This window comes from Dermacentor variabilis, chromosome 1, assembly GCF_050947875.1.
Source record: "Dermacentor variabilis isolate Ectoservices chromosome 1, ASM5094787v1, whole genome shotgun sequence".
Classification (NCBI taxonomy): domain Eukaryota; kingdom Metazoa; phylum Arthropoda; class Arachnida; order Ixodida; family Ixodidae; genus Dermacentor; species Dermacentor variabilis.
In genome coordinates, this window is record NC_134568.1 from 91,301,493 (window position 1) to 91,423,388 (window position 121,896).

The window sequence follows — 121,896 nt, forward strand, 5'->3', positions numbered from 1 at the left end:
GGTTGCTTCGGGAGCGCCGAAGCGAGCTGGAAACGAGAGTTTAAGATCCCTCGTACGCTGCGGTCCTCATTTAGCAGCGAGATTTTCCCGCTTCGAGTGTCTCCTTTACAACGATTGAAAGCACTGCAATAGGTCATCATCAGCCTGGTTACGCCCACTGCAGGGCAGAGGCCTCTCCCTGCACCCTGCCATCCGGTTCATTGGTCCGCTGTTCCCGGTTCCTCAGGACTCCCTGGGTCGAAGGCTCGCTCTTCTTCGCTACTCCCAGTTCCTCAGGACTACTTTGGACGAAGGCTCTCTCTTCTTCGCTGTTCCAAGTTTCTCAGGACTCCTTTGGACGAAGGCTCTTTTTCGCTGTTCCGGGTTCCTCAGGATTTCTCTCGACGAAGGTTGATCCGTAGCGCTGCCACCAGTCGTTGCATTTGGAGGCGATCCCACCGCTGGCAACCAGTTGTAGGAGTTGAAGAGGACGTCGGGATGAAAAACTTGGAGGTTTATTTACATTATCTACAGTGAGCCGACCAAGAAATTAACAGTCATAGAAGTCATTACGGGCCGGCAGCAACTCGGACGCTGTGGCCCGTGGCAAGAAGCTCGAAAGAGATGAATCAAGGAATGCTCTAGGAATGCTCTCTTGTTGCTCCCGGTCTGTGTCTTTTAAGCCCTTCGGTGTCTCGAAGACACGGCACGTTCGCCCAATGGGCGAGCCCGCTCAGGTGACGCCATTTTCGGCCAATCGGCGAGCCCGCTCAGGTGTCGTCATTTTCGGCCAATGGTAGGCGCCCGTGCGCTTGTGCCACACCCGGCGAAGAGAGTCGCTGCTTGGTCCCCCTTTGTCCGAGGGCTTACTTCTCCCTGCGGTCTTGCCTTGCTGACTTGCAATGCGCCGTCACAATAGGCGGATGGGGGCGACGCTGCCAGGGTTTCACGGTGCATTACACCCGTCTTGCCTCTTGGAGCCAAGTTACCTGGAACAGTGCCAGGCTCTCGCTTCGCTTTCGGGAAGAGTCAAGCAGTGAATAGCTCCACCTGCGTCACACGAGGTGGGGGCCGCCAACTTGTTTGCACGTGCCGCGCCTCGGGAATGTGGTATCCGTGCTTCTGCGCTTCTTAATTAGCTGTGGCGCGATTCGATGTGGTCTGGTGCACTCGAATGAGGCTCAGGAAAAGGTCCCGTATCTAACACCATGTCGTTCCCCCTGCAAACTTCTTAATCTCATCCGCCCACCTAAATTTCTGCCGTCCCCTGCTACGCTTCCCTTCCCTTGGAACCCAGTCCGTAACTCTTAATGACCATCGGTTATTTTCCCTTCTCATTACATGTCCTGCCCATGCCCCCCCCCCCCATTTCTTTTTCTTGATTTCAACTAAGATGTCATTAACTCGCGTTTGTTCCCTCACCCAATCTGCTCTTTCCTTATCCCTTAACGTTACACCCATCATTCTTCTTTCCATAGCTCGTTGCATCGTCCTCAATTTAAGTAGAACCCTTTTCGTAAGCCTCCACGTTTCTGCCCCGTACGTGAGTACTGGTAAGACACAGCTGTTATACACTTTTCTCTTGAGGGATAATGGCGACCTGCTGTTCATGATCTGAGAATGCCTGCCAAACGCACCCCAGCCCATTCTTATCCTTCTGATTATTTCCGTCTCATGATCCGGATCCGCCGTCACTACCTGCCCTAAGTAGTTGTATTCCCTTACCACTTCCAGTGCCTCGCTACCTATTGTAAATTGTTGTTTCCTTCCGAGACTGTTCAACATTACTTTAGTTTTCTGCAGATAAATTTTTGGACCCTCTCTGCTGCTTGGCCTCTCCAGGTCAGTGAGCATGCATTGCAATTGGTCCCCTGAGTTACTAAGCAAGGAAATATCATCAGCAAATCGCAGGTTACTAAGGCATTCTCCATTAACTTTTATCCCCAATTCTTCCCAATCCAGGTCTCTGGATACTTCCTGTAAACACGCTGTGAATAGCATTGGAGAGATCGTACTTCCCTGCCTGCCGCCTTTCTTTATTGGGATTTTGTTGCTTTCTTTATGGAGGACTACGGTGGCTGTGCAGCGGCTGTAGATATCTTTCAGTATTTTTACTTACGGCTCGTCTACACCCTGATTCCGTAATGCTTCCATGACTGCTGAGGTTTCGACAGAATCAAACGCTTTCTCGTAATCAATGAAAGCTATATATAAGGGTTGGTTATATTCCGCACATTTCTATATCACCTGATTGATAGTGTGAATATGGTCTATTGTTCAGTAGCCTTTACGTAATCCTGCCTGGTCCTTTGGTTGACAGAAGTCTAAGGTGTTCCTGATTCTATTTGCGATTAGCCTAGTAAATAGTTTGTAGGCAACTGACAGGAAGCTGATCGGTCTATAATTTTTCAAGTCTTTGGCGTCCCCTTTCTTATGGATTAGGATTATGTTAGCGTTCTTCCAAGATTCTGGTACGCTCGAGGTCATGAGGCATTGCGTAAACAGGGTGGCCAGTTTTTCTAGAGCAATCTACCCACCATCCTTCAACAAATCTGCCGTTACCTGATCCTTCCCAGCTGCCTTCCCCCTTTGCATAGATCCCAAGGCTTTCTTTACTTCTTCCGGCGTTACCTGCGGGATTTCAAATTCCTCTAGACTATTCTCTGTTCCATTATCGTGGTGGGTGCCACTGGTACAGTATAAATCTCTATAGAACTCCTCAGCCACTTGAACTATCTCATCCATATTAGTAATGATATTGCCGGCTTTGTCTCTTAACGGATACATCTAATTCTTGCCAATTCCTAGTTTCTTCTTCACTGCTTTTAGGCTTCCTCCGTTCCTGAGAGCATGTTCAATTCTATCCATATTATACTTTCTTATGTCAGCTGTCTTACGCTTGTTGATCAACTTCGAAAGTTCTGCCATTTCTATTCTAGCTGTAGGGTTAGAATCTTTCATACATTGGCGTTTCTTGATCAGATCTTTCGTCTCCTGCGATGGCTTACTGGTATCCTGTCTAACGGAGTTACCACCGACTTCTATTGCACACTTCTTAATGATGCCGACAAGATTGTCGTTCATTGCTTCAACACTAAGGTCCTCTTCCTGAGTTAAAGCCGAATACCTGTTCTGTAGCTTGATCTGGAATTTCTCTATTTTCCCTCTTACCGCTAACTCATTGATCGGCTTCTTATGTACCAGTTTCTTCCGTTCCCTCCTCAGGTCTAGGCTAATTCGAGTTCTTACCATCCTATGGTCAGTGCAGCGCACCTTGCTTAGCACGTCCACGTCTTGTATGATGCCAGGGTTAGCGCAGAGTATGAAGTCTATTTCATTTCTAGTCTCGCCGTTCGGGCTTCTCCACGTCCATTTTCGGCTATCCTGCTTGCGGAAGAAGGTATTCATTATCCGCATATTACTCTGTTCCGCAAACTCTACTAATAACTCTCCCCTGCTATTCCTAGCGCCTATGCCATATTCCCCACCGCCTTGTCTCCAGCCTGCTTCTTGCCTACCTTGGCATTGAAGTCGCCCATCAGTATATTGCCTTTTGTTTTCGCTGTACACATCGCCGATTCCACGTTTTCATAGAAGCTTTCGACTTCTTGGTCATCATGACTGAATGTATAGCCTGTACAACCTTCATTTTGTACGTCTTATTAAGTTTCACAACAACACCTGCCATCCTCTCGTTAATGCTATAGAATTCCTGTATGTTAGCAGCTACATTCTTATTAATCGCTAATCCGACTCCTAGTTCTCGTCTCTCCGCTAAGCCCCGGTAGCACAGGACGTGCCCGCTCTTTAGCACTGTATATGCTTCTTTTGGCCTCCTAATTTCACTGAGCCCTATTATATCCCATTTACTGCCCTCTAATTCCTCCAATAGCACTGCTAGACTCGCCTCACTAGATAACGTTCTAGCGTTAAACGTTGCCAGCTTCATATTCCAATGGCGGCCTGGCCGGTAGTGGTAGTGGCTGCCTTTGAAGGCGCGCAACACGGTAGGCTACTGCTCGGTGCCGCAGTGCCGCACGTACGCAACAGAGCCCGGTGCCTTATTCACACGTAGCCGCAGGACAAGAAGCTGCGTGAAGCTTGGCTCGCGAAACATAAAACCGGCAAACAGTCATCGGCTACAACTCGGGTATGCAGCAAGCACAAACGCGGGGAAGATTTCTGCTACGGCGCCGGGTCTGCGATGTTCGAAAAACGCGCACTGAGACACTCGCCCGAGTCCGCTGCCCGACTAATGTCATGACGGTTCGGTCTATGAACTTGTCGATGCTATAGACACTGGTAAGTTCACTGGTGTAGAAAGGGAGCGGTAAGAAGCACATTAAAAAAAAGCTTGGCATATGGTCATGTTAGTGTTATGAAATAATGCACTGGATTACAAAAAAGAGAAGCAGCGGGAAATGGCATGCTGAGAACACCGATAAACATATAGTGCGAAGCAACTCGAGAAATAATATTGAGACGTTCAAGAATTTAGAAAAAAAAGATTGAATCGTCGCGGCGGCACATATCACAGTCCCCGTAGGCGTCGACGTCTCTACAGCGAAATTATTTTTGAACAACTCTTATAGCGCCCACGCAACAATGGTCGCTTGCATACTGTCAAATGCTCATATTCTGCGCCCTAAAGCTCATGGCACGGTGCGAAAAGGCGCACGCGGCGAAAGCGAAACAGTGCGCGGACAAGCACGCAGACGCGCAGTTGGTCGCTGCGAAGCTGTGCGAACGCTGCATTGGGGCTTCATTCTATTACGCTCCATTTAGTTATACAAACACTACAGGAACATATTTCACATAGTTTTCTCTCAGCGTTTGCCTACGTTTCACGCAAGAAGCCGGTTCGGGAGACTCCATCGCGGCGACCGCGCGCAGTGGCGTTCACTGTACGTATTCGGTAAAGACATAGCGTCTGTAAACGAGTCTGTGCTTTCAGTTTGCCCAAAATTATTATTTAGACAGTAAAAACCTTCTCTCGTTTCGAAAGTACTTACAGAAATGTCCGGAGAGCTCCCGCGTGGTGTTTTCAGTGAGCGCTGACAGCAAAACCTATGAGGAGCGCGCCGCATGATCCCTCATACTACGCCAGCAAGGCGCTTCCGATAGATGGCGACTCAGTAACTCCTCGCCGCCAATACCTGCTGCATTCGCGAAAGAAAGCGAAGGAGAGAGGGACCCGGGGGACGTGCGCGGTATCCAAGGCGGCTGTACTCGTGTTCAAACCCGGAAATTGTCGATATCCTCGTCTCCCTCGCCTACACCCGCGGGAGAGGGGGGGGGTGACAGAAGACCTCTGGGCCCCGGGTGCCAGACGACCTAGCTACGGCACTGGGTCGTGCGGCGGTTGAATTGCCGGTTCCGCATTTCGAGTGTGGTCTCAATGCTGGTGGCCTCGCGAAGGAACTCTTCTACGGTCTTCGGTGGGCTTCGTATCATTTCGCCGAAAAGTTCTTCCTTCACACCCCGCATGAGAAGGCGGACTTTCTTCTCCTCGGGCATATCCGGGTCGGCGTGGCGGAACAGACGGCTCATTTCTTTCGTGAATATGGCAACGTTCTCGTTAAGGCCGATCCACACGACGGACCAAATTGCTCTTCTGAACCGCGGTCCGCGCATCACGTGATAGTACGTCACCAGTTCGTGCGTACCGCCGTTGGCCCGCGCAAGACCGCGGCCCTCGCGGTCCAACAAATCGCCGAGGCGTTTCCCGCTTCCGTTTTGGCGGCGGACCGCATGCAAACCGCAGCGATTTTGGCGTAGCCAACGAATGTTGTCCGGCAACAGAGTGTCTTCAGCCAAATCCAATCTAGTTTTCGGCTCAGAAAAAGCCAGTCAAACCAGTCGTTTCATGTCCGCCGTTCCACCTACACGTGCGTGCAGCAGATATATTTTTTAAACACCGTGTGCTCTTGGAGTGACGAGGAGTTTTTTTTTTTCATTTTGTATGCCTCGTTGAGCAGTTGCCGGCTTTGTGGGACTCGAGCCGGAATGATAACACTCTGGCCGAGAGTGTAGCTGGTTGGTCCGCTCTGCCGTCTGCAATGGCGGTCCGCCGTGTGGATGTGCTCTGCGCCGGACCGGACCGCGGCGGGCCGTGACCTCGCATCACGTGGCCGATCGGCCCGCGGACTTGGTCCGTCGTGTGGATCGGCCTTTAGGTAGCTGCACTCGGGTGTCCAGCATGGCTTCTGCCCTTTCCTTGCGCAGTGTGCTCGTAAAGGTGCGCAGGAAGCCGCTCCGGAACAGATCCCATGTTGTCAAGGTCGACTTCTGGTTCTCAAACCACGTTCTGGCGGCGTCTTCTAAGGCGAAGTATACATGCCGCAGCTTGTTGTCGGAGTCCCAGTTGCTGAAAGCCGCGATTCGTTCGTAGGTCTCCAGCCAGGATTCCGGGTCTTCAGTCGCTGCTCCATGGAAGGTCGGTGGGTCCCGAGGTTGTTGTAGGACAACGGGGGACGCTCGGGCAGCCATTGGGGTTGTTTTGACCACGATCTTCTTTGTCGTCTCAGGTAGAAGTCCATGCTCTGGGGGCAGTCCTCGCAGTCTGCGGCTAGCACGCTGGTCTTGGGCGATGTTGGTTTTGTCCTCGGGCTTCGGGCTTGGATCGCGACTTTGCGGGGGCGTTCGGTACATGAACGCACTAGCACCTCCACCAGATGTCACGTGGTAGTGACGGTTGAGAAGGCAGCAAAACTGTGATTAACGAAATGAGAGTTTTATTGGGCGAACTTGTGCCCTCAAAAACTGGCTACACTCAAAGAAGGATGGTAGCGGCGAACACAATCGGCGGTAGTCGAAAATCTGATGAGCGCGTCAAGCGCTTCGGATTTTATACATCTGTCGTCGAATGTTCCAGAGCAATCGCTGGGACCCGCGTGCCTTCCACAAAGTTCCACATTATTCGCGTCGCGCACACATGCAATCAGATAACACAAGTTGCGGTGAAAGACAGTGGACGGAACCATCGATAATATTCCAGAAACTTCTTTTACATGCAGGCGCGTCCTGCGCTGTGCGATAACATTTGTTAGGCGGCGAGAAGTGGTCGCCCGATAAAGATAAGTACACGTGTATATATATATATATATATATATATATATATATATATATATATATATATATATATATATAAAGTGATCATTTTAAGTTCTATGAAATTTTTAAAAACCGCCTGTGGCAGATAGCATAATTCTTGTCTGTGAGGTGGATTATTCAAAAAAGCGGACATTACAAGCAAAAGAAATCGAAACACATATCCAGCTAATTAACCAATATTCGCTAATTGACTTCCTAATTACTCTGTGGCACATATTGCAATTTACGAATTGTAGCCGGTGAGCTTGCAAGACCTATCCACTTGAAACGAATTTCCAAGATGACACCAGTTTCGAGATATTATTTCTCAAAATGTGAAACAAAGTACTTGGGCGTTCCAGTTACTTTTGTGCTTCAATGCATAAAAGAGCGTTTTGTTAAAAAGGTAAGTTGAACAACAGTGCATTTTTACGGCAACTTTCATGGCGCATGCCTCCAAACTTGTGTCACTCTACAAATTCGTTACAAGTGGATACGCCTTGCGAACTCCACGGCAACAACTCGTACATTGCAATATGTGCCGTAAAGTAAATAATTCAAAATGTAATTACTTGATTTTGTTAATTAGTTGAATATGCGTTACAATTGCTCGTGCAAGTGATGTCCGCCTCTCTGAATAATCCAACTCAGGGACTAGAATTGTGTCATCTGCAACAGGCTATTTTTAAGAATTCCATAAAACTTAAGAAACATAATATTGCGGCATGAAGCGGCAGAGGTTGACGCCTGGGGCGTTTCCGGCTGATATCATAACGGGGCCTTTCTTCTGCGCTCCCTACGCGGTCGGTTTCTATATTGCCTGGATAGAAGCGTTGAAATTCGATGATGAATATCTCGAAGTTGGTGCGATTTTCAAGACAAAAAATATGGGGACGCATATGGGGACTGCCTCCAAATGGGCCACATTATTGTCATGAATATGTAGGTATAAGTTGGCGAAACAAAAACAAGTAGAGACGTTCTTGGCGATCCCTTGTTCACTTTGTTCTCCTAACTCATTTTATTAAAGGAGGAAAAAGACATGCACAAACAGTAGTGCGCACGGGCATGCTTCTTAAGAGGTGTGACGCTTTACCTGTTCTTACAAGGCCCTTGTTGACGTATATATGACGATGCGCATTTTGAGCATTTCACTCCCCGCCCTAGACCTGTCGGGGGCCTCTCGTCCTGGTCCACCTGTTTTACTGCTTCGCTCTATCACCCCTTGCAACCAAATTAGCGAAATGCCAACAATCTCAATATGCCACGCTTCTCTGAACGTACCTTAGTTGAGATAGCGTCCTCCCAACACCACGTCTACCATTCACAATGCAGAACAACGCCAGCGCTGCGCTCGCTTCCTAGCGGATCGTTTACATGTGCGCACCGTGTGGAAGTTGTGATGCAATGCACCATCGGAGTAGTATAATTATATGCCGGATGCTTCAGCCAACGCTTTCAAAATTAAAAATAAAATTGCCTGTGGCAGCAAAATTCTAGGTTATGGGCAGGTGTACTCAATGAGGCGGACATTACATACAAAAAAATATATAATCGATTAATTAACAAAAATCACTAATAAAGTTATTAGCTAATGAACTTGTTCCATACATTGCAATTACAAATTAATAGTACGCGAGGTGAAGTACGCAAGGTGGATCCACTTGGAACGAATTTTCAGGATGACACCGGTTTCGAGATATTAGTTCCCAAACTTTGCAGATAAATGCATTGGCGTTCCAGCTACTTTTGTGCTTCAATGCACAAAACGACGTTTTGTTAAGAAAGTAAGTGGAACCACAGTGCATTTTCACCCCAAGTTTGACAGTGCATATCCCGTAAATGGTGCCATCTACACAATTCTTTTCAACTGGATATACCTTGCAGTCTCACCCGCTAGAACTTGTAGATTTGCAATATATGCAATAGGGTGATTAGTCAGAACTTAATTAGGCGATTTTTGTTAATTAGTTCAATATGCATTTCACTTTCTTGTGCAAGTAATGTCCGCCTCTTCCAGTAGACCAGCTAATGGACTAGAACCGTGCTATGTGCCACAGGCAATTTTTTTTTTATTCTGAAAGTGTTCACAGAAACACCCTGTAGATTGGTACTGTTTACCGCTCTCCAGTCACATAGCTTAAGTACATTTAATCTGATCACAAAGCTGTTTTTTTGTATGTTCGGATAAACGTTCCGAAAACGCATTTCCTATATTTAACATTTTCTGATTTTGCCCGCTCTGATGATGTGCCCATCATTGATCATATAGCTGATTCTTTTTCTGTATTTTGAGAACTTATACTCTCATCTAATGTTAATGGCTTAGTTACTTTCTTCGAGAATACTGTAAAAACATGCATCGATTGCTTTGTACCGCTGAAAACACAAGATAGAAACCCTCGGCTATACCCGGATAACCCATGACCTTCCGCACTTCTCTTGTAGTGTAGCGAGACTAGGCTGTGCAAAGCCAAACGAAACCCGACAATCTCAATATCTCAAGGGGGAATTTTGAGTTAAAACCAATGCAGCTGGGGATTACAACTACAGATGAAAGTTGTCAAAATTACTTCAAAAGTTTTGGTCCTGAATTTTGCCCACTGGTGTTTTGTTGAATTCATTTACATTTATTTGTTCAACTATCAGTGATTCCTTAGAAATTTCAAAAGCATTTATTGGATACTTTACATCGATTTTCACTACAGATAACTTCGACATATTCCACCTCCTGATATTGAATCAGACTTTTCAATAGATGATATTGTAGTTAAATGAGGAAGGTGTCCTAAACTTTATTCTAAACCTAGACCTAAAAAAAAAAAAATCCAGGCGCAGATGACATTCCAAACTCATTTCTTTTACGTTATTCATTATGGGCTTGCAAATACCTTACGACAATCTTTAAAAATATCTCGATCTGTCCACATGTGCAGTCTGAAATTCCTGGAAGGTCGCTAAGGTTCTCTCATTATAGAAATCAAGTGATAAGCATACTTTAACAAAATTAGAGACAAATTTTATTAACTCCTCAGTGCAAGTTGCTAGAGAATATTGTCTATAAACACATAGCAGAATTTCTTGAATATAACAGCACCCAATCTATGTCCCAACATGGTTTTAGAAAAGGCCTAAGCACTGCTTCCCAACTCGCAGAGCTTGCCCACAATATAACTCAGTTCCTTGACATCGGTGTGCAAATTGATGCGTTATTTATCGATTTCTGAAAAGTTTTGGATAAAGTACGTATTCACATTAAACTCTTGCATAAACTTAACGGCATCTTAAATAACCCCAGTACTGTAACCTGGTTATCTAGCTTTCTCTCCCAATTTTCACAGTATGTACTCTTCAACTCTAACAAATCTCCGGCTGTAAATGTGTCATCTGGCGTACCATGGCACAGGGCTCCGTGATTGGCCCACTCTTTCTTATTTTTTGCTCTACATAAATGACCTTGCTTCTAATATCTATTCAAATATCCGCTTATATACCGATGATTGCGTCACATATCACGTCATTAAATCTCGCGCTTATCATATCACTTTTAACACTTATTTTGAAAGCTTTTGTAACTGTTGCCAATGGTGACAGATGACCATCAATTTCAGTAAGACTGTCCTTTTGTATTTTCAAGACGTCAATCCATTTCCCATTTCACATACATTTTTAGCAGCCACTCTTTAGACAGAGTTTATCAGCATTAATATTTGGGAGTTGTCTTTTCGCGCGATATGTCTTGGTCTTCACATGTCAACCTAACATGCAATAAAGCGCTTCGACGACTTGGTTATCTACAGCGCACGCTGCGTTCTGCCCCAAAGCACACCAAACTCTTAACCTACAAAACTCCGTCCGATTTTAGAGTATACCTAAATCATCTGGAATTTTCATTAAAAAATGAGATAAAGACGTTAAAAGCAGTACCAAAAAAGAAGGCAGTTAGATTTATATGCCATCATTATGACAGCAATTTCTCACCTCCTTCAAGTGTTCCAGACTTGTATCTAACGGCACTCCAGGAACGCCGTCACATTGAATGCTTGAAATGTTTGCAGAATTTTGTAAATTCATCACGATGCACTTCACTTGACTACGTTACTTTTTCGGCACCTTCAAGAACTAGACAGTACCATAAATCTCAATATTATGCCATATACTTCTCGCACAAATATGTTTATGTATAGTTTTTTCCCCACATCATTCAGTGTGTGCTGGAATGCTTTGCCTGGAAATGAATTTCTAGCAGCCATTGAAAGTTTGTAATAGTGTGTACAACTTATTGTTTTGTTATTTTGTAACCAACTCCTGCTATGGCCCAAATTCTGATGCAGTATGTACAAATAAATAAAAGATATGGACACACAGACACGGCGTCAACTTCCAACAACATCGTCGAGAAAATGGTTACTGTTGTCCCTTATATGCCCCGCCTTTCGCACAACCTAAAGAAAATAACACAACGGGCAGACATCAGTGTCGCCGTTTCTGCGCTGAATAAGCTAGCTATAGTCTGCGCAAGACAACAAAACCAGGAAAAGTCGCAAAAGTGTGAAGAAGAGCACTATAAGAGAATTGTCGAAGCAGTACATACTTCATATGTATCGTTACATTAAGTAGCAGCAAAAGCTACGTAAACAAAACAAGTAGATGTGTAAGCGAAAGCTACGTGAGCACAGAAACAATTAAGGTAGGGGAAAAGAGGAGAGCAGATGGATAAAAAAAAAACCTTAATAAATGGCTGCCGTCACTGTTTTGAGGATGCTGTTATTTTAGGCCGAAATGGGTAGGAGATGACTCGTCAGGTTATAGAAGCTCAGTGGAATCCCAGGGTTGGTGAAGCGTGTGTTAGCATCCTTCCCTGGAGCTTTCAAAAGAATTGGAATTTACACGCACGAGCTCAAATTAAACTATATGAATGTCAGCACCTTAATTTGTTTCTTTAATGCGATAGAAATCATGTGGACGCTCGAGTCGCCGTCGTGCTGTTCCGCTTTCGACGGCGCATGCGCGGAGGGTTTGAGGGCCTCCAGAGTCGCAGAGTGCATTTGGCTATACATAAACACTGAAGGGAAGTGTACGCACCGTCGATACTCCGCCGCTCAATCGGCTTCGGTGGTGGAGCCATGCAGAGCAGCGTTCTGCTTTCCGTTGCTGGCACGATCGTTGTACGCGCGCACATACAGGTATATAAGCGCACTAACGTTCCTGCTGAGCTACTGCGTGTATGGAATGGCGTGAGCGGAACAGATGGTAAACGTCCTGTTATCTAATGTTTCACTCAGCGCTGTCTAACGTCGAAACTTTCCCGCTAGTCTCATACATCGTGCACCGTCGAGGTGCGCCAGCGTTTTGAGATGCTTGCTAGCTGCCGCGGGGTGCTGTTGCTTCTGTCCAGCGGCAGTTGCCTTGCGTACTGCGCCGCGCCAACGTGACGAGTTCAAGCGCGTTTAAGAGTGTAAGAGTGCAAGCGTGTAAGAGTGCAAGCGCGTTTCTAAACCTTGTTATCACCTTCATTGCTCCGATCTTCGAGTGAAACTACCGAGTTTTTTTTTTTTTGCAAGTGCTTATTTACAAATGTGTTCTTTGACGCGCGAGGGAAAAAGTATGAGCTCGGTTTTTCAATACTTTTAAGGACCCATGGTACAAGTACGGCGTGCTACCTGGAAATAAAAATTGTTGTTAGAAGTTAGCGCCGTGTCTGTGTTCTCGTGCACTTCTCGTGTCCTCGTCGTTGCGTTATACACCGGTATTCCAAGTTGGCCTTGGTCCTGGGTGCTCCTGCTTCGTTTCGTCTAAAATTGGAGCGTGTAAAGGTTGTCCCACAATGCCATGAATGACCTTCCTTTGTATTTTTGTAACCTATAGAAATAGAACTTGAAAGTTCAAACTGTTAAGGGAAACATTGTGTTTGCCTTGTATGAAAGAGGGCTTACGAGGTCGTCGAAATGCGGCGTTATGCCGTCGCCTTAAATAAACGCAACAATCATAAACTCGCTTCTTTCTCCCAAGTTCCAAATATTACAATGTAATTACGTAATTACGGCGTGCGTGGGCATCTGCGATGTGAGGGAGAGAAATATACAACTCAAAGGCTAAAGTTTAGGCTGATCTAGACCTATTAGCAAACGCCACGAGACAATATTAAATACAATGGACTCTGGTTAAACGAAACTACCTTAAATGCATTCAAGGGAGTTTCATGGAACTGCATGCTGGATAATCACAAAGCGTAGTCACCGCGGCTTTAGTTGGCAGATCATAGGCATAAAATGATTACACAGTTCGATTGAATTGAAGCGATATCTTGGGGAACCGCAGGTAAACGGAATCCGTAGCAAAAATACTCCGGCTCTGATCCGCTGTTACACTGCACAAGAAACAGAAGGCCGTTCAACAACCGTGTCCGAAAGTAACGTCAGAGAGTCAAGGAAATCCACCATTAGCGGTGATGTGATGTCAACGACTCCACTGTGGCATCTGCTATGCGCAGCCTATAAGTCTGTATTTTCTGTTGCACACGCCGTGAAAAGAACAATAGCGACCGCAAAAAGCGCTTACTAAGTCGCTTACTATATATATATATATATATATATATATATATATATATATATATATATATATATATATATATATATATATATATATATATATATATATATATATAATCATCATCAGCCTAGTTACGCCCACTGCAGGGCAAAGGCCTCTCCCATACTTCTCCAACTACCCCGGTCATGTACTAATTGTGGCCATGTTGTCCCTGCAAACGTCTTAATTTCATCCGCCCACCTAACTTTCTGCCGCCCCCTGCTACGCTTCCCTTCCCTTGGAATCCAGTCCGTAACCCTTAATGACCATCGGTTATCTTCCCTCCTCATTACATGTCCTGCCCATGCCCATTTCTTTTTCTTGATTTCAACTAAGATGTCGTTTACCCGCGTTTGTTGCCTCACCCAATCTGCTCTTTTCTTATCCCTTAACGTTACACCCATCATTCTTCTTTCCATAGCTCGTTGCGTCGTCCTCAATTTCAGCAGAACCCTTTTCGTAAGCCTCCAGGTTTCTGCCCCATATGTGAGTACTGGTAACACACAGCTGTTATACACTTTCCTTTTGAGGGATAGTGGCAACCTGCTGTTCATGATTTGAGAATGCCTGCCAAACGCACCCCAGCCCATTCTTATTCTTCTGGTTATTTCAGTCTCATGATCCGGATCCGTGGTCACTACCTGCCCTAAGTAGATGTATTCCCTTACCACTTCCAGTGCTTCGCTACCTATCGTAAACTGCTGTTCTCTTCCGAGACTGTTAAACAATACTTTAGTTTTCTGCAAATTAATTTTCAGACCCACCCTTCTGCTTTGCCTCTCCAGGTCAGTGAGCATGCATTGCAATTGGTCTCCTGAGTTACTAAGCAAGGCAATATCATCAGCGAATCGCAAGTTGCTAAGGTATTCTCCATCAACTTTTATCCCCAATTCTTCCCACTCCAGGCCTCTGAATACCTCCTGTAAACATGCTGTGAATAGCATTGGAGATATCGTATCTCCCTGTCTGACGCCTTTCTTTATAGGGATTTTGTTACTTTCTTTGTGGAGGACTACGGTGGCTGTGGAGCCGCTATAGATATCTTCCAGTATTTTTACATATGGCTCATCTACACCCTGATTCCGTAATGCCTCCATGACTGCTGAGGTTTCGACTGAATCAAACGCTTTCTCGTAATCAATGAAAGCTATATATAAGGGTTGGTTATATTCTGCACATTTCTCTATCACTTGATTGACAGTGTGAATATGGTCTATTGTTGAGTAGCCTTTACGGAATCCTGCCTGGTCCTTTGGTTGACAGAAGTCTAAGGTGTTCCTGATTCTATTTGCGATTACCTTAGTAAATACTTTGTAGGCAACGGACAGTAAGCTGATCGGTCTATAATTTTTCAAGTCTTTGGCGTCCCCTTTCTTATGGATTAGGATTATGTTAGCGTTCTTCCAAGATTCCGGTACGCTCGAGGTTATGAGGCATTGCGTATACAGGGTGGCCAGTTTCTCTAGAACAATCTGACCACCATCCTTCAACAAATCTGCTGTTACCTGATCCTCCCCAGCTGCCTTCCCCCTTTGCATAGCTCCTAAGGCTTTCTTTACTTCTTCTGGCGTTACCTGTGGGATTTCGAATTCCTCTAGGCTATTCTCTCTTCCACTATCGTCGTGGGTACCACTGGTACTGTATAAATCTCTATAGAACTCCTCAGCCACTTGAACTATCTCATCCATATTAGTAACGATATTGCCGGCTTTGTCTCTTAACGCACACGTCTGATTCTTGCCTATTCCTAGTTTCTTCTTCACGGTTTTTAGGCTTCCTCCGTTCCTGAGAGCCTGTTCAATTCTATCCATATTATAGTTTCTGATGTCCGCTGTCTTACGCTTGTTGATTAACTTAGAAAGTTCTGCCAGTTCTATTCTAGCTGTAGGGTTAGAGGCTTTCATACATTGGCGTTTCTTGATCAGATCTTTCGTCTCCTGCGATAGCTTACTGGTTTCCTGTATAACGGCGTTACCACCGACTTCTATTGCGCACTCCTTAATGATGCCCATGAGATTGTCGTTCATTGCTGCAACACTAAGGTCCTCTTCCTGAGTTAAAGCCGAGTACCTGTTCTGTAGCTTGATCCGGAATTCCTCTAGTTTCCCTCTTACCGCTAACTCATTGATTGGCTTCTTGTGTACCAGTTTCTTCCGTTCCCTCCTCAAGTCTAGGCTAATTCGAGTTCTTACCATTCTATGGTCACTGCAGCGTACCTTGCCGAGCACGTCTACATCTTGTATGATGCCAGGGTTCGCGCAGAGTATGAAGTCGATTTCATTTCTAGTCTCACCATTCGGGCTCCTCCACGTCCACTTTCGACTAACCCGCTTGCGGAAAAAGGTGTTCATTATCCGCATATTATTCTGTTCTGCAAACTCTACTAATAATTCTCCTCTGCTATTCCTAGAGCCTATGCCATATTCCCCCACTGACTTGTCTCCAGCCTGCTTGTTGCCTACCCTGGCATTGAAGTCGCCCATCAGTATAGTGTATTTTGTTTTGACTTTACCCATCGCCGATTCCACGTCTTCATAAAAGCTTTCGACTTCCTGGTCATCATGACTGCATGTAGGGGCATAGACTTGTACCACCTTCAATTTGTACCTCTTATTAAGCTTCACAACAAGACCTGCCACCCTCTCGTTAATGCTATAGAATTCCTGTATGTTACCAGCTATTTCCTTATTAATCAGGAATCCGACTCCTAGTTCTCGTCTCTCTGCTAAGCCCCGGTAACACAGTACATGCCCGCTTTTTAGCACTGTATATGCTTCTTTTGTCCTCCTAACCTCACTGAGCCCTATTATATCCCATTTACTACCCTCTAATTCCTCCAATAACACTGCTAGACTCGCCTCGCTAGATAGCGTTCTAACGTTAAACGTTGCCAGGTTCAGATTCCAATGGCGGCCTGTCCGGAGCCAGGTATTCTTAGCACCCTCTGCAGCGTCACAGATCTGACCGCCGCCGTGGTCAGTTGCTTCGCGGCTGCTGGGGACTGAGGGCCGGGGTTTGATTGTTGTATTCATATAGGAGGTTGTGGCCCAGTACTGCACCAGGGTGGCCAATCCTGCTCTGGTGAGAGAGTGCGTTACCGGTTCTGGTCACCGGGATCAGGCCGCACTCCAGGCCTGTTTGTGCAATTTTCTCAACACACGTTTTTTTTTTTATTTTCCGGTGGAGAATTGCGCTGCACCGGGATTTGAATCACGGTCCTTTTGCACTGGAGACGGATACTATACCGTCCCCGCAGGAGTTAAATTAAAAATTGGAGAATGGGGTTTTGCGTGACAAAACCACTTTCTGATTATGCACGCCTTAGTGGAGGACTCCGAAAATTTCGACCACCTGGGGTTCTTTAACGTGCACCAAATTCTAAGTACACGGGTGTTTTCGCATTTCGCCCCCATCGAAATGCGGCCGCCGTGGCCGAGGTCCGATCCCGCGACCTCGTGCTCAGCAGTCTAACACCATGACCACTGAGCAACCACGGCGGGTCCCGCAGGAGTTGTACGCCTCATTTAACCTACAGTGGTGCCCAATTTGATCAGTCAAGGTGGGCCAATCTGAGCTCGGTTATACCGCATGGATGGCACTCGGCTAGAGAACCTGGTATTTATGACCTGCACATGTGTGGCCACACATAATTGAGGATAAATAATTTTTTTTAGGAGGGTTTCCGTACAGTGATAAAATGAAGGAAAAGACATTAAAAAGAAAGAAAAAAAAGGGGGAAAAAAAGGAACATAACTTGTGATTTGAACTCGTGATCCTTCAATGTTGCCCGGAAAGGTAGCTCAGTCGGTTGGTTCGTCAAGCCAGCGGTTACTTTCAAGCGCCATAGCTCCTGCTCCGAGCCTCATACTTATGTGGAAAGGGGCTGGTGTTGTCCGCGACAGTCGATTTTGGAAGGCATCGAGTGGTTGGAAGGCATAATTTTTTGAAAAAATGGCCGCCAGAGGAGCAGCGTGAACTCGAGCGGCTTTAGAGACTAGGAAAACTGCCTTACAATATTTAGACTTGAGGGGAAGCTTCGTTAACAAACTATAACACGGCAATCAGCACTCGAATACGACGAGAGACATTATTGAGACGTGGAAAATTTCCTTGAAATAAATCTGGTTTGCGAGACAAATGCTTGTATGTATTGAATCTCTTAAAAGATGAGGGGGGAAATATGCGCTCACCGAGAGGGCATCGTCAGCACGAGACCACCACCAGGCACCTTACGGGGATGTGGAGAGCTTCGCGGCCGGAACGAAGCCTCCCCTCTCCGCCGGCCAGGCGTGGAAAACGCGCTTTCCGATCGCTCAAGGTTGCGCAGGAATAGTATAGCTCTAGCGTCTAGGAAAAGCTTTAACAGGTGCGAGGGCGGCACGCATAGCGTGGGAAGCTAGCCGCCGGAATAGCTATCTTCGAGAGCTATTCTATATTATATTATATTATACTTCGAGAGCTATGACTGATGCTTTTCTATATATATGTATTCATCTCATCTATGCGATCGCATGCGCGCGCTGTTTCTTTGTCTCTGCGTGTAGTAGTTAAGAGAGCCAGTTTAAGGGCGGAGAAGAGGGAAGGAAAGGAAAGCAAACTTGCAGCGCCGTGGTTTTAAAGCGCAACCGTGGTAGAGAAACGGAAAGGCGATATAAGCATGCGTGGCCATGATACGCACACGACAAACTGCCTTACAATATTTAGACTTGAGGGGTAGTTTCGCTAACAAACTATAACACGGCAATCAGCACTCGAATATAATTACAACCCTAATAATAATTGTAAATATTCATCTCATCTATAGGATCTAAAGCGCGCGCTGTTTCTTGCCTCTGCGTGTAGTAGTTAAGAGAGCCAGTTTAAGGGCGGAGAAGAGGGAAGGAAAAGAAAGCAAACTTGCAGCGCCGTGGTTTTAAAGCGCAACCGTGGTAGAGAAACGGAAAGGCGATATAAGCATGCGTGGCCATGATACGCACACGACAAACTGCCTTACAATATTTAGACTTGAGGGGTAGTTTCGTTAACAAACTATAACACGGCAATCAGCACTCGAATATAATTATAACCCTAATAATAATTGTAAATATTCATCTCATCTATAGGATCTAAAGCGCGCGCTGTTTCTTGCCTCTGCGTGTAGTAGTTAAGAGAGCCAGTTTAAGGGCGGAGAAGAGGGAAGGAAAAGAAAGCAAACTTGCAGCGCCGTGGTTTTAAAGCGCAACCGTGGTAGAGAAACGGAAAGGCGATATAAGCATGCGTGGCCATGATACGCACACGACAAACTGCCTTACAATATTTAGACTTGAAGGGAAGCTTCGTTAACAAACTATAACACGGCAATCAGCACTCGAATACGACGAGAGAAATTATTGAGACGTGGAAAATTCCCTTGAAATAAATCTGGTTTGCGAGACAAATATATATATATATATATATATATATATATTGACACGCGTACATTGTTTATCCTTCTTCCAGGGCAGGGACCGCTTTTGCATGCGCGACGCGAATAGTGGTGTTCACTGTGTAGGACGTTGCGAGCTCCACCGATTGCGCTGGAATGTATATACTAAGAGTCAGGTACCCGACAAGTAGATCCCATTTCCTGACGACTGTGCTCGCCGCTATCCTTGTGCTTCAGCGCTAGCTACTTGCTTTTGCTGGGCACAAGTTCGTCCAATAAAGAGTCAACTCTTTGAATAGCACTTTTGGCCCTCTTTTTATTCACCGTCACTACAAAGTGACAATATTGCGAAATTTAAACACGGTACGAATGGGAAACCAGCGCTGAAACTTTGCGTACCAACAGCTGCGCCTTAACACACAGCCTAGCGAGTGCTGGAAACAGTTTTCAGTAGCACATGTTGCCATTTCGAGTCAAGAATTTTCCCGCTCATCTTGAAGTACATGTATTCAGATTCTGGCTTACCCGCCGTGGTTGCTCAGTGGCTATGGTGTTGGGCTGCTGAGCACGAGGTCGCGGGATCGAATCCCGGCCACGGCGGCCGCATTTCGATGGGGGCGAAATGCGAAAACACCCGTGTGCTTAGATTTAGGTGCACGTTAAAGAACCCCAGGTGGTCAAAATTTCCGGAGTCCTCCACTACGGCGTGCCTCATAATCAGAAAGTGGTTTTGGCACGTAAAACCCCAAATATTATTATTATCAGATTCTGGCTTGACTGGAAACTGACGTGCTAGATAGTGGGAGCCCATGCCCCTTTCCAACGCGCATGGGTATGGCCAGAGCTTGGCTCTGGCCATACAACAAATGTTGATACAGGCATGCGCCTTTTATGATCCAAAATGTCGTACCATTTTTCGTGGCCTCCTTATCGGATGGTGTCAGCATATTTCAGCTGCGCACACAAACTGCCGCAACGCCTCCTTGCCAGAGCTGGTTCTCTATACGGAAGCAGAACACAAGTACGTCGTTTGTCTATATGTCATATGCTGGGGCCATATTTTACTGCTTCCTCAATCTTTCCCACTATGATTTCGAATAACCCCCTTTTTTGTTGATCAATTTTGACAGTTCAGCGAATTCTATCTGAGCTCTTGAGTTGGACACTTTCATGCGTTGTCGTTTCTTTATTACCTCCTTTGTTACTTGGGAAAGCTTACCTGCTGGTTGCCTCTGCTCATTACCTCCCACTTCAAATGCTGCTTCTGAAAACAGCCTAGTTATGGTTTCATTCATTACCTGTGTTATGTTCAACTTCCTGTTCTAAAGTTGCATATTTGTTTGCGAGCGCCAGCCTGAATTCCTCTGATTTTGCCCTTACTGCGTCTAGGTTGGCGTCTTTTCTGACTGATTTTACGCTTCCTTCCTTCAAATTGAGGGGAATCCTAGCCCTCCCTAACCGATGATCACTGCAATTTACCCTGCCTAACACTTCTACATCCTGCAGTATACGCTTTTTGTTCCAACACTTCCTGAAGAAGGTGGTCCTTATTCGCAGCTTATTCCTTTCCGCAAGTTCTACCAACATCTCTCCTCTAGCGTTTCTAGAATCCACGCCGTTGTTGCCACTTGCTTGTTCACCAGCCGGCTTTTCCCCCACTTATGCATTGAAGTCACCTATGACTACGCTATACTAAGTTGGCACCTTGCTCATTGTTAATTCATCATCTTCTTAATTAATTCTGTTATATTTTTTCATCATCATGACTGGAGGTTAATGGAGCGTAGGCTTGTACTACTTTTAATCTATACCTCCTATTAAGTTTTATTACGACTACTGCTACCCTCTCATTAAAACTGTTTAATCTATCAATGTTGCCCGCTATGTTCTTATGAATGAGAGATCCTACCCCGTCTTTTCTAGCGGACATTTGTAGCAAGGGACGTGGTCGTTAGTCAGCACTGTATAAGCTTCAACAGTTCTTCTAACCCCACTAAGGCCAATAATATCCCAGACAATGCTTGATAATTCCTCAAGGAGCCCTGCTAAGCTAGCCCCACTCCAGAGGGTTCGCGTGCCTGCACGCGGCCAGGTCCAGTGCCGAGTGGCAGCCTACAAAGATTGTTAGCACCCTCTGCCGCGTCGCAGGTCTGATCGCTGCCTCGAGCCGCCGGGGACTGAAGGGTATGTGTTGATTGCAGGAGGGAGCTAGTGGCCGAATACTGCACCAGGGAGGCCAATTCTATATATATATATATATTGCCGGTGTCGGGCACCACTCCAAGCCTGAATATTGTAGGGAACTGGATGAGGATTCGAACTTACGACCTTCAGATTAGAGGCCCGGTGTGCTACCTCTGCTGCACGCCAACACGCGCCGGTGTAATTATCCGCGAATAAAACAATAAAATTCAACCACACAATGAAGACGAAAATGTCGATCCCGGAATTAAGCCAGCAGCCTCTTAATTCCGCTTCCCAAACGTTGCTGGAGGTTGTGCAGGAAGGCCGCACGCGCGCCCATAAAAGGAACGGCGTGACTTTCTACACAGGACCAATAGATTTTCACACGAGCACGCTCGCCACTTTCTCAGGAGCATCGCGTTTTCCTCGCACTGCGACGGAACCCAGCCGCCTGGCGTGCCGCCCGGCGGCATGCTCGGCAGCTGGTCCTCGTGATGCGGAGCGAGCGTGCATAGAAGGGGTATTTGCCTGACCCACTCTTCCTCGTGCAGCCAGCAACGAACTGGCATTGGACCGGGGCACAGCGTCCATAAAGAGTCCCGTCACTGGAAGGAGCCCGGCCGAGCCGCCGGCCGACGCGCTGCGGACGCTCCGATTCGCCCTTCCCCTGACACATTTTTTTTTTCGCTTCCCTCTCCCAACAAAACACAAACAAGACACGCAGTGTTTCCCGGCTTCCAAAACAGCGTCGCAGGCCAATGGCTCTCCCTGAGAAACAAACGCCTGGCTGATGGAGAAAGGAAAGGAGAGCAGTGGAGAGGCCTTCCTCGTAGTCGGCCCTCGCTCCACCGCCCCGGCGACCTATGGCAAGAAGCGAAAAGCCACAATTCGAGGGACCGTTAAAGGCTCCGTTCCTTCCAACAGCATCAACTTTCACAACTCAGATTCAAGCGCGCTTCAACGGATCGCGGGCAGAAAAATTGACCGCCCTCCCCTCCTCTTTCCGGAGCTACTCAGAGCGATTGACGAGAAACGTTCGTGCGACTAGGCAGGGAGCTTTCATAGTAGCAGCATCTGCAGCGTTACCTTTGTGCTTCGTCCAAAAACTCGGCAAAATACCTTGCCGCGCGCTGATGTCTACGTCACAGTCGCGATAGTCGTTAAGAGGCCTTGGTAGGGCAGCCGTAGTTCATTAGAGAAGTAGCAGTAATTTGTCACCATGACGGGGATTGCGCTGCCCCTAGCCATCCTGCTGTGCATCGAAGGCCTCGGCGTTTCGGCGATGGAGTCGGCGACTTCGGCCCCGGATGCGTGGCCCGGGCCGCCCGAGGACGCCGAAGACGCGGAGGGGTCGGCCACGACGACGACGGCACCGCTGCCGACCACGACGTCTGACTACGACCGTTTCGTGCAAGCGGTCCGGGCTCAGGAGGCCGATGGCCGCAAAATGGTGGCCGAAGCACTCAAGAGGATCCTGCCTGTCATGATCCGCATGGGACACGAGTCCGGCATCTCGAGTGACTGCCAAATGGCCTACTTCAAGAACATGATGGGCGTCAAGGATCTCAAGGCATGGGCGCTAAAGAGTGAGTACGCGGCAAGCGTTCGCTTCTTCGCAAGTGCCGCGAAGCGTTAGTTACCTGTTTCTCACTTCTGCTCCTTCAGCTTCTCATTCAGTGCACTGAGGCGATGTAGCTGTGCGTCACATTGATTTTTGTCGTAAAGCCATGGCCGTCCATTTTTATGCCTTAAAAAGAACAAAAAAGAAAAAGAAACAGGCATTCTCAGACTTTTCTTACGTATACTCTGGTACGCGTAGCTCGGGCAGGGTTTCATGCGTGTTGAACACAGCCCATATTTGCTTGGAAAAACTGATGGAAAAAATGGGCGCGAAAGCGAACTTGGGTTCGCAACAGATGCTAGCCGCCACACTTGTTGCAGCCATTTTTTTTTTCGCGTCTGTTTTTGGCGCTGGCCGCTTTTTTATGCAGTGCTTGAAATAGTGAAACGCTTTTACTAGGCGTTCATTTTTCAGTAGCAAGTAAGCTTTCATTCCGCAGATTGTCGGGAAAATTTTCCCTTTTAGACATACACGTTTAACATATATGTGCACGCAAAAATAAGAAACGTTAGGAATTAAATATCTACAAACCACGGCACACATTCCTACATTAAAAAAAAAAAAGAAAGCGACAAAACATCATTTTTCCAATCTGCTCATGCTTTTATCGAATTTTTCAATAACGAACAAGAGTGAGAACAGCATTAAGAGTGAGAAAGAACAACGAATACACGGCGAATGAAGCTTCCTTGTGCTATTAGTTTTGGACCTCTGTTTTTTTTTTGTTTTACTCTTTGTGCACGTTGTTAATGTCAAGCAGGTTGGTTCGAATTTGTGCACACCGAGTATAGGGCTGACCTTTCAGCGCAGTGATGAATATTTTGAGTGTTCTCTTCAGATTGAGGTTACAAACAAGAACTGACGGGCACAGCTGCGTGTTCGTCGGTTCTTTTTGTTTTTCTCATTTCCGAAGCGTGGTCTATGTGAATGAAATACAGAATTCTGGAACGATAATATTGTGCATAATGGCGTTGGTCGTGTACATGTTCCTCGGTGTGATTACGCATAGCTTTCGCGATGGGTCATAGATGCATAGTAGGAGAAAAATGGAGAGGGGCTGAGTAAACTAGCTGATACTTCTTTCCACGCCAACTGAGATTCGCTTTATGTTATCTGTCAGCACAATAATATGGATGGAACCGCGTGGCAGCTACACTGATACAGAAATATTATCTTAGAAGCGGTGATAAGTTTAGAGAGAAAGGAAAAAGTAGGAACCTAAATGCCTACAGACCCAAGAATAAAAAGAAAGGTGGGGGGGGGGGCAAGATTAACATAAACAATTATAAATAAAGTTAACGTACTGCGGTAGCTTTTAGCAACGTCCGAACACATGCGCGATATAGAAAACGACTCCTTCACTCTTCAAGTTGCTGCTATTGTTTTCATGCATGTCACAGGTCGAACGTAGCCCAACTTTAATATTAGTCTGACACATTTCCGTGGTAGACTGAACTGCTGTTATTCTCAATATGTGCTTTGTCGCCAGCCCGTATTTCTCTTTTTCTTTTTCTTCAAATTTATTTTCGCTATAATATATCGGCTCCTCAAGTGAGGAGAATCATATTACGAAAAACTTATACTAGTGAGACACAAATACGCCGTGATGAAACTAGTGGTTATTGCATCATACTGAGACATTCTCTCGTATACGCCAGATTCTTTAAGCCGGTACTTTTCTTTTTGTTAGAACATTATGCTTTTTCTCTTTCTTTTTTCTTCTGTCCCCCTTTTCGTCATGATAAGCAAGCCTTAGGTGTATACTACTCGTTTAATTGCAGCAGACACTAGAAAACATTAGAGCGGCTGTTAAATTGAGCAATAAAAAAAATGTTGGATTCGGGGCCATGCGATTGGAGATAAATATACTAAATACGTGATCTGTGAACGTTTCGCAGTTGCGAAGAAGGCCCCAGTTTACGCAAAATTAAAAGTGACTGTGATCTGTTCACGTAGTTTGCGCAATAATTTGTGTTGTTGATCTTTTGGCATACTGTGCAGAACATCAGCAAAACAACACGTACCACTCAGGTTGATTTAGCAGGTGTTTTATTCGAACTATCGCTTTATCCGAAGTTCGTCATTCTTGCGACAGAGGTTTGTGAGTCACGGACTTGACTTTTCAAGACGTAAAGGCAACTTGCTCCACCCGAACCAGGCGAAGAGTTGTGGAAACATCGCAGATGCCATGTGTTCTGCATATACTTGCTTTTCCCACTGCAGGCTGTGAGAAACGCACAAACGCTGCGACAGAAATAACCTTGTTTGGTAGCTGTGTGGTTTTTTTTATGAATGACGCATCTGCAGCACGCGCAGTCCCAAGTGCAGCAATATATTGCGGTGAGTATAGGCCTGTCCAAAGTTCTGCGATACTACGTGGTTGTGTGAACGTGTGACTCAGGCATGGCACTGCCGTAGTACACGCGAAAGCGTTTGGCTCTGGTGCAGAAAGTTTCTGTGACCTTAGAAGTGTAATGAGGCGGTAGCACCAAATTGAATGTTTCTTGGAAACTTGATATTCTCCGCAAATTTGATCACAGTGGCGGTGAACGGTCTTTCCAGACCTTCGGCGTACGATAGGTACTGCATGCTGACCCCTGACCTTTAACTACAGGCAGTACTTTCACCTTTTTTGTCTAAGTTTTGACTACTAAGCAAAAATATTGTCACTTTTCCAGTAACAATCAGAAAAAAATTGCCGCGTATGCTTTTAGAGGTACTTGGAATATTTGCCCATCTACTTTATAACGAACCTTGCAGGCTGCACCGATGATTTCGGTATATATGGGCGTTGCTGTATACGTACAGTTAAAAGCTTGTGATATGAACATCGTTTTGTCTATGACAAATTGAGCCATTTAGACTGCATGACTAATTTGACAGCGAAACAAGCTGCGAGCACATTTCGTTTCGCATACTTTCCTGCATTTTTCTCTATGCCGGTGTGACTGTGTGAACGGTTTTGCTGCACGTTGCGTTAAACGTGTGCACGGCCCCAATCCTCCGTAGCTTCTGGCGTACGCATCTGACGGCGGCGAATGACGGTCCGCATATTTTCGGCGTGGGTCAGGAACCCGCGAGCGTCGGGCAAGCGCATGCGTGCCCCGCCATGTTTCTGGATCGGCTGGAGCACACCAAACGCGTGGTGCGCGAACGCGGGCGAAAGCCGAGTTTTCCGGACGGACTAGCGATAACCTGCAGCCGAGAAGAAAGGGCCGTCGTCGAGGTTGTCGGTCGCCGTTGGGGTCATGCGGATGCAGTGCCGCGCGAGCGCGCGGGGTCCGGACGTGCTCTGTTAATGAATGCCCTCGCATCGGCGCGGCCAAGTCGTGCGAGGAAAGAAAGAAGGAAGCAGCTATAGGCGAGACACACGCAGAGTCGAAATTTCAGTGGCAGCGCCGATGGTAGCGGCGGCTACCTGCCGGGCTGCCAGTATCTTTCCTCGCCGCGCCGACTGATCGCTATTCCCACAGTTCAGCAAAAACGCTCCTTCCGAGAACGCATTCTCCTCATCTTCGGAGGCTCGGCGCTTTCGCGCGGCGTCCTCGCCCGGAATAGGGTCGCCGGCGCGCCACTTGGGTGCGGACGACGGTCTTGGCGGACTGAAAAAGAAGTGAGGACGAAGCGCAACGATGAGAAAGGGCGCAGAATGGCGGCGCTCTTCCTTTTCCGTCGCCGTGCGCAGACCCTCGGGCGACGGAAATTCCATTTAATAGTGGCGGTCGTGGCCAGCCACTGTCCCCAATCGTCGAGGCACCTTGCCCGCACTACGTAAGCGAACGCAGCTCGTTATCGCGACCAGAGATCGGCTGCAGCCGAAATCGGGAAGACCCCGACAGTGCGGCGGCGGCGGTTGTTTTTTTTTCCTTCAGCAGTAAACCGCGCCCCGCGGAGCGTGGCGGCGGCAAAGCTCAACCGGGCGCGCCTTTTCACTTGGGGCCGAACTCTGCTGAGCTTCAATCAGCAGATTAGTCGATTCGCGCCATTGTCTTCGTTGCGTCACCTATAGCACTTGATTCGACATCCGCGTTGCGAAGGCTTAGGTGAACGTCCAGATCGTTCCTGATCTGCATCCTGGTGATGCGCTGGTCACTTATACGAACAAAGCCTTCCACTGAGAAGGAAACATGAGGCGCTTGGTTACGCGCCAAAAATAATTTCTGTGTCACGAAGGTATATGCGAGCATTGCCCTCAGAATTCATGGAATTCGTATTATAGACTTCTAAATCAGGGGACTGCGCGGTCCCATTCGCGTTTATTTTTTATATGATATCTTTCAGAAGAGAGTAAAGTGATCTTAAAGGGACTGACGACCGATATTTAAGGATTTAGTTTTTTATGGCGCAACGCAAAGCTCACCCTCGGTAGTGCTTGCATCTGCGACGGTTATTTCCAAAAGCGCGTGGGTATTTAGTAAGCAGAATTTTTCGATCTGAGCAGCCTCTAGAAAAATAAGAGCAACGCTGAGAAGCGAGAGCGATGTCGGTAGCCCGCCTCGCAAATTGTGAAAGCCGCCCATCGTTCTGCTTTCACAGGGGTGAGTGTAACTGTGGTTAACCACCTACATTTTGACCTTTTAAACCAATTTTGAAAGTAAAAAGCTGGTGCAATAAGTGGGCGTTATTGTACAGACATTTATTATATTTGTACCGCGTTTTTCCCCAAGTACACGCCTACGTCATGGCTGGCTGGCTCCCGTCGTCGTTGTTCTGTCGCTATAATCGGATACAACTTAAGTCTGCAGTGAAGCCCCGACCACGCCCTCATGGCCGCCCGCCACTGTTCCTCCGCGAGGCTGCAAATAGTTCGTACTTCAAACTTTTCCTGTTACCTAAATAAGGCGGTAACCACAAAACTGAAGCTATAAGCTCGTGATTTTATACGTTTTCACTCGTCTATTACAGGGGAACGGCGAAAGCCGAATTGTTCAATATTGAACTGAAATAAAACGCTTGCTTCGCTGCAACTATTTACTGTCAAGTTTCACTTCAGCTGGCAGTGAAGTTTCACGAGTAAAACAGGCTCAGCAATGAAATGAACTGTACCGAGGACTTTTGAAGAGTGAAATGCTCAGACTCCATACACTTTGTCCATGTCTGTTGCAAACCTCATCGCTTCCGCCGACGAAGACTAAGAAAAGCAGACGCTACGGAGGTGTCAAGCTCGACGCCATTTTGAAAACGTCGAATGACGACGACTTTGTTTGCTTCTGTGATTGGCTAGCGGAGTAACACAACGCCGCGCGGTCCGTGTGCCTTGGTTGCCAACTTTTTTTTAAAAGTTGTATCCTACTGTAGCGCCACTTTTCTGCTCACTACAAACGAAGGTTTATCTGCAGATTGTAAGTCAGGAAAAACTGATAATAATAAAAGGTATACTGCATTTCAATACTAATAAAAAGACCAGGAACCGCGGACACTAGTAGAAGGTCACGGGGAGGACTTCTTATGCAGCTTCATGTTTTGCCGCGTAGGGCGCAGCCAAGGGTAATTTTTCGCGACATTAAGTGATGAATTAAAAATATAAATCCACGTTTGATGAAAAAAAAACACGGCTCGTTTTAGCCACTGCGATAGGGAATAATTCCACCAGCGGAGTCATCCCGATTCATGTTCTGAACGGTTGTCTGTCCCGTTAAATGAAAGAAAAAAAAAAGTGAGAAAGCAGAGGTCCGGGTGCGCAATAGTAATCTGGGCCGATGCCGGATACTGTAATCCGCGGTCGCGTAGGCACCCACGGTCACGTGGGTGGGAGTGCGTGAGTAAGGCTGCAGATCATTAATAATAATAATATTTGGGGATTTACGTGCCAAAACCAGTTTCAGATTATGAGGCACGCCGTAGTGGAGGACTCCGGAAATTTTGACCACCTGGGGTTCTTTAACGTGCGCCTGGATCATTAATATATATATATATATATATATATATATATATATATATATATATATATATATATATATATATATATATATATATATATATATATATATATATATATATATATATATATATATATATATCCAGGCAGGATCAACCTTGAGTTGATGTCATTGTAAGCGATAGCTCGCGCATTACAACAAGAGACGCGCTGCAGATTTCCGTGACGAACGCGTCCCTCAACCAACCACAAGGTGCACCTTGCTATAGTGCCTAGAATATACTATAACCTTGCAGAGAAAGCAAAACTTTTATTCAGCATTCGAAACGCGTTGAGTCACAAGACACGACGTGCTTGACCTTCTAGAAACGCGCCGCTGCGACACAGCACGGCGAGAGACGGGCAGCGAAATTCGGCGACGAACGCCTCTCGTAGCCTCTTCACCGTCACCTATAGAAGGTGCATGCGCGCGCTCACTTTGTATAATTGTCCCTATTCGACGCGCCTAACGCGCCAATCAAAGCGCTGGCTTGCATGAGGGAAACTTGCAAAGGTGCTCCATTGCGCGTTTTTAGGCATGCGTCCGCATTCCAGTGTTTAGAGCATCGGGCTTCCGTGCTGGTAGAACCGGTTTCGAAACCAACCATTGAAAATGTATTTTGTTTACAAGGGGACGTTTTATTTTATTCTTAACAGAATTTAAAGAAAAATCACTCGTGGCATGTAGCCCAATTCCACTTCTTGAGCTAGATTACTCAACGGCAGAAAATGTTTGCACTGAAAATTAAAATAAATATCCGACTAAATAACAAGATTTTGTTAATTAACTTCTAAACTATTACTTAACGCCACATAATGCGATTTGCGGATTGTAACCGGTGACATTTAAAGTCACACCCACTTAGAACGAAGTCTGAAGAGAGCAACCAGTTCGATATATGCGCTCGCAAAGTTTGCGACGATGCACTGGTGTCCCAGTAAGTTTTGAGCTTCAATGCATAAAATGGCGTATTGTTAAAAAAAGTCAATGGGACAACAGCGCATTTTTACCTCACGTTTGACTCCGCCTATCTCAAAACTGGTGCTATTTTCACAACGCGTTCTTGGATGTGCCGTGCGAAATAACTGGCTTCAATTTGTGTATTGCGATATGTACGCGCGCCAGGCGTAATTATTTAAAAAATTATTAGTGAAATCTTCTTACCTGTCAATTACGCCTATTGATTTCCAGTGTAAGTAATGTCGGGCTCTTCGAGTAGTCTACCCGCCGTGGTTGCTTGGCGGCTACGGTGGTGCGCTGCTAAGGACGCATGGTCGCGGGATCAAATCGGGGCCGCGGCGGCCACATTTCGATGGGGGCGAAATGCAAAAACGCCCATGTCCCGTGCATGGGGGGCACGTTAAAGAACCTGAGGTGGTCAAGATTAATCCGAAGTCCCACACGTCGCGTGTCTTTTACAAGTATTTGTACAAGACACGCGACTCTTGTACAAGTATTTTTAATTCAGGTCCAGGATTCGTCTCAACGTCCCCCAACAACAGCAGACACAGTGATGCAAAAGCAGAAAACAACAACCGTGGGCACAGCAGCACTACGAGAAAGCGATTGTCGCTCCTATAGCTCGAATATGAACTGACCTGTTGAAAAAGCAGAAACTTGTTTGAGCACATAGCCCACTCGTTGCCGCCTTGCCCACTGGATGCTGCCGGCAAGGGTGCTTGCTTTATACTGTCTTCCCACGGCGCTGTTGCACCTTGGTTCCTGGAGTCGAAGTTGTTGATAATCCACGGGCGAAGTTCCAATTCGGCAAAATCATTAGCAGCAGCCGGATCGGTCAGGCGCATGCTTCGTGCACTCCCATGGAAGGAAGCACAGATGAGAAGTGCCTGTTGAAAAAGCAGAAACTTGTTTGAACACATAGCCCACTTCTACCGAGTGGGCTATCTATTTGAAACACTCGGCGCGCGCACCCCGGACAACGCTGTCTTCTCCTTCCCTCGTGAAAACTCGCGCTTTGAGACGACTGCACAATCTCCGGAACCGGCCCATTTTGTCCAATACTTTCCCCGTATACGTAGCAGCTTGCGCTACGTCGAAACTGTGCGACGTTGTACAAACTTCCGGATTGCCCAAGTTAATCAAGTGCATATTTCTTAAATTATGGGGTTTTACGTGCCAAAACCACTTTCTGATTATGAGGCACGCCGTGGTGGAGGACTCCGGGAATATTGACCACCTGGGGTTCTATAACGTGCACCTAAATCTAAGTACACGGGTGTTTTCGCACTTCGCCCCCATCGAAACGCGGCCGCCATGGCCGGGATTCGATCCCGCGACCTCGTGCTCAGCAGCCCAACACCATAGCCACTGAGCAACCACGGCGGGTATTTAATATTTCTTCGCCGTAATACAGATGGTGTCGCCGATTTAACATGGAACCGCCGGCGCACAAATCATGCCATTGGCGATATACGATCGTCTACAACGTGATTGTCGTGCTGCTGTCGTCACATGTACGCTCGCGAATCGCACGCACTGCTAATCTGTTTGCAGGAAAACGTTGGTTCATGTGGTATCGTTTTGCTGAACTCCAAGCAATGCTGGATAGTCTTCTACCTGCGAAACGCTTCGCAAAACAGATTTCCACAATTCCACAAAACAGTTACACAATTCCACAAAACAGATTTCCATTTGCGTGTGGGTGTTCCAACCGTAGACGGCCTTGTTGGAGGCAGACTAGAGCTTCTGCCGGCTAGCGATTGGTAAAGCGCGCTCCCGGTCAGGTGTTCAGTCATTATGGGATCTCTACGCTTCGAAACGGGTGTCCCTCCCCTACCCGAGGGTGACCATACCTAAGAGTTGCTTTGGGACTCTATATGAGCGGCCCATACCTTTATTTAAAATGAATTTTGTTGTGCCCAGAAGATTCAGCGAGATACAGCATGGCGCGGGCTCCTTCCCCAGGACAGCTCACCCCTAAAGAAAGCGGAGTGTCGGGCCGGTGGACGCCTGTTCCCATTCGGATAACCGATGGATAACCGGCGGCAGCGTGGTTCTGAACTCACATCCTCCCGCAGCAGAGGCGTGTGCACTTGCATGCGTGTGTTCCAACTTGCCGCCATGCTTGTACGGGCGTTCTAGAGCACGCTCACAGCTCGCTCACAGTCCAACGGGAAATATGACGACGTCCAGGGAGCTTTCGCGCGATGGAGAAGTCCGAGGTTTGGGTGCCCTAAGGCGCTCCTCCTAGTGAGCGCATCGAGACACCCTATCCGAGGTAACTGCACAGCCCCTTGAGTACTGCTTGAAAAGCGCGTGCTTAAGTGGTAACCTAAAGGCACGTATTTCTGGCACATGCTTTCGGCGCGGCGTCTCGCCGGGTCTGACGATGCGCGCTTTCAGTGCTGTAATCACGGTTGAAGAGAGTTCTTTGTGACTGCGCGACTCACACGGAAAACCATTCAGCCCTGATTATAAATATGGGCTCTGTGCGACGTGCAACAGATGCGGCCGACGCCGTGCCGAAAATCTGCCGTAAGGCGTTCCATGTGGTTGTTATTTTTACCCTCAGTGCAGGGCACGCGACGCTCTCGTCCCCTTGTGCGCATCGCGGGGTGATTAAATAACGAGCCATAAACGCTCATCTCAAACATGCCGAATCGGCGGAATAGACTGTGACAACGAGTTGCACCACTTTATTTCCTGGAACAAGGCCACCCGCCTGGGTGGTTCTCGATGAACTAGGTGTGCTGTGGGGCGCGTGCAGGCGTGCACGAGCGAGGATGCGCAGCAAGCAGCCTCCTTTCCATCGCTCGCTGAGCGGCGGCTTCCTATCTCGGTACACGCATCGGGAGCTGCATGGGCGGAATCCGCTTCCTGGTGGCGGCGCACATTGCGTGACCCGCGTGGTTCTGCCCACTTTCTCGTCTCATGCAAAGAGTGCATGTGTAACGGCCACGGGACGCAGTCGTCGTTCGTCAAGAGGGCCCGTGGCGTTCGCACAAGGTCCGTTCGAATGCGGCTTTGTTACTCCCATAACGCGGTTTCGATGACCCGTCAGATGACCCGTCAGGATTGGGCGGAATTACATACAAAGGGGAGGGATTAGGTGAGTATCACTATCTATATTACATCCAAGAGCTAAGAAGTGAATATAAATAAACTATATTTAATGACGGTTAACCTTGTTTTTGCTTAACAGATAACCCGATTCTGTTCTCTTTCTAAATGCCATATTTTGAAAGAGACACGGACAAATCCCTCACGACAAAGTGACATGAGAAAGGCTTTTCTTTTTGCAGCGAAGCTGTATATGAATAGCCGATTCGTCTGTCCGTCAGTCTGTGCGCCGAAGACTCCTCCGGCGCAAACCCATGCGCATGAGCGAAAAAAAAAAAGAAGAGAGAGAGAGGCGCGCGATTTTGCTACGTCAGTAGTGACGTCGTTGCTCATTGTCGCAGCCGAGCGCGCGCGCAGCAGTTTTTCTTCGGCTTCGATATGGGTATATAAGCCACGCGTCATACGTGCTCCTTAGGAGCAGGCCGCTTTCGATCAGCAACGCCGCGAGCAGAGCCGGGAACGAGCACGTCTACGCCATGCCGATGCTGCAGTCCCGGCACAAGAACAGGCTCGTGCAGCCGAGCGCAAGCAGCAACTGCGTACCAAGGATCCGGCGCCCTACCAAACCGTCGTTTAATGAACCGTCGGGATTAACCCATTGATAAACACCGGGGCCGCAAGTTTCAGCTTCACTGGTCAACCATCTGTACGGAGTGTTTGGGCGGTGATCTTTCTTTACATACCACACCGTCGATCGTATAATCGTATACTGCACCACAGGAGCTCCCGCCGCATCCTGAGAACTCCAGCCATTACGATCCTGGCCATTTAAAATCAAATCAAAACGAACAATTAAGAAAATAACTACAGAAAGGAGCGTAGGAGCCACAAAATAGTGTAGAATGTGTCTACAGAGGCGAAGAGTGAGTGGGACAATTCTGATCGCATCATAATTCCTGGCCACAAAAGAGTATCTCACATGAGGAAGTCGACGACGCCTGCACGGAAAGAACATATAAATAAGTATCCTGTTCGATCGTCATCGTCTCCTTCAGAACTTCTCAGCAAATTGTTGCTAAAGTACTGCGTTAGCTTGACGAACGCGAGGCATACCCTGACTGCTCGATGTAAGCTACCGGAGAGGATAGGCACCAGATAGGCGACCTCAGTTGACAAAGCTTCAGGCATGAACAGCAGTCGCTCATGCGAATCCGGCACTATAAGAAAGCAACGGGTCAATAGTAAGTTCCGTGCGAGAGAGAGAGAAAACAAAGAAGAGGCAGAAACAGGAGAGAAAAACCGAACAAAAAATCAAAAGATGGCGGAGATGTAGTCCCTCCGTGTCGAATTGCCTCTATTCTCGGCAAACGTACTTGATCGGCCGGGCGTTTGGCGCCATCGGCGGGGATCGAGATGGCAGCGCGATAGCAGCGACGTCAGTCAGACCTCCGCCAAAGAGCCGGATTCAGTGCGGACGACTTCTCGCGTAAAGGTCTCCCGATTTCATCCAAATGGCGGCGCGAGGCCAGCCGGCCGCTGGCGAGGTCGCGCGCGGCGGACGTGCTTGCGGGCGGGTGCATCTGTCGCGGTCGAATTGCGCGTGCTACAGGAAGCGCCTAGGGGCAGCTACGTATACAGAATGTCAGGTCGGCAATTACGAACGTACTTTTTGCAATACAAGGGGAGGAGGTGAGCGATATGCAGGTTACGCTCATAAAATTAAACGAGAGGGCGAAGCGCATTGGGCGAGAAGAGCGCACACTGCTGCTGCGTCTACTTCAAGTATGTCGTTTCAGTACGAACGTCTAGTCGACTGCCCAGTAAGATAATCTATGCCGTTTAAAGTGAAGCTTTCTTTGCCTCTTCTCTCCCGCTTGCGATGGCTGGCCGGCTGCTGGCTGCTGTCTTGCAGATTTGACCATTTCAAGGTAGAGTGCAAACCAGTACCTTGTATATAGTTCAAATGGAGGCTACCGGGGCGGCAAGTGATCTAAGTAAGCGCCAGACGTGAGCTTCAACACAAAGACGCTTTGGTCGTCACGTAGTCGTCATTCTGCTGTCGTCGTTTCGTCGCCTTCTTTATCTCGTCGTCATTCCATCGTATTCCTTCCTTTGTTGCCATGCCGTCGTCATCGTTACGTCGCCGTCACTCGGTCGTCATAATTGTGTAGTCATGCAGTTGTCGTCAAACCACCGTTGTCATTCCAACGTCGTCATGCCTTCGCAATTATGTCGTCGTCGCTAGTCAATCGTCATTTCGTCGCCTTCATTTCATCGTCGTTATTCCCTCGTTGCCAACCCATCGTCATCGCTTCTCTTGCGTTTTCATTCCCTTGTCGTTAGGCCGTCGTCATTGCGTCATCGTCATGCTTTCGTCACTATTCCGTCGTCGTCATTCTGTTGTCATTAAGCTTCGTTGTCACGCTGTCGTCGTTCGGTCGTCGTCACTCTGGTGTCCTCGTTCCATGGTCGCCATGCCTTCATCACTGTGCCGCCGTCGTCATTTCGTCGTGCTTATGCCATTGTCGTCAATATGTTGTCGTGATTGTGTTGTCGTCATGCTGCGTCATTATGTCGTCAAGGGTATGGCGACGTTGTCATGCAGCCGTCGTCTATTTATCGTTGCTGTTCCATCGTCGTCATGCCTTTGTCATTATGCCATCGTTGTCAATCCATCGTCGTGATTCTATCGTCGTGATGCCTTCGTCATTATGCCGTCGTCGTCATTGCGTCGTTGTCACTCCGCTGTCATTATGCCGTCGACATGATGCCGCCGGAAACATGTAATCGCCACCATGTAGTCGACATCATGCTGTTGTTGTCAATCCGGCATCGTCACGCTGTCGTCGTCATTACGTTGGCGTCATGCCATTGTTGACATGCCTTCGCGGTCGGTCTTTCATCGTCATTGCTGTGTCGCCATATTGTTGTCGTCGTTACATCGTCGTCATGCGTGAGATCCGCATGTTGGAGCACCGCAAGTTTAAATTGAGTGAGGCGTTTCCTGGCCGCGATTTTGTAAAAAAAAATATGTTTCTCGGTTTTACGTGCCAAATCCAGGATATGATTATTAGGCACACCGTATTGGTGGGCTCCGGATTAATTGAGATCCCCTGGGTCAAAACGCCTCCTGGGGCAGAAACGCTTTTTGCATTGAACCCGCGGTTTTATAGCGATGTCTTGCGCTCGATTCTATGCTACTCTTATCATCCACCGTTCACGGCCGGCTGATTCCACTGATAACGCGGGCGGAGCGTCCCTCTAACCGCTGACCAAGTGCGAAAAGCGCAATAAGGAATGCCACGTTTACATGGATGTGGCAATGGCGCATTGAATCGCATTTTCCGCACGTCACATACATGTAAACAGCGGTAATGCCGGTAATGCGCTAGGAAGTGAACGCAGCGCTGACGTTGCTTTGCATTGCGAACGGTAGCTGTAATGCTGGTAAGATGTTTTCCCAGCTAGGTAAGTTCAAGGGCCCGACAGGTCTCGGATGGACAGAGAAATGCTTGAAATGCTAATGATAATGTACGTTTCGCTTTTTTAGTTTTTTTAAACGAACGTTTCTGCCCAAACGTCCGTGACCATTGCCTGCGTTAATAGTGAAAGTTACAAGGAAAATCCCGAACTTTGGGCCCCATGTCACCAAACTCCCGATTGCTTTCCCGTTTCTCTCATTAAAACTAACACTCGATTATTACTCCCCGAATTCATAACAAATATAAAACTCGAAAACGAAAGACACTATACGTAATCCATAAAGGTTCACAGTGCGCATACAGGGGCGCTATAACGTAAAACTATTCCAAACTTTTCTATTCCAATTCTGCTATCAGCCCTCCACGATTGGTCAAAAACTTTTTTCGACCACCCCCACTTCACCTGTCTGTCACGCGACGTCACGAAAACCGCGATACCTCCCCATCTGATATGATGTGTACACACTGATTATGCATGATTTGACAGAAAAAAAAGAAAAACAGTTATTTCTGATTCAACCCCTTTTCGCCGTTAGCCCTCGGCTATTGGTAAGGAGTTTTCGGGCTGCACCCACTTCACCTGCCTGTCACGCGACGTCACAAAACCGCAAGAACTCACCGCGTCAAAGTGACGTGTACGCGATAAAGATGCATTAATATGCCGAACAAAACTGAATTTTCTTCGGAATAGCCGCAGGCTGCCCCGTTCCGAAAGGAATAAAAGATAGCTGCCGCCGATCGCTCAGACGCTGGCTACTCGCACCTGCCGGAGAGCATGGGTGTATTTGCGTATAATAAAACTTCTTGCGTGGCCGTGTAACGTTTTCGAGCACTTTCGGCACGTTTATCTCCTCATTCTGCCAACTCTTCTTTGCTGAGGGTCCGTTTTAGCGTCATTCTTGAGCTTCCGTTGCATGCCGCCGCAATTTTCGACCAGCCACCGCAAGCTAAGTAAGGAAAAGCCGACCAATCGTAGACGCCGGCACCACCCTCTTCATCCGGTTATCGACATTCAGTGCAGTGACTCGGCCCCATCGAATCCCTCTCCACTTGAGCGTTCTCCTCGCCTCTTGTCAACCAATTAGATACGACAAGCCGCTCAGTGTAGGCAATGTTATTCGTTTTTCAAGCAAACAAAAGTGACCTCCTATGAACGAGGAGAGCGTTTGATTGGTCTGTTCAGACAACCCTGCGGGTGACATCCCGGTGCTTGCGTTGGTGGTTACGCAAATTTGACGTTAGGATATTGGAATAGAAACATGTTGGAATAGTTTTACGTTATAGGGCCCCAGGATGCCCAGATTATCATGCACCGAGTTTAAAAAAAAGCACAGTTCATTCTACACGAATAACACCAAGAGCATGTTGTTTAGAGCCCTGCTCAGCAACCGCCAGTAAATTTTTGTAGTCCCTGATATCCAAATATACATTTAAAAATAACTTTTTAAATGGTATTCTAGTAGTCAAGATGTCAATTATGCGGTTGCACAGGATCGTCAAAGAAACGTCAAAATTAGATGTTTCCAGGAACGTACACATCGCGCATGCTTTTTTCGGCAAACCGAGAAATCACGCGAAATGTGAAAAATATCAATGGAGCGCACCCGTGCACGCGCTCGGGATAGCAGTGCTATCGGTTGGTATTGGCAATCATCCGCGTTGAAGAACATCCAGTCTGCTGCAACGGCTGCTATAAAACGCTTTTCTTTAAAGGAAAATCGTGTACGCTATTAAAAAGCGAACTTATAGATGGTTGTAAAACAACACTGCTATATGTACTATATTTATGTGTAAAAAAATAATGCAAGTAAGGTCTACGTCTACTTCTCCGGTCTGTGCCAGGTGTTTCAGCGACGACTGTCTCTAACTATTCAAAATAGGGAATTCGAGGCACGATAATACTTCTTATGCGGAGGAGATTTGCAAAAAGGACCGTCATAATAAAACTGCCAGCTAGATTCTTTAGTAGAAAAATTAAGTAAAATTCACTAATCAGCCATTTAATTAAGAACATTAAGCCACCAATGCCAGTTGGACGTTTATAGCTAATGATGAGCTCATAAGAAGTCGGCTTATAAAATTGATCAAAACATTTAAAGCATTCTGGCCCGAAAGACAGCAAAAGCCGCAGGAGCTCTGGACTGAGGGCGCCTCCCCACACAAGCAGAAAGACACCTGCTTGACCTTTTTTTTTCAATAAATGTTTTTCCTTCTCCTCCTCCTCTGGCCCGAAGATATTTCAGCGCAAAACAGAAATCGAGTGCGTCAAGAGCGCGCGTAACCACGCCTTAATATTACGTCACATGGGAAAAGCTACCACACGCAACAAAAGCAAGAAAAGCATGCGGCGTGTAGACGCCATTGGATTTAAAAACAGACCCTCGATGCAAAGACACGTGAATGCACTGTCAACTACCAATGACGTGAAGGCATGGTTACGAGCGCTTCTGACGAGCTCAGTTTCGGTTTCGGCCAGAAACGTGCATTGACAGCATAACGTTAATGACGAAAAAGTTCATTATTGAATCTTACCTAATTACATTGCTTGTCTGTCTGCCCTTGTTGCATATCTTGTCCGTCGAAAAGTATTATTGCGTCTCGAATCCCCTATATTTAATAATCGGAGACAGTCGTCGCTGAAACACCCGGTGCACAGTAGCTTTCATAAATTTCCCCCTGAATAAACTTGCTTGGTGATAAGAGAAGCTCATGTTGATCGTGCTTTATATATATATATATATATATATATATATATAATTTGCCCTGTGTTGTCCTTGGTGTCCTTGTTATGTTCTGATGATATATGTATATATCATCAGAACCCAACAAAGACACCAAGGGCAACACAGGGGCAATTGTACTTATTAAATAAATAAAGAAATTACAAATTAATGGAATTGAAAGTGGATGAAAAAACAAGTTGCCGCAGGTGGGGAACAATCCCACGTCTTCGCATTACGCGTGCGATGCTCTACTAATTTAGCTACCGCGACGCCGTCTTCTAATCCACTTTCTGGGGTATTTATGTGTTGCTACTAGAACTGACCCTGGGAGTGTCAGCCAGCGCCACCTCTCACAAACCTTGGCGGCGGATGTGGAACATCCTTACTGCCGCAGGCGTCACGAGTATATACGTGATCTTCTTGGGTGAAGGCAACTGGTCAATAAACTCACACGTGCTACCTCAAGGCATCAATGTTGCCGGATTCGAGACCCTATAATATATATATATATATATATATATATATATTAATACAATATTATCGAGCGATGCTCAAGAAACGAGCCGCCGCGAGAACGACGATGAAGTTGGTCGGTGCGCTTGGCGCGAGCGAGTATCGGCCTGGCTGCCTGGCTCCAGTGTAAATAGCCTGTAAATAGCCTCTTCTGTCTGTGTCTTTCCACACGCAACATTCTGGTGGAGGTCAGCGATCCCCGTCCTCACCACGGAACTCAGAAGTGGTCGGCACACCGAGCTTGTCACCATGCCTCCCGGTGACGCGCCCACCTCTGCAACGGCTTCGGCTTGTCCCACTGCTCCAATCGTCACGGTCGCTCCACATCGCGACCCAGGTGTGTTCTCTGGCTTGGAGGGCCAGGATGTGGACGACTGGATTAAACTCTATGAACACGCCAGTGCTAATAACAGGCGGGACCCAACGATTATGCTCGCCAATGTCATCTTTTATCTCGGCGGCACACCACGCGTGTGGCACCAAACGCATGACGACGAGATAATCAGTTGGGACGATTTCAAAGAGAAGCTACGGGAACCGTTCGGCGACTCCATTGGGCGCAAGGCTGCCGCGAGAAAGGCTCTTGCGTCTCGTGTCCTCAAATCTCGTGTCCTTATCATTTCTACATTTCATTTCTACGAACAAATAATTTACCCCATGCTTTTCTTGGCTTCATTATCTGGTTCTATATGGTTGCGACTAACAAAAATGGAGCTTCTGTTCTCCTTTTTCTCGTATGCGCATTTTGGCGCGAGGCGTTCGTTAAACTGAGTTATTAGTCTGCGTACGTCTTGGTTATGAGCGAATGAAACGAGAGGGTATGCGCGCAAATAGAGCCAAGTGGGCGCTCTGCCTTCGACAACGGAAATCTCCGTCCGCGGTGGTGGAATGAAAAATATTCGGGAAACAAAGTCTGCGGCTTTAAAAGGTGGGGCACACGGCATCCGAGTGTACAGCTATTGGGAGAGCCACGCTGCTATGCTGCGTTGCTGACACTCAGCGTCGCTTTCGAGTTGGAACGATATTCTCATCTGTTGCACGTACAACGAACAACAGGCATACGCAGGATGCCCTCGTTCAGGCATACGCGGCTTTGTTCCGGACGCTTTATTAACTGTCGTTTTGGAGGGTTCCGCGATATTTTCGTTCACTCGCTACAGGTGCAAACTATGGTGAAACTTGGGCGCAAGCCGCGCGAACTCGGAGCTTTCTACATAGCGTCCCATGAATATTTTTGTGGTGCTTATTATTTGCGCATTTCTTGTTATTAGAAGATTCCATATCTATACCATGCACTGAAATATCAGTAGGCTAGCGTTTTTTTGCCTTCCACTCTCATCAGATTTCAATCGCCGCTGCTGGAGATCGATCGAATCCGCGATCTACAGCAGCTTAGGAATCCGTTTTACGTGCACGACATCTATCAATCTTAACGACGATGGGAAGTTGCCTATTCTCGAAGAGATCAACAAGATGTGGATGACAGGTGACATACGGACCGAGTGGCAACACTCAGTAATCATTCACATTCCTAAGCCCGGCAAAACATTTACTTCAGTAACCAACCTATACGGCGCATCCCGCTAAGCCGATTATATGCAATCTGGCTGAGCGGATGGCGCCAACGCACGTGGCCCCAGACGTTGCTCCTCGTATAACGCGTTGCCTTCAGAATGGGATGAGCTGAAAGAGACGTCGCATGACATATATATCGTGTGCGCTCTTCTCACTTCCTGAGTCCATGCTGCGATGCTGCGAAATTTCTGCAGTGCGAAGCCTTCAAGTGCGGAAAGAAAGTATATATATATATATATATATATATATATATATATATATATATATATATATATATATATATATATATATATATATATATATATATATATATATATATATATATATATATATATATACAAGATGATAATATTAAACGCAGGGTCCGAGGCACTAGTCACATTGGAAGGTATAGGCCCAAAGCGCGAACTCCTTATCGTGTAAAACCATTGTATATATATATATATATATATATATATATATATATATATATATATATATATATATATATATATATATATATATATATATCGGTGTGTGTGTGTGTGTTTTGTCATCAATAAATTCAGTTGGTAGTCAGCGCTCGTGTTGACCTCTTGCAATCCTTCTTCCTTCGTCCGTTCTTGTTCTTTTTTTTTTCGCACTTCAGGGCTTCGCGCTGAATAAATTTTACAACACGGATCTAAACCAACTCGCCCACATCGCTATTCTTATTCACTTCCCGAGCTTTGTAGGGCGACCGGACATTCGCATTTACTCGCACGCAAGCTAAGCGGTTTCAGACACCGCAGAACGCCGCGCTTCGCGTAATAACCGGGCTGCAAAAGCAAACGAATGCTTAGGAACAGAATTATACGCGCTGGTCCACATCCTTGAAGGCATGATCGCCGCGATGCAGGAAGGCCACAGTGCACGCTTGTGACACACACTGGAAAGCAGAGCGCTCTTTTCTCATTCTCGCCACATGACGACCTTCTTTCACTGCCGACAACGAGCACACCATAAATGAGATCCACACCGTCAGCAGCACGCCGATACCGCACAATATGGGATACAAATGAAATACCCTGAACAACACGCAGCTTTCGTGTGGAGACATGAATAACGCATAATCTGCACGCCTGCGAACTCGGAGCACGTGTACTTTGACGCTGACCAACGAATACGCTTGTGCCAAAGCCTATCACGCTCTCGGGGCCCGTCGCAGACAAACATTCTAAATGACAATGAGGCCAACAGAGCCTTAACTCCGCGCTATAGACTATTTTAGGGAAGCGTTCAGGTGCCGTCATCTTCGGCTGTTAACGCTGCTGCTTGCTGTCTTTAACGACGAAGTTTACGTGACTATAGTCGATTCGCAAGCATGAAAATAGTTGTATAAATGCGTTCAGCGTTTCATGACCATGTTACGTCACTTTACATCTAATAAAACACAGTAATTGTTTGTGTAACAGCCCAATATGGCGGCGCCCATGAAGCGCATCTTTAACGACGAAGTTTACGTGACTATAGTCGATTCGCAAGCATGAAAATAGTTGTATAAATGCGTTCAGCGTTTCATGACCATGTTACGTCACTTTACATCTAATAAAACACAGTAATTGTTTGTGTAACAGCCCAATATGGCGGCGCCCATGAAGCGAATACTATGAGATCGTCCATAGCGATGACGACCAAGAAACGCGAATTGTACATTCAGGGTATACCGAGTCGTACGGTTACACCAACTATCACGCTGCCGCCACGAGAATATCGCTGATCCAACTTCGCCAGCGCTCTACGGTGCTTGCCATCAAACGAGCCTCCGTCTAGATGAATGCGCTATCGTCAAAATCACTCTGATTCGGCCATGAGGCCGTCGATGCGGCCGATCGTGTAGCAACTAACCTCAGCCCGAGCGGTCGCTTGTGCGTCTCGCTTAGATACTGGTGACAGTTCTCAAGAGTGTGTGGTGAAATCCTAAAGCCCGTAATAATTTATCAAATTTGCAATAAACCAAATCGACAGAGCAGGCGGGCGCCGGCTTCTAACGGTCTTCATGTAAACTTGCAGACTTACGTGATTTTCAAACATTGCGTTTGAATATCATTGCGGGCCTCTAGGGTTTCGCTCTTGAAACCTTACGCTGCTCTTGACGTATGCCGACAACGAGCTTTCACAAATATTCTAGCGTTTTCCTCCGTACAGAATCTCAATTACTGCAAGCATTTTTGGCCGTGCTCTCTTACAGAGAAAGAAAGAGACTGAGGCATCAACAAACACGGAGACTTTGGTCGTAAATTCCCAGCGTCGCCAGCGCGTCTCTTTTACGCCACACAATGCGTGCGCTAAACTTACGGCCTAATGTGGACAGCACTTTTTGACGCAAATCGGTAGCTTCACCTAATGTTGCCGTTATCGTAATCCTTTTTCTCACGGTCGCTGGATGTTGCTACGAATTGTCCCTTGACGGTTCCCCCTCGTCGTCGCAGTGTGCTCATCGACAAGGTCAATATCCTCGCGTTAGAAAACGACGGCGTCGACATATCCGACTCCAAGACCCCAGTAACCATCGCCTATAGCTTCTGTACCTATCATTGTCCTCGAGTTCATTGACATGCGTCGCGAGTTGGCTATGGCATATATATTCGTTGCACTTCCATGATAGTGTACTTCCTCGACAAATCGCTGATGCCGTCTTTGTCTTCAAATGACGCCTCACTCAGTTTAGGCCAACTACAGAGCATTATAGAAAACGGACACAAATAGACAGTAATACTAATTCAAAAACTGACCACAGGATGAGCGTCTCGTAAGGTCAGTCCTTCGTTTTTGCTTCTTTGCGCCATTGTCTTGCATGTATAGTCCTCGCCGTCGTTCCCCATTTGTACCATCATTTTCTGCTAGCGTTTGCTGGAATCGGAGGGCAACCACCCCGCGCGGACAAACGCTTTCACTGAAAGCGCAAACGCTGCAGTGTCAATTGCGGCGTGCACGGAGGCCCAAATTTATTTGCCCTCATTTCTTATCTGTAGTAGACTGAAATGTTGCAAACAAATTGGAGGATCTTCTACAGAGCGCGTTGCTGTGTTCGCGCTTAGTGCACTTCTGTTCTGGACAGCCCAAGAATGAGAACAGAGGAATACCATGCATAATAGAGATAGCAGACGGAGGAGGGGGAATGGGTCTCGACGGCACAAAACAGACGCTGCCGCTCCGGTTTTGATCGCAAAAACATATACAACGTACCGCAACGGTATATACTCCGAAACCAGAAGCAGAACCCAGAATTTGCAAGGAATGCGCCCGCGCTCCTGTGCGGTACATCGCGAAACACGCGGTCCTATAAGAACCACTCCACCTCTTTCAGAGAGGCCACGTCTGTAAGAAGTGCACGGCAGCCGAAGGAAAAGTGAAGAACGGTCGCCTCTCTCCCGGCCACGGTATGCATGTGCAACAGAAACGGGGGTCGTATTCTTGGAAAAAGGGCGTGCGGTCTCGCAGGGCTCATTATTCCATAAACAGCCGCTGGCCTTTGGACGGCGGGAAAGTCAAGCTCGCACAGCCGTATACACGCGGCCTGCCGTGCCTCCCTCACGCTCTGCCGCAGCGCGGATGAAGCGCCACGGCGACCCTGACTCGCGTTGAATCGGCCGCCTATTTTGGTCCTGAATGGGGTCACTATTGTCTACGAATTGTGCTACGCGTTTCGGACACGCGCGCTATCAGTGCGCGGTGCACGCGTAGACACTCGTGCACGGCTCGCAGGGGGACGACGCGCACTTGCCACGGCGTGTCACTCGCTCGCTGTTTCTTCGTTTGATCGTCCATGCGCGAGCGCCCTTTTATCTGTGCTTAGAGTGCTTGCGTAGGGCCACCAACATCAAGTAGATGGGCTCGCCGTGCACGGGGGCACGATTATGCACGCGTTTCACTACCGATACTCGTCCTGCGTTCTGTGGGCGGGCCGCTAGCATGAGCTATGCAGTTCCGCTTATATTTCCTGCGTGCGCGGCCGGCGGTCATGCAGCCTGTGCGCTGCGTTTTTGGGTATCTCCGCGTTTAACATACCTGCCTGCTTTCTTATCTCTCGCTCTACGTTTCTGACGCCCTCTTATGGGAGCTGTGACATGTTTGTTTCCCTTGTACAGTGATAGTTGCTGTGAGCTCCTGCATGTGCAGACTCGTAGTCGTAGGTGTCTGTGGTAACATCGTGCCTAAACGACATCATATATACCACATTTATGTATTTTAAATACTTCCCATTTTCATTTCGCGACCACAGTTCCTGGGAGAGATAGAGAGAGGAAAAAAAAGAAACGTTTGTTAAGAAAAACTGCTGGCTCTCCCGTAATCGAGAGTAGATGTAAGCACGAAATGGCAACCCGCAAAGCAGATTGGTTGGAGATGATACTAGCCACAATTGTAAAATGGGTGTAGTGTATGTTCGCAACGGCACACCCTACCAGATCACACCGCACCACGCCATATTGTGCACTCGTCCTCATGGACGCGGCCCAGCTAGAAGAAAAAGACCGTCTGAAGGCTGTACGACAGGCAGCAAAAGACGCCAGGGAGACGGAGTGCACTGCCCAGATAGAAGAAAAGCGCCTGAAGGAGGCGTCACGCAGTGTGGCGCCTTCTCTCGAGGTGACGCAAAACCCGCGCCGCGGAACTCGCGGATCGCTGGCGTTCAAAAGAGCACAGGCAATCCTGTCTCAGCGCCAAAGGATTACAATGAAGCGTATGGTGACCTGTATCTGCCGTTTGAACATCGCTATTGGAAATGACAAATAAAACTTCAGCGTACTAGAAGTTACAGCTGTAGTGATAGTGTGAACAACCATTAGGAAGAACTCAGAAGCAATATCTTTTGTAACTTGATTGGGCAGTAAGTAGCGTATGTAATGCGGTCCTGTAGAAAGAGTTAAGGGCCAGAGACCGCATTTTTTTAGTTTTGACTGATTGCCCGGATGATCTCGTTTTGTTCTCACAACGATGCGCGGATAACGGCTCTGGCTTTTGGCTCAAGGTCACTTGACGGTCGCCGACAGCGGCAGCTAAAAGCATTTCATGCCTAAAAATAACCAAAAGGCAACCCCTGTGCTACTTCTGGTGGAGTGCCTATACAGGTCCTTTTTTGTTGTTTTTGTTAACAATAGAGATAAAAAAACAAGGACACCTAAGCACTTTTTATGAGTTGTGAATGCGAAAGCATTAATGTCCAAGTAAACGCCGCCGAGTGGTCCTCCGAGTCATGAACTCCTCGTGAGCGCGCTGAAACGCTTGGCTCGTTCTAATTTGGCCTTACCGAGGCACAGTTAGAACTCAGGCGAGAGCTTACGCAGACAAGGAACGCGCGGATAACACAGGCTTAAGAGAGCGAGGGTGACGTAGCGTCGCGGCGGTGCCCTCTCCCCTCACGCAACGCCTGGCGCGCTATCAGGGCAGTAGGTGTTGCCTTTCGCAATCTCTCTTACGTCGAGGCGCGCTCGTGACGTGGGCGTCGCAGCCAAGGGGAATTTAGGTGCTATTTCGCTGCTCCAGAAGACAGACGCCGGCTGTTTCGCTCAATTTACGCTTTCGCACCAAAACCTATGACCGTGAGACGCCTGTCGTCTTGGCATACGAGCTCTACGGCGAGGCGGGAATACGCTGCCGCTGCTTAAGTTACTCTGAAAAAAATGACACCCAATCCACTCCGTGAAGATGGAATGGCAGCGAAAGCTGACGACAGTCAAAGCTCTCAAACGAAAAGCAAAGTGCTTTCGCTGCCAGTCCATCTTCACAGAGTGGAACGGCTGTCATTTCTTCGTTCAGCATCACGGGAACGTTCTTCGTCGGTGGTCGTTTCGCGCCGACGCCGTTTACATTCTCGTTGCTGTTCCCTCCGGCGCTCCTCGTACGCATGTTGTTCTTCGGGCGTACGAACTATACGTGTCCGCCCCATGGATAACGCAGCTGTTTTTAGCGCCTATACCTCTCCTGCTTATATACTGCATGCGATAACCTTGACGTTACACTATTTTTCGCGGTGAGCGTTCTAATCTGTTCCGCATTTTGACATCTGCGCCGCCGCACTGCACCCGTACGTGATCACACACAAAGCAAACACTGAAACCCATTCTGTATGGGTCTGTTAGAAATCGCTAAGTCCGTTTCTGTTGCCGGACGCCGAAAAAACCACGGAAGGTTAGTTACATACAGCTTTCGCTATAAAAGCTAATGAACGAAAATTTGTAATTAACTTTTTGTTATTATCTTGAAGGCAGTTGTTCGCATGGAAAACTTGTAGGGCTTCACAATTTATGGCACATCCATTTTTTTTTATCATGAAAATCGCACTTAATTCAATATATTGATCATCGAATTCCGAAGGTCAATCGACCCAATATCAAGACTGAGCGTGTGCCGCTGCGCGTCAGGCGGCAACGCTCCGTAAACAAGTGTGGGGCAAAGTTTCATTGATAGCATGCACATGCTTGCTAGCACATGCTTTCCAGGCAAAGCGTGCCGTATCAGTAGGTGCCGCGACTGGCCGAGACGTTCACTTTCAAACTTCCTTGCACCTGTCGTCACGGGGCGTTTCGGTCTGATATGATAGCGTGGCGGCATTTTATGCCGCCACGCTATTTATTTTATGCCGACACGCTTTCGATATTGTCTGGATTTTCCGTTCAAATTCGATGATAAGTACCTCGATTTAGGTGCGATTTTCAAGATCTTTAAAGAATGAGGGTGCATTAAAATGTGAGTGCCTTCAAATTCGCCATGTATACAACTGCCCCTAACGCACGAATAAATAGGTTAACTGATATTTTTACAGCGAAGCTGTCTATGGCTAGGATCTGGAAAAAAAATCTCGCCGCGCCCTTGTGCGCATGCGCTGCTGCAACAGCTGATCGCCGTGGTGTTGCGGGCCACGATAAATGCGCCGTAATATACAGGGTGCAAATTTTTGGCGATCCTGGCGTCGCCGGCGTAACCTACCCGACTTCGCCGGGCATTGCCACGCACGCTGGCAACGCCGGACTATATCCGTGATTTGAACTTTACAGGGAAATGTATGCAGGGATCGCATTGTTATGAGGAGCGCCTTTTTAATGATGGGGTTTTGGATGTTTTCTTCGTGCTTGTTCTTTATTAAAACGAATGCTGTGCTACATTGGTATATATTATTTGGTATCGCTCATACATGCTGTATAAGCGATACCAAAGAATATATATACTTTTCGCTTCAATCGCTAAAGGCTTTTTTTTTTTTTAACCGCTGAAGATATTTTTTCCATAGGACGACACCGCGGAAAATCCCGACCAACTAGAGGCTAACGGTTCTGCTGTAAAAGAAATTAAAAATTAAATTATGGTGTGTTACGTGCCAAAACCACGATTTGATTATGAGCCACGCCGTAGTGGGAGACTCCGGAATAATTTGGACCACCTGAGGTTCTTTAACGTGCATCTAAATGTAATTACCACGGGTGTTTCCACATTTCGCCCCCATCAAAATGCAGCCGCCGTGGTCGGGATTCGAACCCGCGACATCGTGCTTAGCAGACCAACACCATAGCCACTAAGCAACCACGGCGGGTCAGCCTAAAAAAAAAGAGAGAAAAGAAAAAGACCCTGTAGATTAAGTTGATTGTTTTACCCATCAACAGGTATAGCAGCGAGTTGTCTGTATGACTTCTGGTGGCAGGGGTCGCCCTTGGAAGAAACCAGTCGGTAAACTTAGCGACTGATCTTTGTAACCCGGTAAGGCAGATTTGTCGCAGTGCGGATAGGCCAGCACACGTCTAAAGCAGGTGGTGCTCGGTGGCTGGCTGACCCGTGTCCCAAGTGCCACAAGCTGGGCCCATCGATTTATTAAGCTATGGGACACTGAATGCAGGCGTGACTGTCCTGCCGGCAAATGACCGTTTAGAATAGATACGTAGAAATAACGATATAAAAATCGCGATGTGCATAAACATCTACCTACAAAAAATACTAAAGGAATTGTGGGGTTCCACGCCCCGAAACTGCACCGTGTGTTATTAGGGACGCGCCGGATCAATTTCATCATCTGGTGGTGGTGGTGTTGCAGTAGGCTGCGTTAGCCTGGCATACATAGCCGGCAATTGTTCCGTCTGGTTTTTTTTACAGCGACGCTGTTTATGGCTAGGCTCTGGCGGATCTCGTCTCCGTCCACACAGAGCAACAATTTTTCATACATGGGCCGATCCCGAACATAGTGCAATGCAGGGCCGAGCCGCGGCGGAGGTGAAGCAGCTGGCATTAAGCACTGCCCATACGTGGGCCGATACCGAAGATAGTGCAATGCCGGGCCGACCCGCAGCGGAGGTGCAGTTCGCCATTGAGGGGCCCACATTCACAGCTTCGCTGGTCATCCTTCTTCACAGAGTGGAAGGGCACTGATTTTTGACGAGCGCCTGAATCTAAGTACAAGTACACAAGCGTTTTTGCATTTCGCTCCCCATCGATATGCGGTCTCTGAGGCCGGAAATCAAACCCGCGACCTTGTTATCAGCAGCAGACCGCCACCCGCTGAACCACCGCGTCGGGTAAAAAAAAAAAAAAAAGCCTGCGTTCACACACTGCACAAACAGATGCACAATATGAAATATTAACATGTTTCAGCACACGAAAGGTCGCCCTGAATCACAGTTTGGACCTGCTACTCAGCGTTGGGTGCGGTGAATAAAAAGATGAAGAGAGAAAAGTGTTGAGGAGGAGGACGAAATGGTGGTTTTAATGAACTTGAAAAACGAAGACTCTTCAAAGTCTCAAATTCTCAAAATGTCCTAAATCCGAAGAGAAGCTTTCCAGACCAAGGTTGACTGATGAACTTTGACAGATGGTACTTATTACTAGATTTGCATAAATGTACAGAAAAAGTAATTCCGCTCGCACAATGAAGATACGCTTGCTAAAGAACAAATCAGCGCTCCTCAATACATGTAAGTACAGAATTTAACAGTGCTCAACCAATTACGTACATATGCATACATCGAAACAGCATAAATCGGGCTATATATGAAGCAAGAAATGAGAATCGCCCTCAACATAAATGGACAACTACACGTCGAATCGACGTCTTCTACTAACTTAGGAAAATCATGTTGCAGTAGTGTTTTTCTTTTTTCAGCGTCGAGGCAGTTCCATTCGCGAGCTACCTTAGGGAAGAGTAAATATTCGGAGCTACTGTTGTAACGCAGTCTCATTTAGTGCATACAGTTGTCTGTGACTTGCTATGCGAGATCTCTAAAATATAACGTGTTGATGAGGCGTGTATATTGACTCTGTTGAGTGTTTCATATAAAATTTCAGGGTAGCTTGCTTTGCTCAAAGTGCGAATATTTCAATTCCCGACTGCGCTAGGAAGTGAGTAGGTGAATCTCCGCATTTAGGTTATTTGTGAATAACTCTAATGGCCTTTTTTTGAACGTTTTCCAGTTGCGCGTACGTGTGAGAGGTTGGACTTATTTACACAAAGACAGGTGGTCGGTATGAGCTAGCTTGCTGCGTTAATCTTAAAGTATGGGAACCATATCACGTTAATACACTCACAGACAGGTCTCACAAATGTATGTAAGCCATAATTTGCTGTTGAAATTTAAATAAATAAATAAATAAATAAATAAATAAATAAATAAATAAATAAATAGACAGATATGGTTAGTAGGTGCTAGCCATGGATACCTTTCAAGGAACAGTGGCTTTTGTAATGCGCAGCAAGTAGGACTGGTAAATGTGTGGTGACCAGTAGAGAACAGACGTTGTTAAACCAATATACTCATGATATTGAGCTCAAGTTAGAGGGCTAACGTTAACGACCCTTTAACTGTAGAATGGGCTTAGAGAGGTTTTCTGGCAAGTATAGAGACTCAATATACCCGAATAGCGGTAAGTACACCGGTATTGGTAAGTATAGAGTTTACTAGAGAACCACCACAACTATTGAGGGGTATACCTTAGCGGTAACAAAGAATAAAACACACTTTAGAGTCATCATATAATATGCTTAAGGTTTCTGCTACAAGTTGTTGTGTCGGAACATTGACCTCCTTGATAGCACGCGACGGCTTTGCTAAGAGAGGTGATTGCTTCCCCGCATTCGTCGACTGTAAGTGGGGCAAGGTCTAACAACCGACGCAAATTAACCCTTGCCTGAGAGGCCACAAGGACGGCTGGACCTACTCTTTCCAATCTTGTTCTCACAGGAAAGTAACGCAAATTTATGTGTGTGACGAACATTATTGCTCCATCTCACTCATTCGCTCCGGTTGCAACTAATGAAGAAAAGATTGCGAGTATAGACCAGTGAAAAACGTCCAGCGAAGTGCATTTAAAGCTGTGTACGTCCCATTGTTAAGGAAGTCCTGCCAACGTCTGTAAGTACGCAAACATAACTTTGCATAAACTTCTCATCCTCTTTTCAAAAGTTGCTTGAGGCGCCAATACCCGATCACGACGTGTCTGCACGCTACCAGCTGGAATACCCTCGTCGGGCACGCATGTGCGACTTCGTAACAGCGTGTACTTTTAGAGATCGCGCGAGATTTACGACGCATGCGGAACGAAACCTCAAAGCGTCGATAAAGACAGGAAATCCGCCGGGATAAAGCATCAGTCCGAGCCGCACAACCTGCGCAGTCATTACCCTAAAGCCATCAGGTATATGTGCAAAAAAGTCTGTGTGGCACTCAGTACAATATTCACGACCACGCTACTCTAAACAGACTTAATCCATGAAATGAAATGAACGGAATGAAAGAATAATGCTCAAAACGGCACGTCTCCGACACCATTCGATTCTGGGCCAATCCTACGTTTTGCATATGCTCCACATAGGCTATGACAGTACCAACAAACGCGCAAGCTACCATTGTCGCTGCTTCGCACTTGGATATAATCTGCGATATATGTTTGTGAAGACAAGGTCTTTTTTTGGAGACTTGCGATCGATTTGGGGTTCGTGGGTATTGGATATCTGGGCACTTTTGTTTCGTCAAATTAGACGATTTGAGGCCTTCCAATGCACGTAGGACAACGAAAAAGGTGTCAAAATGAAGCTTAGAATGAAAAAGACGTACCAAGTTAGCGCAGAGATTTGCACGGAGCAGTAATAAAGCGAAATTAGCGTAAGAAGTACGAAATGAAAACCAGATGCGCTCGCTCAAGCTGCGTGCGTCTAAAGCCAGAATCGGAGGAGCGGCTTCACTCAACGAAGCATATGGGCCGATCTCGAAGATAGGGCAGTTTAAACAACAAACCACATGGTAGACTAATACGCAAAAAAAAAAAGAGAGACTTCGTGTTTCTTCGGGGGGCTCAGGATGTCGACCAGGATCAGAATCGGTTTTATTGGGATGATTAGAAAAACTACAGGATGTTAATATACAGAAGGCGGTCCCGAAGTAAGACTGCAGTGGGCCCTCTTTTCCAAACTAAACACAATAAAGCACCGATTACAGCAATTTCAACACATCATGAACACGGGACAATTACAGGTTTTTAGCATAAATAGCATAACTAATGTAGATAGCAATGCAGATACCAATTAATGTAGATTAATGCAGCATACCAATCAGAAGCAAGATCGAATCTTACTTCTGCCTGGTATGCTATTAGATTGTGGCCTGAAAGTACAAGCTATAGCATTAATTCAAAGTAGTATAGGAGGCAGCTGGCTGCCGAAATCGTCATTAATTATTTTATAAACTGGATGATGGTAAACTACCGCGATCCCATTTCACTGTCTCTAAATACAGGTTGATTATTTTTAAGTTTTATGAAATTTTTAAAAATAGCCTGTTACAGATAACATAGTTCTAGTCCTTGAGCTGGGTTAATCATAGAGGCGAACGCCACTCGTACGAGGACTCGAAACACCTATTCAACTAATTAACAAGAATTCACTAATTATCTTCTGAATTACCTTACGGCACACATGACAATTTAGGAATTGTAGCCGGTGAGTTTGCAAGGCGTACCCACTTGGAATTAATTTCCAGAATGACGCCAATTTGGAGATATGCGCCATCAAACTCACGTCAATGTGCACTGTCGTTCCACTTTGTTTCTTAACAAAACGTCGTTTTATGCATTGAAGCACAAAAGTAACTGGAACGCCGATACATTTCTCCACAAAGTTTGGGAAATAATATCTCGAACCTGGTGCCATCCTGAGAATGCTTTCCAAGTGCTCCTTCGAGACTTAATCACCCTCGTCAGTTACCGCCTGGGATGATTCATCATGGATGATGGCGTCCTTTTAGCAATTGACCATATTTATTATCTCTGCTGTTGTCTATTAAAGGTACGCACGCTGCGTACACAGAAGCGTCAAGTTCAAATGCCACCGGCATACTGAACAAGCTTCATTACAAAATCGGGCCTCGCATTTTACGAGCAGTGTTCGTTACCTTGAAATTCGAGCATTCCTTGCAAAAATATACACATATTTTGAATGACTCCGTCGTTAACCAGCTTTTGCGAGCTGCACCAGAACACTATCAGCAAGCATCGCAAGCAGTAAATTTATGCTGCGCAATGTTAATGGAGTAATGCACTACCAAAGTCGTAGATGTAAAAAATAAATGGCAATGTACAGACGTTGCCGTCTCTTCACACAAATGTATGAAAGAAAAACAAAACTGTTCGTTACATTCACTGAACTGGTTCTACTTGGGAATAAGAAACACGCACAACCATAAGTCAAAACAGACAGCCAAGCCGAGGAAGGCATATGTGTAAAAAAAAACTGCGCTTATTTATTTGAAATGTAAAAAAGAAAAGGAAAAGTGAAATAAAAGTGGAAGAAAACTTGCTGCCGGTGAGCGCCGAACCCGCAACCTCTGCACGACATGTGCGATGTTCTACCCAAGCCAGTGGCCGTCGTGCCGTCCACTTTCTCGGATATTTGTGCATGCGCACTAAACCTAGCCCTGGGCTGGAGTGTTAGCCAGTGATACTCACGGCCATGACGGCGTAGTAAACAGAGAAATCTCAAGAAGGTGGACGGGGCAAGGTCGCCGCACGCATCATGCGGGAATTGGGAGTTCAACTCTCATTCGGCGGCAAATTGTCTTACACTTTATTTAGTTATTTTTCTTTATTATCTCTACTTTTCAATTAAATAAACACAGTTAATTTCCCCTACACCTTCCTTGGCCTCAATCTCTGTTAGCTTCTCACGGTTGTTACGAACGAAAAATTGAGCCCATTGCTTCTCTTCATTCTTCAAGCACCACGAGCAGATGATATCTGACATCAGGGAAGTGCACCATCATGCTATGGAAAGAGGGCACACCATCATATTTCAATGGATTCCTGCTCATTGTGGCATCGTCGGCAACAACCTAGCTGACAAGGCTTCCCGGTCTGCCCACGAAGATACCCAGACGAGTTCAATACCTTTGGCGAGGTCGGACACTGCCAGGGAACTTCGCCTACATGCACGCAAAAAGTCGCAAGATCCCTGGAGTTCAAGTGCCTTCAATCGCCGATTATATAAACTGGACCCTACGCTACGGCTACAACTGCCATCTGGCCTTTCTCGCGGCGAAGCAACCTTGCTGTACCGCTTGTGGCTGGGAGTAGCGTTCACGAACTCATACTCCTATCGTTTGGGAATGGCCGAGAGCCCGATGTGCGATTCCTGTGGGTGCGAGGAGACCATCGAGCACCTATTGTGTACCTGCCCCCGCTACGATGTACAACGCCTCTCTCCGACAAATAAATGTTTTCTCTCTCTCTCTCTCTCTTACACCGACTGGACTTAAGACCGTTCACCGAATAAAAGATACTCGGACCGTGGCCGCACCCGTCACTGGCACGAAAAGCGAATCGTGCATTAATGTAGTACTTGAAGTGCACCGGCTTACGAGACCGTTTATAGTGTCCCTGTGCATAGTGTCCCGCCCACACGCACTCAGTGCTCACTTTCTCTCCTTTTCCTCTTTCTATTCCCCTTTCCCCCACCCCCAGTGTAGGGTAGCAAACCGGATGCTCTTCTGGTTGACCTCCCTGCTTTTCCTATCCTTGCTTTCTCTCTCTCTCTCTCTCTCTCAAGCACCACGCACGCACGCTCATACAAAACCCTCGGTTCGGCATGTTTGACCAATTGGAGGTAAAGGACATCAAGATAAAATTCCTATCTAATCAAATGAGTTCTGTGGAAATCCGTAAAGCGAACAATGATACATGGTAGGAAAATCTGACATGCATTTGGAATACAGGTGGGCGCCCAACTTCACCTTCACCATAAGTCACGTGCCAGCATTCGTTGAACTTTAACAAATCCTACTGGAACTACGGACTACCAGATACGCTGTGGAGGGTTGGAAGGGGCCAACGATAAAATGTCGAGGGAATTTGTGGTACGCGGCGTCGTAGTTTCTTTTTTTTCCCGTCTTTCTTTTTTTTTCAGTACTAGCAACGAAAGAAAGCCAATAAAAGGGCGACTTAGGCGAGTTGGTAACGCTTAATTTTGATATAAAACGGCGCACATTAATACCACGACGGACAGACACAACGACACACACGAAGTTGTTGAAGCACATCATATTGTCATATTTGTAATGAAAGTGAAATCCCTGTTAGCCGAACTTCACAGGTTTGCATGACAAAGAAATGCTGCCTCGGCAGAACTTAGTTTCTTAACTTTAACTGAATCAGACGCTTGCGGCAACTCATGTCACGTGTATATACGTTCTTGTTTATATATGCGTGAATGCGTCCTAAAACCCTTCAGTTGCGAGTTCATCGCTGGTGGTGTGCGTCGTTCTATTTGTTCATCCTGGTATTAGTGTGCGCTGTTTGTATATATATACAAAAGGGAAAGAAACGCGTTTGAGAAGAGCGCGCAACGGCGCGCGTTCGCCACGACAGCCTCAACACACGTCATCTCCTCTGATCGCTGGCTTTCGGCATCGACCAACTTCTGCTTGAGATACGCAAGAAATGTACTTCGTGATATAACGAAGTGCGCACAGCAACCGATATGCTTGCCGCCCATGTGTGCGCCGCTTAATTACTAAATTGAGGCGAAACTGATTTGAAAAACATTCATTAATTACACCTCGCTATCGGAGAATGAAGACGCATCAATGCGATTGCCCATTTCAAAACCGACGAGTACCACTTACAAGTTGAGAAGTTGGCTGCAGAGGCTTTCTTTCTTTCTTTCTTTCTTCCTTTCTTTCTTTCTTTCTTTCTTTCTTTCTTTCTTTCTTTCTTTCTTTCTTTTGTGTGTGTGTCGCTGGCAGATGGGCAATAAGTGCATTTCCTCTCATTGCCTTCGAAAGCATTGGCCGCAGATAAAACCCGTCTAATGGCGCTAATAACGAATGTTGAAAATATCACCAGCACCCTCTAAGAGGCTCCATATATCTTGTAGCCGAAACTCGAGCTCCGCCCGATTTTGTGGCTGTTGTCATACAGTTTCCTACAAAAATTACTAGAGGGAACTCTGGCGCTGCAGTCGTTGTACCACCATGGGAATTATGGGAAGTACATGGATTTGTCTGATCTCCGTGCTTGTAGACTCACACGTTCTTGTGGCTTTCTATATTAGGCTCTATCACTCTTATGGTCGTAAATTTCAGCGCAATATATGCTATTCGAAGTGCAGAAGGCGCCGGGAACATGCACAACTGCAATTAATTGCAACGATTGAGCTTGTCCAGGCGGCCAAATCGAAACGCGCCAAGCGTCTCACGGCACTGGCATACCCGCGGGATAAATTCATAAGGGCGTTTCATTCGCTTGTCGATGCATGTGTCCGTGGCTTAATGGATTCAATATCAGGCTTCTGTGCTAGAGTTCCTGTGTTCGAATCCTGTCGTCGGACAATTTTAAAGATCTTTGTTACGCAATACACTGTTCAAATGACGAATTTACAAAGTCACAAAGCCGTTTGAAACCAAAAAGACGAAGTTTAGGCAAATCCATGTACTTCCCATAATTCCCATGCTGGTACAACCCCTCCCATTGCAGCTCCCGTAGACACTAGCGCCAGTGTTCCCTCTAGTAATGCTTGTAGGAAACTCTATGGCTGTGGTGATGAGGTATCGATGACGGTCAGGATGGCGATGTGATGATGAGCGCCAACACAACTGAACAAACCTCCTTACTGAAGGGATCTTCCAAAACGTGGTCGTGTTAAATAAAAACGCAAGAAGAAAAAATAAAAAAATAATGTAAAAAAATGGTGGAGATTAAACGGTGATAATCTAATCTGCATTTCTTTCCGACGAAGCCATATTGCTGCACCATATTGCTGCTTGGAGCTGCATGGTCTAGTTTTCCGTCCGGGATGGTACATAATTGGTCGGCGACGAATAGCGGTGCGGCTGGGGCGATAGGGACCGACGGCGCTGAGGTGACGGCGAGCGAGCAGGACGACTGACATCGACGGATACGTCAGAGGTAGGAGGCATACGGCGAGGCGAGTAACGGCGCAGGTCGGCATATGGGCGAGGAGACGGGGAAAAGGAGCGTGAATACGGTGACGTCCAGGAGGTGTGGCAGTGGCAAGCGACGTGGCCAATGCCGTGGCAATGGAAGCAAATGGGCTTGTCGTCGAGAGTTCTCCACTCGGTATGGTTGCGTTATCTGGGATGGCAATACAGATCGCCGTGAGGCGGAGCAGTCGGCACCGGTCGGGCGTCAGGTCGGGAGAGGGAGCAGGCAGCAGGAAAACCTAGGTTTGCCAATTGTTGTCGTACAACTGCCTGATTGAGGGAAATCGCTGGGGCTGGTTGGTCAATGCTGGGTTAAAGTGGGCGTGACTGGAACGGCGCAGGCCTTGTAGCCTCGGGTTCGCGGCGAACAATACGTCTGACGCGCTCATTTAAGGGTGGTGAAGCGGTAAGGTCAACGCAAGACGGCGTTGCAGCCGTGTTAGGGAGACGGGAGAACTGTGGAATGACGCGGCGGCTTTTGGCGGCGGCATTCCTTGACAATGCCGTCGATGGTGGACACATTGTTGAAGACCAACAAGTTGAAGGCGTCGTCCGCGATCCCTTTGAGTATACGTGGCCGTCTTTGTCAACCTCGGCCATTTTCTCGTCCACTTTCCGGCAAAGAGCGAGCACGTCTTGTATGTACGAGACATACGATTCAGTAGAAGACTGAGCTCGGGTAGCAAGCTCTTTTCTAGCAGCCAGCTGCCGACCGGTGGGATTTCCAAGGAGGTCAACGAGCTTCTCATAGAAAGCACCCCAGCTAGAGATCTCGTCCTCGTGTGTCTGGAACCAGACACGAGGAGTTCTGCCCAAGTAGAACAGGACATTGTCTAGCATAATGGTAGGGTCCCAGCGGTTATTTTGGCTAACACGCTCATACAGGTTGAGCCAGTCCTCAACATCGACATTATCTTGGCCGGAGAACATGCCAGGATCGCGAGGATTGGTAACGGTAACGCATGTCGTTGTCGGGATCGCGGGAGTAGAAGGAGACGAGGTGTCGTCAGCTGGAGCCATGTCAGAAAGCAGGACGGTGCTGCCGCTGCGGAGCTCCGTGGTGAGGACGGGGAACGGCACCCTCCAACACAATGTTACGCGAAGCACGAGTCAGTAACACGAGCAACTATTTACAGGTTATATTTACAACAGCGGTTGCAGCGCTGACCGGTTAGATTCACAGCGCGAGCCCAGTTCGTTTCTCCTCCTATATTTTTCGAGTGATGGCGCCCACGCACTATCGTTCTAACAATCAAATATCACACGCGTGTAGCAATATGCCCCGAGACCTGTGCAAAAACAAAAGCGAAAATGGAATGCCAATATTTATGAATCCCGAAAGTGGTTGTTACAATTCTTCAAATTTACCGACACATGCGAGCGAAACAATAGCAACTTAACCAATGCACTGAAAATTGCACGATGACTGCACTGACCTCCGCGTATTAAACAACTGCTGCAAATGATTGCTGCATGCACACCGAGCAAAAGTGAACATTAATAAACAATAGAAGAAGTAGCAGAACACGTTAACAGCGACGACCATGACGAAGTCCAAGAAAAATTCACGCAGTAATCGTTATTTCAACGATTGTTGAGCCGTTGCGGAGCTGTAGACTGTCGTCGTGTAACCTTTGAGCGAAACCACGAAAAATACGAGAAAGGACCGAACCCAACACCGACATCGCTGCTTTAACAGATGGACGCGTCATTAAATCGTCTCCTTGGCACCGCCCCTGCATGTTGAATTCAACGACGCATGGAGCCTGCGGTGTGGTGCATCGTAAAAGAAGAGCGTGATAAACGTTTGCCTCACCTGCTGCGTAGTGGAGAGTGGCGGGTGCTTATTTGATCAAGCTTCTACCATGGTGTCTTACCCGTCGCGGTGGCTTAGCGGCTATGGTGTTGCGCTGTTAAGCACGAGGTCGCGGCCGGGATCAAACCCCGGCCGCGGCGGCCGCATTTCGATGGGGGCGCAATGCAAAAACGCCCGTGTTCTATGCATTGGAGGCACGTTAAATATCTCCTGGTGTCAAAATTAATCTGGAGTCCCCCACTACGATGTGCTTCATAATCAAATTATGCTTTTCGCACATGAAACCCCAGAATTCAATTAAATTTAACCACGGTGACTTCAGTCATCCTGACAACTGAAAAAAAAAATAAGCAATCATCGTGGCCTACAAGCAAGAATAATATACTGGAGAAACAAGCATGTTTGTCGAATCACAAACCGGTCCTAAGGCTGAATGCTGCTTGGTCAGCTCCACGATCCATTTCAAGAGGCAATGGCGCGGAAGCGATCAAAGTCGGCTTGTTTCCTTCTTGATGTTCACTGCACCTTTCACCAGATTATTTTACCAGTGGTCGCCAATTCAGCCACTGCCGTAAACTTTTTCGCTAAACGCAGGTTTCTGTGACGGAACCTGTGCTTCGCGCACTCTCGTTCAACCATGTCTCTGTTCTCGTGCTGACCGATCCGCTCCGGCAGGCAACATGTCGCCGGCGCCTGGATGCTCTCGCGCTTCTGCGATGACCAGTGGACTTGACGTCACCTTAGGAACTCCAAGACAAACTCCAAGGCTTCTTGCGATAAAAAAATGCAACTTTACACCTGAGGGGGGCACGCCATGGAGTATCCTCGGATGACTGACTATTCTAAATCTCTTATTACTAAAGTGACATTAAGCTTCAACTAGTTATCCGTGGAGCTTCTCCATCATGCTCCAGCCAGAAATCTCACAATTTTGCCAACACTGTTCAATTTTTTTGTTCTGGGCTTTTCGAGCCTGCACACATTCGTTGTGTCCAGAATGGCATACGCATAATCGGAGTTATCTAATGGGGACTTCGCATACTATTAGCACCTATTATACATACTGGTCCCAAATGCGAATTCGGGCGTGCTATTTAGTTTTGTTATGAGAACGTGAAACTTTGCCAATGAAGTATATTACATGTTATGCCTATAGCCAACTTATCAGCGCGTTGAAGCACTTCTACTATACGTCACTGAACCGAGTGCGAATACCAATGATTGCATGACATAGCACGTTCAATACTTTCGTCACTATGGGAGAGGTACTTACTGGAACGTAGGTACTGCCATGAAAGCACGCACGGGCCCCCGATCGGTGTTGCTTCTGACGCAACACTTTGTGGATCGTGTTGTCGAGACGCCAGTGACTTTGAGAAGGGTGCACCGGAGTCTCTGGGCATTCGCACTTTCTCTCCGTGTTGAGCGTCAAAGCGCACGACTCGCTTGTTTCGTCATGCATGTCACGAATAAGCCTTATAGCCGTGATTAAGAACCAGTAGGCATTCTCAGAGGTAACACGTAATTGGCTATCGAATCTCGTTAACAGGCCCACTGACGCCTGCACAAACGAACCACGAAGCATGAAGTGGCGGTTGGACTAAGCGTGAGGGCGTTATTTTTATAGTGAAAGCAAACTACTAGCGTGTACATTCGCGTAGTAGCCCTTTCGGACCACGGAAAGGAAAAGATGGCGTATCGCTTTGCTGAAGCCGAGGAAAATAAATACGAGACGAGAGCCGTAGGGAGATCGGACGCCCTCGTTACCGTATGGCGAATCCTTCGCGTCTTTAAATAAATATTACGTGCCGTTCCGGTGGCCTACAAGTTACCTCTGGCGTCGTGCGACCCAAGGGCAGATCCGGCGGCGAGATGGAAGCGCGGGTCCTGCGTCTGCTGATTCGCCTCTCAGATTAGGACTCAGTGCTTTCGCGCGCACCTTCCACTGCCTCTGCCAGCGCGAAGCTAGTCAGGAAAAAAGGGTGGCCCAGCACCCAGACAGGTATGGAGTCAACCGGTCTTCAGATCAAGATCAACAAAAACAGACCAGATCAGATAATGGCAACCCTGAAAGCAAAAGGAAACCATCACCTTGAGCCTTGTTTCTGCGATAGGGTAATCTGCACGTGCTGTACAACGCTGATTTGTCACGCAACCGCCGCCATCTTTCGATTTTCATTTTCGTCAATGCTGTCATTTTTCTTTTCCACGTCGCTATTGTACGTTGTCTTTTTGCTTGTTTGAGACTTGAGCAATTCCTGTTATTTCGCCCATTTTTCTGTGTGGATGAGGGCATTGGCAATATCTGAATCGTATGAGTCTACCTTAATAAGCCCACTTATCGAACAGCGCCATCTCAATGCTGCCATATACCCAAAAATTTTCGGCACTGGTTGGCAACTGCAGCGACCACGTATTTTTTCCTTTCATTTCTTTCTTTTGTTGTTCCTTTTTTTTTTTTTTTTGCTGTAAGTGGCGAAGAAGAGGCAGTGGGCTACTAGTGGCCCTCAGAAGGTTGCTGTGAACCTCCAACTCTGACTCGTGCGGGCGAACACGTGCCGATAAGCTGCAAGACAGGACAGCCGGGAAGTAAGGGCATCGCCATCGCTTGCTTGGTCAAACACTGGTATACGGTAAATTCGTGAAGGGTGCCAACTCAGACATCGGTATCGTCCCAGACCAACTGTAGCTGTTAATATCTTATTATAAACCTATAGGCTCTATACTATGTTGCTCATGCACCTTTCTTGCGCACGAAAGGGAGAAAATCGTCATCAGTCCGAAAGTTTCATGAAGCTACGAAGGAAATCCACGTGTTTTCTCAGAAAGGAAGAAAAATTCGTCCGTTGTTGGGAGTCGAAACCGGGGCCAAAGCCTTTCCAAGGCGGACCCTACCATCTGAGTTAACCAGGAGGCTAGAAGATGGCAGTGCTAGGCAGAATTATTTGACAACTCGAAGAGCAGGAACAACGGATTTACAAACGGAAGGGATTTGGTCATCCATATTTTTCCCGTATCGTAGTTCCCGCCTAAAAGCGATCCCTCGGTTTCGGCTACCCATGCTGAGCTACCCAAGCAGCTATACTTACGCTGCTTCCTTCGACTGCCGCGCTGCAGTTATAATGCATATGCACTTACTTATATGAGCTTTTTTTTCCTATCTGCCTTTCCTGTAAATAAAATCTCCCTCTCCAAAACGCTTTTTGCGAAAGAAAAGACTGGCAAAATAAGGAAACGACCTTACGCAATAGAATCCATGGGAACAAGGATCCACTCACTAGCACAGAAAAGTTCTGGCGCATGCCAAGCCCAGCGACGTTGAAGTCAATTCTTCTATCTAACAAATACCCACTGCATCTACGTTTCAGCTGTGTTATGAAGCGAGCCTCCTCCCACCCACCCCTCCTCACAATTTTTTTCTTGTTGATTTGGTGGTCGTTCGGTCGACATTTTAGTGTGTCTAATAATAAGGAGCGGCTGTAATTGCCCATTCCTGTTATTTTTTTTTTACTGCAATAATAAAATGATAAGCATTTGCGACCTAAGCAATGGGCTCAAAGTGTGCGTTTCTTAGTTCGTCCGTCCGTTCGCAACAATCCGCTGTGGAGCATAACCCCCGTGTTGAACCCAGATCATCTTGCCGCCGCACCGCCGCTCGTGACTCTTGCGTCCGTCGCCCCAGCATTGCTGTGTATACGGCTCCTTCGCGGCATCTCGTCATGATGTGCCGTGAAGACGCAAAGCGAAGCAAGGTGGTAGACTATAATTTAGCTTTACGGCGAACGGCAGTTATCAGCTTGAAAATGTGTTGAATGTGGCCTTTCGTCGGGTTCGTTGACGCCTATGCTGCCACGCCAAGGTTCACACTATCAGAGGAGCGCCTCTCGGAGCCGTGGAGCCGTGGGCGCGGTGGCTGTGAGGTGCAGCGAGGAGAAAACAGGTTGCGTGCTTTCCGAAAAATGTCAGGCAGAAGACGGATCAGTTGAGGAAGCGCAAAAATAAGCGGCAATTATGAGCCAGGAAATGGGCTGAGCGTGTCTACCCGGAGGGCTTCCTTAAAGATTGTGGAGTTTCTTGCAGCTTGGGAAAGCCGAGGGTTCCTCAACCCCTTATTCATAATTTTTTTCTATTTTCTCGTAAAGAGCTGGCAAGTCTTCGTTTAGGCTAGATATGCTTAAACCAATATTAATTTTCTGAAGAAACGCTTGGTTTCGATTTCATGAGCCAAAATGTCGCATACGATATATGATAGTATACGATGCAGCTACAGGTAGATGCAGCTAGTACAAGTTTTTCTGATGACGTCATCCATGAGTGACTGATTGACAGCTTCAATATTCAGGCCAGATCTTTTTTTTCATCGTTTCTCTTCTAATATATGACGTGCATTATATATACGATACAGCAATTAATGCTTGCCTCAAGGACCAATCATTGAGTAAATAAACACCCTGAGATTTCCTGTTCACTGATTTCAAGTGTATAATCGTGAAATTGACCTGTTGATTAACGAACTCTTTATACCTTGGGTGACGAGCTGCGGCCTTACATTTATTTTAACGGATCTATGTCAGAAATGATTTCCTCTGCTAAAGTCACTATGTATTTCATTGCTACAGAGAAGACATAGATTCTGGATTAATACGTAGGGTTTTCTTTTATTTCGATTATGTTATAGCAGAGGTAGGTGTTCTAGGCGTTCTATGCGTGTCATACATGATACACGATGCGATAAGGGGCTAACTACAGGCGGTTGGCATTGCTTGTATTGTCTGCATACATGACGAGTGTCAAAGAGCCACTGGAGTGTTTTGTTTTTCAACACAGTGCGCTGTCGCCATAGGCCGTAGTGAGAAATGCATGGATGGCGCAAGAGCCTTCGTAAGTTCACGACGCTAACGTTTTGGCTCACTTAGACGCTGTCACTGATCACAAATGTCGTTTACGCTAGAATTTTGTGCGAACAGTCGAACTTACGATCGCTACAGGACAGTGCCGGCGTGGTCGCGCGACTTTTCAATCGTGCGACGCAAGCCAGCTGGCGCGCAGCCTTTGTACCAAGGCGTACTGCTGTTTTTCTCCGACCTTCAGTCATCTTAACACTCGTTGTTGGAACGCAGCAAAGTTACCACTTACTGTTTGAATATGAAAACAGAGGAAGAAACTGCGCATTTTTCAACGAATCTTCGTCCGAGTGGTCAATGTATAAAGGTGTCTATAGCCTTGGTGTTTTTTGCCTAGCTGACTAGATCCCTTGATGCTATCCACCAGCACTGAGCGCAGTGTCAAGCGAAGCTCTTGCGGTGGGGTGATACAGCTCATCTGTGGATGAGCTGGATCGCTGCAGGTGTGGAACAAGGAGCGCAGCCTGCTGTGGAAATTTATAAATGCGAGAAAATACAGTATCCGCGGCATTTCCAGTAATTAGGGTAATTTACACATACCTCGCGCCCTAGTCTGTCCTCAGTGATATTGTGTGGTGCCGTTTGGTAGTGTGCGTCTGTGCCTGACGGATGAGGGCTATGTCTTCTCTTGTATGTGTTTGTGTGTAGAGTGGGTACCGTAGGAGAAACTTATCGTTGTTGGTTCCCCCAATTGATTGTGATGGTACTGATATTGGGCGCTGACATATCTGGTGTTGGGTAGACTGCTTTATTTAAAAAGATTTCTCACCGAAATGTTTATACAATAACGTTACAATATTTACCGAAACTCGGAGGGCGCTACGTAACACATAACATATGAACTCCAAAAGAAAAAGGCAGCAATGTAAAGCCGTCATATCAAAATCAGGGTACACACTCCATTACCGTTACCTACTGAGAAGAGCGATGCTTAGTAAGGGATCGAGTGAGATTAAGGTTGCAGTCGACTGCACCTTGTTGGATAGACTGCTTAAGCTCTTTCATACGCTTTTATTTTTATGGAGAGGGCGCTATGTTTCATCTAACACTGTGTATATGCGCGCCTACGCTTTTTTTTTACGTGGTGGTATCAGCCTTTGAACGGGAACACATGCCACGACCAGCTAAATACTGTGCGAATTAAACTTTAATCTAAGTTTGGCGATTTCTGAGACTCAAAATGGTATTCCGCCAGGAGGTCACCCAGACCATGACTCATATAAGCCACGGTACTTGCGATCGTTGGTATCGTGATAGTAACCACATTTTTTGAATAAGCTTCCCCAGCGTATACGTAACCAACCGGACTCTTGACTGGTTAACATTGCTGCTTTCCTTATATGCCCATCTCTCGCTCTTGAATGAACTTTGCATGCAGCCACAAAAAATACAGCATGTGCAAACTCTACACACGTTGACTGTATAGTTAAATAGACAAATTGGGCATTCCTCGTTACCGAAGACCGCGAAAAACATTTATTTTACGTGCAAGTGCGAATGCAAAAGCAGGACTACATACATTTCACGTTCTGGAGGTGAGACGATGTTATACCCATCGCGTGCCACCTCGCTGTACAACTCGTTGCATTAAGTATTTCGTGCGACATGCAAATGTAAAGGAATAAATTTATGGGTTCAAATAAAAGAAAAGGGCTGCATACATATTGAAGGCGTATACAGCTTCCCTGTGCACATTGCAATATAACTAAAGAAATTTGATTAATCGTATGCCGTTATCGATGCACATGTCAGTGTGTAACAAAACAGGTAGCAATGTAATGCGCCTTCTAGCCGAACAGAGAATCAAACTAGCGGTCTGCCCAATTTGGTGGAATATTGCAGCAGAATGTTCTGAGATGTAACCACATTAGAGCAGCGCTTTGAGCGGGTGTGTGTGAAGGCTCCCTGCCTTTAACACTGGCACATAAGTACTCTGGCCACTTAACGGGGCTGCTCGGTGTTACAAAACTGAGAGCTAGGGCGTCAGGTCCTTCGTTGCTCCTATCCCGTGGGGACCTTGGTGACCGTCAACCTGCTTCAGGAGGGCGTGTAGTGAGGGCGATCGTACGCTAGTGTATGCCGTGAATGCAGTGCGAAGGTGTTGTCAACACACTTCAAGTGTATTTGGCGCGACAGCTCACAGCGCTGCGAATGCAGAAGTGTTATGAGAACACTCACGTTTCAACCGGTCAGTTAAAAAGTAGCAGGACACTGTACGTAGGCTTTGTTTGAGCTTTTGTTTGTGCCCTGCCACACGGGTGACGAAACATAATGCAACTGTCTTCGCAGTGTTGGACTCGTCCGGCAAGATCCCGGATGGGGTGCTTGAAGGGACACTGGTGGCCATGGGATCGTACAGCGAGTGCGTCAACATCGTGGCCCGGGACGACGGCCAGGAACGCGAGTACTTCCGTGGCCAGTACTGCGCCCTGGACGTCAAGCCGTTCCTGCCGCCCAAGCCCAAAAAGTACAACCCACAGCACATGTTCCGGAATATCTCCCAAGTTCTGCCCATTCTCAAGGCAAGCGCTCGAATTCATCTTTATTCCACCCGTTTGTTTTTATCTTTTCTTCTTATTGTTTCCCTTCAGAGGGTGCCGTAGAAACGCCGGCGATGTGAGGAAACCACACTGGGCTGCGCATTCACAAAAATCTCTAACGCTTGAATAGTTCGTAAGAGCAAATTGTAGCTAATCCTGATGCTGGACATATCATTAGCGAAGGCGGCCGGCCAGTAGCAAATAGCACTTACGGACGAAGAGATTTGTGAATTCGGCCCCTGGTAACTAAAACAGTTTTCGTCTCACTTCTAGCTGGGCAGATTAGTTTAAAGGTTTTGATAAAAGGAGGGGGAGGGGGGAGGGCTTGCCATGTGGAAAGATTTACACATGTGCTGTATATCGACCTGTGTTTTCTATGAAGTCAAGAAATGTGTGGAGACACCTTTATTCCTAAATAAATAGGGCCCGTTTTTACAAGAAAGCTCTGACGCTAAAGCTGTTTGTAAGAAGAGATGCCAGCCAATCGTCACGTTGGATATACTATGATAAACGAAAGCTGCCAGCCAATATTAAACAGCCCTTACGAACAAAAAAAAACTTTGTCGATTAAGCACAATACGATTATGAAAAGGCACAGCTGTTCCGTACCAATCTCTTTATAGGCTGAAAAAGGGTCAGTACTCAATAGTTCGTGTAAGTTTTGTGCTGATCGGCCACTTTTATACTACCCATTTTTGTCTTACCAAAACTGTTACTTCCTTCTTATGAGCAATGAATGCAGCACCGCAGACTGCAGAGGAGCTTTTTTATTACCCTTCTACGATTGGCGCTCAGACAATGAGGTGTGTTGAGCCGAGCTGTTTTTAGGATGCTGACAAACGTTTCCACATGTTATTCTTGCTATGGCTGTTCTTGGTGGCATTCTTAAAATTTGGGTGTGCATTTTACGTGAACCCATGAATCTTTGTAAGCGACCACCAGCGTTCGCGACCTCGTGCATACATAGTACAAAAATTAATTTTGATGGCGTAAAAAATAACAGAACGCGCCACTCCTGAAATCTAACCATTGTCCTTGACCTCTGGCAACTGACATTTTGTAGACCACTTTGGGACACGGTTCCAGAATGCCTTTGCGATGCGAGGCTTTCGTGTAAAACATACTGCAGATTGACGGAATGTTCTATACGTCTGAAGGATTGGTGCTCGCATAACGCCTATATACTGTAAGTTCCTAATGTGAGTTCGGCGATGCGGTGGCAATCTAGGCAACTGAGCGAGGTTTTTTTCCGCTGACTGTGTCTTACCTGAACATTCGCCGAATATTTGAGACATTGCCAGCGCTTGCACGTAAAAAGAAACACACCAGAAGAAAACAAGAGATGACAGGCAGCATCGTTCCTGTCCTGTCTATTTGTTGTGTTCTAAGGTGTTTCTTTTTCCGCCCAAGCGTTTCAAATGTTTCATATGTCTAAGTTCCAACTAAACGAGAAGAAAAACCAAGGGGCCCGATCTTTCTTAGCCGTAGCCATACGAAGCCAACAAAGAATGAAGCCAAGGAAAACAAAGAGGTAATTATTTGTTGCTTTCTTTAACCAATTATAAAGATGATAATGAAGGTCATTAGGCAGAAATGATGTAGAAAAGTAGGAATAATATGGTTATTACCTTATAATTTCTACATTTCAATTAAAACAACAAATAATTTCTCCTACGCTTTCCTTGGCTTCATTATCTGTTGGATTCATATAGGTTTGACTAAGCTACGACTAGCTTGCACTAAGTACTCTTCACAAATACTTCCCATATTCACCGCAACTACAGCTGCAACTGAACGACTCAGCGAAGCTAGACGTAAAAACACTCATAGAGCATCCGGCACTCGCTCTTCCTTGTTGCTTAAGCGTGGACGCGTCGAGAAAACCCATAAACGCTTTCGCGGAGTGTTCTGCAACTCATCGACTACGCCATGACAATATAAGGTGAAAATACAGAACGCTTGACAATGCATTCTACATTAATCGCAAGTTGTTTACGATGAGGGGGTTTATGTTTCTTTTAAATTAGCGTATTTGTACACATATAACACAAGTTTTAGTTTTTTTGAAATGTGCGGCCTAAGAACGCGCCTCGTGCCATATTTAGGTGCGAACTGTCCAGTAACATTGGCGGCATGAAGGACGACGCCGTTATTGCCAACAGTGACAAAGGCGTCAGCGGTGACAACGAGAAAATTTGGCATGCAATCGTCCTTTCACTGTATATTGCGACGGCAGTTCGCAGTAACGAAGAAGGAAAGCGCTCTGTGGGCATTTGCTTTTAAGCGTAATTTCCTGTTTTATTTGCGACATCTCTTTGCGTTGTAATGGTATAATACATTGCTACTGGTACGAGAAAAGGTTTACTTAGCAGTTGAAGTCAGCTACGAACAGCAAAAATGTACAGTTGTCGTCTTTCACTTCTTCCCTTTCAGATCTCCGCGTCTCTTTGTCGCACTTGGACACAAGAAATATTTTCGTTTTCTTTTTCCCTGGACCAACAGTCACCCGCGCGTTCTATTCATGGTCGCGTTATTTACGTGCAAGTACTATATATATATATATATATATATATATATATATATATATATATATATATATATATATGTATATATATATATATAAGTGAGCAGTAACCTGGCCGCAAAATTCAGCACCACTCATCAGGAGGCCTGTCCTTATATTCCAGTCACAACAGTCACCACTCACATGACCAATGTGCCGCTTTGACGTTTTAAAAATACCTTTCATACATATGCGTATAAATGTAGTTCAAAATATGCATATTGACACGTGTATGAGGCGGTATAAGCAAGTAGTACAGCAGCGCGCTTAGTTCAACATAATATTATGCTGCCTACCTGCAAAACAAAGCATGATGAAGGCCGTTACGTGGATGTGCAGGTGCGCACTTCCAAACTACTTTTGAGTACATTTCACTCACTGGAGCTTCGTGAAATTGATCGTCATTAATCGCGGCTCATCTTCCCTAAAATTTAAGGTAAATTACTAAACTGCGCACCGAGTCACTGCGATGCTTGCGTCGTATTTTGCACGTTTAAGTAGCTGCCGGGCATGCAATCGCAATAAAAGTGTAATTTCCAATTTCCTCCAACGTACAAGAAATCATTGAAGCGTAGATTTCGCTGCCAATCTCCCTGGGGCCCTGTGGTTAGGCGTGGGTCATCGGTCTTTTTCTTAGCATATATATATATATATATATATATATATATATATATATATATATATATATATATATATATATATATATATATATATATATATCACGTGGATCGCGTGGCGGAGGTTTCCGCATTTTGCTGATTTGCCGGCCAAGCACGTAAGTGCTGTACTTCAAAACGCTTTACGGAAGATCAACAGTATTACAGCACTTAGCCGCTTCAGGCAAGCTTCGCTTCACATGGATTCGAATAAAGTGCGTTGGTTCTGTATAATTCTCCCTGTCCTTTAAGCCGACCCCTCCGCTTAGGTCTCCGCAACACCTTGGAGGAGCTAGTCGAAGCCCGCGAAGTTAACGAACTCGAACGTCTCAAACTTACTGAAACAGGTAGGATAATACTCAGAAGATTAGGCTATACTGAAGTTATGCAACTGAGCGTCGAAAAAAAGGATAATCCTAGGGACAACTTGAAAGTGCACCTCTGTTGCAAAAAAATATGCACCGAACCCACGATGAAGGAAAAAGTAAAGCCAGAATTGATAGAGACCATTCGAAAGAACCTAACACCAAAATGCGGACCGACAATACACAAATGCAGCGAAATATTCGCTAACTCTAGCTTAGCTATCAGCGTTGTCGACAGCAAGGGCAAAAAGAATGACCAGCTAGCATTTTAACAAAATCTACAATAACAAACTTTACACAACTTTTGAAAATCGCCTGTGCCAGATAGCATAATTCTTGTCGCTGAGCTGGATTACTAGAAGAGGTGAACATTATTAGCTCGAGAAATCTAAGCCCATATTCAACTAATTAACTAAAATACAATAATTAACTTGTTAAATAATCAATTAAGACACATTTTGCGATTCGTGAACTGTAGCCGGTGAGTTTTCAAGACGTATCCACTTGAATTGAATTTCCAGGATGACACCAGTTTCGAGATGTCATTTACCAAAGCGTGGGAAGGAGTACATAGGCGTTCTAGTTACTTTTGTGCTTCAATGCATAAAAGAGTGATTTGTCAAAAATGTAAGTAGAACAACAGTGTATTTCTAGGGCGACTTTGATGGTGCATGTCTCCAGACTGCTGTGATTCTGCATTTACCGGCTATAACTCGTAGATATAAATATGGACCGTAATGTAATTAATAAAACATTATTTAGCGTAATTATGTTATTTTTAATGAGATATTCTCATTATCCGTCGACCTAATGACCACCTCATCGAGTAATTTAGGTCAATGGCGGTAATTTAAAAAAAAATTGGACCTTCTAAAAACACGCATACATCGTTAGGACTCCGGGGCACGAGCCCTTGCTGGGGAATGAGGCAGCCGACGCCTCCGCCCGAGCTCACGTTGACCGGGCTTTCTCACATGACGCGCAAAGGAGGAAAGATGAAGTCCCCCAAGAATACACCGATATTCTGCAACACTACAGGCTAGACAAAAGAACTTACCCGCTACTTCACCCCGGCCTAACTAGGGAAGAGGCAGTATAACCCTACGGAAATTGCAAACCAACAGCTACGTCCACGGTATCTGACGGCCCCGAATCTCACCTACTGAGCATTCATACATCTGCACATACTGCGATGTCCCAGACACCCTATGCCATACGGTATGGGGTTGTGTTCAAAAACATGGCACCTTAGACACCCAAACGCTAAGAGAAGAGCAGTAGGAGGCCAAGCCTTCAGTCCCAGGCCCGAAGAAACAAAGCAGCCTCACCGAACGGGCACGGGAGATGGCCATAGCCCACGGACTCTGAATAAGGAGACCGCCCACCTAGGGTGCAGGCTGCGCTTGCTCAGAATAAAAGTTTATCCTCCCTCTCTCTTTGGCGAACGTCTTCGAAACTCAAGCCTCTTTCTCTCTCTCTCTCTCTCTCTCTTTGATCTGACCATTTTAAGCACAAGTAATTTCCCCCATGTTGTCCTTGGTGTCAGTGTTTGTTGGCTTCTTATCATACGACTAATAAAAATCGGGCCCCTCGGTAAGTCCCCTTTCTTCTCGTCCGTTACATAACCAGGGTCTTGAATCAGGCAACATTGATGCCTTCAAGTAGCATTTGTGTGTTTATTGACCGGTTGCCTTCACCCAAAAAGATCACGTTCTCGTGACGCCTGCGGCAGAAAGGATGTTCCACATCCGCCGCCAAGGTCTGTGAATGGCGGCCCTGGCTAACACACCCAAAGTTCTACTAGGAAACGCAGATACCCAAGAAAGTGGATCGGGAAATGGCGCCGCGGTAGCTCAATTGGTAGAGCGTCGCACGTGAAATGCGAAGGTTGTGGGATCGTTCCCCACCTGCGGCAAGTTTCTTTTTCATCCACTTTTATTTCTATTAACTTATCATTTCTTTGTTTCATTTAGTAAGTACAAGTAATTTTCCCTATGTTGTCCTTCGTGTTTGTTGGCTTCTTATCATATGACTAATAAAAATCGGGCCCCTCGGTTAACCCCCTTTCTTCTCGTTTATCACACATCCCAACTATCCCAACTAGCACAGCAAAGTCCCATCTCAGTACGGTGCTTGTGCCGCGTATCTCTATTTATAGCTGTCATTTCAACCAAACCAGTTAATACAGTGAGTGCGTTAAGTGTTTCGCAAAAATGCGCAATGTTGTGTACTGTATTTTTAAAATCAATTGTCTGCAATGACGATCTCAGGAAACGGCGCAGATCTGCTAACACAACGTCATTAATGGAATAATATGGCATAACAACAACGCCTTACGTAATAAGACAATATAGCTTGGACCTGTTAGCTGCCTTTACTAGCTGAATAATGTCTCTTGTGCTATGAAGACCCTAGTAAAAAGGAACTTGGCAACTCTTTCTGGCTGTTCCTAACTTTATACGAACATTTTTTTTTCTGAGACCATATAGCAGAATATTAGCTATAATATGGCAACTGCTGAGGGGCTGAAATATGTTAATTGAGACGAAAGCAAACTCCGTAAGGCTAGGGCGACCTTGCAGATCACAGCCTGAATTCCAGCAAAGCAGTGTCCTCCAAGGTAAACAAAGAGGCCATGGCGTCTCGTCAAGACGCCTTTCCAGTTTCTGTGAAAAATTTCCGCAGCCTTCGTGCACCTCTTTCGGTGACTGCGCTCCGCGCCGAGCGTCAGCCGTTGAGCCAGCGCCAGAGGCATCGATTGGGCGGCCGTTCAAAGATTATGCTATCAAATTAACACTTTTGAACGAAACATACTTTGAGTAGTTAGATAGATGCTTTCAGCGGTTGATTCTGATCGCAGAATCTATACGTGTCCAACAAATGAAGCAGGTCATCCTGCCATCGCTTAGTACGTAAGCCACAGTCAAGCCTAGATGGAAGGACGCATCCAATGGCTGCGCTGTACTGACGCAGTGCTCGCCAGTCACTGCTATATACCTTTGCTTTCTATGTCCTTCCCTGTTGAAGCGCTGCGCCGGACTGAAAAGTTTCACGAGGAGGAGGAGAAATAAACGTTTATTTTTGAAACAGGATCCCGGGATAAGCCCCGGTTCCACTCTAGTTGGGAGGTCGCTGCCACCTCGGCCCTGGCGATGAGGCACCGGTGCTGTTCCAGGTCCTCGTAGACGAGCTTAGCTTCCCACGTTTCGTTGAGGTCTTCGCTTTCTTGTCTGGAATTACAGTTTTTCGGTGAAGCGATGTGTCTGTGTTTAGATGCCATGGACACTCTAGGATCATGTGCGCCAAGGTGTCCGGTACGCCACACATTGGGCACTGGTATTCCTGTAGCGTTGGGTAGGGTCCGCACATGAGTATTCTGTGAGTGTAAGTGTTACTCTGTAGTTTTCTGAGTGTGGTACTTTCTTCTTTGTTGAACATTGGGTGAGTTTGTGGGTACACCCTGCGTTCCAGCCCGTGATGTTGAAGGATCGCTGAGTAGGTGATGGATTCGGTCTCTGCCCCCGCTGACGCAGACCGGGCATATCGAGCGTAGAAAAGGTTTGCCCAGCAGTTGTGACCTCGGGCCGCAGCGTGTGCCGCTTAGTTCCCATCCAGTTCGTCGCGCCCGGGAACCCATGTCACGCAGGTGTAGGAGATCGGAGTGCTGCGGTGCTTCAATATCTTTAGTGCTTCTGGCGACACGTGACCCTTAGCGTAGTTCCTGACAGCTGCTTCAGAATCGGAAAGGAGACAACTGCGTCCATGCACGTGGTAGTTGCTAGGGCGATCGACGCCTCTTCTGCAGTCTCAGGATTTTGTGCGCGGTCTGTGGCCGACGCTAGCTCTCTGCCCTGAGAATCTACGACGCTCAGGGCGTAAGCGTTTCATTGCGGGTATTTGGCTGCGTCGGTGTATTTGGCGTCCGGACCTTGCCTGTGTCTTCGCCGTAGGGCATCCACTCGGGCTTGTTTTCTTTCCTTGTGGTACGTGGGGTGCATTTTGCGTGGAATTGGTGCTATGCACAGGGATTCGCGGATGTTTGGAGGAATTTTCCTTTCGGTCCGTGGTGGCTATAGAAGTTTTACCGTAGCTCAGCCGTTGCAGCACTGATCTTCCGGCGGGCGTGAGCTTCAGTCGTTCTAATTCACTGGCTTTATGAGCTTCAGCTAGTTCTTGCCAGGTGTTGTATACGCCCATCTTGAGAACTTTCGTAGTCGAAGCCGTGGATGGGAGGCCGAGGGCGATTTTGATGGCTTTGCGTATTTCAATGTTAAATTTTTCTACTTCTGCATTCTTCAGCGCGCGGTAGGGCGTGCCATATGTTATTCGACTGGTGAGAAGTGCTTACATCACGTCTAGCATGTCTTCTTCTCTCCTGACGAGATGCGTGAGCTGTGATAGCGTTCGCTGTAGTCGCGGTAGGGTGGCCGCCCTGGACCTGTATCTGTGGATGTGTAGCCCTAGAACTCCTAGGGTTTCAACTTTTGGTATGGGCGTTCCATTGAGGGTAACGTTGCTATCGGGTTCATCGTAGCCGGGTGGTCTGCCTCTCGTTCTTGACTTGAGGACGAGGTGTTCCGACTTCTCGGGAGCACAGCGGAGGCCGCATTTTTACAAGTAGCTCTCGATGCTATCTACTGTTTCTGTAGGCGTGTTACTTGCGTTCCGATGTTTGAGGTCCTAGTCCATAACGTGATATCATCTGCATAAAAAGCGTGTCTTAGGTCTGGTATGGCGTCGAGGAGGCTGGGTAGTTTGATCATGGCGACGTTGAAGAGCAACGGCGATATGACCGAACCCTGCGGGGTGCCTTTGCTCGGTAGTCGGAAGCTGTCGCTGCGCACGTTGTATATTCCGACTGTGGCCGTGCGGTCAGTGAGGAAATTCCTGACATAGTCATATGTCCGAGACCCGCAGCCCAGATCTTCGAGGTTGCAGAGGATAGCTACGTGATTGATGTCAAAAGCTCCCTTTACGTCGATGGCTAAAATCGATGATTGGCTTCTGGTGCTCAGGTGGTCGATGAGGTCTTCCTTGAGTAGAAAGAAGACATCTTGCGTTGACAGGTTCTGCCTGAAACCGAACATAGTGTTTAAAAGATATCCGTTGTCTTCGAGGTATGAGGTTACCCGGTTGTGTATCATATGCTTGAAAAGTTTCCCTACGCACGAGGTAAGGGAAATTGGGCGGAAGTTCTCGATGCTGAGGTGTTTATTTGTTTTGGGGATCATGTTGATCTCCGAGTGCTTCCAGGCAGCCGGTAGCTTTCTTTTTCCCCAGCAAGCATTGAAGTACTGGAGTGGGGCTACGGTAGCCTGCTGCGGAAGGTTCCGGAGATGCTTGTTGATGATCTGATCTTTTCCTGGGCTGGTGTTTCTGGTGAGCGTCGATAGTGCTACAGAGAGTTCAGCATGCGTAAAGGGTTGGTCAAATTCGGGGTTTGGTTTCCCACCGCAGACTTCGTCACGTGCCGTTGTTAACGGGTGGGTCGCCGCACAGCTTCTGCTGAATTTCTCGGAGGGGGTTCTCTTCCGATCCGGCGTGTTGTGCACGAGCCTACAAATCCGCTGTCGCTGATACGTCTTCGTAGCGCCGTTGTCGAGAAGGGCGCGCAGGAGATGCCACGTCGTCTTTGTGCTCAGGGTTCCCTGGAGGTTGTCGCAAAATGCGTGCCACTTCTATCTTCCTAATCTCTCCGCGTATGCCTGTGCTTGCTCGGGGAAGAGGGCGATTCGCTTCTTTAATTATTTGTTTAGCCTCTGTCTCTTCCGTCTCGAGGAGTGCTCTTCTGGCCTCCCGGTGGTGGAGGAGGTGCGTGACGAACGGTGCAGAAAGTCAGCTTGTCTCTTTCAACCCCTATAATGCTGTTTGCGTTCAAAGGTGCATTGCATTCTTCGCCAACATGAATGATGCGTTTGGTTTCACTTTGCGCTCACATTGAATAAACACAAACACGCGTTTCACCACTCCATATGGATTTATGGGAAGCTTCGCTGTATATAGATTCCAACAGGGCGCGTTGGATCTGTTGAATGATTTTTAATCTAATATAGTCGGTGCCACCTACAAGCACGAACGTCTGACAATGTTGCGTAGTTCTGTTTAATTATTAACTGTTTTTAAACAGTTAATAATTAAATAGAACTGCGCAAACTTTACCACGTCAAAAACCCTCTATTGCATCGTTTTGCAAATTATATTTATTATTTAAGCCACTCATATTCCGGCCTCATTCGTGACATGAATTACGCGATGTCATTTATGCGGTCTACATGGTCCCACAGGCCTCACGGCCCGCTTGTGGCGACTTCAGCAAATTCCTCAAGCTGCAGCGTAAGTGGCTATGTGACACCGAAAGCCGGCACACCTTTAATCCTGCGTGAGTGCTGAAACACGCCTTCGATGCCCAAGGCTCTCTTATTTCTCTTCAGATGCATCCCTAGGTTATGGGAATAATCCCTCTCAGTACCACTTCCCATGTTTTCGGTCCCATTGTTCGTAATTTTGCACTTGGTAAATGTCCAAGGCCAGAAATGGCCTCGCTAGTAAGATGAAATTCATCGCTAAAACGATAAAAGATCCCCCTCCCCCCCACCTTGCCCCTGCTATGTTTATCACACGTCGCACTCATTCAGCGGAATGTGGAGTGTTCTCAATTTTTGTCGCTCTTTTATGTTACCTAATTAAAATTAATGACTGTCTGCCTCCCCGTTGCCGAACGATGTTAGCGTCTTAGCAGTATGTGAGCACTGTTTCCTTAATTTGAAATCTAGCTTGTATGACAAATATTTTATAATGCGCGCTGCGAGTTTTCCACGATAAAGAAGTTCCAGCGCTAGACAGATGTCAGGTACCAGGCGCGTAGACAGGTGTAAAAGCTAGCATTATGAAACATCGTTCCAGCGTACAATTGAACACGGACGAGAAGAGAAAGACAACACGAACGCCGGCCTCTTGCACGGCATGTCGGCATGCACGGCATGTCACTGCTAAAAGGTTGACAAGGGTCGAGGAAGGGTTTGCGCATAAAGGAGGAGGGGAGAAAGGGCCCAATGTACTAGAAAGTATATCGCTAAGTATGGACAGCTGGGCTAGTTGGTTGCGATTAGCATTATGAAACGTCGTTCCAGCGCACAATTGAACACGGACGAGAAGAGAAAGACAACACGAACGCCGGAAGAAAGACAACACGAACGCCAGCCGCCCGGCGTTCGTGTTGTCTTTCTCATCTCGTTCGTGTTCAATTGTGCGCTGGAACGATGTTTCATAATGCTAATCGCAACCAACTAGCCCAGCTGTCCATACTTAGTGTAAAAGCTAACTGCACCGTACTCGCACACGTGTCGGTAGATTGTGGACGTATAGTTCTCATATAAATTACGCGAACCATGAGGGACACAAAGAAAATATGCGTCGGGCAACGCCAATGTATCCGACTAATTCCTAACGCAGTGAAGTGTTCCCGTAACAAGGATAAAATTTTGAATTACAGTCACGTTAAATGTCTGGAGGTCCCAAAGCAATTATGGTCGTTAATCACAGGTGCTTGGCGCGTGCATGCCATTTAATAGTCGCAGCCACGCCTTACATACAAAATGGCCGCCAGTGCAGCGACCTTCCAGTCGCGCCCAAGTGATGCGCCGTTTGAAGCGCGCGCCTCACAGTGCGTATATTCATCGCGAAGGACGTGCGAAGTGAAAAAATAAAAATAAGAAAGACGGGTCGGTAAGGGAATCGTGCTCCTGCGGTGGCGGTTTGTTGTGTAGGCGACGGTCACTGAACCGGGCGAATTGTGCGCGTTTTTTTTTTTATTTCTTCTTATACGTAGATACTGAAAGAAAAGGGGCATTGCAGCGAAACTTGGCGCGTGAGAGGAAGTCTGAAGTATGACCGCGCCGTGCCGAGTCTGTGGTGTGTCGAGAAGTTTCAAGCGCGCACGCACCTTTCTTCTCGGGACATCGTCGTGCCTACAGGCAGAAAAAAGGAAAGAAACACAGAAATGAAGAAAGAAAGAAAGAAAGAAAGAAAGAAAGAAAGAGAGAAAGATGTGAGCATGGAGAGCGGCGAGCTAACCACGAAACCACTGCACAGTTGTTTGCTTCATTATTTATTCATCCGCTGCTACGGTCTCAAGAACAAGACGACCTTCCTTGAGCTGCAACTGCGGACGGTACGAGGGAAGTGGGACGACGAAGCCGCGTGTCGGCGCATCGCAATGGTGCGCTGGTTAGAGTAGTGCTGAGGAATGACCACGCGTCACCTCATAACGCGCGCAACGAGAGAGAGAGAGAGAGAGAGAGAGAGAGAGAGAGATGGAAAGAAGAGAGGGGGAGATCCTCGAGCTCGGGCGGCAGCGCTCACGGCGCACTGAGTTTTGCGAATCATGAGACTTCCGCGGGAAATGACAGGCGCAATATTTGATGTCACTGTTGTGATATTAATATCTGACAGGTGTCTAAGAGGTAGCGTAGAGGTAGAGGTAAAATGGCGATGTCACTTCCGCATAATACGAAGCAACGTAAATAGAACGGTGGAAAAACGCAACAAGAGTGAAACGTAGAAAAACTGAAGTAAAAGAAAAACGAAAAAATATGCACCGGCTTGATAGCAAGTGACCATATTCTTAATTAACCACTGTAAATGACGTTATACGAAGAAAGTTTATGTTATGTCTATAACGGTAATGTCTTATCATGCCGCGAAAATGAGTTTCGCAACACTTTTAATAAGTGTATTATTCACAACATTACATCCTTGGAACCCATCAGGGCCCATTTTCACAGCACTTCTCTCGCGTAGATGTCGTTCGAGAGTGGACATCGCTGCAGCGTTCGTCTTCTCCCGCCGGTTGCTATCGTAATTGGCTGTCGCACGAACGCTGACCAATGATGAATCGCTTTCGCATAAGAGCTTTGCTAAATTAATTACGGGTGTTATAGCAAAACTGCGCTAAATGCCACACTCTTGATGGATAAAATGTACTTTTAAAAATAAGGGTCATTAGTCTTAGAAAACGAAACTTTGTGAAATGTTCGCGAAAACAAGCGAGGAACATAGTAAAATATTTTGTAACCACAGTAGATACATGTGCGTCGAAACCACGATGCGGACCTAGGGGCCGAATTCACAAGGCGCTTTTCGTTCTTATGTGTTAGTTGTCATTTGCCCACCACATCCGCTAATTATATGTTCAACATCACGATTGACTGGCACCTGCTCTTACGAACAATTTTAGCATAAGAACATTTTTGTGTATACGGTCCTAGAACATTCAGGCGTAATCTAAAGGTCACCTGTCGAAACGGTAATTTAAGAATGGACCATGTATGTTTTAGTGGTAGCTATACGGCTGGCTCGCGCGGTAAAATTGCTGAAATTAAGTGTCAAGGGCCCGTCCGAAGTAATTCCGCTCGAAAGCTTTTTTTTTTTTCTTTTATTGTACGCTCATAAAAACACGAGTCGATCTGGAATTAAACGCAAATAAAGCGGCGCACTTCAAGATCCGAATTGCATTTTATACCACTGTCAAGCGGTCATTTTAATGAAAATTGAAACCAAACACCACCGAAACCAACGAGCCCCGTTGGCTTCCTTCCAATCTCACGCAAAAAGAGCCAGCGAGCCTCACGTATTTCAGTGGTTTTCGGTTATATTGCTCATTGAGAGTGAACGTGTGATAAGCTAATTATCAGGCGAACGTGCGACAAAACAATCGGGCATTACTCATGTGAGAGTATGTTGTCGCCTCGGCACTATCCGCCCGAACGTGAAATACGTCAATTCGCAGACAAGTGAACAGCAACACCTGAACTGATGCATTTGTACTTCGTATGCTTGTCCGCATTTAGCTCCGGCATGACAGAACGACATGATCCGGAAAGAAACATTATTGCAGGAACTCTTTAGAATTGACATTGTTCTCTGCAATTAGAACGCGACATAACAACTCGCTGGTCTCGTTGTTGTTGTTGACTTGTTGTCTGTTTAACAGCTGCTCGAGTTCTTCCATAAAATGTTCGGTCACTGCAATGGTCCCGAGAATTCGCGCAGCTAAATGCGCGCACGTTCGGAATCAAAAGGTTATTAGAAAACCCGTGACGCCATGCGCTTAGTGTTCCTAAGACGACTGCCGCAACAATCGTCGACACGCATTAAGCGGCGACAAGCCGGCGAAACTCACAATGGCCACCTGCTCACTTGCCCGTTCCAGACGCTCGAGCTGGACACTTCGCTGGCCTACATGTACTTCCTCAAGTTTCGCATCGGCATCTGCGTCCCCTCCACCTGCAGTCACGCAGACATCCGGAGTCTCGGCAGCTACTGTGCGTATACCGCGCTTGTTCCTCGTTCGTACTGTGGTCGCGCGCTCGCCTCCCTCGGGGCGGAACGCCGACCATCGGCGGCCGCGACGCTTCCGCCGCTCTCACTCTTTCGTGCTTCTTGTTTCTTTCAGTCGGGAAGCAGATGAAGACCAACGTGACGGTTCCCTGGTGCGAAGTGAAGCAGAAAGTCGTACTTCCCGATTACTACGTCGCCATCCTGTGAGACCACTACCGCGCGCTTTTCTTTTTTTTTTCTGCTCTATTCCTGCAATTCGCCAAAGTTTTCATTTTTCCTGCTTTTTTTTTCTTTTTTGAGCAACATAATGCTCTCCCTCACTGCACTTGTGCACGCACATTTCCTATTCAGTGGTGGTCTGCCCGGCAGACACGAAAAACAATGTAGACACAATAAGGAAAGAGACTAACTTGCACGGCGCACCATCGCTAAAGCTGAGAGGTCAATGGCAGATGGTAGTCTCACGTTACTAGTTATTTTTAATTCCACTAACCCCAGCCACTACCATGAAAAAAAAAGAAACGTGGATCACCTGGACAAAAGCAGCATGGCAAATAAAAAATATGTACGGGCGCACTCGACAAGCCTTCTCTTGGCTCGCACGCTTTCCACAATGGACGTTCCCTTGAGGATGCAGGCACCAGACGTAACCTTAAAAAATACAAAGTGCCCATGAAGCTCTAACACGTGCTTACACGAACATACATTGGATCTGATTCGTTATTTATACATCTATGATGTGTGTGTGCGTGCGTACTAGAGTTCTAGAGATTTGTACAACGTTCTCTCGCTAAATCAGCATTAAGGGTAAAAACCTGCTGCTTGTAAAATATGACATTTAAAAAATTGTTTTTCTGGGTTCCTGCAACGGAAGCCCATGGTCCAAAATTTCTGAGCATGAAGTCACAAGATAACGTGCATTACTTTTTTTTTTTTGACAACGGTGGCGATAACGCATCGCCCTAATTTGTAGCCAACGTAGGGCCGTGACGCGTTTCTTTTATTTGAATGAAACGAGCAACACATTTCATTACATTTTTTTTTCATTAACGCCTACAACACTGAATGGAAAACGGTCGGAGTTTGTCAGCACCCAAAGAAAGCGTATAAGACAGATTTAGTTCGACGTTTACTGCCCGTTTCGCCCAGACCAGTGCACAAAGTATGGTGTTCAATGCACACAGCCGCTCAGCATGCACACCACTAGTGTGTGTGCGCACAACGCTCGTGCGAGCAGCGGAACCCAGAACGCTGCCCTGGTTTCAGCAGAGTCTACGGAGCGGCGCGTGACCCTGCGTCCGCTTGGCTTCGTCGCTTTTGCAGCCAAACGCACTGGGCGTCTCTGGAGACCTAACCTTGCACGCGCAGGCCGCGCATGCGCGTTGATACTGAGACAACACGACGACGACGGCGACGCCAATGGTGACAGCACGAGCGTGCCTCGAGCAGCAGTGTAATTATTATCGCAATAAAAAATGATAGGCGACCGTAACCTTTGACTTAGGCGTCTCTTTGTGGCATTCGCACTTCGGCGTTGGTGTTTTTTAGATTAACTTTAGGCGAACGCAACGCAGGAACCCAACTTCGAGGCAGCTGTTTTTCATCAATTAGCCCGTAAAGTATCGTACCACCTTCTTGTGTGTGACGTCATTATTGATTCCATTACTTCCGGTTTCTACTTAAGGGTTTCCACGAAGTTCGCTAAAGTCGTGCTCACGTGGCTGGTCTCTAAAGTGTACGATTCTGATCTTTGGTGTGCGGTAATCAGTGATTTATAATTAATTCTAATTATTCCAGACACTTCAGTAACTCCACTTGTAACTAAACTTATGCTCTGATATCATATATAAAACGAAACCCATGAATTTTGTACTCTACTAGTTTTTGTGATTTATTTTGAATTTCGTCCCCGGTCGGCTCAGTGATTTATAATTAATTCTGATTATTACAGACGCTTCAGTAACGCAACTTGTAACTTATCTTATGCTCTGATATCCTATCAATAAGGAAGCCCATGAGTTTTGTCCGTACTATTTTCTTCTTTATTTTTTTCTGATTTATTTTGAATATCGTCCCCGGTCGGCTCAGTGATCTATAATTAATTCGGATTATTACAGACACTTCAGGAACTCAACCTGTAACTAATCTTATGCTCTTATATCATATAAATAAGGAAGCCTATGAGTTTTGTACGTACTATCTTCTTCTCTATTTTCTTCTGATTTATTTTGAATATCGTCCCCGGTCGGCTCAGTGATCTATAATTAATTCGGATTATTACAGACACTTCAGTAACTCAACTTGTAACTAATCTTATGCTCTTATATCATATAAATAAGGAAGCCTATGAGTTTTGTACGTACTATCTTCTTCTCTATTTTTTTCTGATTTATTTTGAATATCGTCCCCGGTCGGCTCAGTGATCTATAATTAATTCGGATTATTACAGACACTTCAGTAACTCAACTTGTAACTAATCTTATGCTCTTATATCATATAAATAAGAAAGCCTATGAGTTTTGTACGTACTATCTTCTTCTCTATTTTTTTCTGATTTGTTTTGAATTTCGTCCCCGGTCGGTTCAGGAGGTGAATCGAAAGTGCTGCTCGATAAAGAAGAGTGTCACTCGATGCTCGTGGCACTAAAATCTAGGGATATTGTGCATAGCTTAATTTGTATTGTTCATTGCCGCTCCCATATGTGCTGCAGGCGCCTGTGTTGCTCTGAAGACATGCCTGAGCAGTGAAGTTCCAGCAACTGGTCTGCCTAAACATCAGCTATGAGATGCCTCTAAGCATAATTTGGCGCACAAAACCACCAACTATACAACTAGAAGACCTTTTCAATCAATCTCATCCGCTGTGTAGCACATAATTAAGCAGGTGCGGCCACATCGCTGACAAATATTAAATTATGCTCACAAGTTTAGTCCATTCGGGTTGAATTTACCCGAAATGACACCACTTCGTACACCACCGCTGTGACGCTCCAATAACAACAAAATTCTTCATTCCTGTGAGTCATGTTCAGAATTGGTGTCCTTGTGATGGGGAATAGAAGGACACCCTGAGAGCGCAACACACCTCACAGCTAGAGAATTTCACTGTGACAAACTGAACCTCTGGTGCCTTCATTACTGAGACCACGCTTATTCCATGCACCGTGATGTAACAGGACGTCATTTGGTATTTTCACAGGGCAATTTTCGGCGGCGGTATCCTTATTGTCATAGCTGGCACGTTGCTTGAAACTATACCCAAAATGAGAAGAGTCATAACACGTACGTCAGAGCCACTGAAGGAGCCGGAGAAAAGTAAGTGCAGTCAAATATCATCGTGAACTTTTGGTCTGTTCAGGCAGCATAGCTTGCCCCAGGCAGCACAGCATGCCAAAGAGTCACGCGCAAAGAAAGCGGGACTGTGATTTTTTTTTATGTATATGTATATCACCACATAAGGCCATCAGACAATGAAGCCAAATACGCATAGGGGAATTAGTTGTGGTTGAAATTGTAATGCAGAAAATAACAAAGGAAAAGGGGGGATGTGAAAGTGGATGAAAAGATATTTTGCTGCCGGTAGGAGTCGTACACATAACCCTCGCATGATGCGCGCGTTGCAATGCCATTTGTGCTACGGCGACGGCCATCAATGCGTCCACTAATTTCAGTATTTATGCTTATTAGTATTAGCCGTGGGAGTGTTAGCGAGCGCCACTCAGACTCATGGTTAGCGGATGTAGAACATCCTTTCTTTTTTCCCCTTGATGGCGTCAAGTAACACATGAACATAGGAGAGCAAACACCTAGCCAATAATCCCTCGTATACTACCTAACGACATGAAGTCTGCCAGATTCGAGACCCTCGCTATGAATAAATAAGAGAGGAGAAGGGAAACCAAGGGTCTCGATTTTTGTAATTCATCATCATGTAAAACGAACAGACAGTGAAGCCAAGGAAAGCATCGGGGAAATTAGCTGCGGTTGAACTTGAAATGTAGAAAAAAATAAAGGGAGAATGAAAGTGGACGAAAAGATAACTTGCCGCCGGTGGGAGCCGAACCCACAATCTTTATATGGTTATGATTCACAAGAATTAATTAAGCCCCTCGGTTTTCCTTCTGGCTCGTGATATATATATATATATATATATATATATATATATATATATATATATAAATAATGGTTAAAGGTTGACGATATGTGATGGAATCAGAATTGAATAAGACACATAGTACATATAGACGCGCATTTCGCAGCAGGCCTTGCACAGCAGTCCGTTGATGAGGTACGCAACCTTTATTCTTTTGCAGGCATTCCTCGGCAGCTATTGGAGGCGTTTTCCGCATACTCCAATGGTCGGAAAGTCCTGTCGACGAAAACCAATGACCGGAGCCTTAGATGCCTTCACGGGATACGATTCATCAGCATGCTCTGGGTGATGCTTGGTCACGTATACTTCAGCCGCAACAACTCGATAGTCTGTAAGCTATTCTTACTGGTTTTGCATGGCCGTTGCCTTACCCTAAAATATGGTGACGGAGCCACTACACTTCGATATGTTTAGCCACAGAAATAGAAGTGGCCGAACTCAAAGGGATGTTTACATTATACGAAGTATTGATTGCCATCTGCCGACGTCCGTGAGCTGTTGATCCGATTTGTCAGAATGTATAGGGAACGGCGACAGCTGAGGCGCGGACCTTTCTCAGTTGCATGCACGAAGCCTGCTGAAAACAGTCGGAAACAGCCGGTTATTATCTATTTCTGGTCGATGAGTTTGGGCGCCGAGGTCTGGATGTTGGCTCACCCTATCGCCCCTGCAAAAACAAAATTAATTAAGGTGTACTGAGGCACTCGCGTTGTGAAAGACTGAAACAGGAAGGACTGAACGTTATTCTCCGTCAGTATTTCTCGTTTCAATTTTTTTTGCAATCTTTCGTCCGAGCCACTGTAACTTCTGATGCATCGCTAAAGATGACGGCCAACATTTGCCTGTTTTCTTGGATGTGAGAATGCCATAAAAGCTGATTAAAGAGGCACAGAATTGATGTGCAGGTAACCGGTCGAGCTCTTTGTGGAGGTATATGAAAAGATCCGCTCCATATTCATGTAGCCTTGATAAGAAAAGAGGACACTGTGCTTACTGCTTGTTCGAATTTAGACAAGTTTTAAATTTGATGAGGCTCAGAGGGCAGCTTCCTTTTCCAAAACGGTAAAGCTTTAATGGCTACACATGTACTTCACACGGAAGACACTGTAGGGGTCTTCAGTTGACTGCGAAACTTAACTGACTTCACCGCTGATTGTATTGTCTTTTGCAGAGTACCGAAATAACCTGAAATATTTTCTCTCCAGCTCCCTATATCGCTATGTAACATTTTTCCAATGTCGTGGTCTGCAGACGCGTCTCGTTTTCAGTGGTGGAAGACATGGTAACCCTTGCTGAGCCTCACTTCCAATCACGCAGACTGACTAATTGCTTGCTTTCATCTCGGACCTTTGACAAGCGGACGATTTCGCGAGCGCTCAATTACGACGACAGTAACTTCTTCCTGAGCACTCTGCCTGCTTAATGCTTTTGAACACTAATCACCCGGGGATGTACACTATCATCATTGAAGACGTCATCGATACATCTCCGAAAATTTTTTTAGTGTATACCCTAAACGTGGCCGACACCAGTTTCTATATGTACCTGCGTCTCTTACTGTGCTGTGTATTCGCATGGGTTGTTCCGATATTTAAACTTTTTATAAGCGAATTAGATGTCATTAGTTCGTCATTTTACCCTTATGCACACTGCCTCGCCGTTGCTTGCGGATCAAACGGTCGGATTGATTCAAAGCTCAATTTGTGGCTTACAGGTGCAATGCTCACCTGCCAGAACCAACTTGCGTCACACCGATGCCAAGCTATTAGTCGGCACTAAAGGCATATCCAGATCAAGTTCATTCATTGCGAAATCTGTTGTGGTTAAGAGGAGCAATTCGAAGTGCTCATGGTGTGCTCTTGTTCACTTAGTAGGATTAGCTATTAACTTTGTGACGGTTGACTGAACTTTAGGTTGCTAAAAAATTCCCCTCGTGAATGTTGGACCTCCATGAATGCATGAGCCTCAGACGGCCGGCATGTGGCTGACCTATTAACTTTATTGTACGTATAGTTAGCTCAAACAATTTTTTCCCTATTTTTTCCCGTATGGAAGATACGTCTCCGACAAGATGGTACATTTTTCATGTTCAGTAAACTACGTTACATGACATTTCTCAGCCTGGAGCAGTGGAAAAGTGCACCAATGAATCAATTTAATTACTTCAATTTAACACCTAAATGTTAATTTACACATTAGCAATATCACAATGAAAAGTTTTCATTAAGGAGGCAGTTACACGGCTCAAAATATATGACGGAAATGAAGGTGTCCTACAAGGCGAAATCTTCCGTGAGAAAGCTACATACAACACCGGGAATGCTGCATTGTAGAAAGCTCCGAGATTTCGTGTACTTTCTGCAAGGACGTTTTTGGTATTCCACCTTTTTGAAATTCCAAAATTCTAGTTTCGGGTCACGTCCATGTGCTCGAACTCCGCAGGCTCCGCAGGCTCCGCATGAAGCACCCAGTAGAATTTCTCGATGCCAACAAGGGTGTTCAACGCTGATAAAAACTATACCACTTACTCATGCGGAACCGGAACTATACCCGTACCCAATATGTGCTGCCATATTGTAGCTCAACCTGAACCCGAGCAAAGCGATCGGTTCAGCCATCGGCTCAGAGCAGTGCGAGACAAAGCAAAGGAATTGTTCCGAACTGGTTTGGCTGGCAGTTCTGAACGCTTCACGGAAAGTGACTTGTTTCGCCTGCTTATATTGGAGGCTAGTCTGAGCATTCTATTAGCCAGTGTGAAAATATTAAAAGGCATCTGCTACCAAGCTAACTAATTTTTTCAGAGGAAAGCTTAAGAACTGTGTTCTTGAAGTATCCCGCGAACTTCACTTCTCTGCGTATGAAATGTTCAGTTACCAGGCATTGCAAGTGAGTGCGACATCTGCATGCTAAAGAGCGTCAACGCACGCTGCTGAAATGTTAATTAGCAGCCGTTTATAGGACCGAAGCGTCGCGTAGTGTTTTAGCGAATAGTAAAAAAAATATCCTTGAACCGATTGCAGCAGGGAAAGTTCATTTGAGGACTCTACCCACTGCGTTGTAATAGAAGTGTGGCGTCAGCCCGGTCACTTCGAGCACAGCCTGACAGTAGTATTGAACACCCAGGGTCGGTTCACTGTACGCACGTGACACCATGTTTATTTAATTAGTAAGCAAACTTTTTGTACAATTTATACTGCCGATAGAACTACGGACCTTAATTCGTGTAGTTGTCTAATATTTATTATCGCTATCAATTATTTGCTTCTCGGGCAAAATTGCGACTTATTTTTATTTAGTATTGCAATCCTTTATGTCTCCGATTTTGCACTAAATGGAACCACATTTCTCCAAGTGCCATAGCCATCACCGATAACACTTTTTCTTGAAAAAGTTATAATTAACATTGCACAATCGGGATACATCTCTATGCTAGCTATCACTGCAACTCACTTGTTTATTCGGTTACTTTTACAACGACTCCCTAAATAAAGCCATATGGCTCTGAGGCTAATATAAATCAAAATATATAAATGCATAGAATACCGCAGCAGACAGCCGTAGATAGGAATACGTGTTTGCGCAGCGGACACACGATTCCATCTTTCGCAGACACAACAATGCTTTTAATACATTTGTAAGTTAAAAAAAAAGCTATTTAGGTGGCTTGCTTTCCAATGAGCCGTTATTTGCAGTTAAAAGGTTGGGAATGTATTACGCACAATGTAATTCGTAGTAGTGCTCATGGCCTTGAATTCAAACTTGTAACGTGCGATGTTCGCGGCGCCAAAGACTGAGGGAAGCTTTATGTCGACAAGAAAAATTACACATTTCTATATGCTATCGGAGCTTTCTCGGCCGATTTCGACCAGGGACGTGCAAATATACAACACGTTACACTGTCGAACGAATGCAGCCGTTGTTTTTCGTTCATTACGCACTTTTTCATTTTCAGATACCATGAACATTACGTACCTTGCGTTAATACCGAAGACGCATGGACCAATTTGTTGCCGTCTCTGGGAGGCAATATTTAAGTGGTTTGAGAGGAACGAGAGACCGCTCTGAGGGCGTCAACCAACTTTTGTTAACACACCAAACATCCCGTTAGACGCGTAATGCATGCCGAGTTTGAAACACGTGTTACACTACACTTCGTCTGATAATATAGCATCTCTAACTGGAACATGCGGTTGTTCTTCGCGGGAGAGGTTGCTCGAATAGTGGTGCTGGGTTATTTACTTGCTCAAATCGGCAAAATTATCACGACTCTTTGTCTTTTGAGTATCTTGGGAAAGCTTACACCGGGCTTACTGTATTCTTTAAACATATACTCAAAATGCTATATTGGCGAGGATTAGAGGTAAATAAAGATGAATAAAGAACACCTCAAAACTTTGCTGTTTGCAAGTGACATTGCGGTCTTCAGCAACGTTGCTGATGCAAATCTTTCAGGACTTGAACCAGTGTAAGGACAGGCTTGAAGATTAATAGGTAAAAAAAAAGGTAATGTTTACTACAGTTTGATGAAACAATAAGAGCTCGTGATTGTAAGTGAGATTCTTCAAATTGCGCAGGAGAACATTTACACGGTCGAAGTACTCGCAGGGAACCCGGATCATGAGAAGAAAGTCTCCCAACTAATAAAGATCAGTTAGAGTGTGTACAGAAGGCACTCTGAACTTCTGAAGCCATGCACGGCGGCATACCGTGATCACTTAAGAGGAAGCTTTAGCTCGGGAGCTCCTTTCTAAATCACGGCAACGGAGAAATCGTTTTGCCCGGCAACCCCTGCACCAGTTTTGATGATATTTATGGCATTTAAAAGTGAAAGCTAAAGTCTAGGGACTGAAGGAAATGAATTTTTCATTTAGGTCGCCATTGTTTTTGCAATTTCTTGAATATCGCGAAATTGAAAAAAAAGAAAACTAAAGTATGAAGTGTACAACTCTAACTCAGCAACAGAAATACTGGCACGGCACTCTTTGGACATACGTGGCCCTCGCGCAACTAAAGAACACACATTCAATCATTGAACAAAAATATCCCGATTTTGTAAACTGCACCTAGTAACATATCCAAAACAGAAAACAATGATGAATTATACATTGCTTTGAAACATACCACTAATTTGTGAGTAGGACAATTTGCAACACCCTTGTAAACATTGTAACAGTTTCACGTAAGATACAAATGAGTATATCAAATTTGATCGCTCTGGACGTTCTAAGAGCCTTAAGATTACAGAACTGCGATGTCTGACTTTGGTGCTATGTTACAGATTTGTAAACATCGTGCTAATATTTTTTTAGTAAACTCCGATTTCATGCAACTAAAAAAAATTGAGGTACACAAGTCAAATTATGCTCCCTAAAGCCACTATAACTTAACTTACTCTGTCAAATTGAATGCTCTCTTTTTTCATATCGGTCCAGCGGTTCTCTCATAAGAGCACTTCTGAGTTTTACAAATATTTGAATAGCGAAATCGCTGTTGGCGCGGTGATAATGCTTCCTCTTAAAAGAAAAGACCACTATCTGTGCATTCACAATACTAACCGTCGGGGATGAAATTTTGATGATTACAAGGAAACTTGACAGTTAAGAGTGGTGCAGAAAGCGATTTAACGGGAAATTATTGGTGCGACGTTAAGAGACTGGAAAACGGTAATACTGATTAAAGATCAAACAGGTTTATCTGATATTATATGCTGAGATTAAGCGGACGATTAAGAGGGTGGACAGGTAACTGAATGCGGTAGAGCAGATAATCGCCGCTCTATTAGAGTTGCAGAACGAATGCCAAGGGTAGGGAAACACCAGCGAATGAGGATGAGGTGGTTTGTCAAGATTTGGATATTTGCAGGCACAGGATGCAGTCGGCTGACAGAAGACAGGGATAACTGGATATCAACCTATAAGAGGCCGTCCTCCTGCAGTGGACATGAAAGAGGCTGCCGGCGATGATGATTACATCATGCATGGAACATATACATGCCATACGTCCGATGTCGTGACACCGAACAGTAAAACAGGCCGTAAACCACGGTGGTGAGCTCCTCCACAGACAAGTTCCTCTTAACGTAGTCATGCATGGGTCTATAGGCAAACGAACCAGCTGTAATTAACGGCACTAAGGAGGAAAGAGACAGCAACAAGGCCGGTTTTATGACAGATTTATTTCCAGCTGGCTCCCGCTGCGACGGACGGGGCGAGGCATTGTCACGTGACGCTAATAAGAACTTCATGCCGACGGCAGCGCTGGCGTGTCAAGTTTAGGAGCACGAGGCCAATAATGTCTTATCAAACCCCGTAGTTTCACAGAATGATTGGCTTGAAGCCGCATTAGTTGAGGCTAAGAATAAGGTAATTGAAGTGTTAATTGGAGGAGTTCGAGTACTGAGTTATTTCATAGCTGTAATCTGTGAAATTTTTTGCCCCCTAGCGAAGCGAAGCCAGAAATGGTGAAGCTGTAATAGCTGAAACAGCTGAAATAGCGAAGCTGGAAATTCAAGATCGCGTGTCTGTAGAAGGCGATAAAAATGTTTTCCAATTAAAAATAAAAATAGACTTTATCCACAAATGCTAAAGTGAGAAAAAAAACTCGATAGACACTTTGATATTTCTAGTACATTAATCTGATCACTTTGCACATTGGTACGTAAATGTTGCTTCTTTTGTGTAGATACCTTGCTGCCTTTTACGATTTATTACCTTACTAGTAATCGGTTTAAACTTTATATAAGTTTGAACCACTATTATTCCTTTTTTTTTTGTTCAATAGGTAAACTCGTACAAAACCGAAACGTTCAAACATGGTAACCCGAACGAAACCGATAAGAGTTCCGGTTCGACTTTCTGAGGCAAACTATTCATTTCACTTCTCTTATTGCACCCGGAGTTCTTCGCTCGCCTCTTGGCAGTACAGGCAAACACAAATTTTGCAGCAGGAGCTATCCGGGCCAAAGACTTGGGAAAAGACGTCGCCTTCCAAGTGGTCCTAAACGCCTCGCTGTCCGTGGACACCTTCTTTCTACTAAGGTAAAAGCTAATAACTAACACCTCCTATGGTTAGCTCTCATGTGACTGTATATGTAAAACTCAATCAAATACCATGTAATAATTAGTAATTAGAGCCCACAATACAATTAACGAATGGCCACATTGGCCTCCTTATCACATCAGGGTTTGACGTAAAAAATAGGTGCTTTGTTATTCTATTATTGAACGACACGGTGTTAGAACCGTTTAATATTGCGAGGGGCTATTATAATGGTTTGATGTTCATTAAGGACCCTCCGTGGTTGATCAGTGGCTATGGTGTTGGGCTGCTGAGCACGATCGAAACCCGGCCACGGCGGCCGCATTTCGATCGGGGCGAAATGCGAAAACACCCTTGTGGCTAGATTTAGGTGCACGTTAAAGAACCCCAGGTGGTCGAAATTTCCGGAGTCCTCCACTACGGCGTGCCTCATAATCAGAAAGTGGTTTTTGGCACGTAAAACCCCATACTTTAAATGTTCATTAAGGGTGCACTTAAAGAACTTAACTTGTTTTTCGTCATGAAAACATTCGATTCGTTTTCTTAGGTGCTACATACAACAACCATGCTGTCTTAAAAAGGTTTACACAAACGGCAATCCAATATTTTTTCGATATCTTATGATCTTCTAAACGTATGCTATTTGCAGGTTGGAAACAAATGAGAAGTAACTAATTATACATTCAAATATGTTCGCATTCTCTTCCAGTGGACTGCTTCTCATGTTCGTTTGCTACGGAAAGATTCAGCAAGACAAAGGCAGATTTGACTTTTTGATGTACTACATACATCGATACATCAGGTAAACATTCCACACTTATGCAAATTCCACCCAAGTACACTACCGTACCTAACAACCCCCCCCCCCCCTCCGCCGCGTCCTTTTCTTCCAATTGACAAAGCGAAAAGATCAACGTGCGCAACCTGCGAGGGGCTAAGTCCACGTGATGCTGTTGATTGTCATGTGTGGCAAATAACCATCATTGTACGCTACCCGAATGAGTTATCAATTAATACTTCATCTGTTCACGTTCTTGTCCCATGCTTGTGTTATATGGTTACACATACATAGATCATTGCAAACATAGAATCTAAATTTTTTGGCAGCTCCGTATTTTATGTAACCTTTTTTTTAAATTGACACTTTCTTTGATTACCTTTCCTGAATTTGGCGTGGCTGGTTGGCAGGGTTTCTCGGTGCATAGGCCCCGCGAAGAGCCCCACCGCTAGCACGGGAGAAGCGTGGATAAGGGTGAAATGAAAGGCGCGGCATTGCGTGGGGCCGGGAAAACATCTGCGTGGGAGCGTGCTGCGCTGTAACTGGTTAACGCAAGCTGCCGTTAAAAAAAAAAAAAATTATGTCTCCGATGGCGGGATTCCTACCGGAATCCGTAAACACAGCAGACAAGCGACATGACACGAGGGAACAACAGCCTTAACCCTCATTCCGATGGGCAAGCCACCGCTTTGAGAATTGGCACGTGCGTCACGTTGTATAACAGCAATTCAGTCATATAACTGTGAGCGCGGTAGCTAGCGCCTTTTAGACGCTACGTGGCATTGAACCACCTTAGATATCGACCAAGTTACATAGTGCACCACTTTCGGGATCGGCTCATGTGGGCGGCAGAAAGGACGCGCCATGCCGTTGCGTGCTGTGCAACGCTGTCATACAAAAGCGGGACAAACACCTCCCGCACAGCCACACCTCACTACCGTGCCTGCACTGCACTGCAAGGCGCAGTGGTGCAACAACCGTATAAAACGACGACGTTTCAATTAGACAAAAAAATAAAAGAACGCAGAGGCAAGTACAGTGCAATAAAATACCCATGACCAAGGTCACAATATTCGCGATCAGAAGCTGCTAATTCGGCCGCAGGGCGCGCATTCATAAAGCAAATTGTATGGCTAGAGCGGAACAGACGCTGGCCAGCTAGTTGTAGTACAGCGAACATATTGTCAATGCATGCGGGCTGTCGACGACATACAGAGGTCTTAAAAGGATTACGAACGAAGTTGCGCGTGTTGGCTGGTTCGTGATACTACAGAGTCTAGAGACAACGCGAAGCAGCGCTGTCACCGGTGATGGTGGTGGTGGTGAGTTGTGGCAACAGGCGGGTTCAGCCTGGTGATCAAGGCCGCCGATTGCTCCGCCCCAGCGTCTCTTATAGTATCACTGGGTTGTTTCATCACATGGCCATCAGACCAGTCTCACTTAAGAATGCGACAAGGAGACGAAGTCCTTTTGCGGGCTATAACTGATCCTTCGAGGAACAGAAGGCATTGCAGGCATGGAGTTTTCGCTAGCTGCCGATTGACAAAGTCGTCGTGCCTGTTTAAGTAAATAATTTACACAGTTGTCGAATTTGAGAAGAAATGGCATTTTTACCGATTACCACGCAATACATGGCGCCCTCTTCCGCACAATACGTTCCAAAGAGGGGGACAGAAAAAAATTCACCCTTGTCATTACTAGGTTTTCTACAGGAAGGTTTGTGAGGTAATCGCGAGTACCGCTTGAGCGTGTACGTGAATGACCATAGTGAGTAAAGATTTGCAACAATGCGCGCCCAAACAGGTGTCAGGGGAACGAGGAAGTCATCGCCTACCCTATTTCATGCATCAAAACAATGCGATAAAAGGGACACATTTTACTCATTCGCAGAAGTACTATTGAAGAAAAAAACGAATTTATAGTTTAGAGTGGCAATATAATTACCTCAGAGAGGCTTTGCAGCTAGCAAGTGCAGCAGAAAAGCGGCCAGAAAGTGCAAGAGTGGCGCACAGTGAGTTCAACATGCGATCAACGCTTTGTTCCTTTCGCTACAGGCTGACGCCGCCATTCCTGATGGTGTCTCTCACGCTGATTCTTGGCCCACCCTGGATGAACGGTCCGATCTGGCATGAGACCGTGGACCGTTTCGCAGAAGGGTGCAAGCGCTACTGGTGGACCAACGTCATTTACATAAGTTCCTGGATGAAGACCCAAGAAGTTGTAAGCATCACTGATTGTCACAAGAAGTACCTGCTCGTAGCTATCGCTGTAGATACAGTAAGTCAAGAATCGCGCTCTGGAGGCTTGCTTTCTCGCGCACACGCGCGCCTATGCGCCGTCACAAGAGGGTGACAGGGAAACAAACTAATTGCTCTTTCCCAGTCTGAATCAGTGTCTCTAAAAACTTGAAACGGACTTGCTATAAAAAAAATTTGTGCAACTTCTTGCACCACCAGAACACTAGATGAAACAGAATTCAGGTACGCTTCCCCTGTTTATTCTCATCTGTGCCTGCTGGATATTGTCTGAGACATTTTCGTCTTGCAATAAAAGAAATGTAGTTTTTTTTTCTTTTTGATTATATGCCGTTGTCGCAAGAGCGCTGTCTGAAACTTTACTTTTTATTAGCTTTAATATTGCATTTGATGTCCATGCTTTCCATACACCCTCGTCGAGTGCGCAGGGCCAGTTACTTGCCCACCACTTAAAAAACGCTATTGTGTTAAAACTGCATACGAGCCGAAATTGAATCGTGTTAAGTGATTTGTGGTTAAAGTACATGCGCAAGAGCGATTCACCCTGCAGGACAAGTGTTCAAGTCACTATAGCGGTTGTAAGGCCGCGTCCTCACTCATCCTTCGCACTGCCTGATTCTCTCTGCTTGCGCGTTTCAGTGCCTTCCACATGGCTGGTATCTGTCCTGTGACATGCAATACTTCATCATTGCCCCAATCTTCTTTATCACGCTTTACAGGTAAGTTCTGCGTTTTACCATCGCTGGGGTGCATCATGCATGAAAACTTAGTCGTCTACTCATGATGCAGGCGGCCAGCCCTTGGCCTGGGTCTCATAGGTGCCTTCGCCGTCGCCAGCATGGTCGTAACAGGCCTGGTCACGTATACCTACGACTACGGTCCAGTCGCACTATTTTCTATACCGGACGATGAGTAAGCCTTCATTCACATACTGTTTTTTTTTTCTTCGCGCATGAGCTAGTCTGATTATATATGAGATTTCGCAGGAAACAGCTTAAGCAGAATTGTCGGTATGCCAGACACGTAAGTGAAACGTGGTATCGCGCAAAACACTGAAGCTGACAAACGAGTGATCCCGGGCCCGTATTCACAAGAAGCTCTTCAGCTAGAATTGTTCTTAAGAGCAAAATCTAGACTATCATGTAGCAAGACGCACAATTTTCCGAGGTGGCTGGCCAATAGCAAAGAGCACTTACGAGCGAAAATATTTGTAAATTCGTGCCCTGAATCCCTGAATATGCCCGTGAAGTATGAGATGCTGAGTAAATTATCTCCGATGGGCCGTAGGTCTAAGCTCGCCGAGGGCTGATAGCTTTGCGTGCGCTGTATTCTCGCCGCTTAGTTGGCGTTGAAGCAGAGGCAGCACAAAGGTCACTTCGCTCGTTGCTGCTGTCGCTCTTACTCACGCCACCGTTTCGACAGCGAGTGTCCGCGGTCATCGAGCAAGATGTGTTCATTTTTGTCTGTGCGCGTGTGACACCATGTTTGTTAATTTAGTTAGTATGCGAATGTTCGCAAGTTGGTACGGACGATAAAACTACTATTCTTACTTCGTATAGCTGTCTAATAATTTGCTGTCACGATCAAAGCTTCGCCTTTCTGGCGAAACTGCGACTTTTATTTTAATTGCTCCGTAAGGGCGGTTTAATCACAATACGTACAGCCGTACAAAGGATACCGTGTTACACTTCCGGCGTTTTCGTATCGCGAGCAGCATGCACGAAGCAAATTAAAGATTGCGATGACATTCAAAGCCACTTCGTGTTGCGGAGACGCTTCGTTTAGTTTTAGGAATATGCAGAGCGTGGTGAATAACCTGGAAGGCAGGAAAATGTGTATACTATCAGCCTCCGAAGCCAACGTTAAAGTGTACATCATTTGCTACGTAGCGTGGCAAAAAACGCATAGAACTGCATGACACAACGGAATCTGAAGTACGAGTTTTTATTTCCTTCATTTGCACATAGATGCTGATGGTACATGCAGGATTCGGCAATCTACCGCTCCGTACAATTGCACTTATAATTGCAGTTTTCTGGATTTGTTGAATAACAAACGACATTTTCTAACAAGCACCATAACCAACCAAACCGCGAAATAGCTTTATCTGTGATTTTGTTTATTTATGCAATACCGGCCTACAGCTCCTTTACAGGCATTACAGTAGGGGGAAATACAGAACATCAAGCGCAATCCTTCGTGCAATATGAGTTAGAAATATACAAAATAGTACGAAAAGTAAGCATAATTATCAACTAATTATAGAAACTATTCGCATGCAGAAAAAAAGAGAAACATAAGTAAGGTCGCATCAATCAAACAAAATATAAAACCTGTCATTCGACATACATCAACTACTGAAGATGATAGTATACTCCATTCCCGTACTGTTCAAGGGAAAAAAGACATCCTGAATAGCTCTGTGTCGCAAAACATTTATCGTACTTTATGGGTGTGGTCGCCCCGAGCTAATACATAATAAGGTTTCAAGTGTGCACTGTTGCTTGTCAATACCAACTGTTGTGTGAAAGATAAGGTGAAAAAGTTTCAAACGAAGTTCTGTCTTGCGATTTTCAAGAGGCTACAATTGCAAATTATTCTTTGCTTGTGTAGCAAAGAATAATTTATAATTTTCAGTAACAAATATTGTAGCTAAATTTTGTACTCTTGCAAGGCGTTCCTTGTCACCAATCACCGGTGGGTCCCAACGTCGCATACATAGTATAACACAGACCTGCCGAACGTGTTGAACAGTCGGTATTTATTAGCCATACTGAAATTTTTAGCGTTGCGCCGTAGAAACCCTAATGGCTTGCCTGCACTCGCTATTACACGATCAACGTACTGATGGAATTTAGGTCAGTGGTAAAATAAACTCCTATTATATATGTACAGACACTCGGGATAATGCAATATTATCTAAAGTATACTGAAACAAAAATGTTTTTTTTTCTTGCGAAAGGGCATCAAAACTGTCTTAGCTGGATTCAAACTCATGCTCCATTTATAACACCACTGAGCAATGCGGCTGAGATCTCACTGTAAAATGCGGCAATCATATTCACAACTAATACGCTTGTACAAAACGCAATCATCAGCGTACAATCCCAAATGTGACAGGGCTATTTCACAGATATCATTGACAAATAAAAAAAAGTAGACCCAGGGCTAAGCCCTGAGGGACGCCAGAAGTAATGTCTCTTCTTGATTACTCAGCACCATTCAAAACTGTATACGTACTGCTTGCGCAGTCTTAAGCATTCGGCAATCCATGCAATAACTTATTAATAATATTGTAGGTATTAAGTTTCCCAATTAACAAAGAATAGGATACAGTGTCGAATGCCGTCGTGAAATCTGAAAATATTCAATCTATAGAAAATCGTTCGTCCATAGCACCGCCAATATCGATCATGAGTGAATTGAAGTATTTGTGTTGCACAAAACAATTCTTTCTGTAGCCATGTTGAGAGAGATTAAACAGAGAATACCGATTCATATGTGCTACAATACCTGAATAAAACGTGCTCTGAAACTTTGCACGCAGCACACGTTAAAGAAATAGGAGGATAATTAACTACACCACTTTGCGGACCAGATTTATGAACTGTAACCACTGCACGAATCTTCCAATCACTGTGCAGGGAAGCTTCTGCCACTGTTCTTTCAAAGAATATTTTCGAAAAGGGATCTATAGGTCGGGCACAAATTTTAAAGACGTTTTTTTAGTTAAACCATCAGGTACTCCTCCTTTAGCAGCATTCAATTTCAAAAGCAACAGTTCTATGCCACGTATGCTGATAACGACGTCATCCATATCACCCATCGTGGCTATCAGTTCTCGCGGGGTACTTCTGTGGTCATCGTTGCTCGGCATCACAGCAGGAAACATGGAAGAAAAATATTGATTAAAGTATTCCGCTTCAACTTTTGCGTGAAAAAGGACGCCGTTTCTAGAGACAAGTGACGCAATAGATGTTGCCTCTTTTCCATTTCTTTTCACGTGCTTCCAACATTGCTTGAGCTCATCTTTGATTCTCAACTGGATAGATGCACTAAAAGCATTCTTGGCTACACGAACTGCGTTCTTCATTTCTGACGTAATTTCTTTCAGCTTCTTCCTGTTATCACTTGACCGCGCTTGGAGAAAATTATGATAAAAACTTTCCCTTTTTTGTGCAAGGCTGCGCAAAACTTTCAAAAACCAAGGCTTACTTCTATTTTGTCTTTCATTTAGCACGCTACACAGTATAAAACGCTGCCGAAGCGCTAGAATCTTGTTTTTGAGGCAATTCCATAAGTTATGTGTATTTTTATAATCAGCTTCTGTTGCATAAACGTAATACCCATCCGAACCCTCATTTATTTTATCAATCAGAGATTCCGAATAGTTATACACATGTCTCGCCACACTGTGCGCAGTTTTTATATGTGTAATTTCTATTTCAGATAAAACAGCACTGTGGTCACTAATTCCAGGAACGACAAGCGTAGAAATTACCAGTTGAAGTTGGTTTGTGAAAATCAGATCCGGAGCATGAGTTCCTCTAACTGATTCAGACACTATTTGAGATAGTGCGAACAAATCAACAATGTTCATCATTTTCTGACACAAGCAACTTTCCCGTGTAATGAGTGAGCCCTGATCGTTCCACACAGCATTTGGAAGATTGAAATCTCCGCGTATAACCAGGTTGTCCGCCCGTACCAATTCAACTGCGGATCTCAACTGCCATAATGTATCAACAGAGGAATCAGGTGGTCTATAAAAAAATAAATACACTCAAGGCACGTTTGTTGGAAAGAGTCAACCCACAGGAGCCTCACATTCTCTGATAGGAAAGGGCAGCTGGACAGATGAAATGCTTCTTTCTACCAATATAACAACTCAGCCACCTTGAGAATTTCGATCTTTTCTGTAACACGTGTAACTGTGCGGAAATACCTCATTATCAGCTGTATCATCACTTAGCCAGGACTCTGTACCTAGAATCATGGAGGGCTTAATCAAGTGCACCAGCGCGCTAACGACGCCAACTTTATTCTTGATACTACGACCGTTTATGACGAGGAAAGAAACATTGTCATCGGTAGATCGACGTGGTCACTTCTGGGAAACAGCTTGGTTTAACTCAGCATTATAGACATATTTCGGGCCATTGAACAATAAAGTATCGTACCGAAGGCTAACTTCATGGCCATCCTTCCTACGATATTTCGCAATATCCCACAGCTGTTTTATTTTCCCACGTACTACACCGGAAAAATCTTCAGATATAGCAAACTGGCTATTTTTCAACTTTCTGGCGTTCTCTAATATTACTATTTTTTCTTTCCATGAGACGTCTTCTTCTTTATGGGGTTTAACGTGCCAAAACGACTTTCTGATTATGAAGAACGCTGTAGTGGAGGACTCCGGAAATTTCGACCACCTGGGGTTCTTTTGCATGAGACAAAACGAGTAAAACTTGCTATCAGTGGATGATTTTTACCACTCTGATACCTTCCAAGGCGGTGCGCACGCCCAATTGACAGGTTACGTAAGCCCAACTTATACTCGCACAGTACGAGAATTTTGCGCTCAGAATCTGCACTTTTTTTCAGGATTATCGCTGTCATTGATGCCATAGAAAACCAAAGTGCAACGCCGACTCTGGCTTTCCAGATTGTCAACTTTTTCCGACAACGACCACAACGACTTGATCAATCGATGGTGGTGGTCACATTGGTTCTTGCACTCGCTGGCGGTAGTACAAAGATGATTAAAGTTTGATAACCTTGCTTCTAGTGATGTAATGCGTCCGCTAAGGTCATCTATGGCATGCTTATTTTCTGTCTGTGTTACTTACATAGCCATAAGTTTCGTCTTAATGTCTTCCTGACCTTGAAGCAGGAGGTGCGGTTTTTCCTTAGTTGTGGGTCCCAGGTTAATTTTGACGTCTCCGCACAAGAAGAGCAAAAGAAAGTAGAAAGCGTAACGTCGCAAAAGACGGAAACGGCATTTCAGCTGTCGCCTGAGTTTGCAGCATTTTTGTACACAGGACACTCTTTGGGGTGGAACCGGCAAAACAAAGACCGAAGCGAAATGAGACAGTTTTGTGTCGCTAACCTGGAAAAACAGTAAGAACAGCGTGAGCGGCATCGTCGTTGCCATGCCGGTTCCGCGCCCCAACGACGCACTGCAGATGCCTTCCTTAGGCTGCTCGGTAATAAGCTTGTAGCCATTCGTAGCACTGTCCACGTTCGTAGACTAGTACAGAACACTGACCGAACTCCGCTAACCAGCCACAAAGTCCGCGGCCACGTCCGTCCCGTCGAAGGTGAACTGTCGGTCCACCGATGAACGGCAAAAGCCTATCAGCTGCGCCGCAGACAAACAGACATGCACGCAGGCGAGGAGCCCAGCGCAGCCTCGCGGGGCGACTAGAAATGACCGCTTGCCATCGCGTGTTTCGGCGCTTTCGCCATAATTCCTCCTTTGGCGAGTTCAGATAGATTCGACGTTCGTGGTTACCTAACCACTTTTGTCTCGTAAATTACACGATCTGAGGTCTTTTAGTGCCCTTAGGACAACAAAAAGGGCGTCAAAATGAAGCTCGCAACAAAAGAGGTGCATCAAGTTAGCGTAGAGATATGTGCGGAGCAGTAATAATGCATGATTAGCCCGAAAGGCTGAAATAAAACCCAGATGCGCTCGTCCAAACTGTGCACGTCTAAACCCGGAAACGAAAGTGTAACTTTACTCACCGAAAAATGTGGGTCCACCCCGAAGATCTAGAAAGAAAGAAATTAAAGAAAAATAAAGGTTAAGCAAAGTGCTCCATGTAAGAGTAAGACGGCACTAAGCAGGATAAGGGGGCGTAGGTGAAGTTAAGGCGCCTCAACAGAGGTTGGCATCGAATAAGGAAAGACAAGGTCTTGTGGGGGAACCTCTGTTCCCTTCTGAATGACAAACATGCGACAACAAACCACATTGTACACCATTGCACCCCGGAAGATCTTGTCTTTCTTCTATGTCAACCGCTGTTGACTTGCCTTTTTTATTTGTTATAGTTAGGCTTCAAGATTGTCTTGTGACACAGCTTCCTCTTTTCTTTCATTGCTTCACGGTCAGTTAACACAAAACAACTATTGTGAAAGTCCGCAATGTCTCAAAGGAGAATCATGAACGGAAACAATGGCTTTCTTCTTGTGATTCGCCTCCTCCAAGGTAAACTTCGTCCTTAAAGGGGAAACAAAGTCGTGGTTACCTGAGGATGAAAACGATTTATTTGTTTACAGATACAAAGCTTGCGAGAAACCAGACTCATCGTCCGTGTAGGCTTTTGCCACAGCTAGGTGATAAGCTTAATCCCGGGACACCTTCTAGTGTCAAACATAACATGACACCTAGAATCATGTTGTGGGTCGTTATGACGTGTTTCTCTGCAGAAACCTGAACGCTTTCCTGAACGACATCGCATTCCGTCCGTACACGCATTTTCCATCTTTCGCCGTCGGCCTGTTCCTCGGATACCTCATCTACAAGTACAGACAGATCAAGATTAGCAGGGTAAGTGGCGCCGCATGCATACAAGAGCCGATTCTGAGTGTGTTCGGCCAGAAGTGGCTCTGAACTTCCTATACTTTACATATTTCCTTATGCAGTGTTTTTACATTTTTTCTTCGTTTCACCCATAACCATTCCGCGATACGAGAGACATGTTATAATCTATACTGCATAGAGATCTTTTCCTGCCAATACGCCTAGCATGCTATACTCCAGAGGACACGGGCAGTGCATGAAATGAGGCATTCTTACATATGATATGTACACCTACAGGCCCACAATATACAAAAGAACGCGCGGTAACAGGCAACTAGAGTGTCTGGTTAAGCCCTGTGTCCCAGAGGAAGACTAAGACCACTTTCTCTGCACGCGAAGCGCTGCCACAGCTACTCAAAGGTCCAAGTACGTGGGGCAACACAAGGGACCTCCAACGTTATTATAAAGTGTATTTTGGAGTACTCTTGAGGCTGCAAATCGCTTGCAGCTGCATAAAACATCGCACACATTACAGAGATTACGCATAAGCAATTCCCCTCCAGTTTCATTTCAAACAAGAAATATAGCGATATTCAGCTGAATATGGTGTAGACACGTGTGGTCACGCATTGTACAGTCACTCGACAAAGGAAAGATTACCACCTCGCTCGGAGACCACTAAATGAATGATTGAATGAGACGCGTATTTGGACGGTGGTTAGAATAAAGTCCTACAGTAAGAGATCGACATCAATAGGGCGATCCAGCTGCGGCGTGCATGGTCATAAGGTTGCCGCGGAGCAAAGCATTACGACGTGGGCAATGAGATCCTAACTGTAGCCACCTATTGGGGATGTACTCGCAGCGAATACAGCTGGTGGGCTGGCTGTCATCGGTGACCACGGGACTGACCCTCGTGTACGGCGTTTACGAATGGAACGCCTATTCACCGCCAGGGCCTTTGCTCAGCGTGTTATACGGTGCCACCAGCCGCCCCGCCTGGACATTGTGTGTCGCCTGGGTCACCTTCGCCTGCGTCTCCGGCCACGGAGGTGATTCACTGTGCGCGACACCTGTGCGCAGCTTCACAGCCCTGCTATACTTTAGCCCTCGTTTCACGAGCAGTGCGAAGTTGGAGCGTGCGGCAGGATTTCGAAGTGTATTTTTTTTCATATTGGGAAGATATAGAAGCAAGGAAAGGTAGGGAGGTTAACAGACGCATGTCCGGTTTGCTACCCTGCACTGGAGAAAGGAGATAGAGGGACGAAATGAGAGAAATAAGTGAGAGAAATAGCAGTATAGATGCATGCACCCGATAAGATGCACAACAAATCCATAAGAAGTCGCAGAGAGTTGTTGACTGGAAGAAGTCCAGTAACGCTTTTGTTGCAGTCCGCGCTAAAGAGAAACCGTCATGGTTCAAGGATATTTGCCTCTGAACGGGGTCTTGAGTCTATGCTGTTTAATCCGGTACTGAGAGGGCGGCGCTGGACGTCGTAACGGTAGCGAAACACAGGAAGCCTTGAGTAGTACCTTCAGCCCTGCTAGAGTCACACATATAGGTGTGTCACCCATTCCAATGTGGAACGAGGATAAGCGTTTTGCAAATACCACCCAGAGCTAAAGGTGGCTTAACGATTCCGCATCTCAGTTGGAAATTCGTGATGGCAGTTTCAGGTTTGAAGACGATACGGTTTATGTTGACGACACTTCCGAAGTCGATGAGACGACCAATAAGTGAACATTACAGTTGAGCCAGGACGTAAAGTTTTCTGGCAGCATCGGTTCTCGATAGAAGATCGGAACCGCTCGGGATTCTTTATTTGCGAACCGGGCAGCCTCGTCGGTTTATCACCAGTAATACCGTTATGTCCTGGCAGACATTGAAATATACGCATGTCCTTAAAATCAGGAACTTGGGTGAGTACTGCGGTACAGGGCAAATTGTACACATTGAGGGGCTGCCATAGAGTCGCAAAATATGACCTCCTTTGGAGGCAATACATATTGCGAGGTAGGACTTTTGTAGGACGTGTTTTATAGCAGCACGCAAGGGCAGAAAGCTCCGCTGTCATTGATGTCATTGTATGGCACAGCTTAAACTGAGGTTAGAGTATCCAGAATGATGGCGGTACCTGTTATGGACGAGACTGAACCATGTGTATATATGTGCATTCGGTGCCCATATGTCTCATTCAGTAATGACAGCATTGTCTATTTTTTAAAAATAAATCTTAGGTCTTGTAATCCTTCTACAGTATCCCCGGAATAGAAAGGCGCAACTGGAGCTGTTGCAGACACCAGTTGGAGATGAAGGTTTTGCTTCTGCTGGTGTATACCTTGGTGGAAGACAGGCTTGATGAGGGACGATAACCTCACAAAATGTAGCTCGAGCTCAATGTGAGAGCAAGAGGGCTAGGTAGTGATCAAAAACACGGGAAAGATTACAAAATGTGTGACCTGAGACAGTTATGTTGTGATTGGGATGATATCTGGCAAGCACAATGATTGTTGCAGAAGTTGAAGCACTTCGAAGAAATGCGAAGAACGTTCATGGTGCCTGGTCCTGTAAACTCTCCAATGAGCGAACATTGGACCTGCAGGTACTCGACAATACATTATAAGGAAGCTCTAGTTTAAGCCAATACTCGGCAATTAAATTTACAGCATTTTTATTGCAAGGTGTAATTCAAGTGATTAAATGTCGCACATTTCTTGCATCAAATATATCTCCCTGATCACGAGAATAAAATCCACAGGAGACTAAGAATGCATTGGACTATATTTGCCAGACACTCCCAAGTCATGAATTAACGGTTATCGATATATCCTTGAAAAGAAAATCCCGATAGCCTGCGAGTACTAACCTAGGGCTCCGGAACATCGGCGCTGACAATGAAACTTAAATGGAAAGTAAGGATGGCGAAACGAACGATGGTAAGGAAAATTAGAGGTGTGACGTTGAGACAAAGCGAGACAGCAGTGTTGGGTAAGGATCACATGTGAGTCGATGATAACACGCTAGATATTAAGAGAAAGAAGCTGAACTGGGAAAGTCGTGGTGTACGTAGAACAAAGAACCGATGGTGTTTTCAACTCCGATGAGAGAGAGAGAAATAGAGAAAAAAAGACGAGGAGGTTAGCCACGTTGCACCTGGTTTGCTACCCTACATTGGGGAAGGAAAATGAACGGAGGAAGGAAAGCGTTAACAAGTGATGTATGCGCACTCAAACAGTGGGTGGCTGAAGATTATACGGCGCAGATACCGCCATTATGAACCACAACCAACTCGCCCAAGCCTCTACTCTAATGGGCTTCAAAGTTCGCGGGTACTGGATTGATTCGGTTCACGCAGGAAGGAGATAACTCTAGACCGCTGTGAAGGGAATTTCGCGGACCTAATTAGGATGATGTTAATGAAAAGAAAACGAACTGACGAGCACCGAAGGGAAACCGTGTGCGTCCGTATCTTAAAGCTTATTGCCTCGTACCGTTGACAACATGGTATGCACCACGGCGCGGTATGCACGCAGCTGCTCAGCAGGACCGGTGGTGTTTGTACGCACAACGCTCGTGCCAGAAGCGGAAGGCGGAACACTGCCCCTGCTCAGCTGCAGAGCCGATTGAGCGCGGCGGTGCGTCCACTTGGCTTCGTCGTTTTTGCAACCAAATTCATTGCCGCGTCTCGCGTCTCTAAAAAACCTTCTAACTTTCCTTGCGCGGGCCGTTCATGCGCCGTCGATACCATATAACAGCTAGGCTATTAACGCCGAAGCTATTATTTATTAATAAAATAAACGAATTAACTTTTAAATTAGTGACATTGGAGGGAACGTTCTAATTGCAAAATGGAAGTCACGCAGCACTCAAAGCTTGCTGGAGGCCATGCGTCTTGCATCAGCCTCGCGAAATAAATCTGAAAATCCGTACCAAAATACATTGTTTGTTTCAGTTAATATTAGAGGTGCGCTAATATTGGAGACTTCGAATACGAATCTAATAATCCTTGCCATCCGATTTGTATTCGATCTGATAATTTACTATCCGAAATTGTCGAACATTCATTTCTGTTCGAATGTTGGGGACCCCCAACAACGGTTTGCGTTCTCGAGAGAGAGAGACCGAAGCGAGTGATGGCTGTTGTGAATGATCTTGCTGCATGCGAGCCGCTATTGTTGTGCAGAGGCATCAGTTCCTGAGCGAACGTTCAGAACAAATATGATTCGATTCTGGGGTTTTACGTGCCAAAATCACGATCCGATTCTGAGGTATGCCGCATAGTGGATCCGGATTAATTTCGATCACCTGCAGTTCTTTAACAGACATGCACCAATTGCAACATGTCCCTAAATGTTAATTATTTACAGCTTAATTAGTGAAATTTGGTTAATTCATATCCGCATTATCGATTGACAAACTAGTTTTGATGCCCGCCGCTGCTATACGCAGCTTGGTCAACAAAAATTATCACTTTATCTCGAACCCCCTACGTTTAATATTCTGAGGCTGTCGTAGCAGAAACACTTGGTAATTAGCAGCAACGATGTCGCCACGGTGTGTGAAAGCTTCTTGGAAGTAGCAACTTTGCACTTTTCCTCAAAACACCATTTAGAAGCCGTTCTTCGGGAGGAAAATGTTACTGAGACCTTACTTGCATAGGGTTCTGAGTCTTCGGACATTTTCTTCGGGCAAAAATGTGAAGGTGCTTTTCGGGGTTTCTTTTTTTTCCCGCAAACCTCCTTTACAACGCGATAAAATCACGGACTTTCCCGCCACTTTTGATATTATTCGCCTTTCAGCTTCCCCATATATCTTAAATGTAGCCTTGAGAGCATAGATAAAATGGGTAGCCACAGAAACGTTTTCATTTACAGTCGACATTTACACTAGCAGAAGTGTTTCACATCGTTCCAACTTACCGTAATATACGCATGCCTATTCACAAATGTTTGAATCAGCCATTGCGGCGTGCACTTTGTGGCTTACGGGGTGCAACATCGAGAACGCCCTTTAATCCTTCACGCTGAATACAGAAAAAACTAGTAGATGGTGCTCAGCACGTGAAAGGAAGGCTCAGTTTCATGCATACGTCCTCCAGAAAACTTATTAAACTTTAAAATAGAGTTCTACCTGAACTCAACCGCCATTTTGTTTGAAGGAAAGTTTTATGTGCAGAATGAAGGGATATGCATCGGTTCTTCAGTAGCTACTGTCCTTTTCGATATCTTTCTTTCTGTTGTAGGAGCCGATATCAGTAATAATCTTCATGATCCTCATGTATGGTGTCTATTTACAGATATGTTGATGATTTCTTGGTTATGTTGAAGGATGTCCCTGAGCACGAATTCGATTCTGCTGTTGAGAGAACCATGACTGTCTTCTCGAACCACAGCCAGGGTCTCAGGTTTACCAAGGAAGTTCCGAGCAGTTGTCAACTCCAGTTTTTGGATATCAGGCTAGTATTTCCAAAGAAAGGCATCTGCTAGATGTACAATCCGCGTTCTTTGAAAGGCCTGCTACCGTTTGAGTGCGCCCATTCCAAGATTGTAAAGCGTGCAATTGCTACCAATTCTCTGCAAACTGCTTTAACTAAGTCTTGTTTCCATTTGGTGTCAAGTAGGTTTAGCGCTCAAGTGCAACGACTACAACAGGCAGGCTTCCCGCTATATCTGATTTCAGCTGTCTGCGGAGCGATGCTCCAAAAACTCAAGCACCCGCCTCGTATCAGGGAGCCAGTTTCACGAAATTCTGTTGCGGTAATTCCGTACCTCAATAAGGTGTCGCACAACATTAAGAAAGTGGCGAGCAGGCATAATGTTCAGGTTGTCTTCTCGGCGCCTTGCAAGTTGTCTAAGCTTTGTGCCATGAACCGAGAGAAACGCCCGGCTTGTTCAATTCAGCATCAGAAGAAGTTCACTCAATGCAGAACACGTGTCGTGTACCAAATCCCCCTAAGCTGTGGTTGCAGCTATATCGGACAAACAGGTCGATGTTTCGATGAGCGTGCAGTTGAACATTGTCGTAATCTGCGCAACAATGAAGGGAGCTTCCTTGCAGAGCATTGCAGAGACTGCACTAATTGCAGCCCTCCGTTCAAAAAAAAATGTTGAAGTTTAGAAAAGACAGGTTGGAGCGGGAGATTATGGAAGCCTATTTTATCAAGAAAGAGAGAAACAAATGCGTCGGTAGGCCGTCCATTGTGCTTAGTGACAAGGAGACTATTATTTTAGAAGGCTACAGTTAGGCCTCATGTTTGAGTGATTTCATCTAGGTTTTTCCCGTCTATCTTCCTTTTATTTATTTAGCTTTTATTTTGTTGACAATTTTCTAGTGGCTCTTGCAGGTTTCGTCGCCTTTTTTCGTTTTGACGCAGACGCTGTTCTTTAGACCCTTTATCGCTCAACTGTACTGTCCATTTCATTGTTTGTCACATGGTTCATTTTTTGCGCGGTCACACGTTTTATCAATTTTATCAGAGAGTGACTATTACAGATTTTAGATTCGACGCAGACGCTGTTCTTAGACGCCCTTTCTCCATGTTTTTCCGTGTTATTCGTTGGTCATTATTCCCATAGCAGTGCGGGTTTTATCACTGACTGGTCCTTAGGCGTTCGAATGGTGTTATATGTTGGATAGTTTGATAGTGAAGCGTAGACGGTACTTGTTATGTCTCGTTTTTTCTCCCCGTTGGCTTGGTAATGACTGTGCTCGATGAATTGCTTCCCGCGCTGCTCCACGTGTGGTTCTTGTTTGCTGATTTGATCTTTTGTACCAGATATGATTCCTGAGTGGTCGATGGTTTGCTGTATTTTACTTCTAATGTTTCGTGTGTGATTCGGCTTGGTTGACCTACATAAGGCAGGCTTGTTGCGGAAATAAACTTAGTTGTGAGTGGCGGCGGTCCTGTAGTTTGTGTTCTTCTTCAGTACTGGTCTATTGCGCCTTGCTCTTTACTCATTCAAGCATGAACCAACTAGCCCAAGCAAGAGTTTTACCAGAAAACTAGAGACTCAATGATTTCTTCAGTAACATATTCTGAAAACTCCCTTTACAGCAAGGTAGCGTCCTACCCCCAGTGCTACAACGGCAGAAAACAACTGCTCAAACAAGTCAAACGTGCAGTTCCTCCTTCATGTCTGATTTCACGGTCTCAGCGCGGCACCAGAATAACTCGCTGGTGTGCTACAGAACGCGAAGAATGCTTCGCCACCATGGTGCACTTCCACTTTCCTGCACCAGTAACAGTATTCGCTATAGATGTGAATGACTTCGCCGCTCTTCTTGTCTACGATGTCGAGCGTGCAGTCGGCGTCGGCGACAAAGTATACAAAGCAAATGCGTCACTCCATCGCCTTGGCCACGCCTACATGCATCGGCAAGGAGGCGGTACACGTCACGTCATGCTAAAGGGCGGTCTGAGGTTCTGGTTCCTTAATTATTGTGAGCACTTCGTACGATTTTTTTGTAGGAACCTTAGCTTGATAAGCTGGTTGTGCGAGGCGTTTTTTGTCCAGACAATTGTCTCCACCTTTTCCCTCTTTCCCACAACTGTCGTCAAAGCATGGACTCGTGATCGCAGCCGGGTAACCGAAATTCAAAGTTTTTCGGATGAAACTGAATCGCCCATGTTTTTTTTTTTCACCGGCGAGTGTTTTCGAACTTCATCGAATTGATCCGAAAACGCTGAACGCTAAGCATAAGGTACCATCGTCACGTTATCGTAGTGGTTGTTAGCGAAACTTCTTTGTCGAGTGCATTCGTTGCAGTCTGCTGAGGATGTGGCGTACCGTAGCGAGTAAAAAGTGTGTTTCACGTTAGCCTGTGACCGGACCCATGTGAAGCTTCCACAGTGACCCTATACTTAGCGCGATATCTCTTCGCCGTATCCACTTTCCCAAGTAGCCCTCGATCAATATTTAAATACATAACCCTCTCTATCTTTCTCTCTATCTCTCTGAAGCGTGCTGTATCCGTGTCAAACATCTTCACTGCGTAAAAAATATTCCCCGGCTTTGGAGACGCTCTTACCGACAGCGAGCACCGTTTTCGTATGCGTGTGTCGTCAGCTGTGCCTATGAACACGTATATAAAAGTAAAAAAAAAGGAGCAATAAAGCGATAAAGCATCTTTAATTTGCTGATAAAAGCATCTGCTTGTACTTTGCTTTATTAAAAACGTGCGATGCAAGTTCCCTAAGAAATGAGCTTGTAGCGCTGCTAGGGCACAAAGCTGGGCCTCATTTTGTTTTACGAATGCGAAATGTTGTGTGATACGTAGTATCGTCATCATGTGCCAATCAGAACGTACGGCTGAGGCCACATGTAACTGGGAAGTGCTTGGCGTCGTCGGTAACTTACGTACTCTCCCTGCGATCGCATGCCCTGGTAAAGGATGTACATTTACGTTAATTGAACTACTGTATTTATACGTGCGCATTGCTGTGAAAGAGGGCTATTTATTCCATGAAAGAAAACAATTAAAAAGTTCACAGCACAGAAGACGCTGTAAAAATATCTAACGTCACGGGCAGCTAGTGCTGAAATTTCAAGCTAGCGTCGCCATCCGTATGTCGCCTTTACTTTCTTTCTGGCGTACCAAGCATCAGCTCACGGTGAGACATATCTGTTTAGGATTCTGGAAGCGTAAACTATCAATCTTACTTAGCAGAACGCCACATGTAACGCATACATAGTGTTGTTGCCGTAGTGTTTCAGGGCGGCTTATCATGCAAGCTGTAAATTGAGCTCGTAGAAAATATAGTCGTTTTATTAATGAATTTTGATTAGTTCGGTTGTGGGGTTCTCTTTAATGCGTAAGAATTCCTTGGCGAGTACACCACCAAAATCTCTTCGTCCCATGACGCCTTAAATATGCAATATAGATGCATAATTGGTGAAGTTAACACATGTAATCGTTATAGTAGTGTAATGGTAGATGAATGGTAGCGTTAAAAAGAAGCAAAAGATAAATAAATAGGAATATGGTTACGTCGCTGTCGCCGCGTCAGTGTCGTAATAAAAAAAGGAAAAAAAAGAAAACAAAGAGGAAAGCTGCGCTGTCGAGGAAGAAAAACGCTTGTGACAGCGTTTCGACTCAGTTGATACCATATATGTGCAAAATAAATGCATAATTGGCCTAGGAAACTCATGTAATTGTTATAATAGTGTAATAGCAGATGATTGGTAGCGATGGGTATACATGCATAAGCTAGGTAAATAAGCAACTAATTAACTAAATTATGGGGTTTTACGTGCCGAAACCACGATCCGATTGTGAGGCACCGTACCGGAGGGGGGGGGGGGGAGGGGGGACTCCGGATTAATTTTGACCACCTGGGTTTCTTTAACGTGCACCTAAATCTAAATACACGGGTGTTTTCGCCCCCATAGAAATGCGGCCGCCGTGGCCGGTATTCAATCCCGCGACTTCTTGCTTAGCAGCCCAACACCATAGCCACTATGGCAAATAGCCACGGCGGGTGCAAATAAGTAAGCAAAAGCGAAGTAGCAGCCGAGTAAAAGAATGCCCACACATAGTAGACAATTGTCGGAATTTCTGTAGCATTTCTTGGTTTCTTTCCTTTCTTCAATCTTTCGCGAAGTCACTAAACAAAAAGTACACCAACGAGCGAAAGTATGGAGACCATGGTAATCAGCAAAAAATAAAAATTTCTTCTAGCGCAGCTCCTCAATTAACGTGGGATTACTTCAATGCATTGCATCGATCGAGCACGCGCAAGCAGGCAGTATCACTTTATTTCAGACAGAATATACCGAGGAAGAGGGAAAAAAAAAGCGGCAACATTGGTCGGCAAACATTCGTTCGCGAGTGCAGATGTTTTTCCAAGCGCCCAGCTGGTTTCATTTGTATTCTAACCGTTCAAGAATAACAGTTCCGGCTTCGGCCGTCGAGTGAGCGCTCCTCTCACATCTTGTTTTTGTCCTTGCGTCGTCACTGTGGCGCAGCAGAGCGCAAACAAACAAATGAGCGAATAAACGAAGGGACAAAGCTGTGACGACAGCCCAGCGCGCTCTTGTTTTTCCGCGTTCCTGTGGCCGCCAAAATATCTATTCCGATCGACTCGCAGGATTCGTGGACACACTGCTGTCGTGGAAGGCGTTCGTGCCCCTGAGCAAGATGACCTTCATGGTTTACCTGCTGCACCCGCCGCTGATGTTCATGTACGCGGCGCACACCATGAACGCCATCTACGTCACCCAATTTATGGTGGTGCGTAAATCAAGGCTGCGCTCGCCGCAGTATGCACGCTTTAACATATGCTCTTTGAGTGTGGGTCGCTCGGCCCTGGCATTTCCCGGAATCGGTCTTCAGGAATGATTAAACCCCACGATCACATCCCTCAAGTCCTGGCTGTGCAGTAAGCCCGTGATAGAGCTAGGAGGCTTAACCTCCCCGTTCCAACATGGGAATAGCCAGGCAGGTGGCAACACCTTGTACAGGACGTGGATAAAGTTTTTTTCCTCCTCCTCCGTCGCAAGACGCGTGGTCGCGGCAGCGCCTCAAGCGCCTATACCTTTCTTTTTTGTTAATTTGCCGCCGTCTTACTACGCTGTCCCCATAAGCCTCTTACCGCCACGCTCGTGCTTCGTTGGCCGTACTCTTAAGGCAATACCGACAGACGTTTTCCAAGTTGTAGAAACTCTATCAAGTGCTTCTCGCATGGAAAAAAAGGAAGATACTTGGCAAGTATGAAAGTTGGGTAACACTCATAAGATATATTAATTTGATAGTAAAGTAGGCCAAAAGACGCCGAATTTGAAGTCATCGACATTATCGTGACGTCGTGACACGCAGCAAAATTCGCTGACGCAAGAATGGGAGGTCGGCGGGTCGGTGCCCTGATCACGTGCAGCACATCGCACAATGTTAACACAGGGTACCTAGCCGCTATACCGAGAGACTGTGGCATTATGCGGTGGTGTCTGCCAACAGGGAACGTGTTAACGTTGGGCAACAATAAGGCTAGGTACGATGATGTGGCTCGTAAAAAATAAACGAGTGATCTGCGCGCGTTTCTTGAAGCTACGATTGCGTGTGGCATACCCGGTATTAGCAGGAACGGGTCTAGCCAGTGTTTCATGATGTCATGGTGGATCCACCTACTTTGTGTGAAAACCGAAACTGGGCCCGAATTCGTAAAAAGTTTCAAGACGAAGTGTTCGGAAGGGTTCGGGAGTAATAAGCAAAAGGAGCTCTACGCCTGTTGTTTGCCTTTTACTCAGACGCCGAGTTGATGAACATTTGGGTTAAAACCCATGTTCATATAGGGAACAAGAAGAAAGGAAACCGAGGGCCCAGTGTTTATTAGCCATATCATGAGAAGCCAACAAACAAAAACACCGAGGACAGCATAGAGGGAATTACATGTACGTACTTATTAATTCAATTAAGGAAATGATACATCAATGGAAATCAAAGTGGATGACAAAACAACTGGCCGCAGGTGGGGCACGAACCCACGTCTTCGCATTACGCGGACAGCAATATGTGGTTGGTGGGTTCGTGCCCCTAGTGCGGCGATTTGTTTTTTCATCCACTTTCATTTCCATTAATTTATCATTTCTTTAATTGGAATAAAGAAGCCCATACAATTTCCGCTATGCTACCCTTGGTGTCTTTGTTGGCTTCTCATGATATGGCTAATAAAAATAGGGTCTCCGTTTCCTTTCTTCTCATTCATTAGATAGCGAGACCTCGGATTCGGCAGCATTGATGCCTTCAGGTAGCATGTGTGGATTTATTAACTAGTTGCCTTCACCCAAAAGAATCACTTATACGTGGCGCCTGCAAAAAAAAGAAAGAAGAAGAAAAGGATGTTACACATGCGCCGTCAAGGCCGTGATACTCCCAGGTTTAGATCTAGCAGATAAACATTAATACTCCAGGAAGTGGACGGGAAAGCGGCGCCGCGTTAGCTCAGTTGTTAAGAGCATCGCACGCGTAATGCGAAGACGTGTGTTCGTGCCCTAAGTGCGTCCAGTTGCTTTTCATCCACTTTCATTTCCATTCATTTATCATTTCTTTAATTGAATAAAGAAGCACATAATTTCCCCTATGCTATCCTTGATGTCTGTTTGCTGGCTTCATGTGTTAATATAATGTAAGATACGCTCAGACGGAACAATGGCCGGCCAAGTACGCCAGGCTGACCCCACCTGTTGTAACACCACATTCTTACGATAAAATTGTTCGTAAGAGAAGATTCCAGCATATCGTTACGTTTGGGATGTTATTACCGAAGGTGGCCGGACAATAAAAAGTAAGCACTTACGAACAATAATATTTGTGGATTTGGCGACTGGCTCGCAGAAACAAGTGTTAAACTAAGTTATTGAGCGCTCTTTGACGCTTGCCAGTATTTATTTCTGCTGTATAGAGAGTTTGGACCCTTATATACCGAAAAAAATATAAAAGGAAAAGATACCATTACAGTGCTCCTTTAAGAGTGCGTGTGCTGAGTGTCCACGCGGGCCAATTCTTTTTTCACGCATTCTTTATCAGTCACTGAAAACGCGACAAATTTTCCCCGCTGAGGTATTCGAAGTTTCAATGAAATGTGAGCTTCGCGGTGTATGTTCTCTTACGAAAATTAAAGCAGCTTCATCCGATACGTCAAAGTCAGTACGCACGCTGTGGCCTCCGACAGGCGTAGCGGAGTTTTAAGGGATCTGCTAGCTGTGCATCGCCAATCCTTGAGGCCATGCATCTGAGCTGCTTTTTCTACGTCAGCCTATAGATGGTGCAAGGTGCTCAAACGGCCCGAAGCCGCTGGAATTCCGTGGAACAGAACGAACAAACAGGGCAGCCTTGAAGCAAAGAAAGTGCTATTTTCTCTGAGGCATCTGTGATATTATTTTGTTTTCCTGCATGAGAGAATTTCTTCGATTCTCTGCATGGCCGGTGGAAGCTTAAATATTAAGGCCAGGCTGCACGTGTAGTATATCAAAGTGGCTTCGATTAGCTGTTGGCTATTGTTTACTCTGGCTCACAGATGTCACGTGCGATCTACAATACATGATGTATAACAAAACTACATAAGATTGGCTGGCGTGATAAACGCAATATCTAATGCGTTAAGTTTTGTGAGAACGCAAATTTATAGCGCGGAACATTCGAGAGTATGGGTTTACAGGAAAATTGTCGTCACAAAACGGGCTTCGAGTAACAGCTACAGCTCGCTTCAAGTAACAATACTCTCAAGTTAAGGTAATGACAACGCAGAAACGCGGTGATGTGAAAACCTGCCTCGTTCTTTCACTGTGCCGCTTTCGTCTTAATCTGTGCTCGTCCTTATTTAGTTCGGTATTATGCTTGAAAGGCACTTCCAAGGAAAATCCTTAAAAACCGAACCCACAACCTTCGCATTTTACGTGCGATGCTGTATCAATTGAGCTACCGCGGCGCCGTTTTCCCATCCACTTTCTTTGGTATTTGTGTGTCCTAGTAGAACCCTGGGAGTGTTAGCCAGCGTCACCACTCACAGACCTTGGCGGCGGACGTGGAACGTCCTTTTTGCCGCAGGCGTCACGAGAACGTGATCTTTTTGGGTGAAGGCAACGGGTCAATAAACCCACATATGCTACCTCAAGGCACCAATGTTGCCGGATTCGAGACCCTCGTTACGGAATAAACGAGAAGAAAGGGGGTTAACCGAGGGACCCGATTTTTTTAATAGTCATATCATAAGAAGCCAACAAACACTGACAGTGTTTGTTGGCTTCTTATGATATGACTATGAAAAGAAAATCGGGCCCTTCGGTTAAACCCGTTTCTTCTCGTTTACTTCCAAGGACAATTTCCGTAGGTGCTTTCTTTTCTTTTTTGTTCCTTGCACTTTCAATAGAAGTGATATATTCCTTATAGAGAAGGCATAGTATGCACGCGATTGAAACTCATATACGTATAAATCATCTAAGCAATCAAGCGTGATTGATTGATTGATTGATTGATTGATTGATTGATTGATTGATTGATTGATTGATTGATTGATTGATTGATTGATTGATTGATTGATTGATTGATTGTAGTATTGCAAATGCCGGCAACAAATATTTCGCCCGACATCTCCGCAACTTTCAAATTGATGTTCGCAACTTTCAAATTGATGTTTGAATGAATGGAACGACAAGCAGTTCGCTATCAATCACGGCGCAGCAATTTTCAGCAAATAAAACGAAAACCAGAAATGGCACTAAAAAGAGAAACAGCGTTCTCCACATAGTCAGTAATAGAAAATCCGGACATGTTCTTACGACTTCCTACTGCCGCGCATGGAGTCTAAACAAGACATTAAAAATTATAAGTTTAATGAATATGTGTCACTTCAACAAGATCTTGAGATGAAATAATAGGTACGTTCTTTATCAAAAAATGCCCCGAACACATTAATAATTGTAGTCGCACGTAAACCACGAGAAATTGTGTCTAATTATTAAGAAAAATATAATAATGACTACATTGTTTCGCACATAACGAGAATAGAGCGCAGAGCAAACTTGTGGTTTCCCCCCTTCCCCCTTAAAAAATAAAGCCAATCTTTGCGGAAGCGCCGCTCCACTAATTTACAATGACTTCTTGCAGAAAAGAAAACGCCCACGAACACATTATGGAGTTGTTGACATCATGCAGCTGCTTGCGCGTTTTCAAAATACAGCTAGAGCTTTGATGCTTGAATTCCGGCAAGAAATATAGTTTCCTAAGATAATATTAGCGACGCAAAAGTGACAGCCTGTCAACTTGCCGAGTGCCCCATGTTTGCAGCCGTCATACGAAAGCACCGGGACCAGCTTCGAGCAATCAACTCATCCCTCGATGAAGGCCGACAGCGTTTTGCGAGCGCTGTTACCCCTTTGCTGCGGAATCTGGCACTCTCCGCATGCCGTAATCGTGCAGGGAAGCGTTTATTGATCGCTGGCCCTGTCGATGTCTCCCGTTTTCCCGACCCCGTTGCTACAAGTCGGTCGACGAGGCCATCCAGATTTCAGTAATGCTTTATCCCCATCAATAAGTCAAAGGTCTGAAACTCGTGCCTTACGCGTAATAGAGCGCCAGCATCGTACACATAACTCGATTTCTGCATGCCGCACTGTGCCTTGTTTAGGAGAGACAGGAGAGCTATCTATATAAGCCGCATATATACGTATGTAAGCCGCATAGGCAAGTTTTGTGCGCTCGGGTGAGCCATGCACGCAGGAGCAAAACGTGCAATCGAGAGACGAAAGTTTCGCAGAACCCACTACTGTCATGAGTGTGTACTTATTGCAGCCTAGCAATATAAAAACTATAAACAGTGACGAAAAGTCCTCTTTATATATAGGGTGCTTTATTTTATTCCCAACAATTTGTTGACCAATCGCTTATGGCAGATAGCGCAATTTTGCTCCTCGAGTTGAATTACTCGAAAGGTGGGCATTACTTGCATAGAAATCGAAATGCATAAAAGACCAATTAAGCAAGGTTTAGTAAATAAATTTTAACTATAGACACTTTGGGGCACATATTGAAATTTACGAAGTGGAGCTGGTAAGTGCGCAAGGCATATCCTCTTGGCAGAAATTCTGAGGCTGACACAAGTTTCGTCAAATGTGCTCCAATACCCGACGAAGGCGTTGCAGTTAAATTTCTCCTTCACTACTTAAGAAGACGTTTTGTTATAAAAGTACGTAGCACGTGCAACAGTGAATATTGCCGAAACTCTTGACGATGCTTATTCCAATACTGGCGTTAACTTTAAAGTTCGTTCCAAGTGTGCGTGCCTTGACAACTTACCGACTTAAATTAGTCGTAAATTGCAATACACACCATAATATGACTAGTTTGAAGACAATAAGTGCAATTTCGTTAATTAGTCATTTGCGCATATCCATTTCTCGAGCAAATAATGTTCGCCTATTTGGATAATCAAGCTCAAAGAGCAGGACTGTGCTACCTGCAAACAAGAGATTTTTTAAAAATTCCGCTAAGGCTACAGTGAAACACCCGGCATATCTGTACATGTTTACAAGTTCATGGACAGCCCTCTACCTTGATGAAAAAGACGCTCTTCTTAAGAACCTACAGAAGTAGGTCTTTCCACATGCGTGCCTGCAACACCTTGTGTTTCCGTAAGGGTTCATTATAGTCCGCAAGGAAGCTTCGTGTCTTTTTCTTGCATTCATTAGAGAGACTGGTTTCATGGACGTTTTGATGGACGATTTAGCCTGGCCTTAATCGCCAGGCTAAATCAACGCCTGGCTAAAGCCGCCTGTTTTTTCTACACCACCACCTCTCGGGTGGGATCGTTTCCAGGCTCCGCGCTCTGAAATCACGACGAAAGGCACACACGGTGACAGTTTCGATAGAAGACCACGTTTATAGGTCGATGCCGGTCGAAGTAGCGGGCTAGAAAAGAACGCTCTCATAGCGGTCTCGTCTCCATTTCCGTGCCTAAAACGCAGGTCTACGTCTACTTTGCGCACCTGCTGGCCTGCTACATGGCGGCCTTCGTGGGCTGCGTCACCTGCGAGACGCCGTTCATCAACGTCGAGAAGATCCTGTTCAAGGCGCTGAACGACTATCGCAACAGCCGCAAAGCGGAGGCCAGCTCTGCGCGCACGGCGCGGTTGCAGCCCGCCAGGACCACCGGCGGTGCCACCGCAGCGATCGACGGTTGGGCGCACGCCGTCCCCGAGTCCGCAGCAGCGGCGACGGTCAGCCGCTCTGTCGCCGCCGGATCGGAATGTGCGCGCGGCGACAGCTGCAGGCTGTAGTCGCGCGCCGCCCAAGATGCGGCCAGAAGACGTGCTTTGTCGTCGTTACTGCCTGGACAGCTGTGCGATATTCACGCTGCCCAAGCGCCCACCGGCCATGGCACATCAGGGATACGGGTAGGGCTTACAGCCCAAGGTGCAGGACCTTGTGCGCATGCTACTGCGGGAAGCACTCGTACAAGGACCATCATGGCCCACATTTTAGCAAAAAAAAAAAAAACACCCTGCGAACGCAAGTGCTTTCTGCGCTTAATCACAGCGCATGCTATACTACCGTTATTCATCAGAATACATGTTGTTTAATGACTTGGTTCGTATTGGCAAGAAATCGCGAAATATTAACTTTAGGAACTGCCAGGGTAGAGAGAAGAGGTGGGAGTCAATTATAAGTTGTTTTATGCCAACATAAACCGCTGTCTTCTTGGCGAGTTGCGTCCGCTTTTCCGTATTGGGTATGTTTCTAGCCTCGTTCGTGGGCCGATGCCAGAGATAGTGCAGTCTAAAAATGTGGGACGATATGTGCTCCTGGGACCAGTGAATGCCGTGATGTTCCGGATATATATATATATATATATATATTCCAATGGCTGGATTCGAACACCGGACTTCTAGCCCAGAAAAAGCTCAATACATGTACAATGCATGACTCATAATCAGATCGTAGATTTAGCATGTAAAACTCCAGAAATTAGTTGTAATTAATTAATACGTCATCATACGTCCAAGTGTAGGCTGATACCGAAGATAATGCAGCCTAAAGGTGGGCCGATCCTGAAGATAGTGCGGTGTAAAAGTGTGTGCCGATACCAGGTAACTGAAAGCAGTCCGACACTCGTCTTACTATACTCTCACGTGAGATGTGACATGATAGAGTGCCGTGCGCTGTGACTCCACACTATTCTCACCCCCAACTCTCTCAGGCATTGTCTTTCATCGACTTGAACTGGATGTTGAATCACCTTGCAACTTTTAAGTTACAATTCTCCATTAGCAAGCCCTGGTATTTGTGTCTTCATTTGCTTCTCAACCCTCTGTCCTTTACTCACATCGTTACCTCATCCTGCCACGAAGAATAATAGCACCTGACGTGGGACTCCCCTTTCGTCTTTGTCAAACATTCCGCTTCCAAGCTTATTCCCTTGCATGTTAAGGTTGCTAAGCTATGGTTCATTCTGGTGCGTCTATTGAGTCATCGTGAACTTAGTTACGAAAGGACTAACGCCGAATGCGTAATTGTATAAAAAAGTTCACGTTAAGTGATATTTGTCAAGAGGCCTATGCGCCGCTTTGGCGACACCGGTAAACAGCTGCCCGTGTGCTCACTGCTGTACATACCACTTTCAACATATGTGTTGTGACTGCATGTGAAAGTGTGACTTGTGAAACTGCCGTGTATGAATGCAGACGAAGCTGGCTTGAACAAAGTCGGCCATTCATTTGTGGGGCACAGTGAGGGCTTCGTGATGAAACCCCGTACGGCGGGTTCACGCGACACCTGCGTACGAGTTGCCATTGACTCGTGGTTCTCCCGCGCGAACAGCACGACTGCAGAACACCGGTCCCTGGGTGCCCACGCTAGACAGTGGTTCAGGGCCGCCGCACAGAAGCCGCTAGGACGCAGACGATTGCGTCGCGCAGCTTACACAAGTCGTGCGCTTTGCTGACAGAAATTTTTTCTGAAGTCCCCAGGTTGGCCGACGGGCATTCAACTAGCCCTTTGGAGTTGCCACGTTGTGCATGTATAAACTATGCCTGAACGCACACGAGAACATCCTGCTACGTTTTCCACGTTATCATCGTTTAAAAATCAGCGGAAACGACAACACAACACGATAATGCCAAGAGCGACGAGAGTACGAAAAATCCACCTTGGAGGTGATCATATTTGATTTTTAGAGAATGAGAATTTATCATATAAGGCGTGTAAGAACAGCAGTGGAATGGTTGAATGATTTCTTTGTAGGTTTGTTTTCTACGTGCACTTACTTATCTAAACATATAGAGATGAAACTTCACATGCATGTCGGTGCCAGTGCAACGCGACACAATTTAACTCGACTTGTCGCCCCCAAAAGGACGGTTTCGTGCTCACCAAGTGCCCTAATAAAGCCAGCCTGATGCACAGCGCTTCGGTCGCATTGCGTCTAGACACCCGTATTAAGCATCGCTATCTGGCGCACGAATAATGGGCGTTGTTGTGTAATTTCAAGGCTACTTTCTGTAGTTCGCGTAAGCGATCTACTTAAATCACGACGCACATTCGAAATGTTTGTAGCGCACGAGAGTTCCTGCTTCCCTGAGAGGAATGATTTTACCTTCTCGTGAAAGGCGAGTCACAAATTAACAAAACATTGAAATTGAGCTAGAGAACAAGCGTGGGGATGAAGCGTGAGCATATATTCAAATCAAATAGTTCTATTTTGCACTGTAAATATAGATGACACATATCTTATATAGCAAAAAGAGGCCCCAAGGTCAAGGGTTGATACGAAAACCTTCTGTTTTGATTCTATCAAAAGAGAAAGTCAATGCAATTTCAGTGGTTAAATATTACGCAAGCTTTTTCCCATTAAAGTAAACAGTTTAGCAGTTGCATATACTCAACAAAGCACGGAGTTAGTCTTTAGATATGTTCATGTTTTTTTTAACATTGGATAGTAATTCCAG

The 121,896-nt window shown here is 45.9% G+C and overlaps 1 protein-coding gene and 1 non-coding gene across 2 annotated transcripts; both read left to right on the top strand.

Moving 5' to 3' along the window:
• The first annotated feature begins 22,799 nt into the window (after positions 1-22,799).
• LOC142578668 (nose resistant to fluoxetine protein 6-like) lies at positions 22,800-119,365 on the top strand. Its single transcript, XM_075688159.1, has 12 exons — positions 22,800-22,836; positions 66,539-66,771; positions 80,584-80,695; positions 80,827-80,914; positions 92,611-92,703; positions 94,734-94,899; positions 95,574-95,653; positions 95,724-95,846; positions 102,366-102,486; positions 103,325-103,511; positions 112,548-112,690; positions 118,918-119,365. The coding sequence occupies exons 1-12, from the start codon at positions 22,800-22,802 to the stop codon at positions 119,227-119,229; spliced, it is 1,695 nt and encodes a 564-aa protein (XP_075544274.1). The 3' UTR covers positions 119,230-119,365.
• Positions 72,216-72,288, top strand: TRNAS-UGA (transfer RNA serine (anticodon UGA)). Its single transcript has one exon. It is a non-coding gene; the product is annotated as a tRNA-Ser (tRNA).
• Positions 119,366-121,896: the final 2,531 nt, after the last annotated feature.

What these genes read in the sequence shown, in the direction of transcription:
- LOC142578668 (XM_075688159.1), top strand. Translation starts at nt 22,800, where the DNA reads ATGGGCGTCAAGGATCTCAAGGCATGGGCGCTAAAGA. An exon ending in GATTACTACGTCGCCATCCT is followed by an intron (nt 80,915 to 92,610) that starts GTGAGACCACTA and finishes ATTCTCTTCCAG; the next exon opens with TGGACTGCTTCTCATGTTCG. An exon ending in TACATACATCGATACATCAG is followed by an intron (nt 92,704 to 94,733) that starts GTAAACATTCCA and finishes CTTTCGCTACAG; the next exon opens with GCTGACGCCGCCATTCCTGA.